This window comes from Antedon mediterranea, chromosome 3, assembly GCF_964355755.1.
Source record: "Antedon mediterranea chromosome 3, ecAntMedi1.1, whole genome shotgun sequence".
Taxonomy (NCBI): domain Eukaryota; kingdom Metazoa; phylum Echinodermata; class Crinoidea; order Comatulida; family Antedonidae; genus Antedon; species Antedon mediterranea.
In genome coordinates this window covers 19,074,082-19,218,260 of record NC_092672.1, presented here as the reverse complement: position 1 = coordinate 19,218,260, position 144,179 = coordinate 19,074,082, and the positions used below count along the sequence as shown (strand labels likewise).

Sequence of the window (144,179 nt, the reverse complement as noted above, 5' to 3'; positions counted from 1 at the left end):
TCGACGTTACTTCATGAAAGACGGGCGCCAAACAGAAAACATTTTTTCGGTAAAGTCGTAAATTTGTGATTTTTTTTGTTACACCGATAACAGACATTCTTTATATAAATCCAAAATAATGAAAAATGACAATATTGTGGGTATCTGTGGATGTAAATGGAGATACAAATAAAATATGCGAAACCTTAATGAAAATAATAAAATAAAACAGCCAGAAAAAAATAAGGAAAGTTACACACTTTTGGAAAACACAATTTATTCGTCATGACTATATTTTTTATATAGATGTTATATTCTAAATATTAATGTTGTGGTATGTTGGTTGTTGTAACGAGCTGCTCTTTTTAGTACGTATACAATTCGAGCATTGCACAGATACAATGATTAGGACATTGTTGATAGAAATAATTTAAGATTTCAACAAGATAATAACTCTCATAGACTGTAGACAGAAACAACAAATCCGTTTAAAAACTAAAGCACAATAAAAAGCAGGTCGTTTTCCTCTTCGCTTCATAGAGGACAACAGAAATACGATTTTTTTTTTATTGAACATAAATCATGTAAGTACAGTCGTATTGGGCAGACACAAGCACCTCTGTATCAATTACATTCTCATTTTAAAGTGAGGCTCATGTATCCAGAGCTCCGGCAATTATATCGAGAAAAATTGAACTATTTTACGTAGGTCTCGTTTTATTTTACAACGTAATCTTAAAATGCACTTTTTAAAAAATGAATAAAATGATGAAATAATTGAGTTCATTGCGATAATCTGATTCAGCATTGAAATTTGAGTTTCTTGTGCGGATTTTGTTGTATCATCTTGATTTAAACGCGTCCATTATTTTTCTAAACCGTGTCTATTCGGTTTCTATATTGACTAATGTCTCAAATTTACAATATAATTTAAACTACAGTATACATTTCCAAAGACATATTTTGCAATCATATTTTAGAAATTCTATAGTTTCCTTTAACTTAAACCCTATAAATAATAGGCATACAACTTCTGATTTAGATGATTCGTGTACGACAGTGAGCAAAAAAAAAAAGTGCGTATGGTTGTGTGTAATACAGGACTATCACACCAAGGCTTTTGTGTTTAGTTTTAACTATATAAAAAATGTTAATTACGACGAATCAAATTAGTTAATTAACAATAGATGTTGGCCTACTAATGTATAGGCCTACATTATTTTTGTTTGTGTATTTATTGCGGTACATTACAATAAAATTACAAAAAGTAGGAGTGGCTAAAAATAGTAATCACAAAAAAAGTACTGTATACATAAAACTACTCTAATAATAATGCAATAGAAAGAATAAAAGTATAGAAAAATACATGGCTTTCTTCGTTATATCGTTTATATATTAGGCCTAGACGGCAGATTTAATTATCTTATTACTGAAACTACTTAATGTCGATCTTGATACTGTACTAAATAAGAGAAACAGTACTACAAATAATTATAAAGGTAAAACGAATTTGGATTCATGTATTGCTGATTATGCAAAATAATCGATGATTATTAAATTGGCCTACCGTACATAATAACCATAAGAATGATACACATGATAACGATGGTCATGACCTGATGTACAAAATGTTGAAATCTATTATTTCTATAAATTATTATCTAAAGATGTCTCCTAAAAACATGAAAATAAAATCATACTTTAAAAATATGAATATATTGTTTGCTTAACATTACGGTGGCATACTCAAAAAAATGTTCACACAAACAATATTCTATGTTTAAGTTAAAATAATTTCAATCCAGACTGTCGGCGTATTTACCTGCAAGTGAACCTCGACATGTTAGGGAAGAAGGATATTAACTGTTTAATCTCTCAATATCGTCGCAAAAACTAGTTCGGTAAATTTTGTGCATAGAAACTATTGCTGATTGGGATTTTGATTTGTGAGATGTCTCTACAATCCATCTGTTCACATTGCATAAATGTTGATACATCCCAAATATGGTTTAATGATGTATATACTGAGCATATCTATAAGGTAACTCTATGAAGCAACATACTAACTACTTACTAACACAATGTATTATTTTTAAAATATAGAAATTGTCCGATACTTATTACTATTACTTTCAGTAAAAATGTCTGTTACAGTGCCAATGAGTTATGAAATATATTGAATTTAATTAATAACACAGCAAGGATGACATGATTTTTCAATTACAGTAATATTGTTTGAATGTATGATGTACTGTAATAATAATTATGAAGGATTTGTGATGTGGTAATTAGTGATGTGTGTTTGTGTATTCACGACAAGATAATTATTAAAACTTGTTATTCATAAGATAATTATTAAAACTGGTTAAACTTTTTTGTCATTGTCAACTACAATATGATGGAAATCCAATATTTGAAGACTGGAAACTGGATTATGATTTTGATTGTATAAAATAAGAAATAGGAATAAAACCATTGCAAGAGATTGACGAGGTAGGCCCACATATCCCTACGATATTAAACAAAAAACTTGCACACATTTTTTTTTCTTTTAAAATTGTAGATATTTTATTTGCCAAGAGTGACTTTAAATCATCACAAATGTTTCCTTAATAAATAATAACACCTATTATACATACTTTGTTTAAATTGTTAATAATTGTTCAGATTATTAACAAACTGTTCAGCCTAAAGTTAATTTAACTGTAATGTTTTTATTTTAATAATGTACATTGAGTAATTGTCATATTAAAAACCTCTTATTTTGTTCTTTTTACAGATAAACCATTCATAATATTAATATGCACCATTAATAAGACAACATTCTCGTATGCTAGGTGGGTCTATTTAGAAACCACAACGCGTGGGGCTAGGACCATGAAAACACTGTGACAGATAGATCATTTGACATTTCTAATTTTGAAGAAAACCAAAGTGGTCATTCAAAGAACGTAAACGTGATACAGTAATTTGAGGAAGGCAGACGCGGCAATCTAAAGTAAATGGGAGGAAGATCAAAATTGGATATCGAGAGGGAGCGAGATAGAGAGAGAGAGACGCGAACGTTTTGCTTTGAAGAAGACGACTGGTTGCTTAAATTAAGGAAGTCCCAAGTTAGGCTTGAGAAAGACAACAAAGTAATTCGAGGGTGTTTCTAAGATCTGCTAAAAGTAGTTTGAGTTTGGAACTAATTACACTATTTTTCTATCAAAATCAGTCATTCCACCAATATCAGTGGTCTTTAGCATAGGCCTACTGCCAACAAAATCCATACGAAACATTTACAACATATTGATTCACATTACTTGGCACAATCTGACAATTATGAATAACATGACACCCTATCCGTAGATCAGTGATTACCGAATAGTAATACCACATTATTCATACGTAATTAGGTTGGTGAAACGCTAGACAGACAATAATGAGAACGTTTGGTGACCCAGAAACAGTTAATGATGACCAACATAATCCTCATACTATGTATGCCGGTGATGGCGTTAAAATAAAACCCAGCCTAATTGCCACTTAATAGCACAGTTTCGTTCGCTTATTCATGCACTCATTGCCCTTGATCTGTGGGCAATTTAAAATCCTTAATACAGTACAAAAATTGAAATTCCCAAAGGACTTATTCAAACACTGCGACGTATCCTCTGGCTTAACACATTTATGCCTACATAATAACCCTAATTTGTTAAACTAGTACTCGGTCAAACTCATGGAAATCCATAATTAACTTTAATATAGACATTGTCTCATTAAATTCTCACCTCTGGTAATTGCAAGGCTCATTTTTAAATTTTTCCAATTTTAGATATGAAGGATGATCAACACTCCTAATATTAACTAGTTTTATAGTATAGATATATGTACAAAATTAAGTATATAAAAGAAAAGCAAGGTAAATTAAAATCAAGAATGCAATTGTGTACGACATGTTACCAGCCAGTACCAAATAAATATTGAGTGTATCCAAATGTGACGAAGAGCTTACAAACCAATTGGCGTTTCGATAGCTTCCACTACAATGCCAAACTCGGATATTAATCTGTGGTAGTCGCAGAAGTGTTCTTTTGAAATTCTTTTGTTTAGGTATGGTTAAGCAAACAGTTGAGAATGGATTATATTTTCGTATTTGTTTGGAATTTTTGGAAAAACTATTATGAAAATACATTAATTCTTCAAGCAATATTGGCCTTGGCTTTTAATTATTGTCAAGCATGCTTCAAAATCATCCTGACACAAAACAAAAATACTCATGTTATTTAATCCAATTTTGACCATCTTGTATTGATGATGTACAGTTTTCAATTACCTTAACACTTTGACTGCCAGAGGTTTTTCCAGTTAGAAACTGCCACCGCCAGTGTTTTTAGCCCAATTCGATGTTTTTATTAAAGCTGATTGAAACCATGTATGTGATCTGATTTATATGTAATTTAGACTAAAATAATCATAAAGATTTTAGCTTTACAATGGTACCAAGAACGATTTTTAAATCGCAATATGTAATTCGTAATAGTAAAATGAAAGTAACCCACTTTTTGAATTTTTCGTAGTTTCGCGCAAGAAAGTCGAGATAATCGCGATTTTGTGCAGAACATCACAATATGAAAATATCGCCCGGTGAGATCATCAACAAACAACGAAAAAGTTACTTACACGGCACCGATAGGCCTATAAAAACAAGTTATCACTATCGAAAAATGTATTACATTTTATAAATCATAAATCTTACATCAATGTTTCGCCAAAATCCACATAGTAAAGACACCAGGCCTAGTTAACCAGGCCTAAAGTTGGTCCGGAACCGTTTTACGACTAGGGCTAGGCTAGCCTAGTACTACTAGCCTAGGCCTAGGAGATAGTAAACTGATGATAATAACCATACCATTTCAAAACAAGTTTGTTGCGTGAAACTCGGTCACTTTCAGTAAAACACCAAAACAATTAGGGTATACATACAATAATAAAATTAAAGACTTCATATTGAAAATGACTCCATTATTTTTTATTCAGATAACAAACAAACATGTCAATCCACAAAAACCTTTGTAATGCTTCGGCGGCATAGCTAGCGCGCGACCGATACACAATGCGCCAAGCCATCGCTCTACGCGCTACTGTGATGCGCGGTGTTTGTTATTTCGACAGGTACCATTTTGACAGTCGTTCGTAACCAGATTAGTTACTTTCAAATTGTAAAATATTGACGGTCCAGACCGAATATAGTGTTCATATTTATAGTATATACCAATAATTAACCTATCTACCGGATTTCGTAAAAAAACGCAAAAAACGAAGATCTTCGTTTTTGGCAGTCAAGCGTTGTGTTTCCAAAAACGAAGATCTTCGTGTTTGGCAGTCAAAGTGTTAATAAAATTTAGATAAGGTGATACCTAATATAAACTAATAATAGTTATACAATTGTCCAACCATGAGAGACAATTAGCCTATCCAATCATTTTACTCGTTGATAGATTATTAACCAATCTGGAAGTCATGTTGAAAGACTATATAGACCAATCACATGGAATTTCTGTTACGATTATTATAATATATAAAAATCAACAAATTGTGTTTATTTGCTCCAATAAATGCTGGCATATTATATTTGATTATTGGTCTAATAAGATACAAAATACATTTGGTTTGTCTTAATTTGTTCCCACAATACCATATCATCACAAACCAAACAAAGCATTGGAGTATATTGAATAAAAAAACATTCAAAAACCCATTAATTTAACAAAGAAAAAATTATTGCTTGAATAATTCATTTCATACATTCTTCTTTAATTTACAATTTCGTTTCAAATTAATACCTTTCTGGAAAATTTAATTCAAACGGTGTTAAAATAACTATCAACACGCCATTCTGAGAAAAATACATTTCGAACGTGATTGGTGGTCGACGATTTTACATATTTTGGATTAAAATATCCTATTTATTTGGACATTTTCAATCAGGAAAATTCGTTTACAGGTAACAAACATGCAATACTCCGGAATTATTTTCGGTTTTCCAGCCTCAATTTGTCAATGTCATTACACATTTTGTACGCGTGCGTAAACATCATGGGAGCTTACTATAATTGATACTTTTTATAATAATATAACATTATTTAATCTACACTAATACTATTATATTGAAATAAATATTTGAAAGAGATAAATTTGTATAAAGATTATTTTGCAAAATCTTTCTTTAGCAAATTTAGTCAAATTTATACATCTTTACATTTTAAACGTATATACTTGTGTATACCGTGCTTAACATTACTTTTTTCGCTTAAAAACAAAATGTACAAGTATATAATAACTTATAAGATCATAACACATTGAGGTGAACAAGTTTTTGACAGACTTAGATGTCTGAATACACACCGTTAATCTGGCAAGAGGAAGTGGTATTGGCAATGTCAGCCTACATAATGTACCGTACAAACATTGTCAATCCGATCTTAACAAAAGCAAGTTTTGTATACTTGAATAACTTCAATACTTGTAAGAATTTTTCAATTGGTGAAAATAAAATACTGTTTTCATCAAACAATTACCAAAATAGAAAAAATATTAGCCTACAATGCACTGATTCTTGAATAGATGTACGATCTTATAATAATAATAATAATGATAAAGTGTAAAATAAAGTTTTCAATTTATTAATACTAAAATATAATTGTGTTATGCCCTTAAATTTCGTGATAAAACCAAATCGCAACAATTCAGGTCTCACGAAAATAAAGCGCTCCCCATTATTGTGAGGTAAAGTAAATTTCGGCACTCTTATAATATATAATATTACTCTATAATAATATAAAATGTAACCCTATTTAAACTAAGTATGCTAAAAATGACATAATGGCAACTACGTTACACCATTGGTTGTGGAAAATTTCGCCTTGGATCGAGACCAGTCATCATGGTTGTTGGATCGTACAATTGTGTGTTTCCACGACCCATATAACCGATTCCATTCGTACAATAACGACTATCTCTCATGTACGGAGAAACATCTCTAGAATATGGTGTCGGACGAGTGTTTGATCGGAAGTAACAACTTGGACTATAGTTATATTGATTGTCATGTGTGTAACTAGAGAAAGGAGCTTCTGCGCATGACCCATTTGAAATAGGTGCAGTGAGTTCTGAGAAACTTGGATTGGAATTCAGTAAACTGTTTTGAACTAACGTGTCCGATGTTGCTGATTGTGTATTCGTTGACGGTACAATGTTTCTATTCTTCTCATCTGTTATATAAATAAATAAAACAAAGAACAACATATAAGTTATGTGAATTAATGTAACCTTTTACTTGGGAGAACACCATGAGCACATAATTATCAATTCAATGATATAGGAAATCGTTGGATTCTATTAATTACAGTTTAAAGCATTTTAAGTTATAAAAAAAGTTTAAGTTCTTAAATCAGTTATTTTGTTTAGCGCAAACACCCGAAATAATTATTTAGACCTCACCTCTAAACATTTAACAGTAACAAGGGACACTGAAAGTAACTAGTAAAACTATATTATGCAATTAATTTCACGAACACAGTCTGAAACTAGGCCTACTTACGTTGTTCCTGCCTGACGCTCTTGTTTCCTGCCCTAGCTCGAGCTACTCCGTATATTTGTAACGAACTTGGCCGATGATGGTTCCTACTTCGAGGTCCGTTATTATGTGGTATAATTTCAATAATACTTGAAGAAAAACTGAAATTAAGTTTTAAATTGTTAAAAAAACCCGCAATGGTGTTTTAATCTTTATCAATTATGTTCTTCATTGAATTATATTCTTCTTTTTTAATTAATTTATTTTTTATTAAAGAAGAAGAGAAAGTACACATTCATTTGGAAATATGCTAAGGGTGATTTTTATACAAAAATAATATTTCAAATTGATTATCATACCAATCGTCTGGATCGCATTCTCTGAAGCCCTTAGCAAATGGGTTACTTGCAATCTTTAGCTGCGTAATCTAAAAAAATGATAAAAAATATTTAAAAGTTGTTTTTAATTACGGTTCGGATATCTCTATGTTGGTATAGGCCTAAAGCGTATACCATATATATGTTGCATATGCTGAAAACAAGAATCTAACATTTCACTTCTTGGTAAAAAAAGTATTACAGATTTTTAGTAATAAAAAAGTATTAAAATATTTACAAGAAATATTTGGTTTAAAAAAAGTTGTTAAAAAAAATAATAGAATGATGCTTATTTTTGTATCTTATTCCGGGGTGATAATCAGTTCAATAAGGCATTCCCCAAAATGTTTAGAAAGATGAACTAGATAAGATAAGATAATAAGATTTATAAAGCGCAAATATCTACAAAGTGCTCAAGATGTATTATAGTGTACGTAAAGGGATATAAAAGAATTGTATAATCATTTCAATACGTTTTTGGACATTTCGGTCCATGTCCTTATTTTTGGATTCACACAATATTTTAAAATGGCGAAGTAAAAAAGGCTTTCTTTATTATTTTCAAAATGTTTGTGAATGCAATTCATATAATTTCATTAATTATACTTAAAACACGGGATACATAGTACAAAGAATATTAATAACACACGTTTTGAATGTTACCCAAGAAGTCTAGACAATACAGATTTAATTTGTTTTATTTGTGTTCAAATGAAAACTAAATATACTGTCGTTCTATAAATAAATCGACATTGAATGCAATGTGAATGTAATGTAAGGTATAATATATAATTATTCAAATCGCAGTTATATTAGTTATATTAGTTATATTAGTTATATTAGTTATATTAGTGACAAAATGTATTTTCTAAACAAAATAAGCAACATTATATACTTGATATGAGGCAAGTCATGTGACATATAAGCACTAAAAAATCGGTAAAGATCAGATGATGGAGTATGAAAATATTTAAGTAACTACACCGCGACTTAAGCCATTACTTTTCTATAAAGTATCTAAAATACTATACAATATAATCCCTTATAAGAAGAGACACCTTTTGGGTGCAATTAAGTATCCCCCTTAAAACACCCTGTCACCTGAATAGTTGGTCATAGTTTTAAAATATTGCACCTCATTAGTATCTCATTAATAAATAAGGGTGAGGAATCTCATGGTTTTTCAAAGGATGGGATTCTAATCTACTCTTTAGAGTTTGCAATTGCTGTAACACAGTTGATGGAATTTCTTAAAACATTTGTGAGATAGATACGGTAACGCGAGAAAAATGTCTTTAAAACAGTTTCGGATCTAAATGAGTGAATTCGATTAGCTACAAAAGATGGAGATTCTTTTAAAGATTACACGAACATGTTAATTATCTACGTTTATTTTTATTTTTCTAAAAACTATAGGCCTATAACTGGCGAACAAATTGTCTATCTGCAGCACGATATAATTTCTTGGATAAATTGAGAAAAATAAACAGTATAACATAAGTTAATTAGAAAAACATAAATAATATAATACACGTTATTTGTGACAAATAGTTCTTCATTTTTCTTTCACGTACGTACATAAAATATATCATTAAAATTTAATAGAGTTCGCTTATCTTTCGCTGTATTAACCATTAAGCATGTTGTAATTACTGATATCTCACTGCGTGTTTCTATTTTTTCCTTCATCTCTTGTGGAACTAACGCTGTTGTTAATTATAGTCAGTGACGCTTCAATTCTCTCAGATAAATCACGTCAACTGTACGTCCATATCTACATGTATTTTTAATTGGGTTTCACTTGTGAATATTCTCACAGATAATAGGCCTAGGCCCGTGTTTTATGATTGATTATAAGCGCCAGGTTGATTATCAGAGGCGATAAATATGATACACACGCCCTACTTTATATATTATTACTAACTTGCATTAGCGTGTCTTTTTTAAATGTTGTAACGTGAATTTTATTTCATAATCATTCTATTTCTATATAACTTTGTTTTAAATGTTAAAAAATACGTCACAAATTAATGATTATATTATACAGTAAATTAAGTGAAGCGCTCTACATTCTATACCCTTCACGACACAATTTGATTTGTTTTTACGTAATTAATTAATATAATTTATGGTACCATTAATTATAATATAGAAAGAAATAAAATAAATTTAAGAAAAAATAAGTAATGTTTTTTCTTTGTGTAGGCCTACGGATTATCACTTACAATAGAATAATCAATAATAAAAATAAAATAAATTTGGTGCAAAAGTGTTTAAAGATTTGATCCAAATTTTCAGTATCATCATAAAGAGATTTAAAATCAAGACGCATGGTGATAAAATCTGTGATTTAATAATGCATTTAGTAACCAGATTTGATTTGTATATTTCTATTCTTGTTGAGAAACGCTTAGGCCTATTTGAGCATCAACACTAATACTCAACGTACTCAAAGTCCTCACAGATTTACTTGTTAATTTACGGGTCTTTACAGGTTGAAAACTTCTTTCAAAAGTGCTAACAACATCACGTTTAGTTTACACTCTCTTACTAATGCGTCACTGCACCATTATTATCATTTTTAACATATCCGAAGAAATATATCGTTGCTTGATCAAATTTAAATTAATAAGGCAAATATTTATATACAATCAATGGTAATTAAATCAAATAATTGAATCGTATAGTAATTAGCGCCAGTCTCACGTGATTGTTATGTTTTAGATGCCTTTATGACCACTTATATTGCAAGGACATGTTAAATTAAGTCATTTTGTATTGTAAAATGGGATTAGTTTTGAACATGGTGTATATCATGTATCCAGTCGTAATGTCCTTGTAGCAATGTAACGGAATTTACATGATTATTACGATTAAATGAGATTTTAATCCAGACACTCTGGAGAATCCACACTATTGGTGAATTGTCAGTAACTCCTCAAGAGACACAAACCCCACGCTTACAAAATCCGTACCAATATTAAATCAAAAGTTTTATGGGAAAGCAGGATCGTATAGGAATACGGTTACTAAAATGTATACCACTTTAAAGTTTAACAAACAATTGTTTGAGCTTTCTTTAGATGAATTTTTGTCGGGAACCTATAGGCCTAATTATAATTTCCATTGATGCCATCTATGGGTGCGTCTTGGCAAACCAAACTACAGCCGTGTCAAGTCAAACTCTTTTTTTAAACGTTTAGCAGAAATGAAATTAATTAAAGAAACAAATTAGAAAGGACAAATGCTTGTATCTAATTGTATCGCGATTTGTCTGATGAAACTAATTTAATGTAAGGCTTAAGTCTTAACTATATCGAAATTATTTCAGCCTCAATTTGTGCTTAGTCTTTTAATTTAACAAGGTCAAAGTTCATGTTTAAAAAATCCTATACAGATTAACAGTTCAAAGGATTGTCCAAAAAGCAGCCAATACCATGTGTTATTTTGTTTATGCATAACAAATGTTGTCTTTATTCCTACATAATTAAAAGTTACATAATTCATTGTGCTAGTGTGCAGTTAAATAAGATATATTATAACAATAATTTAGTTTGATCTCATATTAGATTCAAACCCATTCACATTGGTGGAATGAAGGTATGTGTATAACAGTCGGCGTATGTTAATATCATTGAATCATTGCATCAAAATATGACTCTCAAACTGCTCTCAGACTTAGAACTAGTTCAAAAGGTCTCCACAATCCTAACCCAATGACCCACTTTTATTATTTTTATTCGCTGCTTGTTTTCTCTCAAATTAATATACTTCAAGTTTGTATTCGATACAATGTTTTTTTCTTTCTGTAGCTACACTTGTTAAATTATTTATCTTTATTAATATTAAGTGGCTATAATTATTTACTCTCTACAGGTACCGTATATGTTGAATCTCTTTCTGTAGCTTCTATTTCGAGAGGCGCTACTTAAGGTCCAAATAAGAATAAAATATCAATTTATATAGGCCATATTATTTATTCATTACTCATCTTTACATCTATTCATCCAAACTTGAATATTTTATTGTTTCCCAATAGTAAAAGAAATAGGTCAATATAATAATAGTTCGTGTTTTTCATCAACAACATTATGTGTGTAGTAGAATTCTGTATATAATATTTGGGTGATGATAAGAAACCGCCAAGTACCCAGTAGAAAGATCTTAATCACATCTTACAATGCATAAAGATAAATCGATCGGTCATCGAGTTCTAAATTTGTTGATTATTATTCTCCAATTTTCCAGAAATTCCGGTCCAGTCTGGCGTAAAATAAGCAGTTCTTATCCCCCTTAGTCACCGACTGGGATTTAGGCACACAAATACGCATGTTTCATTTGGCCTAGAATAGCCAGTATTTCTATACGGATAATGGTGACCCAATTACACGTGCTACGGTACGTGTTAGGAAATTAAGTTTATTGTCGATATAGTTTTAAACCAAGAAGGGGACAATATAAGCATCATTAATTAGGAATCATTTGACACCTTTATTGTCGGTTGAATCCTACTGTCTTTTTTCTTGACAAGCACGTTTTAGGGATGACAGATTTTATGACAAATCACGTTATGAATCACCAGAGATCACGATAAACATGTATTCTATCAATTTCATAAGTAGTTTTCTTATAAAACAAGACCTGTAGGCCGACTGATTCAATATACTGTCCATGGGCTTCAATGTGCAGTATTTGTTCTTTTTAAATGAACACAATTTATGTAACAATATGCCTTATAATAGTGATGACTTAATTATACAAGTTATACAACCGTGCATGCATTTCACCCATTTTAACTCTAGACATTAATTGTTTTAAAAATGTTATATTGATAATTTTAATTTTGTAATATCTTGACTAATTTTACTGATGAGCGACCATTATGTAGGCCTAGACATGGTTGATATTTTATGTCATGTTACAGCAGTGATGTACCGTTAACTGCTTTATGTTGTAAATAGTGTGTCAATTCAGTGCTTGCGCTGTGAGCACAATATAAATAAACCTCGAATAATAATATAATGCTACCTAATACATAAATGAGAATGTTTTGGATTGGATATCACTCAAGTCCGAATGCATAACTAAAAGTTTTTAAGTTATTACAACTTACTCGATGATTTTGATAAGCTGTCACTGCCGTAAACTGTGTTTCTGAAAATACAAATGTTTTAAAATCTCTCTCAGGCTCCGCATCAAAGTCCTTCTTACCACTGACGTGAACTACGTGAAATCGAGGCTGGTAACGGTGCATTGAATTTAAAATAATCTAAAATGTAAAAAAGAAACAAAAGTAAGTAAACAAATATCTTCATAACTTTGGGATTCGTGGAGAGGGCGGTATTGTTGTTATGGTAGTTGGTACAATAAATGTGTAATGGTCATGAAAATAATAAATTTGCACAACAAAGGCGGTGTGCATCGAGTTACTGGGGTGAAGCTGTAACGTCAGATTTGGTTGCATAACATTTCCAATATTCTGTTTATTGCTTGAAACTTTAAAGTTCAGTATTAAATAATACATTCAATTAATATCTCAGAAAGTTCTTTATTTCTTTATTTAATTGATTTACTTTTTCTATTACATTTAAAGGTTAAATCTTGATTGGAAAGGCAGGTAGAAAAATCAAAAAGTTTAACAACAAAGCCATATACATGGCTGCAGTCGCGTGCTCAAAAGTGTTTACCGACCGACCAACCGACCGACAAAGTGAGCTGTAGAGTCGGGGTGCACACGACTAAAAATAGAAAATGCAATAATGCTATAGTCTGGTATTGTTTGAATTATTTTCACAGAGGGATTTGAAATTCGGTGAGACGGGAGCTAACACTTTAAACAATGTTTTGGTTTGTTCTCAACCCCCCTCCCCCAGCCCCCTTCTATGGTTGATTTCCATTCAAAATTCCATTTGAACAAATAAAGATTAAATTTACTAAGACTATTATTTTGAATTTGACTAGAATAAGAAAAAATCTATACAATATAACGTAGGAAAATGTAGGGCGCGATAGAAGCAGGGTTATGAATTCAGTGATAATGGGAATAGAGTACAGTGCACTAAGGAATCGTACTCTAAATCGTTGCTAATAAATCACTGTAAAAAACAAAGGCTTTCCGCACTCATTCGGCACTTTGTCATTATAAAACAAAGTTATGAATTGACTTTAATGCAATGTGTCCTAATTGATGTGGTTGGGTGGAGTTTTAGAGCTTTGGAGAATTCAGTTTATCGTGATCTCTAGGCCTAGGGGGGTTAATATATATTAATGGACGGGGCTCAATCGACGGGACGTTACTTGTCATAACTCACAAGCCATGATACAATGTGCACTACATATACACCCATAAGGCACGATGATTCGACATTGAACTTCAAACCGTGTGAACCGAATTGAATAAACCTCCGTTCACACTTACGTGCCTTATCGATACTTGTTGGCTTTAAGTACAATCTAAGAACCGAGTCCAAAGCGGGTCAACCTCTATAATATAATTTGATAATCAAGTAACAAATCACAACCACATTAGATACTTCCAAAATTTGCAAAACAGCTTTTATGTAATGTTAGTAATGCTATCCCACCCAGCGTCGATATTGGTCGCATGTCACATATCATATCAAACACAATAATTTAGACAAGCGAACCATCTGTTTGTTTATCATCTGTCGTCAGTTTTTTAAAATTGTATTGGGGTGCTGATGAAACCCAGTTTTAAAAAAATCTTGTTTGTTTCAATGATTTTTCTTTTATTATGATTTTTGGAAAGAAGCGTCCAAAGATATTACAGTATTAGGATTTTTGTTAACCGAACCTACTGAAATTTGCATTGCTAAGATTTTGTATTGTAACATTTTTTTGCTTCATTGACATTCTGAAGCTCAAGTAAAGATGTTTTTAAAGAAAAAAAATGTTAAAGCCTGTAGCCAGTGTGTCGCAACAAAACCGAATAATATGCATTGTTTAAACACAAGCAGGCCTAGAATAATAACACCCCAAACAACATATTTTCACAAACAATGTAATTATTAATAAAATATAATGGTTAATTATATCTCAACCGTAATAGTAATATGTATTTGTATGATTGTAACACCATTTAACACCATTAAAAAAAAAATTTGCAACTGACGTATGAAGTTCAATTAAAACACTGCCTCCTATTAAGAGAATTTAAACGTATAAAATGGCTCATATACTGATGTTTTGATTTTTAATATTAATTTGTTACTTTTTGTTTTGGTTAATCGAATCTTTAATTTGGTGATTTCAGTCTTAGCGTTTGGGTACTGCACATTGATGTGTAGAGTAAGGGTAGTCTGTCGGTCCGTGTAGAACATTCGTTAGTCATTAAATGGTAATTGGTGGTGGTAATTTCATTTCGAGCATTAAATTAAAATTCCATGGACAACATATTGATATGACGCAAGCTTGGGACCTCTGGCTTACAGGGATGAACATTACATAACACTTACATGGCCATTATCATCCATCAAATTGTTTGTAAGTTTAAGTTTGTCAAAAGATACGATTTGTTTCATCCACATGGCTCCTCTGGCTGGCGAGTCGGGGTGAACGTGTATACGACCTGGCATCTCGGGGTCTGCTTTCCCGGCTACTAACCAACTTGAACTGTGGAATGCATATCTGTAGCGCTTATCATCCACCTATTAATATTATGAAAAAGAGGAACTGTCATTATTCAATCTGGAGAAGGAAGTAAGTTCTGAGTTATTATTAATATTATCTGTTAATTATTTAATTATTTATTACGCATTCAACAAACTCGCCTTAAATTTGGGGCCTGCAATAAAATCGTGTTTATAGTCTAAGTCTCGTTTGTGGGTTAGTATTAAGGATTTAAGTAAAGAGTGATAAGTTACAGCCCTGGCGGCACAGGTACCGTACGTCAGGATTGAACCCTACAGCCCTGGCGGCACAGGTACCGTACGTCAGGATTGAACCCTACAGCCCTGGCGGCACAGGTACCGTACGTCAGGATTGAACCCTAGATTGCAAGAAAAGCTCCACTGTTAATATTTTGGATTGGAACAGAAAACATAATCATCGAAATGAGACTGTAGGAACATACGTTGTTGATTGTGGCGTTAACGGTTTTCAAAGTTAATCGAGTAATTTTTTAGTGTTCCTAGTAAAGGATGTAAACAGAAGTCAAAGATTGTATATTGTAATGTCTGCAGAAATAACAAGATTGGAGCAGTTTGACCGATTGTAAGCGTACGTGACAGTCTTACCAGTTAGGCCTACACGAACATTTTCAAGCAATGATTTTAATAACATTGAACAATCGCCGTTTATCATTAGTACTTTTATATTATATTTTTTTTTAGTCAAAGCGTGTGATATAGTGGATAAAATATTTATCTGTTATCATCATTTTTCTGTTGTTTCTCTAAACAATCAGAAATCAGTCCTTGAATAATGTAACCAGGAAAGAGGGGAATTACGTAACTCTTACCTGATATTACTATTTTTAGAACTAAAATCGTTTTTGTTTTTGTTTAAATTTTCAATATACTATTATATTTTGTTATGCATGTATGTAATCTTATGTATTATTGATAGAAATTAAATGTTGAATGTATGCATGTAAAGTGGTAAAAATAACTGGTGTTGGTAAATGTACAAAAACAAAACAAAAATAATTAAAATCGATCAATATAAAAGTATTGTACTCTGGCTATACATTTATCGCACAATTTCTCATTATATAAAGATGTTTTGACCCAAAAAAATTAAAAATATGCCTGAAAAAAAAATTTTAAAAAATGACTATTTTTCTCTTTAAACTACAATTCTTTCAGGAAATTTTTTTTTTGTATTCGATTTTTTGTGTGGCATTAAAAAAAAAAACAGAGGGACAATATTATATCTTACTAAACAATTAATAAATTTTGTTTTAAATTTACCACATACAAATAAATGCTTATTTTTATAAGAAATTTGATAAAGAATTTTTTTTCAATAAAATAATTTGCTCTCAGCCTAATGATCAGCTGAAAAAATTGTGATTAGGGTAAATATAGCAGTAGCCGTTAGACATTAGGCTATATATAGTTTATATTTTACACTTATACTTGGTCTATGTTCAATGGACATCATATAGTTCTATGTCGCTTATGTTTGTGTTATTAGCTTTGTCGTGCAGAGGACCCATGAGAATCAGTGCATACTACTTTTTAAACGAACCTAATATAATGTTATGATTTGATTTATTGGCCAAGATATCGCTGCTGAAAGACAAGTAAAAAATAATCATCACCCAGAACAACACAGTGTGGATAGCCTGCCATAATCACTAATGAAGACAAACGCCAGCCACGGATGCTAGTGGGTTATGTTAAATAAACATTGCTAAATCGCGACTAATGTGTCAGAAACATCCACTTGATAATCGTTATATTGAGACTAAAATGGGAGCTAATAAGCGCTGACTAATAGGTCAGTACCCGCGTATTGATTACCATAGCAACAATTTATGAATTTTGGACCAATATGCTGTCATTGGTTAATGCTTTATAGGTCGGTGTACACGCATCGATTTCCATGGCAACAACGAGTGCACTGATTACGGGAAAATAAACAATAGATTGTATACTGTATACTGTATGACAATACGACGTTGGACACAAATTTTGATAAGCGTAACGTTACCGTCAAAAGCCAATACACATTTAATGTAATCATTTGTACTCATAAAACATATGTATGTAATCATTTTTCATGTAATTTAAATTATTATATTCTCTTACTGGTACAAAATCCATGAGAAGAATGTATTCAGCCATCGGATCCATCCCAGTCATTTTTACTTGAAAAGTTGGAAACATTCGTCTGAAAATAAAAATAAATAAATTGCGATATTATTTTAGTGCAATTCTTTTATTCAAACTTGAAATAACGTGTTAATGTACAATATCTCACATGTCGCACTTCAATAATATTATCACCTTCGTACTTCAAAGACTTCCTCAACGTGATAAACTAATCTGCAACATTCACCAGATGTGTCTATCGCATCATAACTTCAACGTAAATCAGTGGTCAAGTCTAATCAGGGAATGAAATGAGTTCACTTACTAATTTTGCTTCAGAATACCCGGTCGAAAAAGCCCATTATCCTATTTTTGAAGGGTCATTGTGTTATATGGTCTACATAACTGGGGGTAAAGTTCAACGGAAGTAGTTAGTCGGTCAACTCATTCTTTCTTTGTGTACGTTGTCATTCACGTATGTAATCTTTAATTCAATTATGATCAAAATCAACAGTTAGTTTTATTTTAATTTGCATTCGTTAGGTGTGATGTTGCACGGGCTCATGTACATCATCACTGCCAATAATTATAGGCCTAATTTAATTGCTTTGCAGCTTGAACTGGCGGACATTGCGCTGGGTAATTATCGTTTTAAACTAATAAATATAAAAATATATATTTTAAAATCCACATTATCGGAGGTTTTCCTATCTCAAAAATTCCTGTCTTACCATAAAATAACAGCAGAACCAGTTTTTAACGTAATAAATTATTATCAACGGCATACAATTAAGTTTTTTTCATTATGATGATATTATTATCAATAATTTGAATAGTAAAATCAATGGTTACCGTCTCTCTGAAAGTTTCCGTCATACATACATGCTTTCCACGATTTGTTTACATTTGTTTCTGTTTAGGGCAGATGGTTTTTAATGGTCTACATTTAAATATACATTATAACTTAAATAATAAGCCTACTAATTTCAGTTATTAATATTTACTGTAATAAAATGTTAAATGTTTAATTATAAAACATTACCGGTAATGCAAGGTGTGACGCAATAACAGAATTTGATTTTTATGCGGGAAATATATCACGTTCACTGCAGACGATATATATTGACGCGTTAACTGTCTCTGTCATCGTATCGATGAAGGCGCTAGATAAGTGGGTTGCAGTACAGTATCTTTGGCCAAAGAACCCAATGTCATCTCTCCCCTGTGCATCTATACAAAGTCGGTTGCCTCCAATTTTTGTCGTTTAATGACACATTTTTGAGGATGATTGTGATTGGATATGCTGTTCACACCAACAATCTAGTCCTATGACTTACCCCTTCGTAAGCAGGTTAAGAGGTCCACTACTTTGAATGCCCCCATTTTGGTGGTGTCACGTTCCACTAATGGGTGTCGATAGTTTCAAGACATATCATATACGTGTGACCCTTTTTAAAGATATGTTATTTCATTTGGAAATGAACTGGTTTCCTTGTTCCTTCAACAAATTACTAAAATATTTTTGCAATGAATGACGGACTCAGAACAGATAATTAAAGCGTAAAATTAACCCTACAATAATCAAATATACTAAATTAAACCACTTAAGGTCACTCGTAATATTTAAAAATTAGTGATAAAGATTTCTTAAATGTTTAAGTAGGATCCTTTAAGGAATAACAATAATTAACTAACTAACTAACTGACATTTAATTTAGATTGAATACAATTATTCATCACTTTATATGTCTATTTTTTATTATACTATATTTAAGAAAAATGTTGCTGTTTGTACCTTTTTATATCTGTATTTTTATATTAAACATTACATACTGTTGTTTATATACATATTCCTTAATTTTTAAATGTCTTTTATAATAGGACTACTGAAATTTCAAATTCCTAAACTGTTGCCAATAAAGTTATGAAAATGTTAGTTAGATGGACCGCTATATACTACTTAGAGATTAGGCTGTTTTTTTTTCAGTGGATCTGTAGCTGGGTGGCTATCTTTAGGCATAAACTTGTGATGTCTGTCGTATTACGTCTCTGTTTGCAGTGTTTAATGCACAGGTTGGTGAAGAAGAAAAATTGAATATAAACATTAAGTGTTGTGCGTATTTGGTTTTTAATACATACTACCCACGTCTTTATCTTTGCTAAAGTTTGGAATTTACTAGGGTACATGGAAAATGTCTTTCGTGAGTTCATTCAGTGCTAACAAGAGTTGATTCATCAGTACCAGAATAGGCGCCTTTAGATTGCTGAATATCATGGTGGGATTTGTTATTCGTAATTAGGATCAACTGTGTTCAAATGATGAGTCAGATCGATGAAGCTTTTATACTACCAGATACAGACGACTTTCCCAGAGTCGATTCGTCCCAACTGAGGCCCGTCATGGCGCCACCTACACTAACATTTAAAGGTTAAGCAAGTTCAATAAAAGTGAGATTGAAAAGTGCTAATTAATGCTTCAGTGTCACTGAAACGTGTTTCTAATGTAAGGATAGATTCTAACAATCCGTGTTTTAATTAATTACAGCGTATAATTATATTAGCAGCTGAGTTGATGTGATTATCCATTTTTGCTTTACGGTGATCACTTTGACAATAAGCAATGGTACCGTATATGGCCATTTGATTTCAATAAAGAATGCACAAATAACCTCGTCCTAAACTTTGAACTAAAAAGTGTTTTATTTTTATTTTGTGAGTTCACTTTGTCCTATCAATAAATGTATATAATACAATCTACTAATAAAACATTTAAAAAGGAAAAAAAAACTCAATTTGGTTCCAGTAAAGCATTAGGCCTATTGCCTAAAATGTTTCATAATTGTGACATCATTGTATACTTTCTATTTTTTAAGTGTCTCTCATTTTTATGTTTTTTCCCTTTAGTTTATATTTGTTGCTCTATTTACAAATATACAGTATTGAATAGGGTATTTAGGCCTACAGTTACATGCACATTATACAATAAGTAGAATCCATGCTAATGAGGACATGCAGCAGAACAATCTTCTTGTTGTATAGAAACAATTGTGTTATTTCGAATTTTTTTAAAGATCAGTTAACAATTAGTTTGTTGTTCTTCTGTTGTGTATTTATGGGATAATTTTTAATTATCTAAAAAAAGTATTCTTCCGGGTAAATTCCTCGTCAGCGTCGTTCTATATGACAACATTTACCTCTTATCCTACGTACACTACTTAAACAGTAATCATGTTACATCTACTAGATTTATAGACTTATACTTAGATTGTTCATGATTTACAGCAAGAAAATCAGATCAAATTGACGTGTCATACCTTTGACATAGTTAAGTACCACTTCCATTTAAGTAATGCGATTTAAGCAATTACCTAAGTTTGAAGTTCACAAAAAAACTCCAACGTGTTAATAAATTTCAGCTATGAAAAACGTCTAGTTGATATGAATCTCGTTATTAGAGACACGTTTAATTGTCATACTGCAGAGAGCGCACAAAACAAAAATGTTAATAAAAATTTTGTAACGTTAATCACTTTAAAAGCCAAAACCATTGTGTCATGCATGTCTTCAAATAGTGATGACATTGGTTCAACTATTTATGTGGTCGTTCTGGGCTTCTTAGTACAAACATGCATAATAATTCCTACTCGGAGGCATTGTATCATACTGATGTCATGGGTTCAATTCCATATGTGGTCTAGGTTTAGTAGTGTGTATAATAACCTACTCGAAGCCATTCTATCATGCCTTAAAAATAATAATGACATCGGCTCAATTCTGTATGTGATCTAGACCTAGTACCATGATGTGTATTACAAGTCTCACACCATGATGAGATGGTAAAGAAGATCATCCATTTGACGATTTAAAATGTTGAATAATGATCACGAAGATAGGCTATCACCTTATGGTTTTTATATAGATTTAGGCCTATGACGCAATTCTGATTTGTTTTCCCAATCAAGGTATGTTGGACCAAAAAACTATTGCCTACCTATGCTACAACAAAGAATATTTCGTAGGCCTAGACAGAATGAGATCGACTAAACTATACTGTAATTCTGTATTAAATAAATGAATGTAAATATGTAAAGCAGGACAAGGTTTTCAACCGATATTCAAGTCATCTGATATTTAATAATGTAAAATGTTCACCACCATAATTACAGGTCTACTTTTGGGACTTTCAAGGTATATGTATGAGTGGATAACACAATGTTTAATCTGACTTAGTAAAAGGGTTTCTTTCTACCCAATAGGTCTATTATAAATAACACATATCAGATGAGTTGAATATATCGTAAAAAAAGTTAACTGAAGGGAAGGAGTCTTGATTTTTCAGATAAAAGCTGTAAAAAACGTATGTTTAGCTAGAGTTTAGTGCTTTATAGATTGTTTCCATATCAGTTAAAAATGTAGTTCTAAAGGTTTCTTAAATTTTGTTTTTAAAAGTCTGCTGGCCCCCTAAATACACAGAAGATATGGAAGCTCAAAATAATTAACAACAAACAGTGATAAAAAGCGACACTAACAGGTTGAATCAAACAAACATAATATATGCACATTATTTGAAACAGACACATAAACCAAAATTACAATATTTTACCCTTAAACATGAAATGTACCTGTATAAACATGGTAATGAGGCTCAGAGTCGCCTATTGAGCAGACGGTGCCAGGACGAGTGATTATTATATCAATTTCACTTATTTTGACAGTACTATTCTTTTTGGTATTACCGGAAATTATACTTAAATTACAAACAAGCAATTTTAAATCCAGAGCTACCCTTTAAGATAATAAGAATGTGTGCATATAGACAAAGTTGATATTAAGTGTAAAAATCATAGGAAGTCTTTCAACAAAATAGCATAAACTGGGTTGCGACTCCTTTACACATCCGTTAGTTTATTAGGCAAATCATTTTCCATCGCTTACAGCAACACTGTTTAAAATGTGTTTATTTTATTTGGATGTCTATTAATGATGTAATACATTAACGACTGGTACTCTCAATGTAATACATTAACGACTGGTACTCTCAATGTAATACATTAACGACTGGTACTCTCAATGTAATACATTAACGACTGGTACTCTCAATGTAATACATTAACGACTGGTACTCTCAATGTAATACATTAACGACTGGTACTCTCAATGTAATACATTAACGACTGGTACTCTCAATGTAATACATTAACGACTGGTACTCTCAATGTAATACATTAACGACTGGTACTCTCAATGTAATACATTAACGACTGGTACTCTCAATGTAATACATTAACGACTGGTACTCTCAATGTAATACATTAACGACTGGTACTCTCAATGCAATACATTAACGACTGGTACTCTCAATGTAATACATTAACGACTGGTACTCTCAATGTAATACATTAACGACTGGTACTCTCAATGTAATACATTAACGACTGGTACTCTCAATGTAATACATTAACGACTGGTACTCTCAATGTAATACATTAACGACTGGTACTCTCAATGTAATACATTAACGACTGGTACTCTCAATGTAATACATTAACGACTGGTACTCTCAATGTAATACATTAATGACTGGTACTCCAATGTAATACATTAACGACTGGTACTCTCAATTTAATACATTAACGACTGGTACTCTCAATGTAATACATTAACGACTGGTACTCTCAATGTAATACATTAACGACTGGTACTCTCAATATTTTGTGCAATAATTTATAACATACTATCTACATATAAAATGTTATTGAATCTAACAAGAAGGGACTGGTGTTGATCAGTAATGTAAAAGAAAAGCATAGTCGTTTGAGGTTAAAGAACCCGATCCCACGGGAGTTAGGTGTCGAGTTGTCGACAAAATTAATAAGGCAAGTGTATTTTTTCTATCCGTTACTTATTTGCGATATGTCGCATTGAATTGACGATATATCGCATCGAATTGGCCAGAAAACTTGACAAATACTTTGCTATGACAGGTCACATGACTGGTCTTGATAATATTGGTAAGACTAATGTTGTTTCAAATTGTATTTGCGTAATTTTTTTTTTATGCTAATAGTAGGCCTATCAATGTCATTTTCAAAAAGTTTGACTGGGAGAGCAAAATTCAACGACGGTAAAATGTATACAGTAGGCCTATTAGTTCGAAACATATCCTCTCATGTACTTTACTTTATCATTATTTCCAATGCATACAATTTAAACCACTGTCTACCTTGCATTACTTTAACAGGCCTGATCATTTGACTTAGTCGTAACAAAACTGGTGTTCATGTTGTTGTGCCGTGTGCCTTTGTGTTGCCTTTGTGTATTGAGCGCTCTCTAGTTGATATTAAATAACGCTCACGTATGATTCGAGTAAAATATAATGAATCAGAAATTAAAATCAATTAATTAATTAATCCGTTTTTTAAAATCTCTCAGAAATCAGGTCAATATAATATGTTAAAGTCCGAAAACAATTACGGCGGACATATGTAAAGGCCTTATATAGAATAAATAAATACAAAATAATATATATTTAGTGTGCTTATAATGTTGTTACGAAACGAACAAATAAAGCATGGCTTGTTTTCATTTTGCATTAATATTGTTTACGTATTTCAGGAAGCAATATACAGAATAACGCAATGTTTTGGTTGCATAGCAATAATCTACGTGATATAGAGGGCGGGTGGAGAGACTTGCTTACAAAGGTCGCATTTGGCAAGTGCAACTGCTGCCAGACAAGAAAGACGGGGAATTTTGTCTGTAATTTAAAGATATATTATAATATAAACTAGGCCTATCTAAAAATAGAGTAAATAATATTATAGTTGCTGGTTTTATTTATTTTATTTTGAAACTTTTATTTTTAAAAAAACAGTGTATATAAAAAAAACATATAAATAAGGGAATAATATCAGTATCCTGATTTAAAAAATGGTAAATAATCACAAGCGATAGTTCCATAATCTATAACTTTGTGATTGGTCAAAATATTTGCGTTGGATGGAATCAAATTTACAGAATGGACGGTATCGTACGACGGTATCGTACGACGGTATCGTACTTGCTTAACACTAATGTAAAAATATATTCTATTTTATTTATCGCCAAAAGTTCATAGCGTTTGATTAAACATAAATAATGTATTATATTTGTTCTTGCTATCCACAGAAGGAGCATAAAATATTGACGTTTTATTACAAGCTATGTTCGTAAAAATTCTGTTCGCTTAAATCTTGAACGATATCAAGGTCGCTCCGTTATCCATCAAAACGTAATTTGTTTTATGTCCATGTTGCGTGAGAGAAATAGGAAATAAATTGGAAATACATTTGAATGTTTATTAGTCCATTTTTAAACCACCGAATGGGTTTAATTCCCTCGCATTTTCTGAATCGATTCAATAAATTGGAGTTATATTTACATCATCTCTTTTCACTAAAATGTCAAGCTTTCCTGATCGATGGTTTGCAAAGGTGTCTTACCGGATTTATCAATAGTTATCAATACTTATAATTACGGTGAATACCATCATTAAAAAAATGAATAAATAACATGAAACTATATGTTTGACAGTACAACACTGTGCTGGATACATCTTTGGCACAGTCCTCTTCTTTTACTTTTGTCATCCTAACATATATAATCGAATTTTGATATATTTTACAAAGAATCTATATAAATATGAATTTTAAATGTTTATAATAGTATATTTAGTATTATGTCGTTAATTATCATTATTTACATATTATTTACGAATGCGATATTTTCTGGATCCACGCACACACACCTATGATAAAGTATAGCAATTTTAATGAGAGCAAACAATGGATCCGTATAAGAAAAGGTTGTCTCTAATACTATGACTGTAACAGTCATTAACAGTACTGTACTGTACCGTACTAATAAATCCTTCAACTATTTCAATCACACTTGCGCATGTGGTTTGCGAAGGTAACACACAGGAATAGGGTAATTGTTACAAATAAGGAAATATTTAATACAGGTATAGCAATCAACGGTTTCTAAAAACAGCAGAACTAATTAATTGTTTCTTTAAATACATTTAAACATTAATAAGGTTCGTCCTATTCATTATTACGACCTGTTCGAATCGCGTGCAAAGTACTTTACGTTGATGGGTGTTTAATGTTCGGGACCTCGAGTTTTTCCTCCGGGCATAATTCATTAATCGTTGTTACAGCAGTTGCGTAATAATACAAATGTCATATACAGGTATACCGCACTGGTAGCGTGACAATTATTTTCACCTTAAAACTCTACAACAAGATGTGTATATATTTAAGTACATTCTTCATGGCCAACTTTAATACGCAATTTCCATTACAAGTTTTAAAAAAAGAGTTGGATGCAAAAATTCACTTCACATTGTAAAAACACAAACCTTTGTCTAGTATAATGTAATATACGGGGAACAAACGTATAATATTCTGTTTAGTAATAGGCCTGCGCAATATCGATACACCCATTAGGGTCACTCTCAATAATAAATATAGCTTTACATAGAGCTATTAATATTAATATTTTTTCCGATTGACGTATAGTTATAATGTTAGATATTATTATTTTAATTTATCATTGTTAGTTAAATTCATCATATTTCCACTTGTATCCAACAGCAATGTGCTAATTACAGGATGTCCTAATATAGACAAATGCATCAATAAACACAATTCTGTATTCACATTCAAAATCATTAAACTATTTTGTTTTAGAATTGGATTTTGATTTGTTTTTAATTCATATTATTAATTTACTTTTATGCTACTAGTTGTGTATCGTCAATAATGTTGCCTATAATTTGTCATGCTTCAGTAATTTGCCTCTTGATTGTTTTAACCTCAATTTAAAGTACTGTACAGTATCTCTCTTGTTACTTTTTTTGTTTTTCTTAATTTTTATTTTTTTTTGTAATTGGTTAGTTTTTCAATTAATTTTTAATAAAATAAATACAAAATTGGTTCAAGATATCTTTCAACGATGGTTTACGTTAGTATCATCCATGGTATCATTGGTAGACCCGCCTTAATTTGATTGACAGGTGGTACTGGATTGCGTGCGAAGTACAGTGCACTAAATGTTTTGAAACTCGAGGGCTAGCTTTAGGCATAACGGACTAATCGTTGTTACATACGTTACATCATGAACAACCAATAAACATTATTGATGACCACTTGATCAACTTTGACAATCAATTTAAAGTTTAACTTTAGGTTTTTTTTTTAATGTTTCAGCAAAGCTATCGATACATGCACCATTTGGGTAGACAAACCTATAAACATCAGTACTATCCCTATATATATAATTATATATATATGTATATAACAGAATCCTAGCCTATACGTTTTAGTTACTAAATAGCCTAATGCAGTAGTAGTATTAATTATTTAATGATCAAATGCTATTTTTCCATGAAGAATTATTTAGTTGTTAGTTAATCGGCCTAGGCCTAACTCTATTGGATTTAAGGTACGGTATTTTTACTGAGAAAAGTTGTGTAAATATACAGACAAAATGAAAACTATACGCTTGGAAGTATCCAACAATAACAAAAACTGACATAAAAGGATAATACAGAAAATAATCACCAATGATGTACCATATGCCCCTTATGTTTGTTTTGCGCCTTTTACTCAGCAACTTTTTGCTAGTGCTAGTGTGAATTAAATTTAAATTGAAACGAATAAATAACAATGCTTAAGCGAAAAATGCCACAAAAGCATACCGGTATCGATAGTAATCACATAGGATCGCAGTGAACCTCATTATACAGATGGCTATACTATATGGCTTATTTTTTGCATAACATTTTTTTGTAAACAATTTAAGATTTACCTTAAAAAATAGTATTTACATTTACAGAATACAATACACCAAAATACCCAGATTTAGTTTTACTTTATCCTCTCCAAGTTAAAATCAGTTTTAATTCACTCTATTCTCAAGATAAAACAGTTATTTTCAAACACGTTAAAATATTATAGTTTAAATTTACGAAGAATTTTTGTTAGAAAATACAAATTTAAAGCGTTGAAAATAATGTTTAATGTGTCAAAATGGTAAATTGGCTCATTGAATACAAGAATTAAAGAACGTGTCAGTACACACACTAACTAATACCTTCTTAAGTATATTAATTCTTTGTGAAGTCACAAAACCAGTCATCTAAAAAGAGCAAGATGAAAGTATTAAAAATTGATTTGAACAGAAAATAAAAGTCAGCCAAGCTGAATAAAAACTAATGAAAGACATATATCATAACGTTCGGTGGATAAGTCGGATATTGTGCTTAAGAGCCCTGTGTGAACTGGGCCTAGCCAGGCGCGACTTTTCGTGCCAGTTGATTGGTTTACAAATCCCAGGCTGCACTGAGCGCTCAACTGGTCTCAGTTAAATCGGAGGCCTGAATGTCCCACGTCACCCGAACGCACTCAGTCGCTATACAGGCCTGGTGCCATCAACCGTTTTATGGAATCTTTATGTTATTATGTTCGGTTTTTTTAACAATTAAAAAATCTTCGATAATCCTAATTGTATGTGAACATAACTGTTACAAAACTAGTACACTAAAAGACAAACCGCGAATCAGGATTCAGTTTCAGAAGTGGTCTGTTTTTTACATCAATGTTTTTGTTGTCCATTTTTACTGAACGTTGCCGCAATTGAGAATGCACTTTTGCTTATTAGTACACTGAACCTAGGTTACCGTACTTATTTACTAAACTTTAAAATGTTACGCTTAGGCCTAATTATGTTTTATAATTTAGAAATTAAAATTGGATTAAAGTATGAATTTGGCTAATAATAAGTTTATTATTTATTTGGATATATCTTTAACCAACGCTTAAATTAATTATTATAAGATCAAAAATGTCATAAATTGGTAATTTCTACAAATCAAAGTTTAACGTAAGAATAACTATGATGGATATGTTTTAAGCATTATGTCTTATGTTGCTTTTCCAACTAAGTCATCAGTTTTATCAATACATTATATTGGAAAAAAGAAGAAATTAATAGACAATTAATTATTTTAAAAAAAATGTTTACATATTATTCAACAAGAACATTTCTCAGATTTAGTAATATTTTGCGAGTATAAGTTAAACTGAACGACATAGACGTACGTAGCACCGGATGAACTTGACTTGAGTGAATAAAGCTGTACGACTAATTACCGGCCAATCAGCTTTGATATGTAAAACAAGGAACAGACTGCAAAACTAGGTGTAATTGACCTAACGAGCACCCACATCAATGTCACCGGGCTATATGTCCAACCTACCTACTTGCCCCGAATATTGGGACGTCCGAAGCATACTAACGTTATAATTAATTAATGTACAGAGGAACAACATCAACCATTTAATAATATTAATAATAATCATTATTTCACTTTCATGCAATACCACCATGTCGAACATTTCTATTTTATTTATAATATCCAAATGTGGTGGGTGGGTCTAATTATAGGTATATTCTAAGTGTAAAGTATTGACGAAAAATAATTGTCGTAATATTGTTAGAGTAATTATGTTTACGGTGACATTTTCGGATTCTCATTATGCTTTCTTAGAAGATATAATTAGACAAAGTATCACGTGATCACTATTAGGCATGGTTTCCGGTTTACAAGAACAAGTTCAGTTTCTAGCGTTTGTCATTTTTTATATGAAATCTTTCAAAATTAGTGTTACAATTATCTCTATTAACTTTGATTTCCGTTCAGTAATTGTCGCAATAACTGTCAAGAAAAAAATTTTCTGTAGAAAATTATTACACGGAGCTGTAATATAATAATTTGATACTCGATGATTTTTATGATCTTATCATATATAGACTAACTGTACGGTACACGTTAAATTAAAATTACTTCGGCCAAAACAGTAAACATGCGTGTCAAAACATGATGTAAGTAAAATAAACGATCCACATCTTTTAAAGTGATTTATTTCCAGTTGAATTAAGTTATTGTACAAACATTTGGTGGAGGCCTATAGTAGATTTATGTTGGTCAAAACTATGCTTCTTTATCCCACTCTCATTATAGAGCAAAAGGCATAGTTAATATTATACGCGTAGACTTCGATTTAATAAATTATAAAAATTGTAATTATCCGTTTTTAATTTAAGACATAACAGCTGTTTTGTTGATTGCTTGAATAATAATATCAATGATATTGAGTAATTATGGAGTTTCTTAAATCAATATCATTTCTAAGTTTCGCTTGATTTGTCACCAGTGGATTTGTGAGAGCCCTGTAATAAAAGCAATGATAAATAAAAAATACAATTTAAGCTTGTTTTGTGTTCATTCTGCATGCTAACACAATGTATATAGCCGTGTGCAATTTAAAACTCTTGCATTTCATAAATGTTAAGATTGAGGAAATCAAGCGTATTTTTAAAAGAAATTACATTAATTTAATAATAAAATTTTAACAATCAACGAACAAAGATAGTTAATAATTTCTGATGTCTATAATTAACTGAAACATGTCTGTAAACAAATTTAAAAAAGTTTGCTTTTATTCGATGCCCTGCGTTTTTTTATTTTAAGTCGTCATTTTGGCAACTTAATATATTTATAAATAAAATAGTTTACAAATAATGACCCATGCAAATGGGAGAAAACATCAACTAGACTAGTAGGCCTACGTATATGAAATATACAAATTTAAAAAAAAGTATCCTTTAGACAAAGATTACCAATAGTAAATTACTCACAGTAGGCCTACTAATCAGATCAGATAGTTAAATCATTTTTTATTTTACTTACTGTATTATGGACGCACCTTCATTCAAGAAGTGCGACACTGTTTAAAAAGTATTACTTTTGTTAATGTTATTTTTTTAATATCTTGTACATAATTTATTTTAAGTTTCCTTGTAAATAGGCCTTTTGTTAAATCATTTTTTTTCTCTAACTTTTATTTTACTTACTCTGGAAGAAGTAAGAAGAAGTGCCACTGTTTCAAAAGTTTCCAAATAAATTATTATTATAGGGATATTTTTTTGTAAAACAGTTCACCGGAGTAACCCTCTACTCGTCTCATGTGATGAACTGAGCTCTCTAAAGTGTGTGCAAACTGTGTACACTGGACCTACGGTTTATTTAGTCCTTATCCGAGAAGGATAGGCCTCGAACCCAAGCTGATAATGTTGGCTCTTTAGGTAAACGACGCCCCTGCCTTAACCTCTTGGCCATTTGAATCGACACTCAAATGGCCGAGTGATAGCCGAAATGATACAGTTGGTAAATAATATGACGAATACTGCAAGAAAGCTGTGGCTTACATTAATATTTTTCGTTCCTGTATATTTCTAATAATGAACGTGATTATAATACAGTAATGTGATTTTTCGCATCAGTGATTTTTATTTCTCATCAAAGGTTTGACAAAAGATTGTATGATCTTTGACTCTAATGTTTGACGTTCACTCAAATTTTGATGGCGTCACAGTTAATATACGACAGTGAATAACGTTATAGTCACTGTTTTAACGACAGAAAATGTACGATTGTTCTTTTTAAAAAGCATTTAAATACAATTTTTGTAAATTTGGATTTAAAAAGTTATACTATACAACACACACAAGTGGTGGAAACATTATAATAGTCCTATTTTCAAATTAAACTAACCGTCCTGAAGCTAAAAACTACACTAAGTATAAGACAGAGTTACGGTAGTTCAAATATTAACTGTTCATTGGATCCTTTTTTTCCTCCATATACCGTAATGTAATCGTCGAATTATCAAATGTACACACAATTATTAAAAGTCTTCTAATGTTGAATTTATTGAGGTTTTTATATCATTTTAACATTCATTTCTAGTGTAATATGCTTCTAATCTTGTTCTTCTAAATACTCTTTATTGTTATTGGAATTTGAATTGAAATTTTGACCAAATATCTAAATGAATCAATTAATGAATGTCATTTTAGGATTTATCATTATATATTCCCCAATGTTATTTTCAGTTTAACAATAGGCCTACTTGATCCACTACTTGTGAAAACTGTATAGGCCTAAACATGCTTTTACTTGTTTTAATATTAAAATATATTCAGAGAAAATTCTCACGTTCTAATATTTCTATTATCTACCTAGATTAAGGATAGGAAGTCCTTAATAATACCGTGCGTTTGATCAATCGTACTATAATAGATTGGATTTAGTGTAATATTTGCTTATCATCCTGTGTTAGAGGCTTTAATTTAAACGCATTACTAATAAACATGGTCGCCGCATTTTTCTACAAACTGGCTATAAATATCCGTGTTGAAAAATAATATAGAATTAAATATTTGTTGACTTTGACATGTAGGACACAAGTTCGGTACAGTCTATAATCACACTTCTTTAACATTTAATTTCTTATTAAAGTAACAGTATTTAGTGAATTTTTATTCCAAGCATTGGCAAAGAATGATTGTAAAAAAGAGAATCAACAAAATATCCAAGTGGACATTATAAAATAGGTCTTATAATATAATATTGCTTTAGACAAATCTTATATCCAACTTGTAACATTCAAATAAATCAATAAGCCTAATTTTAATAATAAACATTATTTAAAAAGCGTCATTATAGCTGTCAACTTTTATTGATTTGCATTGTTAGGTTGAACATTGTGTTTTTACCACTCTATTTGTCTCTGTATTTTGTTAAATTTGATCCAATATCAAATGAGCAATTTAATTACGACTGTAATTAACTATACATAATATTATATTCTTTAACGGGAAAAACACATCTACGTTATGTATCAGAACATAGCCTATAGTTCCTAATACGCTATAATTTTTTTTTCAAATTAGTTAATTGTATGAACGAAGCTCTAAAGTTCTAAACGTGAAAAAACTTGTCTTTTACTTTCCGGTAGTACATAATCCTACACGATGGTTCAATGTTTGCATTTGTTGAAATTTTTAAAAACATTGATTTTAAAACCAGGCCACTGGTAGTCTTATTTTAGATTCCAGTTGGTGGTGTATTTGAAATAGTAAATCAAATGTACCACTTTGCCGTAATTATCACGTTGTGGTCTTCAAACAGCATGAAAGGTCGTAAAAATAGTGTACTTTAATTGTTCAATTTGGAGTTTATTCGATGTTTTTGACCGCTAAACTCATTTAAATTTGTTAAATTGTAGTTTGTGGTGACCATTGTCATCATTACAACTGTCACTTATATCCGATATTAAACAGTTATTTGAACACTATTATTGCCACCGAGTAGTACCCAAATGGTCACAATGGTTTTGGTAAGTATACAGACTACATTCTCTTTCTTCCATGTTTCTATACACGTTTTAATTATTTATTTAAAAGACAACCTAATAGTAGATCAATAAAATTATTATAGAACAAGGCCAACAGCCATAAGTCGCGTGCTAAAACGCATAGTGATACCGGACCGACAGACAGACCGACAGACCGACAGACAGACCGACCGACATAGTGAACTATAGAGTCGCGTCCACGCGACTAAAAATGGGTTGAAATTAGTTTCCACATTATGGAAAAATAACTAGGGAAAAGTTAATGGAATAGGCCTTATTTTGCATTTGTGTTATAGGCCAATTAGACCTATAAAATGTTAATAAAAATAACCACATGTGATTTTGGTATTATTTCATATTTCAGTAGACTGATAAAATCCATTAACCATTATTGAACAATATTTTTGTCATATTATCTGGTTTTAATGCACGTACGGGATACGTTACTCGGTAATAAATGCGTACCCTGATACTAGAGATCGATGCAGAAAGTGGACTACAATTATGTCAAAGCCTTATAAACTCGAGCATAAGGAGGTCAACTATTTCAGATGATACGATGAATGCTACAACTCTGTCACCCATGAACGAATATTGAAATAATAGTCTAGCAGGGAGACAAGCTATTATGAAAACAAAGCTAGAATTGGAAATATAGTACTGTAGGCCTAAATAGAAATATATATATATATAAACATCACAGGTACAGAATAAATTCTAAACCAGCCGGTGATATACTGAAATTTAATTAATTAATTTAACACGATAAAATGAGGAAATCTGTGCCCCAACCGAATAGGAACCTTCTGCTTGATATGTCCTAACCATTAGACCACTGGGGCTTTCATGGTATTGTTCAAACTCGATTGGATAGTAAATCCAAATGCAAAATACTGAAAAAAATTACAATGCTGTGGGTATCAGTGGCTGGAACTCAGTGGAGATACAAAATAAAAAGCGAAAAATTAAATCAAAACGATAAAGTAAAACAGCCAGAAAAGTTAGCAATAGCAGAGCTTTCGGACAGCACTAGCCCTTCATCAGTATATACCAGGTGGTTTAGAATAAAATGTTCTATGATGCCTAATGTACATTGCAATGTAGACATTTGTATTAATATTATTCAAACTTACCTTCCTGCTTTTGTGACTATCATCTCGGTTCCAAGAGAATGGAATTCGTCCCACAAAGCCTTCATTTCAAGTTTTGCTTCTACATTGCAGACTTTAACACTCATGGGCTTTTCGTCAAGTTTCCGCTTCCTTGGACTTGGCGAAGCCATATTTTCACCATCACCATCACAGTCATCGCTTCGGGTTTTGATAGAATTAGGCGAATCGACTCGATCGTTTTCGTCGTCGTGAACTAACCGTGGGCTAGAATCAGTAGTGATGCACCCGTCATCCATATTACGCGTCTTTTGTGTATCTAGAAAACAAGTGAGTTTTATAAGAAGAAATCCCACACCCTCTTACAAAATCATGATTTATTAATCAGTGATTTATAGTATTTCTGATTAAACTGGCAATAGGGCTAAAAAGATTTAAACTCAATATAACAAACTTGAATTCAATGAACCCTTTTCTATTGTAGAAAATAATATTGTTTAGGTAATGGGCAGAATAAAATCCTTCTCTAATTCTGTGGGGTTGAGTAACTTCAAACGTCATTCAATAGCTCATTATAAGACAATTGAAAATCATAAATCTACTCATTTCTGAATACCTTTAGATTAAAACAACAGTGCAATTATTTTCAATTCATTTTCAAGCAAACATCGGCATGGGGCGATGATATAATGCTAAAAATGATAATACATTATTCGGAAACATGGGAATTAATTCTCAAGTACTCTATGGTTCAAAAATGAGAAAATAATAAATTGTTAGGGGCGAAATAAAACAGAATGCTGAAATAATCAATGAAAAAAAAATTGGCAAAATATATCCTACCTATAAACCAACAGTTGGACTCGAACTAAACAAGCAGTTGGACTCGAACTAAACAAGCAGTTGGACTCGAACTAAAGCAACATTTAGAATCGAACTAAACCAGCATTTAGACTCGAACTAAACCAACAGTTGGATTCGAACTAAACCACAATTTTAAATGATTGATTGATAGAAATCAGATTATTTACCACATGACATAATTCAAGATGAGACAAAGTATAATCAATATGAGACATTCATTGTAATAATACCTATTCCGTTTAACATTATGTATAAGGTAATTATACACGAACGTAGTCTACTGAATAGTTTGACTTAGATATTAAACAGCTTGTTTTTTCATTTGTTTTAGGCCTAATAGTGAATTTTTGTTTTAAAACTTTTCAACCAATCATAAACCTCTGAATAAGTAGGTACTGGATTATACAAATTAACTTTTTTTAAATTTTAATTTTATATTCTAAATAATTCTAACCACCTGGATGAAGGATTTAGCTTTTCTATAATACTTTGTTAATATAGAATTGTAACGGTACATTATCAGACCTATTACTTATTGAAAATTGAATTCTAATTAATACCTTTCACAACAATTGAATTACTTGAGTCATTTGGTAAAGTAATCCACGGTGGCTTTGTAAAGGCGTAACGACTTATAGAAAAGATTAACGAAATCATACAGCATTTAATCCCACAATCCATAGCGCATCACGCGTCATTGAACAAATCCAACCGGTATCTCACGTGAACTTGAAGTTGCTCGGGAACCAGAGTAATAGAAAGTCATGGAATTGTTACATTTGAGTGTTAGGGAACTGGAGTAATAGAAACTCATGGCATTATTTCATGAATAATGCGAACCTGAGTAATAGCCAATTATGGAATTTATACATGTATAAACCAGAGGAATATGAAGTCATGGAATCGTTACATATAACGGGAACCAGAGTAATAGAACGTCATGAAATTATTACCGTACATGTACAGTAACTATAAGAGTAATAGACAATTATGGAATGTGTATAAGGATAATATAAAGTCATGGTTACATGTAACGGGAACTAGAGTAATAGAAAGCCAGATTAAATTAGGCCTGATAGTGTTTTCAATTCTTCTGCAAACAGATAAATATCGATTTTTTGCATATGTACCGGTTCAAAACAGTTTTTGATATTTGTTATTTTAGTAGATTTTGTGGCATAACGTATTTGTAATTATTTTTTAATATAATAATAAAGAATTTTTTTAAACATAAATTTCTAAACAACTGAATTTAATGTTTAAATTTAAGTTTTATACAATTTTGTAAGAATAAATGGAAGAAACAGCATTTTATACTTGGTAAGAAGTGAGCCTGTCACCTACCAGTAGTGGGTTGCGATGTTTGAGCTTATGCCATCAATTATAGTGCCAATTTAAGTATTGTATCCTAACCTACTGACAGCTGAACCAAAACATTACGATGACGTAGTGAAACCAATACCAATGGCTTGTTAATAACTACACCATGTTCCCATGCATAATTAAAATTAAAATTCCTTTGTACTACTGTAGTATTCCTTAAATGTCAGTTTCAAACTTAATGTCATTCAAAAAGACGAACACATTGTAGTGACGTACTTGTTTCTTATTGAATACAATGCGACTCCAAACAGGAAGCATGTCCAGATAATTATTTACAAATAATGTAATAATTATGCTAATTGATTTTAGTAGAGCTTTACACCACAGCACATTATTATTACAAGTGTTCATTTCTTGAGCAGGGAATACAGATTTCCAATTTCGAAGCAAAGTACAGTGTATGTAATGGCAAAACTAATCGCAAGAATCAGAAATCAAAGGCAACGCTTGAATATAAAACACAATATACCTAATAAAAGCTATCAACGTAATACAAGAAAATAACATCACTATTAACAGATAAGTTTACGTAATCAAAAATCAAAAACTTAAAACCTAAATAATCGGTTTGTTTAGATTATAGCAGGCATACTGTATGCGTGAAACAGCACGCGTTCACACTATTAACAGTTCATTAACTTTTATCCAGAATCTTTACCTTAATTAGGTTAAGAAAACTTGTATTCAGATTATTGCAGGCATAACTGTTATCACGCGTACACCATGGAGAAATAAGTTAGAAATAACTTATTTCTCCATGCGTACACCAAGTTTACGCGTACACACTTTATCATTTTGCTGAAAACGTCTTATTATTTAAAATCTAGCAAATTGAATATGCCTCTCCGTTGGTCAGAATAACCAATTTCTCTTTGTAAATATTACAGATAACGGTAAATTTACTGGAAATGTATTGTTACCAGTCTCTATCCAATCGAATACAAAAATAGCAGCCCCAGTGGTCAAATGGTTAAGACATCTGCATATCAAACAGAAGGTCCCCGGTACGAATCTCTGTAAAGTGGATTTTTTTCTCATTCTTAAATCTTTCTTCATCTTTATCGTTTCAAATTAACTAATTAATTCAGTATATCACTAGGCTGTTTACTTCAAAATATCTGTAAATAAATGCATCTATTATCGAATGGTTTGGTTTTACTTATCTAGTATAATTTACTTTAAAATGTCCTATTGTAGAATTATTTAATCTATATTGTTTGTTTGTGTTTGTTTTTTAAAGTTTGATTAATTCATTCATTTGTATTTCTATGAAGAGGAATAAAGCTATTTGTATTTTTTATTTGAAATAATTTCTGAGGGCATATGATTTCACAATTGTTTGACAAGTTGTGTAAGGTATGGCAATTCATAGACCGATTAGACCATGAGAATGCATCGCAAACAAACTAAACGCTAGAATATGTAGGCCTAGCATTTGAATTATTATATACGTGCCGCCGAACAAGTGACGAAAATGGTCGAAGCACTTTACGACAAAATTATTGCTTACCAATTGATAACATAATATTCAGTCAATTCTTTTTATTCAGTTCTAGTTTATCCAAAATAAACTACAGAACTAAATGATGCCTACATCATTTTCAAATAAATGATGTATAACAAATATTAATTTCCATTTAAAAGTTCAAATACAAACGTTATATTCAGAAATATGAGAAAGGTATAAAAACTAAAATTTCATCAAATAACAGATAAATACATTGAAAAAAAATTAAAGCTAACTTAACGTTACGGTAGCGTAGTTAGGCTATATATGTTTGTTAGCGTAGTTAGGCTATATATGTTTGTTCAAAATGTGTATAGAATTATTACAAACACCGGCAACTTACTTATGTACGCACACATTATTCTAAACTTTAAAAAAAGCATTTCTTATATTTTATATTATATAGGTATATTTTATCGAAAGCAGCACTAGTATAATTATTATATAATATTACACGTACCATTAGTTAGAAGAAAATATAATTTACAACCATTCTAAAACCTAACCAAAACATAAAATTAGTATTGATATTCATTTTTAAACAAATTATGAAGACATCACGTTTTAAATTAAAATCTTTATGTAGCATTTAATAGCTATTATAGTGTTAATATTATCCAAACCTTCTAAATTAAAGCGTGTCATTAATTTTGAGGAAACTCCCTGGAATGGGCCTACAGGGAATATCACTACTAAACAAATCTAATATGATTTACACTTTGGGAAATGCAATGCGATATGTAGAGTGGTGACTAAAGTCCATAATACTTAAATAATAAGTTAACAACATATACTGACCATATGACGTGCTAATTATATATATTGATATTTGTATGTTTTACTAAGACTTCGGCAGCTGGGTATTGGATACAAGCCGGATTTTCCAGTCCGACGGTTAGTTCCTGCCTTGCTCACTATAAAATCCTCTGTTATTTAACTCCATCAACGCACAAGTAGAAGGCTAGGATCCTACTGATTGCAAATTATTGAGCCTATGATAGGTACATTCCGAGAGGGAAAAAAGAAGCATCACGCACTCAAGTTCCAGAGTTAATAATAGGTTATCTTGGGCCAACAAGAGGACTCGCCTGGTGAAATCGTTGGTTAGCTAATTTCAAGCCTAGGATATATACATTTTTACTTATAATGCGAGACTGCAAATTGATCTAGACACACGTCAAAGCATCGAGCGACACCTTAACATTGTCAAAATAAACACTAATGTGTAAAAACAACCACCACCAATAATAGATGGGCCTAGAAAAGAGCCAATGATTACTTAAGCTGAGTAACGAACAATACTGACAGACAGATCATTATAAAGTTTGATGTGAAACAATTCAGCACTCCTTAAAATAACCTAGAAAATGGACTACATCGATGAGTGTATGAAGTTAGTGACATTTTGGTAAATTGTTAAAATACTAGCATATCAAAGACAATCCTAATTAACTCACTGTCCCATCTGTTGTCAATGAACTGCATGATACACGGGTAATTACTGAACGACACTTTCGTATGGCAATGACATTAACGTAGCGTAATCATAATAATATAAAAATGGTCGAAACATATTGTAAACAAAGCGTGTATTAAAACAATATCAGTAATGATATAACATTTACGTGATTTAATATTTGCTTTGTCATTTTGACTTGTATGTTAGTCGTATGTATTTTATTAATTAGTTATAAAGGTAACTATACCGGCATATTTAAAGAATTAAAATAAAAACACAATTAAATGGTCTCGTTCAATGTATTTATGACTACATTTCTAATTGAGCACTCTTGACTGATCAAGTCTAACTTGACTGATCAAGTCGGTACACATCACTCTCTCTGAACTTATTTAGGCCTACAAGATCAATCTACCAATAACTAGTTCAATTCGCGCGTGAGCCTGTCGAATACTCAAACACGTCTCTTAAATTTGTAACTAATTACAGCATAAACTATAACTATTATTCTAATCTTTTAGACCTTGATATTCACTGTTTTACACTTCTTTTATTGCACTTACAATAATTGAGATGTAGGCCTAATATATAAAGTAATAATGTTATGATGTTTTAAACACTTTTCTCTTGTTGCCAATACATCAAGAATTTATGTAATGTATAATATTGATGTCATCATTAAGAAGGATGTCGTGGGCTGGACATTATTTCAACAACTTTTCCTAGTGTCTTAAACAATCTAGTTACTAATCATTTAAATGTTGGTCTTCACTGATAACAGTTCTGGACACAACTAACTAGCATTCTAAGCTGAAACTTACATATACTCATAGAAAAACATGTACATAATAGGGACTGATCTTAAATTGTCTTTTTTATATGATAGAATAATACACAATAACACTAATTATGTATTGTCTGCACAAAATGTTGAATGGTAGAAATGCATGTAAACGAGCTCTAGTAAACAACATAAACTCTGAGTTAACAAATAAGACTGTCCACGGAAACATGAGTACAATTAATAAAGAATACAAGTATAGTAAATTATAGCAATATGTTTTAAACTAGATAAACTTAGTAGAACAAACCTGCAGAGTCCATGTCCTGAAAATCGGAAGTATATCGTAAGGTCCAATCCGGAGTGTTATCACCTCGACTGTTGTCTGATTCTGAATCTTTTCGGTCAGTTTTGTTGTTGGAGCCCATGATTAGTGTTTCGTCAGATTCTCTCTGATCCTCATCAGGATTTATTAATGATGCAATGCTAAAGGCGTTTGCCCGCGGAGATAAAGGGTTTTGATCCGTTTGGTTTACAACATCCATGCCTCTCCGAGGCAGCCTAAGTATAAGTACAGACCGAATAAACGGTGTTTGACAGCAGAAAATGATCTTTCACTTCTTTTAACGTGCAGAGTATTCTTTCATATAACGGTACACTTTTAACACAAACACGATAACTTGCTAATTGTTTAAGCTTCTACGAAAAGTAACTTCTCAGTTAATTTCATTTCTTCAGTATAGCTGGAATGTAATTTGCTATTGTTTTGTAACTAACGATGTGAGGTATCTAGAACTGTTCTTAATGAAACATCATCAAGTTCCAATATACATAAGTGCCAACTGGTATTCTGTATTGAAGTTTGGTCTAATAAAAACAAACCACCATTCCCCGGACACACAGGCCTGGCAGTATAGGAAGGGGGCTGGACATTATTAGTTAATTAATTCTACATATACACCGAGCAATCATTGGCCGTTGGTTTGCTACGTCACTGATGACGGTGACCTGCCCAGTGCAATTATAGTGTCACTTACTCGATTGCAATTCAAAAGTTTTTTTTTTAATTCAACGAATATTGGCTGTTGATAAAGAGTGGTGAACAAGCTAACATATTATAATGTATCATCTTCCGTCGAAAGCCGCTGAGTGGGCTGGCTTAAACTTCACGGTACATCACGTTAGTGGATTTCCGCTTTAAGTACCAATATTAACTTAACAGCAACCAAACCACACGGAACTAAATAAATCTGATTACCGCCCTCACCCGGGTATTATACCTATATTTTGTAGGCACTTGATGGTACTATCTTACCCCTCGTTGGAATTAACACTCAAAAGACAACGTAGCACCACGTAGTATACATAAACTTAAACGAATATATTTTCATATTGAAAATTTAAAACAGTAATTGCACGTATGTTATGCTCCCTTTAAAATTAATTTGTTATTTTTATTTCTTGAATAAAAATTAGTATTTCCGGTCTAATTTCGCCGGATCCTTTTTACTTGTGCTATAATCCGTATAACAGTTTAAAAATAAGATGAGATAAATATGCTAGAAATTTATATTATTATTTTTACGAATTACTATAAAAACGTGGGAATGTTGCAGTAGGCAATCTGTCGTTTGAAGATTGCGCCCCATTTTCGATGGATATAGAGATTGAGTTGTATTAAACATACTAATCGAATGTAAAATCTTAATACGTAGGCCTATGGTGATACGTAGGCCTATGGTGATACGTAGGCCTATGGTGCTAGTTATTATTATTGTTCATAATAAATAAAAGAAGTAAAGGAAATATATATAAAAAAACAAGTTGTAATACCGGTAAACTTTGTAACAAATAGCACTTTGAATTTAGTATAGTAGCAACTATACTTACTAGAGAATATTTTTTTTTATATTAAAAACAAATTCTGAAAATAATATGAATCTTGGATTTTGGAGTATATATATATATATATAATATAAAATGTATTGGTCTCTCGTACTGATCTTATTTAACTTTATATTTTGGTTTGCTTAATGTAATCATCATTTCATAGAACTATCAAATTACCCCTAAATTAGGCCTACTGTAACTGATTTCCTTTTTTAAAATCATTATTATTATTTGTGTATATCAATCGATTGCACTGTATAATATTATGTTTCGCTAAACTTAGTTATAAAACATGTATGTTTTTGGTGGCCTATTGGCTTGGTTGGATCAACTTAGTTATAAAACATGTATGTTTTTGGTGGCCTATTGCCTTGGTTGGATCGTTAAAAAAGCACCGACCAAATTAATTACATTCTCATTATGATCCCATTATAAGTTTGTATTTGCCATTCGTTTGTGACTGTGACATCACATGTCATCTACACCATATAAAATGACCAAACTACCTTGGAAATGACAACATCTTCGCACGCAATCCCGCAATTCACAAATTCACCAAACAAAAATCTCTTAATTAAAACCTTTACGATTTTTTATTACGTCATTTCTAACTTATCAATGAGGTTAACTGCGTTCAAAATCAATACATGATCTGCTTAACTAATTAGAGAATTGTATGTTTCCATATATAACGAAAAATAACAATATAAAATATTAGTTGTTATTCCAATTGTTTGTAATACTTTTTATCTATTATTATAAAAATATTATTAAAAGTCCATCGTCATCCCTAAAGTACGAATGGACGATTCCGTATGTAAATATTGCATGTGAAGCACACACACACCCTAGACGTAATGTTTGCTTGCATTTTATCTTTAATGTTAAAAGATTTAAAAACTTTCAACACAACCCAAGTGTTTAACCTTTAATCCGAGGATATAAGCAAAAGCTTGGTTAACATAACTAATTAACCACTAATAAAAATCCTATTTTCAAAACACTAGAATTTAGTTAACAAGATCACTTTGATTAAAACTTGAGCAACGAGTGAGGTTCTAAACGCAATACAACCATTATATTTGCTTTACCCAATGAAATGGTAAGATTATTATTTTAATTATTTATACACAAAATGTTACATGATTCTGAATTTGTTAGTAATATACTTTTTAATTTATTTCTATTATGTTCTTCCTCACTGGTTTGTATAGTTAATTTGTTATTTATTTCATTATTATTTTAGTTTAGTCAACAGTTTACCAATGAAATTAAATGCACATTTTATAAAAGATATGGTAATACTTAACTGTATTTATGCACATAGCGCATATACAGTAAAGCGTCTCTTGCGCTTAAAAATTCCACAACTAAACTAAATTGAAAGATTAAAAAAAATGAATAAAAAATTATAAAGAAAAGAAAAGATAGCTTTGTGTGATAAACATGTAAATTTCATCTTTTAAAAAACTATTGAACTGCATTTAATAAATTTGAAAATCAAAAACAGGAGCCTATGACATACCGTATGTGTTATAAACATGTAAATTTTATCTTTTAAAAAACTATTGAACTGCATTTAATAAATTTGAAAAAATCTAAATCAAGACATACCGTATGATTAGATAGGCTTACTCTTAGGCATACTGTTACTAATGTTAATCATTACTTCCCTCGCCTCCCCTCTATGAATCAAGTAACCAATACGACATAAAAGGGAAATTATTGGTAGGGAATAATGTAATCGAAAATTTGACATAACCATATCATTATACCCTTGTATTTTTTTCGTTTTCTTCATCCGTCGGTCAGGTGTGACTAGATAGATAAAACTACATGAACATTTCGTCACAGTCGTGTTCGACCCTGAAGAGGTTCCTTCCTTATTCATCACACGTCCCGCCACTATTTTTAGTCAATCAAGGGCTATAAATTATAAAAGTAATTAACTAGAAACTATTCAGCTATAATTATTCCAATAATATGATTAAATTCGTTGTTTAAAAAAAGAACGTGATGATATAAAAAAGGAAGCCTAGTTGGGATTTTAGGTAAAACCTATAAAGATTATAATTTCAAGATTTAGTAGGACTACCTAATCTAACTTTTCCATCTTTTCACCATCATGCTAGGTATCGTTGTGTTAATTTGTTAAAGTATATTTAATATAGATCGGTATATTAATTGAATTGAATAATATCGTATCGTGTAGGCCCCTACTTGTTATTGCACGCACCACACAATGCCGTCCGTAAGCCGCCCACAAAAACGTAAACGACGGTGCAGCAAGTGCTGCTAGTCTGACAGTATTATATGCTGCAGTATTTTACTATTGATTAAACAAATACACATTATCAAGTTCTATCAATGTGAATTTGATCATAATGTTATATTAGCATTTAATGATAATTTATTTATAACATTAATAAAGTGTCAGCAATATAATTCATAATGGTACCAAAAAGGAGCAAAATTAGACTAGACTCTGAAATAAATATTAGTAGGCCTACCTTCGACTAAGTGGTCACCACTTATCATATAATACAGCAACTAAGATGAGTTTATATAATCATTTATTATCCGTATGCCAATGTAGATTCGTTTTCACTTGAAAACTTTTTTTTTCCGGTTTTTATGCCGCTATTCCTATTTACGATATAGTTACTTTGAAAAATACAGTAACATTTCATGGTAGTCTTAAAATCTAAACGTTCGATCAGAACAGAAGATAATATAAACTTGTACCTGGAAATATTTAATTGACTATAATTACCAAAAGAATTGTTATAACCCAATGGCATTTTGAATATAAAAGAACGTGTGATTAAATTGTTTAGGCCTAAGTTAAATAGATTCATTTTGTACAGGTTGTGAAGTATTCCAGTCAGTTTGTAAACAAGCTGATAGTATAGTTTGATAAGGAAAAATAACCACCTAATATAAAGTTAATTTTGTTTTATTTAAAATATTATTAGGCCTAAACGAGGTGTTTTTGGAATTAAAATATAGTATTTTTTAACACAATGCACCGGTATGCAACAACTAACTAGACCTACTCGGGGACCTACTACAACTTTTTTTTATAATTTTACACTTAATTTAAATTAAAACTAAATTTGGTTTTTATAAATGTTAACTTTTTTCAAACGATAACTGATAACAACTTAGATCGAACAACTAAAGTTACAATTATTGATATGATTTGACGGACATGGTTTGTATTTGGTTTGTATTTTGTTACGGTATATTCAATCTCGAACACCTGAGCTGTTTGTATTTTGTTACGGTATATTCAATCTCGAACACCTAAGCTGGAAATACGTACACTTCATTTCTGTTTAAAATAGCAACGCTTACGCTAAGTTGTAAAGTTTAGTGTAAACAATATTTAAAAAGTGAATTCGAATTTCATTGAAACTTTCAATAAAATAGATTAAAAATAATGAATATAATTACTTACTTTTATCGTCTTTCATTGTAATCAAAACAAAGTAAAACCAAAGTTAATGAAGATTTTTACTAAAGTGTTTTAGCCACGAAGTGTGTTGTGTGTTTGACCCGATCACCAAAACATTAAAAACTTTACGGACGATACCTGTGTAATATGCGACCGCGGAGCATTGTGGGATTGTCCGATGGCCATGGCCATTTTGAAACATCTCAACCAACATGACACCCGTTATGAAATTAATTGTCGAGTGTACACTTCATTCCTTTGATATACATATAATAAGGTAGGATGATTATATTATTGTATTTACTTTAAAAAAATATGTTTACGCTTTAAACGGTAATAACACGCAACGATATTATACGGTAGCCATGTCGAAGCCCCAGACAACTATCAACTAAACAAACGAATAAATAGTTTTAAATCAAAATTCTGTAAATTATTTTCACAATATATTTCATATATGCTTATACCATTCCTATTGTATTTCTAGAATTATGTGTTTAATAATAAACAATAAATTATAGGATAATCATTTTTAATAATTTATATTATATTTTAGGTTTTTTTTACCAAAAAAATAAAAACACCGAGACATTTATTAAACAATCAAAATGGTTCAAAATTGAGAAAAAAAAGTTTATAATTTTAACGTTTTGTATGGGTGTAGGCCTAGTTATTGGTAAGCATAGCATATAAACAAAAAAAGTTGAGTCACATCTGTAAATTGGGTTTAACAGGCTTACGTGTAGCAAACAAAAGAAATGTGCAATAATTATTTAGATAAAGATGCTTTAAGCAATATTTATAGAACAATGAGTGGTTTGTACGCCAGAAATAGGCAATTTCATCGTAGTTATAAATTTGAGGTTTAGTTTTAACTTGAGGTAACACCGTATTCGGGGTGGTCATAACGGTAATACAAAGTTATTACCGAAAGCGGTATATCACCAATTGACTTAACAGTGCTAGCGCCGCAGGGATTTCTGCGTTTCGTCAGCCAGATCTTTGCACTTTTGTGCCGTTTTCTTGCCTGACAAAATACCACGGGTACAATGATAATAACAACAACGGATGAACTACTTTTACATTACTAACCAACCTAAAACATAAATCAGTTACCGGAAGACAGTGGCAAAGTTTAGATCTAATTATTGGTTATACTTTTTTAACAGGACCATTAATAATATTTGTCCCAAACTGAATTGGGTGTAGGCCTATAATAATTTTTCCAAATACTACAACGGTTTCCTATAATGTGTTTGTTCGCACACGTAGGCCTAAGTACTTTTTAGATATTACGGACTACTCCTAACAATTCCAATCAACTTTGGTTTTCTTTCTTTACCTTAATTAGTCCTAAAAAATATATTTTTTATTTGCGGAAAAATGTTACATACACTTCGACGATAACAGATCTATACTGTTATAAGAAATCGTATCTTTAACACACGGCTTTGTTGCGGCTTTCTTATTAATGTTTTTGCATTATTGACTTAATTATAGACCTATGTAGGCCCTATTGTTTCATAACTTCCAAAAATGATTCCACTTTATATTTTTCTTATCTGTCGCCTTTTCCTAATTGAATGTGATCCACCCTGTTATTTCTATTTTTATCCATTTTACTCTGATTAAAGTATTTTTTTTTTATTACAGTAGGTAGGCTATGTCTATATAATCTGTTTTTGTTTTATTTTGTTCTTATGTGTTTAAGTTTATAATAATGTTTTATTTCCAAACACAACAGTTTCCTTTAAAATAAAAAAAAATAAATAAAATGACACTATAGTACATAACAAATCCTCACTAGCCTAAACGAATACGTCACTTGACACGCCCTAGGAATCAACGTTTCTAATACTGGATCCACAAGATGTTGATATCTACAGTATAGGGCTAGGTTTTAGAGTGCTACCGTACTCGGATAGGGTCTCAGTATTTAGCTTAATAATGGTATAATGTAGGCCTACATATTAACAATAGACATTTACTAACATGATAGGAAATACACACGAAATAATTGATTAGTATAAGTTTCAATTGTTTGTTATGAGAATTAAATTTTAAATATAGGTATAGGCCTAATCCATTATATAAATGCCAAGGAAGCTAACAGTAAAAAACAAAATTCTTTTAAAATGTGCCTACAAATTAATCGTACACTTAATGGATTTTGTTGTAAAGTTTACTTACAGTAGATCTACTAAGCAATTCTATAACTTTTAATTTAATATAATTAATAACTAACTAGTTTACTAAATTTAGGTTTAAACATAATAAATTGTAATTGTTATCAATTTGAGCACCTCACCAACGATGGCACTCATCCTGTGGTTCGTCAGAGCTCACATAGTTATTGAATACTCAGAAGATACCAACAATAATAAGCTGCATTTCCCTCCTCTTTTATTTAAGTTATTTAGATTTGTCTGATTTGTCGACAAGTTATTCTTATTTTAGGTATTTCTTTAGTAAAATTCATATTGCAACTAACCACAGCGTACGGTATGGGTTACAGTTTATATGCCTCCTGACGTCACTACAATGGTCGGCTGGGCAAACTCAGTACGTACTGTATTATTAGTATCAACACTAACATTTGTTGATGTATGTTCCATTATGAAGTATGAAAATGTATGCCTGCTCAATAGGAGGCGACAACACCTCCCATTATAATTAATTATTTCGGAATACTCTATCTTGTTTTATATCGTTAATATTTTAGTTGTAAACAGAGCATAGCGCATTACAATGTCATCATTGGGAAAAAATAGAACCTGATGTTTGTTTCGGCTTTGATTATTAATGCGAATATTACATAATGTTTAGTTGATGAGGTTTAGATGAGTGTCTAGTATTTTGTCGTTTTTAACAACTAGAGCAACGAACGCTTTTCCACCAAAATCTCTTTGAAGGTTGCAAAGCTCATTTTGATAGACTTGTTCAAGACTGTGTACAAAAATATCATTCAAATGATATGATGCGTTGTATAATCATTGACTCTATTTGTAAAAAGTACTTTGGTCTGTAACTATTTTTTTACATATATTTTTTATTTTATTCAAGTACAAACTTTAAAACTTTAATAAGACTTCTTATATGCATAACAACACTTTTTTTAAACAAATTTTATATAAGAACACGTTGTACAACTTTAATAAGAACACACTTTATATAAGAATACCTTAATGAGAAAACACTTTATAAGAACAACTTTAATTTTAAAAAAACACTTTATATAAGAGCCTAAGAAAAACAATTATAAAAACAAACTTTATAAGAAAACAGTTGATAAGAACAAACTTATGGGCATTTTAAGAATCATATCGTATAACTGTTATTTGTAAATGTTCAATAAATGAATAGCAGACCCTATTTATATATTATTCAGATATACAATTTTCATTCATTCTATGTTTTTTCAAGCCATAGAATTTTGTTTGCGCCCAAGTTATCTCATTTGAACTTAGAGGCGTGTATGAAGTATGCACTTTGATCCGCTAGCATAGCAATTTGCACACATTAGTATTGTCATCAGTGAGTGCTGAAAGGAGCCTTAACACATAATCATTAATACAACATTCACTAATAACACTTCGCAACATTACAAAGTACTTAACACTACATTCTTAAGCATCATTTAGTTGGTAATAACCTGAAAAGTAAGTGGAGCATGCACCGATTAACAGTGATATTTGTTGTTCAAAATATGCAAAAGGAATTATTGGAATATGATATGGATGCGTTTTATAATTATCATTTACCGTAAATGACGTCAGCGTGTGTTAAAAACGATAAAGAAGCACTCCAAGACCAGTTTTGTAACTTGAGGATTGCAATTTATTTGCTGGTCTAGGTGAAAAGTAATTGTAGGTCAATTGTATTATATACCTACACACATTATTACTTGCATGGTAGTCGTATACACGCAGTTTGTAGGTATACATATACTTAATATTCACATAATTCTCGGTACTGTATCCCTAGATTTAATAAGTATCATATGACTATTGGTAATACAGCATGTATTACGCGTACCGGTATCGCTTAGTATCATAGACAATAACATAACCCTTAACCTAACCTTACATGATACAGGCTATTCCTATTCCTAGGCAAATATCACACGCCGTATGTGAAGATACAGCACTGAGAATCGGGTATAATATGAAAAGTGTCATGCATGGTGTCTAGGTATAGATTATGAAAAGTGTCATGCATGGTGTCTAGGTATAGATTATGAAAAGTGTCATGCATGGTGTCTATGTATAGATTATGAGTACAAAATGAAATGTTTACAATATTTACTATATGAACAAAGATAATTAAAACTCTTGATATACAAACATGTGTGCACGTAAGACCAAGAAAAGAAATTGTGTGTAAATACAGCAGTGTGTAGACTGTATACAAAAAAACAGCAGTGCTAATTTCACTCGTTTGAACGGAGATCAACATTGGCCGTGATGTAGGCCTATATCGCCACAAGGCTTGACATTGAACTATTTTGTATTAAATTTTACGCATCAAAAGACAGCTTTTTATCTCGTTTCAGGAAATTAATAAGTATCCTATCACGTGTATATTTACAAGTATACTTGGAAAGAAAGATAATTAAAATAGACAGAATAAATAGGTACGTACATTAACGAGTTGGGTGCAAACATGAGAGTCCTTGATCAGTCACCGGCGATTTCAAAAAATAAATATATGATCATTGATATAGAATTTTAAAACATACTTATACTGAGACTCATTAAAGTCTTCTTCTTCTTCTAAACCATTCTTTCCCATGATATTATATAATTTTTTTTTTCTATCTGGTAGAAATGTAAGTGTTAAGATGCACTTATTTTACTTCATAACAAGTGCATAAATATAAAGATGTATTGTCCCCATGAAAAAACAATTATTACAATTTTTGTTGTTGAATATGCCATTTTAATTTCACATATTAGTTATCCACTTTAACGGAAAATTGGATTTAAAAAAATATTTACCTGAAAAAACTGCTATTTAAAGCAAAAAAAATAGTCAAATTGGCTACCAGCCAATGGATTTTTGGTTGAATTTAGTCATTTATTTTGTCATTTTGTAAGTGAAAACATTTTATTCCCCCTTTTTTTCTACAGAAGTGATATAACTTTATTTAAACTACAAAATAACCTATTCAAAGTCTGATTTTATTAATCTTAATTTTTCATGTTTTTGGGGACAATACATTTTTAACGGTACGCGGTCCTGTGAGTTTGTTGTACTGCGCTCATAAACTAGATACTAATGGAAATACGTTTTTATTTGTGTTACTTTTTAAATATCGTTTAAAAAAACTTATAGATTGTTGTTCCTTTAAAATGTGTAATAATATGTGTGATATGTGTGATAGGCCCTAAATACATTCAAATCAAACAATCATCGTTTTGATTACAATTTCTGAGGTGAAAACTCTATAAAATGAATAATGTATAGAGGGAGACATATCTATTATTATGGCGTATTACCGTATCGAATTTACCTAAATCTCCATCACATTAATATTAACATTGTTACTGACTAGAATAAATAGAGGAAACATGATGATAGTTATGTATCATAGTTTATTTATTTTGTGGATCTGGTTGCCATAGAGTTTCAATTCAGTTTCATTGTTTATCGAGTTCAATAATGTGATTTATTATTATAATATAACGTATACCGGTATAGGTTGACATTCTTAACTGATATTTATATATGATAATGTTTTAGAACAAAAAATAGGCTAACCTTCTTCCTAATTCAGCTTTTAAGTGTTTTTTTTTTATTTTTACAAATCTGTATCAGCTTAAACTGTGGACGTATTGTTATTACATTGCATTGCAATTTCTTTAGTCAACCTTTCTCTTCGTAGATGTTTTGTTTTTGCGAAGACCAGGAGATATGCAAATGAGGTGATCATTATACTCAGGTCATCAGACATGTGACATCACAATCAATCGCATGCGCATATCATTTCCCGTGACGTCCTTCTAGGTCCTGGTAAAACAAACTAAAAAAACCCTTTGTAAATGATGTTCAACAAGTAATTTGGGCGTTAAGCAGGAAATATTAAAATGCAGTTTAATGAATCCATAGGAAATAGCAAATTAGTTAAAATCAAAGGCAATCAGCAATACAATCTTAAAACAAGCTTATTTAACCTATACACGTACATATCTTGCAATTTCCAAAGATTATTGCACGTAAGAAAGTTATGACCATGTATTTTTCTAAGTATCTACGCAATGAATCACCAAAATAAATAATAAATAAAAAATAAAATACACCTTAAAAACGATTGAAAATGTTCATCTGGTTTGTAGTAACTAAGGTTAGTTTATATACTAATTTTTGGTTTGGAAAAAAAAACATTTCAAATAACACCTTCAAAACTGTGAATATCCATGATATGCTGACACGAACGAACAAAATGTGTATTTTGTAACTTCTATTTTGTTTTTATTAACAAGTAGCTTTCAAGTTCAATGAAAAATAATAATGTTTTTTTTTTATTTCTAGCCGAAATGAATTTTAAATATTTAAGAAAACCTTTATTTTAATCATTTTTTAGACGATAAAATTCAATATTAGCGGTCTAGTGGTCTAATGGTTTAAACATCTGCATAATAAGCAAAAAGTCTGGGTTCGAATCGCGGTGGGTTCGAATCGCGGTTGGTGCGACTTTTTTTAATTCTCACAGATTTCCTCATCTTATCCTTTTAAATTAATTAATTAAATTTCAGTTTATCACCGGGCGGTTTAAAATTAATGTTCTATGCCTAATGTGTCTACCCTGGGCTATTATTCTTTGGTTATTTTTATGGGTTGGTTATTATTAGAAGGGAGAGCGGGTGGTGGGGGGGGGGGAGCGGTTACTATTACAGTAGTGGGTTACTATTACTAATCTTAAATAGGCACTGAATAGTAACCCACACCGCAAAATAATAAAACAGTACGAATAAAGATATTTTGAACTCTAACTTTATTTTATAAACTTAAAAACACTCAATACTCCTCCACTTCCGAGATCAACATGCATTATCTCCTTATTTTCAAGTTACGGCTGCATCATAAACGACCAGTCTTCATAATGTCATTTTGTCAATAGTTTTGTGACTCTAATAGTAACCCCCATGTGTTACTATTAGAGCAGTGGGTTATTATTATAGATTGACTTATAAGGTGGGTTACTATTAGAAGGGGTGTTACTATTAGAGTGTGGGTTACTATAGAAGATTTACGGTAAGTATCTCTCCGTAGATACCGCTTCGTGGCAAAAAAAAAACACTGATAGATGATGGCGTATCAAATTGATCTCTGGTGTGCGTGCGTACAATTGAGGGACTAAGTGCTGACATTTTTTAAAGATACATTTTACTTTATAATACCAATATACGGTAATACTTCTTTGATGCTTAGACTTTTTAAAATAATATAATGATGATATAAATGTATATACAATTATTATATACATTGATATAATATCATTATACGTATTTCTTTAAAACAATATTACTTAATACTCAATCTTTAACTTGTTAATAAATATTCCTAAATACGTTTTTATAAACAATTCAAATTGCAACTAGTTATGTTTTGTATATTGTACTTTTAGGTAGGCCTAGTTTCGATGTGTTGTGTATGTGTTGACTGGATTCTGAGCCGTTGTAAATAAAAGTTAACATACTATATGGGAACTATTAATAGAAGCTAGATGCCAACATGTAGTGAAAATTATATCTTAATATATCATTTTAATGAAATCAATATTTTAAAACCAAATGTGAACAATTCAAGTTTTAGATTTATTCGTTTTTCTATTGCTCTCTATCTTGCTTTCATTTTTATTCTGTTTTTTTTTAACATATATGAATGTTGGACTCAAGTGAAGACAAAATGTCCATTCTTGAATTGTGTTAAAGAATAAACGAAATTCAAATAATGATGATTTTAACTGCAAAGATGATATATGTATGGTAGAATGTTTTTGTTAGAATGAAGTTTAGAAATATCTTCCAATCAAGATAATTAACAAGAAGAGCGAATGAAATGTTTAATAAATGCCAAGTGTCCACGAAGACCTAACAGATAATCTATCAACGACAAGGTAATGACCTTATTGCGAACTCACACCAAACTTTGATGCTACCAAATTCCATCACAGATGATTCACCAATCTGTATATTACAATATTTCACCTCTTTCTTAGTATTATGACCACCTACTACAGTTACATCATAAAATTACCAAATTGTGATTCATTGAGGTTTTTCTTAGAACATGTTTTTTGCATCAAGATTTTTTAATGAACGAAATATATTTGTTATATTTCGTTTTATTTATACTTATATTATGCCTATGCCTGTTGAAAACTTTATCAGATGTCTAAATATTCTGGAATTGTTTTGGTATAAGACATAAAAACAATGAAATTTGAAAATCATTTATTCATTTATAAGAATTCGTTAATGAAAAACATAGCACGTAATTCATTCATTCAATGTTTTATTTCGAAATCTCTGGTCCATAGAAAGTAAAAATTACATATAAATGAAATAAAATAAAATAAACAAGACTAATTACTACTAGCGTACTCATCTCAGGATGGCATTCCACCTGGAGAGCATCTTCGACTTAACTAAGACATTGTTTATAATCGTTGAGACTAAAACAAGAATTCGTTAATGAAAAAAAATAGCACGTAATTCATTCATTCAATCTTTTATTTAATTTTTATTAAGTAAAAATTACATATAAATAAAGAATATGCATGTGATGTTAAAGTTGCAATTACAAATGTACACTCCAACATAGACAACATCTGAACACTATGAGATAGGTTTAGTAGTTTTATTCAAAAGAGGTTTTATATGGGTTTGGAACGAATACAATTATATTTCTTAAACCACTTTAGGAAAAACCTTCGCATTAAGGTCGATGTAGTTGTTGTAATTTAGCGCAATAAAGACGTGATCTTGTAGACAACAGTAACACCACGTAATGGCGAAGATGAAAGACAGCCATGCTTGTGCGAATGGTCATGATCTTACCAAATTTTAGAAACCATTTTGTTGTAAATCTGTCAAGTGCAGAACAGAGGAGTGCTGATGTTTATATTCCTGACACTTTGTGCATAGTTTCTCAGTTCACAAGCTCTAAAAATGTTGATACGAATTTATCGTTTACTGATTTTGTGCAAACGAGCATTTTTATGCTGCATTCTTTATCATTATTTAAGATGGAGGCTTGTATATTCTAGTGCTACTACAAAAGCAACATTTGAATGTTAAACAAAGGTGTGTTATTATTAAATGAATTAGTAACCGAGTACAGTTTTGTATTTAACTAACGAGCATATAAATGTATATAAAATCAACATACAATGAAAATCAAAACTATCGAATGAGGAATTACTTTATGTCTGCATTTTTAATTTCATAACACATTAATTGAGTTTAATTGTATCATAGTACCATTTCTTTTTTCTTAGATTGTTTTAAACTCAATCCTAACCCAATCTTTCATTAGCAATTAAGAATCACCCACCTTCTCGAACTAGTAGGCCTAAACATCATTTTAATAATTACACTAGAAATCTGTATTTTATAATGTATATTTGTGTTAGTTACGTCGACCTGAAATATACTGTAATCATCTTCTTGTTTTGATTCCCTGGCTAATACAAGTTCACCTTCTACTTAAACACACGTTTTTATAGTCAGTTTTCTGTCATTACTTGAAACTCAGATGTGTTAACCTATTTGTTTTAAAGTTATCAATGTTTCTGTCATTACGTAGGATTTAGATAACCTATTCATAAGTAACCAGTGTTATTTGATTTACACACTGTAATGTTTCTTTAACATAACATGTAGGCCTAGTCAATGTAAAATGATGTGAGAAGGTGTACTTTAAAATAATCTCCTGTGAATGTTTACTCAACCAGTGCCTTAGATGGAGGACGGAACAACACTGGTGTGGACATATTCGGTATTTCAGATTTTATATTTTATTTTCAGAACAAGTATCATCATGTTATTTTATGTACATTATTTGTTAAAACATATTTTTGCTAAAGGAACATAAAGGAGAAACTGAAGCTGAACCCGGCCAAAAGAAACGTTTAAGCCTGTTAGACTTCTGGTAGTTATAATAAAAACATGCTTTTGTTTTATTGATCAAAATTATTCAAATATACACTTTTTTGCATGTCTGTTATCTGAAAATGATAAATAATACACTATTTTAATCCTACTATTTTAGTTATTTTAAGTATTTTATCTTTAGCATTGGACGTCTTTTTTGTAATTATACGGAAAATGATAGACAGACCACGTAAAATTGTACAAAGTATCATTTAACGCCATGTTCACTGATTTACGAGAAGTGTATCTTAATGTAAAAGTTAAAAATACTAAGAGAGATCCTACGCACCCGCTACATTACTGTTACAATTTTAATAGATCTGACATTAGACTACGACCCCAAACGCCAATCTATGTAGAACAGACTAACAGTAGTGAATGAATCAAACAAATTTAGAAGTTCTTTGTTGTAAATAGCATTAATAATATTATGTACAATTCTAACGTTCGACGATAAATATTTGTTGTAATTTTTATTTTAAATGTTAAAAATGTATTGTCCCCCAAAAACATGAAAAATTAAGATTAATTAAATCAGACTTTGAATACCTTATTTTGTAGTTAATAATTATAAAATTAATCACTTCCGTAGAAAAACAACGAACAAAAATAATGTTTACACTTGTAAAATGACAAAATAAACGGTTAAATTCAACCAAAAATCCATTGACTGGCAGCCAATTTGACCATTTTTGCTTTAAATTACATTTTTTTAGGGAATACATTTTTTTAGATCTAATTTTTAGTCAAAGTGGATAACTATTACGTTACATTAAATGGAATATTCAACGAAAATGTTTTTAAGAATTATTTTTTCAGGGGGACAATAAAATCTTTAAGCATTTTAACAGTATTTTTTGTTTTTCAATCTGCATTTTTAATAGTTTTTAACATTGCCTTTTGCAATTTGATGTAATTTTCAATTTTGGTTTATTGTCTTAATTATGCCAAGCAAAACGAATTTCCATTTTAAAGTGGACCAATAAAATGTTTTGAGTCTTGAATATTTGCACTAAATGTGTATAATTATTTCAAATTTACTATTATCAGTTTTACTTAATTAACTGGCTGTTGGATAGTAATCATGAAAAGGGTAGCAGGTAATTTTAGAATTTTCTGACTTACTAAGAGTTAATGCTTACTGGAGAATATCTTATATAACAGCTTTAAATCAAATGGTAATGATTCATCCTGATTCGTAATATCGATATTTTAGCAGTTTTAACACATTTTGTACCAGATAGTACAACATAGTTATGCTGTAAGATAATGAATATAAAACAATAGACGTGTAACATATTTATTAACATAATTCGATGATAATTTAAATTAACAAATACCTTCCAAAAATAGTTTAATGGCAAAACTATTACTATAATTATATTTAAATTCACTTTTTAAAATAACAATACTATAAAAGATGTTACAACTTGTTTGTCATAATTAATACATTGAAATAAGTTCTAGTTTATTATTATATCCTTATCCCATACAAATAATCCTGATTCGATATACATTTGATGTTTTGACCTCTCGTTAAATAAAAGTATGTGCTAATCAAATGTTGGCATAATTTGGCAAAATGTAGCATAGTTTTATCCTAATTCTAAAATATTTTTTTTTTCTAATTTCAAAAGGAGATTTTAAAAATCAATAACTCAATAAACTAAATTTTAAACTAAATCATCCTTTATTAAAATCCTTAATAAACTCATATTAATTCATAATGCATGCAAGTATTATTATATACAACTTAGGATTATGAACTACGGTATAACACGGTATTACGATTTAATGTATTACTGCAAGGTTTTTGTGGGGTTGAACTCGGCCCGTGCAATACGCTAAAAATTAAAGACGTGTCCAAATTTAGGGTGTTGTATAAACACAGCCTAAACTTTGCCTTTGCTAAATTATAAGCCTTGTAGAATTACAATATCTTCCTATAATGCTATTGACGTCTAGTAGTTGATATATCTATGTTGGTCCTTCTATATGAAAGCAAACACATTAATCACAATGATATATTAAGCTCAGGATTATCTTACTGATTATTAATATACTTGATGAATTGTCGAACCTCTCGGAAGCATAATAAATCGTTAAATTATAAACCTTGTTTCCGTACTTTGATTTAATATCCAACCATAAAAAAATAAGTCTCAACGGACCTATTTCAAAATTGTGAATCTACGAGTTATTACAAATTGCATAACGTAATATAGTTTATCGACAAAGTATAACCAAGCTAACGTAATAGAGTTACATACTTTCAATTATAGTCTTTCACTTTTGTGTTCATTTCATCAACTCAGTCTTGTTTTTTTTTTCACTTTATTTGTAACCATGAATGTTCGAAAATAGAAGAAAAACTGTAAGAATATGCCTAACGTTTTGTTTCATACGCGTTTCCTCACATGATATATTTTAAAGTATACTGGTCATGTTCCCATGAAGGATAGATACGTGACGTCGTTCATTGGATCAAATCACTATACAAAAGCCATAATTATTATGGTCTCTTTCATTTTCCAGTAATACTGTTTGTCAAAAGTTCGACATGAATCCGATCTTTGTGGAACGTATCTTGAAGAGTTTTTTAAAGTTTTGTATCATTATAAACATTATGAAGGTTGAGAAGTATCAACTGAGTTTTAAAATGTTGGTATTCGGTGATATAGGCATGTAATATTTCAAATTGGTTTTAGTACCTTTCACTATTAATCTCTGGGTCTAATAACGGAACAAATTAATTATTTGTATTACTTTACAATAAGTACTATTTCCATTAGAATGTACTGCATTACTGTTTTTTTTTTATTATGCCTACTACTCTCATGTTGATGTTGAAACCATCGTACTTCACCAAATTTAAATTGTATTTATATATGTATATATTTTTCTTTAGTCGATTCTCGTAATTTTCTCTATTCAATTGAGAATTTAAGATAAACTGTATTACAGAAGGTTGACGTTGTCACCTATTTCGATTTCGTTGTTAATAAATAATTCTACTTGAACTTGAAGAAACGGTCTAAAATCATGATTTTTTCCATCTGACCTAACTGCCTATAACTTATTTAATCTACGTCAGAAAAGTGAATGTGCCTTTTTTCCTACCATATAATTTCATTATTTGTAATGAAATGTCAAACTTTTCACGAATGATATATCTAGTAGCGCTTACTTGTCTTGTTAAAATAACTAATAAACGCAAGAATTATTGCTTTAGTTTAATGTTTTCTCTTTTAAAAACATTGCAGTTGGACTGGTTTAACCAATCAGTTCTAGCTTTAAAGCAATCAATATAAATACATTTGCAAAAGCCAAAGATTGTGATTTCAATCAACATACAACATAAATAAATAGTTTCAGAAGCAACATTGCTATATAATGATTGACTTGATTTTGAAACATCTGTTAGGTCAATTAACTTAAGGAATAAAAGTATTTGGAATCCAACTCCGAATGTTGCGATTGTACATATTATAGTTAAAGATATATTGTCTCCCTGAAAACAATTTTTTTAATGTTTTTGTGGAATATGCCATTTTAATGTCACAAAATTGGATCGAAAGAAAATTATTTGCCTTAAAAAAACTGTAATTTAAATCTTTAAAATTGACTAAAAGTACATATGGGGTTTTAGTTGAATTTAACCGTTTATTTTGTCTTTTCGTAAGTTTTTTTTTCTACACAAATGATTAACTTTCATTATTCATGTTTTTGAGGGATAATACATCTTTAACATATGCCTAGCTTTTTATAGTATTAGGCTGAGAAGATGATTCTGTGCATTTTGAATGTTCTTGTGTATTTTTAACAGAATTAAAAATGGTACTCTTGATAGAAATTAATGATGTGTAATTTGTAAATTCTTTTTATTGTATTCTAGCCTAACCTAAACTATTTTATATTGTTATAATGGTACTCATAGATGAACATTGTTTGTGCTTTTGTAATTTCTTTCTTGTGTATATAATATATGTATTGATATTTTCCTACAGTACTACGTCCAAATGAATTGAAACATTTGGGATAAAATAAATAATATACTAGTATAATTGGCCTAATTGTCATTACCGTACCCTACTAATAAACTGTAAAGTAAATTATTATTTTTTATAGAAACATTATAATAATCAATATAATTATGTAAACATTTCTAATCCATTATTGCTTTCGCAGAGCAAAAATGCTAGTGCTAGTGTTTGTGATGTTTACTTTAAAGTATCAATTTATTGTAATAAGTTTAACACAGTATAGGACTACTAGTAATTAAATATTTCTCAATCTTATAAACTTCACTCAGCCAATCTGTACTTTTCATAAAACAAAACAAATGAAATAGCAGATTTGTTTCTGAATTTAGAATAGATTGAAGTTGTAATAAAAAATAATATTAAATGTTGGTTATTAAAGTAGTTGATGGTTTGACTGTGTTGAAGAATCCTACCAAAACGGAATAGTTTGCTATTCTCTTTAACTTATATCACAGAACTGTTCAGAAAAAAAATTAAATTAAGTTACAAGACTAGGAATTCGTGGACATAAACCCAGGGGCTCAAAATAATTTATAATGAAAATGTAATTAAGTTAATTCCGGCCAAGTTAATGTTTGCCCGAGTATTTTCTGAAATAGTCATTAGGGATTCACAAATGAAAGAAAACATTTGAGACTGCTTTCAAACATGCTGTAACATGTAATTCAAATTTGCTGAATGTTATAGGTCAAATGAATTTGGACCATGTTTATTTAGGCTTATTAAGTGTTCCTAACTCACTTAACCTTCTATTATGAAGTTTAATTATTAAGTTAATTGGTAAATAACATTCGAGATAATAAATGTTGCAATAATAATTCACATACTTCAAATAGTTATGTGAATTTTTACTATTTCCTAAACCTGTTATGAAATATCTTACAATAGAACACAGATATGAACATTACTGACAAAGTAAGTAAATAATAATTTGATTGCTCATAAAATATCTTGATAATTTTCAGCAATATCCAAACCAGAGGAAGGGTTTAAGCTTATAACACTCCCGACTCGCTTACGGTATAACACATCAATAACAGCACTGTGCGAGATCGTTTGGATAACAGACATTTTGGAATGTAAATCTTATTTTCAGCCATTTTAAACGTATTTTTGTAATCAACAACAATCCACCGTTTTAAACTAAAAAGAAGACACCGGTTTAAAAAAAATTACATTTTATTTTAATTATGTTCAGCCTATGCTACAATGTTACATTTTATTTTAATTATGTTCAGCCTATGCTACAATGTTACATTTTATTTTAATTATGTTCAGCCTATGCTACAATGTTACATTTTATTTTAATTATGTTCAGCCTATGCTACAATGTAACATTTTATTTTTATTGAGTTTACTTTTACAGGATTTTTTTTAACTGGAAGTTCATATTGATTAGTATTACAAATTAATGACAAGGAAAACTGTAATACACTGTTTTTACATATTAATGTTCTAAAGAAATGTACGGATCTTATGTTGAGACCACATGCTAACTTAGCTTTATTAATTTTTCCTAAATCATTTAACCTTATTTTGTTAAATATAATTAACCAAGTCAGGTCCAGTTTAATATTAGCCACAGTTTTCAAAAGTGCTCTTTTGGGATTTATAAATGAAAGAAAACATTTGAGACTGGGTATAGCATTCTGTACATGTTATTTAAATATGCCGAATGTTATAGGTCACCGTGGAATAAGACTACATGCAGTAACATTTAATTGTCCGTATTCATAATCTTTTTATTTAATTTGTAATCTGCATACACCATGGGACAATTTCAAATCTAATATAGTCAGATTATGCTAATTATATAAAATACAATTTCAAATTGTATTAAATTTGGTATGCCTACTGTGACAAACAGGAATTTATTTAAGAGATATACGTTTGTCATTAATTGAACTTGATCGTGGCAACGTGTCTGTCGATACTCGTGGATATCAATGTCTCTTTTCATTACCTAAAACATATCATTATACTAAATAATCATGAGTTGTTTGATCTCTCAAACTCCCACTGGACATTTACATTAAAGGAACATATCATAAATGTAGTAGGCCTAATCATACAATAAGTTAACCAATGCATAATACTTAATAGTATGATTAAATCAAAATAATTCAACTTGTATTTATTCTAAAAGCGATTTTAAAAGATACATACGCCTTGTTACAACGTCATCGACAACCAATTTGGATGTCACTCTTAGGCAGTTAAACTAAATAATACATGTGTTTACATTTAATTTTAAGTTAAGTTTATATAGTATCTATTGAATGTCCTAAACCGGTAAGTCCTATTACAAATAATAAAAATTACTGGATAGATAGAAGAACAATAAAGTGTATAGGTTTTTATTATTATTGATTCCAAGCTTAGAAACTTGTACCTAACAAGACACTATTTAGTTAATTTAGATTGTGTTGTCATCAACTGTGTATCTGCTACAGCTGACCACTCTAAGTTAGTAGTCATCTATAAGGAACGACATATTTTAGACGATAAGAAGGGAAATTGGTTTTGGATTGAATAACGTTCCGCATTGTCACAAGTTATTATATTGAACACACGCCAGAAAGTGATTTGGGCGCTAGAAATATGACTGACTGTCTGCCTAATACAGCTATTTCTCTATAGTTTCCTTGAAACCACTATTTGTATCACTGGGAATTTATAATTTTCATTGCAAGTTTCTAGCCAAGAAAATATATTAACCTTTACCCTCGTCCTTATTTCACCTAAGTCTAAAGTTACTTGTACATATTATTTCTTTCTAAATACTTACTACATCCAAATGATAGAAAATGTAAGTTGTTGAATGCTCTACTACATTGTGTATTGACTTTCTTTACAAAGTTTTATATAATAGATAACTTGATGTAACTTTTAGAACACATGTTTGTATATAGTCCAGCATGTTTAGTTGTTACGAAATTGTTCGAGTGTAATTTGACTAAGGATTCCAGTTGATATTGTTAAAACTACACACAATTAACTAATATTCACTAACTAACACTAAATGAAAAGAAAAATGTGCTTATCAAATAAAATTACATAATTCTGAAAAGCGTACTTTTCTAAAGTTTTCAGTAAAGTTCACTAAAGCCCATTCCGTTTTAAACAAAAACCTCGTAGTTGTGTATAACCAATACTTTGTAATACTTAATTGATCAATTTATTTGAATTCTTAAAAATTAGTTGTCTAAATATCTTCGTTCACTGTACTTTTATTTCAATGTACTGATTACATATGGCATATCCGTCAAATGCATTGCCTTTTTGGATGAACTGGAGCGTAGCAAATTTGTTATCTTCCGCCGGTACTTTGTAGAAGTGATTGCGACTAGAATAGACTCACTCAACAATCTAGTGAATTCACATGTGTAATCTATACAGTCATTGATTAACATACAAGTGCATCAGTCTTCTCGTTAGAGAATCAAATATGTCTAATTGCTTCGATGAAGGAGCTTCAAGCCCACAAATTACTAATACATTTATTAGGGTTTTTTTCTGTTTTTTGTTGTAAAATGTTGATTGTGTGTGAAACTGAACAAGTTATGAGTCAAGCTAGACCGTGATAGTTGAACCGAAACATTCTTTTACGAATGTTGCTACATCCTGCGTTGTTATTGTATTTCTATTAAACTGACAATTAGCATTAAAACAGGTTATTCAAGTGTAAGGCAACCCTCAGGATTGTTTTAATTTGTTTTATTTTTTTTTTAATTTCAAAACATACGGTGGAAAATCAATAAAAATACAGACATTTCATTTTCAATCGATAATTGAACATGACAATATTGAAGAAATAGATTTGAACAAAAGCATGCATATTTTGTAGAAAAGTTGTATCGAATTTCAGTTAAAAATAAAAGTAAAGTTCATAATCAAATCTTCCCGACGAAGACAGGTGGTGGATAAAATCTGTCTAATTCATCAGATGAAAATTGTTAAAGTTACTACCTAGTTATTCTGAGTGTTTAATCTATTAGATAGGCCTAACGACGTTGTTGAACATGGTTCTACGGGGTTATTGTATGTACCACTATGAGATGATTACAGTATGTATTATTAGTGGTCTTGGAATGTAAATAATTCTGAGTTTATTTAACAATGATATAGAAAATGACTAATCAATAGGGTAAAAATGAGTTTGCCTAATATTTAATGTAAACAATCTAGTAGCATAATCTATACTGTAGACCCTATAAAAGAATTATGCCTTTTTTCGTTTAAATTATCTTTGTTAAGTGAGAAACAATATAATGACTACGGTATTCACAGGTATTTAATTGCTTAACCTATAGACCTATATCTCAACGTTATACTAAAACTGTATCTGGTTTTTTTATGATGTTGCATGACTCTAAGTTTCTATTTTTGTTAGAAAATTTAGAAGTAAAACTTTCAGTTTTATAAACAGAATGTTAGGAATTCTGTGGGTGATATCAGAAGCATAATCTATTGCAACTGAAGCGATTCATTCCAAAGCTATACCTATGCCATAAAGCATTCAAAAGTTGCCACACATTGACCCGTGAATGAGCCCAAGAGACACTTCAAATTTAACAGGTTCAATTAAAATCAACTAACAAAAACGTAAGAAAATCCACTGTTACCATTATGATGATTGTTTATAGCTTTTAAATAATTAAAAGATGATATGTATGTGTTTATACATTATTTGTTTTATAATTATGGCCTAAGCTCTGTCAACAAATTTCATGTAAATTTTATATGACAATAATATCAATTTTACCGAATATATGTTTCCTTTTATACTGTTATAAAAACAAATTGAAAATGGATTGATAAGTTTTACAATAAAAGAAAAAAAAATCATGTTAAAGCCTTTATTAGCGATTTTGTTTCTCTTTTGTGATAAACGATGGATATTTAAATGATATTATAGTCTGGGATTAATAAAGTTAATAGATAATAGATAATACTTTGATATTTTATTAAAAATCTCTATGTTTAAAAAATACATTACTTTTATGATAATAATTTTAAAATAATGTAAAAATATTCATATTGCGTTGGCACTGATTGATGTGTTAAAAATGTTATGTTCGTTATGTATAGTATTTTTAGAACATTTGGTTTTGCTAAATTTGATCTTTGCCTATATTATATATTTATAACTATACAACGTAAAATAAAATTACTTTTAACATCAGTCTGTTTTTAAATGTTATAATTATTCTTTACAGGTTAGAAATATAGACTGGAATCCTGAAAGATAAGATGGTCAACATGCCACCGGCGCCAAGTCAATCAATGTTTCAGATAAGGTCAAAAACAAATTACTATGAAAGAGGGTCTTTGCAGGGTTTCACCACTCAAAAAACGAGCTCATAAATAAGTGACATCTATGAAGACCGACGTGTCGTACTTAATGGTATATATGAGTGTATTGTATATGCCTAATGACAGAATTCACCATCGGTTTGTTTTCTTTACTCTATTATAACGAAACTTGGACACAGCTTGTTAAACTGTTCGTGCTATCAATATTCTTATCAAGACACATTTGAAATACCTTAAGTCCACGCTCTCGCACGCCAATGTAAACTTTAGTGAAAGAGGCCAAATGGAGGCATTTCTTGTAAAATTAAAAAAAAATTCCAAATTTCAATAAACGAATTATCAAAATCTACTTTCATGCTAATAATATTTTAACGGGTATCAGAAAAGAAATTTATTATATTATTTTAAATATATAATAGGCCTGTAAAAGATTCAGAAAAATACGTTACATGAACGATAAACTGTTGACTGAAAACTGAAGCTCACAATTTTTCTTTGATTAATTTTTAAATAAAAAAATATCAATAACTGATAACATTATTTGATCATTATTGATATTTTTGTTATTTTTACAGATATGTCCTATAAAGTATTATGTCTCCAACGTGAAATCCATTGTTAAAAGTAGATTCAGTATAATAAAACGATAAAAAAGACTACTACAAAATGTTTGTAAATTAGACAAAAATAAAAATAAAATGCGTAAAAAAAAGAAGCAGTATCCTATGTAATGTTATATTTCTTTAGAGAAATTGCAATTGCGTTGCTGCGATACAACGCGTTACTTAACGTGTTAAACTAAACTGGTAATAAATGTCAACGGTATTATTACAAAGCAAGAAAGTGGGTGCTGAAATACATAGATGCATTCTATAAGTAAAAACGACGTTACCTTACAAAAAAAACATGTACATTTCAACAAGTAAATAGGTTCAGTAAAATACATAATGTGTAACTGGACTAAGCGTTGATAACTTTAAATTTGATTGCTTTTTTTTTTGTTCTTCTATCACGTCATTGTTGGTCGGAACGTATTGTACTTGGAAGATGTTGTTAACGGAATGTAAATAACAACTTCGTTTATGTTTGAAACATTTGGTTGTGTTGTTGATGGTTGGTGTTACGGCTAAAATTATGTCATGTCTTGTCGGAAAATTAGCAAAACGTTTATAACAAATATTTCTTTACACAATAATATGATTTGTAATAAATTCTCTCAGCGTTATTGGTAAAATCATGGAAATTCCATGTCTGCAAATCTACTTTGTTTTTTACATTTACTATATAAATATATCATTTTTTATATATATATATTTTTTTTAAATTTAACAACACTGAAATCAGATTTGTTTTGCTGTTCCGTTCAGCAATTATATTATTGAACTGACCTAATAGATAATCATTTAATTATGTGTATTATAGATTTATTAATAGGCCTACATTCGTTAACTGATTTTAAATTTATTAAAATAAAAAAATCGAAACTACAACAAAACAATGACAAACTCCTAAATATTGCAATACAATGTGTTCGTTAAGTCAGTGTTCCATTACCGAATATATTTGCGCGAATAGAACATTCTTGAGTTATGATTGGTTGCTCATTTTTCCACGTCACAAAAAGTATAGATGAAAATATTAATACGCATAGGGCCTACACAATTTCGATTCGCGCGAATCAAATCGCTTAAGCCGATTTCCAACTAGGCGAATTCGTATTTGGAAGATGAAAACATGAATACGCATGCATTATAAGCTGACGCTATCGATTCGTGCGAACAAATTCGCCTAGTGGAAAACCAGCTTAAGACGGATATTAAGTCTTTTGACTCAATACTGTAGTGAATTCTAATTTTGTACTGTTTCGATATTTGTTTTTTGAATATTTTAATATGTAGGTTGAGATTTGAAATGGTTAATGGTTTTGTTTGCATCACCTGTGATTGTGAATACCTCCCCTCAAGTACATTAAAAGTATTAAGGTTCAATAAATATCACCTGTTTAGATTAATACAACTCATGGACAGTCGGTGTATGTTGAACTTACATCAACACCTTGTCGGGGTTTTACAACTGCTCTACCACAATCACTGAACTCTTAATTCGTGGGCTATTGTATTATCAATTAAAACGAATTCCCAATTAAACCGCAAGGTAATAATTTATCATTGATATTAATTGTAAGAAGGACAGTTTCGTATATTCAAAGATAGCAATTCATCTACAAATGTAAGTCAAGTAACCGTATTAATTGACCAGAAGTAATATAACTGTCTATAATTAGATTTGTAAATTACATCAACAATTATTGTATCGATATAAAAGAAAAGATTCAATTTCATTTGTTTTATTACCCAGTCACATTTTGTCAAAAATCAGATGTTGTTGTTTTGTTTGTAAGGGTCAGCCACAAAATATCCAGTATATAACTGGCAGTATATAACTCTATGCCTGTGTTAATTTGTCCGATTATCATCTTTTCATACAATATAGATAGGCCTGCCATATTGAATATAGTGAATATTGAACTACTTAGGCCCTATATACTAATTTGTCCACAATCTTCATAAAATAACAACATTGTCAAATATTAACACGATAACAAACAAATGTATGTATAAACAATAACACAATAATGATTGCACAAAACTCAACTTGTATTGTAAAATACGGTTAAAATAGGTTAAAAAAAGATAAAAGCTGAAAATATTAAAAAAGTTTTATTTTACATAGTCTTATATTATAATTTATAGCATGTTATCGATGGTGAAACATACTTAACATGAAATGCCTATTCATCTATCACGATTTGTTGTAGTGTATCTCTGTGTGTGTTTGTATTGAGTATTTTATTTTTATAATCTTTGTTCTTAAGCTAGATTTCTATTTCAGCTTTGTTTCACAAATAAGACGTTTCTATATAAAATAGATTATTAAAGTTGTATCGACGGGTCTTATTTTATATTATTCAAGTACGTTGTGATAATCCTTTTTTAAAAAGAATGCAGGACATCTTTATGGGACAAAATGTTAAATCGTGAACTCGACCCAGGGTCATTAGCGGGTAGCAATTGCTGTGTTGAATGATATGAATGGTGACTTCAACTTGGATTCGTTACTGGTTGTTTATATGAGGTTGAATTAATCAGGTCTGGTTTAATCAAAACTGACTTTTAACCCTTAAGAAACCTTCAAAATATAACAAAAAATAAATCCACCCATTGTTAACTGTTTTTAGAATTTTCTAAGCAAGGTGCTGACATAAACACAGCAGATTGTATATCTTGAAGATAATAATTGTCGACAGCATCTTAGACCTACAATTAACAGAAAACAAGTGGCTAAAATAAGGTTTACGCACTAAACAACTGTAATCATTTATTACTGTAATAACCAGTAAATAAGGCATTTTATAATTTATCTTAGTTATTTTTTTACTTTATATAGGTAATCAAAATACATTTCCCATCAATGACTACAGACATGAAACTGTGCTTATGTTTCTTTCTGTTTAGATTGATATTATATCACAATCACGTCACGTAAATATATGAAAACAAAAGAAGTTTGACAGTAGCCCTATAATAATAATAATATGTTTCCATATAATCACTACAATAGTGAAATGGCCTGAAAGTTATAATAAAAGAGCGTATTGTGAAACGCCGACTCTCATTGTTTGTCGCGCGCTCCAGAGGCCATGTGAGCGCTAAAATTACTGGATCTTGCCGGCCCTATATCTGGTCTGGTCCAAAAGACTATCATCTAGATTTCCTATCAATAGAGTAAGACCACTTCTAGTGCCGGTCTTTAATTAAAGGGATTCTAATTAAAGACCAAAGCTATATTTAAGACCTCTAAATCTGAGTCCCAAAAGTGTTGTTTAACTGGAGGGAGACCTTGCTTTTATATATGTTTTAGAATGGAGGGATGTGCATCAAGAATTGCTTGTATTATGTTAATGGATCACCAATAAGAAACTGTGGTGGATCCACAATATTAAAATTGGTAACTTTTACTATATATGCAGTTCAAAACAAAAATTGTTATTTGTTTGTTTATTTCAAAATCCTTATACAGGATATCTATAATTAAATGCAATCCGTTTGGCATCAATTTATTTTACATTTTAACATTTTTTCCTCAATTTTTTAAAGCTTAATTAACATATAGTTTACAATAAATATACTCTCAAAATGGGAGATAGGCCTACATATTTATTTTCACATCCAGGGATATTCAGCTTTAGAGTTTGAGATTAAAAAAAAAGTTATTATGGTCGAATTACCAAGTTCATTAACCTTTTGAAAATACGACTACAGTTGAACCCCGCTGATAGAGGTCCAAAATCTCAAAAGCTATGTACGATATTTTTTGGCGTTCTTAACGCAACAGGCCTCTAAATTCTCCAGCTAATTGTATTTTATTGTTTACTGGTTAAGTATTATTTATGATTTTCAGACAAGTTTTAAAAGCTTTTATCATATGAAAATGTGTGTAGTTTTTTTATTTTATCTAGTAATAAAAATATTCTAAAGCACAATAAGTATCAAAATTGTATTTTTGTTGTCAAAATTCAATACGAATTTTCCGGGTGGCCGCTTAATTTACCATACAAAAAAGAATTTTTAGTTTAAAAAATGGCAGCGGCGGCTTATGGAAGGTGGCCGTACCAAATTATTTGATTGGAAGGTCACGGAGGTTCAACTGTAATTCTAATCAAATACCAGATGTAATTAATATTAATTATCACTTAAAAATATGGTTTTGTTATGTATATATTTCCTGATTGATAACTGTTCCATTTGTGATCAGAGCATAATGTGAAGGAAAAAGAAAAATAAATAAATAGAACACTGACAAAATATAAACCAGTTAAGATCTTTAAATGTTACCTTATACACTAAAAATAATAAAAACTACAAAAGTAAGTTTGAGAAAGAATTGTATTATAGATGTCATTTCGTGTGTTACCATGCCTTAGTATTAGTAAGTTGTGAAGTTCATAATATCAAGCACCGGTGTAAGATCCTATGTGTGACTACATTGACTAAATCTTTAACGTTGTCGTTCTTTGTAACGCCCTCTAGACTTCGGCTTATGTTATCCTATGGAAGGCAATCACCGCCAAAAATACAATTACAAACATACAATATATTCGTGGAAATATACAACGTACACGCAGAAACGTACAACGTACTCGCACAAACGTACAACGTACTCGCAGAAACGCACAACGTACACGCAGAAACATACAACGTACTTGAAGAAAAGGACAACAAAAAGACATTCACAAAAACGTAGGCCTACAACGTGTTCGCTGAAACATTTCTCCATGCTGAAACAGACAAACACAAAAACGTACAACGAAGTCGCGAAAATGAATGCGCAGAAAATAACCATGGAATCGTCCATTATAAAAAGGGTATGGACATTTAGGATGAAAATAGTATAATATTCAATCAAGCATTTCAAAGATAAAGATAACGCGGGGTTTTTTTATTTATCATTTTTCTTATTTGCAAGATTATCACTTCTGCAAAATGGGCCACTTCCATGTTTCCTATCAGAATCAGAAATCGACCGTATAAAAATAAGTAAACATTTGCATTTTTCCTACCGTTGTTGGGGTCAGCTGAGTGGTCAATTGGCCACGCAATAAATGTACCGCTACGGCCTCATTAACATTGCTTCTTTCCATTTTTTTTTTTATTTTTTAAGAAGAAAACGACAAGAAAATTGTGCAACACGTGTTGCAAAACCACGCACGTGCACATACGTAAATAAAACTAGTTGGACAGTAAATAGTTTGGATATTATACGTTTGTGGAACCAACCATGATTGAGGAAGGTGCATCTATATAATAAAGAGAAAAAAAACCTCGTTATCTTTATCTTTGAAATGCTTGATTGAATATTAGTAATCGAATTGAAAAATTAAAACACAATTGACCTGGTATTTCTATTGTAACGAAATGTAAGCCCACACATGAGTTGGTGGACATAGCTGTGCCAGCGAACCAAAACATCATGAACAGAGAGAAAGAAAAGGTAGAAAAAAACCCAGAAACTGGCTTTGATATCAATAGAATCCACAGAGAAAAAGTTATTCCCATCGTAATTGGCGCTCTTGGAACAATTTAAAAAAATGCAAAAACCTATTTTTATTATTTTTTTAAACACCTAATCATCAATATTATCACTACAATATCACCCATATCTAAGCTCTATCTCATTTAAGAAATAATTGAAAAGGCCAGGTTTTGAAGCCTGTTCATAAAATGTCAGTCTAAATTTGTAACAAAAATTTATCAATTTTTGTGTTGATTAATATGAGTATACATAAGGAAATAGCAATGTCTGGCAGTTTTAACTTGCGTAAAAACAGCTAAATTTTCTCCAGAAACTAACTACCTCCGTACATGAAACAAACATTTGATTCTTTGTTACAGAGTTTACATAGGGCAGTATTAGATCATTTCCATTTAAACAAATTTTTTGACATGGTATAAGTCTGTAAATAAACTTAAAGCTAAAATTCATCAACTTTCTTTTTTTAATTTGGTAAAGCTTCAATAACCGTACATTATTCCAGTATTCCAGTGCAAAGTGATTTTGTAAAGGTGACTGAATAGATATCTATAACCATAAAAATGTATTAAAAGACCAAATTGAACTTTAATAAATTGGTTATAGACACGTATATATAATACATTGTTATAATTGGTAAATTTTGAACGTTGAAAAGTTGGATGGCAAAAAAACCACCCGTCTCCTGCCACCGCACTATTGCATCTTAGGAATAGTAATTAATAAGAAACATAGCCTAGCCTAGTGTTATCACTGCATTTGATGTTTGGAAAATGGTGCTCAATCTTATGTTTGGCAGGAGCGGCGTGCGCATGATGTAGAAACATGAGCATGAATTCAGTAGTGTACTTACCGCCCGTGAGATTAATTTGAAATGGTGGAAGCACTGCGCTGATCACATGTTTTGCTATCTTGATGTTGCTAATGAACCGAGTGACCAAATTGTGACGTAGGAAAATGGCCAAGGAGTACTGAAGAAATTGGTCTAAAAAACACATTTTCGTATAAACTTGCCATTCTAATATAGACTAATGGATAAAGGGGAATTAAAAGGTGCCCCAGCTGAAACGGCGCTAATATCGGACTTGCGGTTTAAGAGGAGATAGAGGAACACATTTTGGCTTAGTGCTATTATATTAATATTAAAATAAATAAAATAGATAATAATAGAACGTAAAAGTTTCAAAAGAAAACTCTGCAACATGAAAATATAATTTTATAAACAAGCTATAAGCTTATTCCTTATCAGAACCTTTAAAACACACTTAATTGTATTAAACTATCGTTAAAACCTCAAAAAATAAGCCAATGGGCTGCCACTTTTAGAACTCTTTTTTTATTTCTTTTTTATTTATTCAACTTCTCACTAACACTGTTAGTGAAGGATCGGGACCAACAGGTGGTAAACACCTCTAAAACGGTCCAGTCCCAATTGCACAGTTTCTGTGTGTGACAGTGGCTGTGTTTGGTTGGGCTACTTTTTAAAATTAAAATTCTTTCCAGATAACTTTTGCAAACTGAAATTAATGCTGTACATTTTGTGAATTGCTATTACAATAAATATGGTTTTTGAGAAATTCTCTGCTAATTTTACATATTTGGCAAGGAAGAAGACAAAAAGAGGATAAAAGATGAAATTTTGAAATATTTAGAATAAATATATAAAGATTGTTCTTTTTCATTTTCGATTTAATAAGATTTTACTGTTTAATAGTTCCACAACATCATTTTACCATACATTTTAATTCATTTTATCATGGACATTATAGCTAAAAGGATATTGATATAATAAAAGCATCTTATAATGAAATGCAATACACAGTAATTACGTTCTTACATAAAGTTGATTGACAAAATAAACCTATTGTATATGTATCGATTGTCAGAGGTTTATAAAAGTGTTTTTTAGCATACACCGTAATATTTCAGCGTAAATTTTTTTTTTTTAAATGCACGTACTGCATGACTATAATAGTTATTGTCGTTTTACAGAAACGAATAAATAGAAACAATAATTTATCTAGTCAACTAAAATTAGAATTACTTTCGAAAGAGAAACTTGTCACTAAATGAGTGACTTTAAACATACCCAATTTTTGTTTTGTGTTTAGCATTAGGGTTGAAGGATGGGGAAGAGGATATGGGTACAAAGAAGAACAATTTTTAAATATATTCTTTATCTACTCAGTAACGAAATATGTCTTCATGTCTTATAGGCCTATAATTAATATACCACTTGATACAGTAACACATTTGCGATTTAATACTTTGTTAAAACTGTCACTGTCATAGTCGATTGAAATAGCATAGTACATGTAACGATACACCACTACAACGTTTATATTTTTTGTAATTTTAAATTAGTACAAACGTTGAGAAGCAACTGTCAGTAATAAAGTTTATTTGTTTATTGTGCGTTTATATAATATAACAGTAGGGCCTACTCACACTCACAGTAATACGTTTATTTGTACATGTGTTTAAATATATCTAATACTAACAGTACCCACACTCACAGTAAATTCAAATGGCGACCAAAAATGGTTAATATGTATTTACAGTAATGTCCAAGTATTGCAATACTATATCGAAAGGTCTATATAGGTTTTAGGTTAATTCCTCAATACATTTACCTACAGCTGGTGGTACTTGTGTTAAACCAAAGAGTTATATTGGAATGTTCCATTCATCCCCAATCAATACATTTGTATAAACGTATATCAAAATAGTATTTTTGAAATAAAATCGGCCTGTCTTCAATTTTATGATGCTGTGCTCGAGCTGTTCAACCTAATTTCAGCTATTTTAATAAAACAACTATTCTCGTAAAAGAAATTATACATCTTCGTATTATTTTGTGGTGGTATATTTCCAGATGGATATCCATTCATTAGACAGTGTATACCACGATCGAAAATCGCACCTATTTGGGGCAAATCGTTGAACCTAAAATCGTTTTAATTGTCAATAACTAATTATCTAACTCAATTTAATTAGTAAAAAGGGTTAAATCAGGTGGTTAAAATCAGTACCGAAAGTACGAACCAACTTTATATTTATTTATATTCTAGAAGTAAAGCGTGGTTCCCACTAGCGACGCAACACCGTGAAGGACGTAACGCAACGCAAGTGAATTGACCAATCACAAGCGATGGCTTATTCGCTTGTGATTGCTAACGGTCTATAACTTCGCTTGTCATTGGTTAAAACGCTTGCGTTGCGTTTACGTCCTTGCGTTACCTTCTAGTGGGAACCAAGCTTAACGCGCGATTTATATATAGATTAAAGAGACTACATTGATACAAGAGATTAAAATTGTTAGTATCAATAAATCACTGAGTGTTCTTTTTTAAATTCAACTTTATGCTATCGAGTAAATTAAAAGCATCAACCGTAAAAAATGTTTATATTCAATCACATTATTCAAACAATTCGAACTTAAGCGCATGGCTTCAAAAATTTAAAATATACATTATGAAATTAAAGGCTTCTGAAGATTTACTTTGAACAGTGAATGGATTTCATATAAAGGTATTGCTTACTGTAAGCTATTAGGCCCGTTCTGAATGGCCAAGTACACACATTTCCAGAGTGACATGCTTCAGAAAACTTAGACATTTACATTTACGACAATTCTTTCATTTCAACAAAAGTTATGTGATTAGACCTATGTTTCTTATATTATCTCTGAAAATCCGGCTAATAATTACAAATTAGCATATTGTGTTGATGATAATGTGTTGGTATGTTTCGCCCACTAATAACGAATTTACAACGAGTGTGTAAACTCAAGTATAAGTTCTTTATTATTAACGATTTGTATAATAATCGTTTAAATTGAATAAAAGGTTTTTAACTTACGTTTTGTCATTTTTCTCTAAAAATTGTCAGAAACAGTTACTCGAGAAAAAAAATTACATCATTTTAAACTCAAAACAGTTCGGTGAACTATTAATACTATGATTTGTTATGACCTTTTTGTTAAATGACCTATATTTTGGTTGTCTGGTTAGCCAGGACGCAGCTAGTCGGGAAACGGGGGTAATTTTCTTTTCCGAGAGCTGCAACAGGGTTTGTATCTAACTGGACTGTTGTAGGCATTTCGGTAAATTGCGCTTAAGAGTTCGAGGAAAAAATGATTCATAAACACTCGCATAAACACAATTGTCGACAGTAGTACGGTATTCAGGTGCTGGGTTAGTAATGATATTTTACAACATTTTATAGGACCAAGTTTATTATCTAAACAGCAGTCAAATTGTAGAATTGTTGTAATTTGTTTAAAGCCTAATGAGCCAGCTTGGAAGTGACAATTAATTAATAATTTCCAAAATCCCCATTGAAAAAAGATAAAGTAAATTAATATTATAGCGTCTGCTTCTGCCAATTCTTCTGTTTGTATTTAATTGGTTGGAAACCTAGAATGAAGCTGTGTCAACAATATTCATCATTATCAAGCATTTGTTGGATGTTTGTTTCTTGTATTTTTTATAATTGTTTAATTTTTATTCTTTTTTTAAACTGAAGAATCTCAACTTCTGTTGCATTTTGAGTATCTATACTGAATAAATAAAATATTGATTAACAAATTTACATTTTGTTCAACATTATACAATTATATGTGTCTCTTGTGGTACTGTATATCGCAGTGAAATTTTTATATTTTATTTGAAAACATAATTATACCAACAAAACTTAGCACATACATTCTTAATGGCAGAGGAAATGTCTTGTGGATGGAGAAGAAGATGCAGAGGAAGCCAATTCGGTTCTCCGGGTTTGTATATTGAGAAGCTCCCTTTCTAATTTATATTGGTAATCAAAGAATCGGTAATTGACAAATGAATGTGGGCCCATGCAGACCAGAAGAATGTTTAACTTCTGGTCTGTCTGAGTCTGAGTGAGTGGCCGAGCGGTTAGACAGTGGAACCGTAATTACGTAGCCATAACATCGGCAGGGGTTCGAGGCTCACTTACTCCATTGTTCTGGTGGTAGAACGAGTCTTCTTGGATAAGAACTATAAACCTATGTCCAGTGTACACAGCTAGCTCGTGTGCACTTTAAAAACCTAGTACATCTTTCGAGACGAATAGGGGCTACCCCGGTCTATTATTACATCACAGCCACTGATCATAACTGGGCCCTCTGGGAGACCAGTCTTTGACTGAAGAGGTCGCTCAGTATAAATAAAATATTTCAATTCAATTCAAATGACTTAAAAAGTACGTTTGGAGATAGGCCTATATCAGATACAACCTGGAGCATAGCAAAATAGATCGCTGATATATTGTTATGTTTACAACGTAGTTAGGCATGCTAGACCATATAGAGGATGTCCACTGTCAAAATCTTGATAATGATAAGATTGGATTGGATAGCTACTTTAGTACAAGAAATAGGAGCAAGTGAGCATAATTCCTGCTGTCATAAACGATTTGCCAACAGGGCGTGTAAAAGCTCTTTTAACCAATGGGGTGTACCTAACTTAACGCTGATTCATCTTATTCGGCTCATAGTTCCCCATCAACGTGCATTTTTTAGGAATTCGTCATCGTTTCAATAAATTCAACCGAATGAAAATTGAAAATATCTTTACACTTGTTTTTGTACGACCATACTAAACCATTTCACTTAATTGTTACGGATGATTTAATGTAAGTGGAGTGCACATTGGCAAGAATAGCATTTTTGATTATTTTTTTTATTATTAAAAGAAAATTTTATAAACTGCAAAACTATGTTTGAAATAATCAAAAAGGTACTGTAGATTTAGTTTGGTTAGTGGGAGGCAGGTTAGACATTTTTCTCGGTATTTTTTCTTAGGTTCTCTTAGAAAACAGAAACGTAGACAATTGACTAAGACAATATATGACTGTAATAATAATAAAAACAGTGATGCATTTCAGTAGAATTTAAGTGAATTGCTATTCCTACTACATTTAATTTTCTTTATGGTTACATATAAATATAATAATGATCATTTATTAATCGATTTTAGTGGATAAGTAGGCAGTTTTTGTTCTCATTTGATTTTAGAGATAATAGAGATACTAGTTAATTATAATGAATACCGTAGTCATTATAGTGTTAAATCATGTTTGGTCATGTGTTATAAGAAACAAAATGCCTACGTGTTTAACGTTTCATATGGAAAGACAGTAGTTATGTTCAGACGGCACTAGGTCTAAATTTACGTCAAACATGAAAGTATACGGACGCGTTACTTCCGATGAGCGTCCAGCACATGATGCTTAATAATATCACATATCATTCAAAGACCGTTTTCATGGACACTACCCATAATGCTTACCAAAAAAAATCTGCTACTTCAGAGCTTACATAGGACTTGTCTACACGTCCCTCGCAATATTATTTTATTTAGTATAACCGAGGCTCTTCAGTAGTCTATATTTTTGACATTCATTTGAGGGCGTTATAAGTTTCAAGCATGTTGGTTTGAGGAACGGCAGAGTCAAGATCAGAACACATGGCATAAACAATGACAGGAAGTTTAGAACAAATTTGGGTATTCATACTACACACAAGTTATTTGAATAGAAAAAACAAAAAACTGCTAAAAAAACTGACAGTTTTGACAGAACGAGATTTTACAAAATACAAAAGAACATTTTTATTCTATTAGGCCTATAGGATAACCATTTATGTTGTCTTCGAAAAAATATTTTGTTTTTTTAATCCAATCAATAATTGACGTCACGATCAGTAAGAACAATAAAATCATTGTATCTTTTGTTTTACGTAAGAAAAATGCATAATTTCTAGTTATAATCGATACTTATCGTGCTATTGTTGTACAAGGCCTTTCCACAAGAGTCATGTTGACGAAATTTCTGTTTTGCCCTTCTCGTGATCGTTTACCTTGCAAAGCCTTCCAGTTTATCCAGTACGTACTGTACGGTACTTGTTAGTTCTCCTCTCCATCCACGAAATCAGCAATATTCGTCGGTAAAAAGAAGATAAAAATGAATTTTACACCCTCTCCCCTCCAACAACAAAAAAAGGCATAACAGGCGCACACTACGTGATTCCATAGGGTACATTTATGTTGATTCGATAAGGTTTTTTTTTTTTTATATGTGAACTTTATTCAATCAATCGTACATTTGTTATAATGGTAACCACAATAAGGTATAATATTACAGAAGATTTTTACAAACAAAAAAAACAAGACCAATATAAATATAAATTATAAAATATATACAATGATTATTTACAGTAATGATAAAAATAAAAATTAATTGTTTATTACTTATATTTTTGGAATTTTGCATGTGTTTGGAGTATACAGCCTATTCTTACAAGTTCTATCCATTTCTCGTTTAGTATTTCCATGGAGAAATATTTGTTTCCATGTTATTTCAAAGCAATTTCTTTTGTGTGCTTGAAGTTACGTTTCAATTATAGTTTCGTAAGAATAATTCATTTACCAAGCCGTAAATGTTTGGTTATCGCAAGATAAAGTACTGTATGGATTCTAAATGTGAATATTATTATAATGTGTTTTATTGTGATTATTCCTGTTGGGTGGACGACGAAACCCATTTTATTTCGTGTCCTTTTTATAAGGAACTAAGAAAGCTATCCCCAACCTAAAATGATTTTCATAATGTTTATAGAATACGTGTAGGCCTATATTATTATTATTAATTTATTTAGATAAAACATTTTTAAAAAAGAACATGTCCGTCCGAGCATATGATTTTTAAAATGGACAAGAGACTGGTTAAAATAAAACAAAGAACAACATCTTAAAACACAGATTAACGTACATAGGGAAAATGGTTTATTAGCAAAAAAAATATAGTTTCGATACTACTTTACCTACATATCGTGAGAATTTTTAAATAATATATTAAATGCAATTCTACTTGATTCAGCCCATGGAACTGTCAATATATGCAGGTCTGAGTGGATGCAGTCTTCAAGGTACCGGGGTAGTGGTAACCAGTCTGTAAAACTTTCTCTGTGAATTGGCATAGGACGTATATTACGACGAATGACACATCTACATAGACGCTGTAAAGAAGCTGGTTCTTGCGACTCTTTTAACAGGATTGTTTTAAGTGCTTTCAGCATCGGTGATTGCAGCAAAGGAGGAATGTTCCCTTGGTGAATGTGAAATTGTGATGTGTCATTCATTAAGTCAATGAGTAAAGTAGGTTTTTGTATATTACAAGGATTGTTAAGAAACGCTTGAAATGGACTAACACCATAACAGTCTTTAATCATGACGTCACCACCAAATTGCAGTAACAGTTCCGTAGTAAAATTAAGTCCTTTTTCTGCTGCAAAATGCAAAGCTGTCCTTTGATAAATATCCTTAGCGTTTGGATCTAGTCCAAACTCAAGAAGTAACCCGACTATATTTTCCTTGTGACTAAACGAGAAGTGGCAGATGTAGTGAAGTGCTGTCCATCCTTTAGACGACTTTGCCATTAAATTTGCATTACACTCTATGAGTGCTTCAATGGCGGCAAGGCTGCCATTTTGAGCTGCTACAAGAAGAGGTGTCTGTCCATCTTCGTCATCAATTCGGTACTCTAAGTCTGCACCGCATCTCTGTAATGTTCTGATGGCATTAGGCACGTTGTACTTACAAGCCCAGTGTAATGGCGTGTACTTTCCATCAACTTTGGTATCAAAATTTGCACCATGTAAACATAGGTGTTCAACAGTTACACAACAGCGACGGTCTATAAGTCTCAAATACTCCACGTAATTTAACATATCCGGAGAGCAATCCTCAGGTATACTGTCGTATGATATAAGTCCTCGTGGCCAATAGAGAACAGCTAAATGCAAAGGTGTTCTTTTATGTTTATCCAATGCATTTGGATCTGCACCTTCCTGAAGGAGTAGCTTTATGATCTTTGGACGACGGTAGACAACAGCAACATGAAGAGCTGAACTTTCACGAACACTTTCTGCTGTTGGTGAATGAAATCCAGAAGGTCCAAAACATTCTTCATATTGACTGATCTTCTGTGCCGGATCAGCAATTCCGCCAAGTTGATGTTCATTGATATTTATTTTCCGGTGGTTTTCAAGAATGTGCTTGCATTGTTCAAACTCACCTTTGATTATAGCAATGCGAAGATGTTCAATTGAAGACAATTTAAAGTTCGGCTGTTCTATTATTTTCTCGTTTACTTGTATTTTTTGACCGACACCATCGAATCGTTGAAATGCCATTTTATCAGAGGATTTTGTAATGTTCGTATCTTTTGCCGTTGAAGATGGAACATCGTTGTTCTTGTTGCAGATGAGTAGTCGGTAACATAGACAACGTGTTGCCAGCGACGTCATGTCTACGCGAGCGTTTGCTAATAGGTTCCCAACGCAACGTACGCGCGTATACAGCTTCCACCAATGAAAACGTTAAAGAGGGTAGTGGTTAATAATAACAGCAAGATGCTTTTCTCTTTAATATCATGACAACATCCAAGAAATATTTAACAACAAAACTATTAATCTATCAAAAGGAAGTATCAGTATACGAAAATTAGTGATATCCTTCAGATTACAAGCAAGGCTCACTACTGGATGAAATATGGATCAATAATTATTCATCATTTCCTAATAAAATTCTCCACAAATTTGAACATGAAAATTCAGATTGCTGATACAGTACTCTTTATGCAAAATAATTATACAATTACAAACATTTTTGAAAATCATGAAATAATAAACAATAATGTATATTGATCTGGTATGTACATGTACTTTGATTTATACATTTGTAACTTATGATAAGCACAAGTTATTTCTTTCCGCTTTTCTTTTTCCCCTTTTTTCCTTTCTTTTTGTTCTTTGCTTTAAGGGCTTTTCTGCATTTGTATGATCTCCAGAAAGCTTGTACAACAGTTGCTGCTTTGATCATCAAAGACAGCTCTCGTTCCTCTCGTTCTTTTTTCTCTTTTGAAATTCGTCGCTCCTCTACAATTGTGTTGTATTCTGCCTCAAGTGTTTTGAATCTCTCTTCAAGTTCATTCAGTTGCGATTTTTCTTCTGTATAAACAGCATCTACGTCTTCATATTCATCCTAAAAAAATAACAAATTAAAAAATATCAGGATTAAGGAGCTTTCAATTTGTAACAACCAGAGTCATGTTAATCCACTGTGAGCATGCAGGAATATTGTGACGACAAGAGTCATGTTAATCCACTGTGAGCATGCGAAAATATTGTGACGACCAGAGTCATGTTAATCTACTGTGAGCATGCAGGAATATTGTGACGACCAGAGTCATGTTAATCTACTGTGCGCATGCAGGAATATTGTGACGACCAGAGTCATGTTAATCTACTGTGAGCATGCAGGAATATTGTGACGACCAGAGTCATGTTAATCTACTGTGCGCATGCAGGAATATTGTGACGACCAGAGTCATGTTTTATTTATTTATTTTATTTTATTCAAACTCATTCAACAGCGGGAAACCCGCCCCTTACAGAATGGAATAAACTATACCATATAAAAATATATATAAATCTTAAAATCTAGCAATACAAATTTATACAATTTTACTAATTTTATTACAAAAACAATTATAACGGTCAAAAAAGAGATCAATAGAATTATCTTTAAAAACACAATTATTAAAAAGAAGACAAATACGTGAAATAAATCCATTCTTGGTAACATTAACACGACAATACGGCACATAAAGAAGATTACATTTGAAATTACGAGTACGACAACCAACAGCTTTAACATGAAAGGAAAACAAGGAGATAAAATTACAATTGAAACGGGAATTCATACATTTATACAAAAACTGAAGATCGAACATAGAACGACGAGAGACAAGCGAAGGAAGAGAGACAGACAAAGGAGGACAGTGACAAGTAGAATACACAAAACGAACAAAACGATCTTGGACTCTTTGAAGACGGGTACTATGAACAGACGAAAACGAATTAGACACAACACTACAGTATTCAAGATGGGGACGGACAAGAGAAACATATATGTTAATCTACTGTGAGCATACAGGAATATTGTGACGACCAGAGTCATGTTAATCAACTGTGCGCATGCAGGAATATTGTGACGACCAAAGTCATGTTAATCCACTGTGCGCATGCAGGAATATTGTGACGACCAAAGTCATGTTAATCCACTGTGTGCATGCAGGAATATTGTGACGACCAGAGTCATGTTAATCAACTGTGCGCATGCAGGAATATTGTGACGACCAGAGTCATGTTAATCAACTGTGCGCATGCAGGAATATTGTGACGACCAGAGTCATGTTAATCTTCTGTGAGCATACAGGAATATTGTGACGACCAGAGTCATGTTAATCAACTGTGCGCATGCAGGAATATTGTGACGACCAAAGTCATGTTAATCCACTGTGCGCATGCAGGAATATTGTGACGACCAAAGTCATGTTAATCCACTGTGTGCATGCAGGAATATTGTGACGACCAGAGTCATGTTAATCAACTGTGCGCATGCAGGAATATTGTGACGACCAGAGTCATGTTAATCAACTGTGCGCATGCAGGAATATTGTGACGACCAGAGTCATGTTAATCTTCTGTGAGCATACAGGAATATTGTGACGACCAGAGTCATGTTAATCAACTGTGCGCATGCAGGAATATTGTGACGACCAAAGTCATGTTAATCCACTGTGCGCATGCAGGAATATTGTGACGACCAGAGTCATGTTAATCAACTGTGCGCATGCAGGAATATTGTGACGACCAGAGTCATGTTAATCAACTGTGCGCATGCAGGAATATTGTGACGACCAAAGTCATGTTAATCCACTGTGCGCATGCAGGAATATTGTGACAACCAGAGTCATGTTAATCTTCTGTGAGCATACAGGAATATTGTGACGACCAGAGTCATGTTAATCAACTGTGCGCATGCAGGAATATTGTGACGACCAAAGTCATGTTAATCCACTGTGCGCATGCAGGAATATTGTGACGACCAAAGTCATGTTAATCCACTGTGTGCATGCAGGAATATTGTGACGACCAAAGTCATGTTAATCCACTGTGCGCATGCGGGAATATAGTGACGCGTTTCGTCACTACACTTCTCGACACCGTTTTGATGGTTTAGGTCCAGGAAACTACTGACGACACATCAATTTATTTAACCTATGTCGTCGAAAATTGAAAGCTCCCAAATATTTATCAGCTTTGGTAATTATTTCATAAGGTCACCTTGAAACTGATCAAGGTTTTTTTTTTAATTGATTATTGCAATTTTAATTTGTTTACAGAATGAGCACACATTTTTAGGTGGCTGGGAGCAGGATTTTTTTGGTCTAAAAGTTATTATGCATATTAAACATATCACAAACAGTATTTAAGCCTGTTTTCCTGTCGACGCAACGTTACAGCGAGTTGCTTTAAGTTGAAAATCAAATAACGTTGGACCGCTAATATTTACACATATTTACGTGATTGTGTAAAGTTTCTTGGTTCTCCCGAGCGTTGTTGGGACACACAAACAAGAAATGTTGCAAAACCAAGGCCGGCCACGTGCAGCTGGGTCCGCATGAAAATTGGAAAAGTTCTGAACTTTGATGCTTCAACCAAGCCAGGACATGCTTTCGCTGATATCTTAATCTAGACTTACACGAAAGACAAACATTAAATTAAATTGTTTTAATATTATAATTTGACTTATACATGTTGTTTTGAAATATCAGACCTTGCATCGTTGCTTTGTAAAAGTTTTCAGTGCGTGCCTATTTTTTCACAAACTGCAATGATGTAAATTGACCATTTGATTGGTCAGTTGTGAGTGATGATGGTATTAACATTGATTTTTACCCCCTTTTCCTGTAAAATCGTTGAATCCTGTCAATTCAACGCAACTCGCCGTAACGTTACATCAACAGGAAAACAGGCTTTAACTCCAGTGCATGTGAACACAACCATAAGGGATTTTAAGACTAATAGCTACACTATTTTAAAAACTGCTGGTAAAAGAAAGTTGTTTCATCCTAACTCACCTGTCTCTCTCCCATATCTTGATCATATTTTTGAATCCAATTCTCAACTTCAGTTTCAATTTTATATTTTCTCTGTAATAATATAGAAATGTGTGATTTAAATTACAATTTTGTGAAAATACAACATAAACACAAGAGTTATTTTTAGATAACTCACAGTTAACTCACAGTTTATAGAAAAAAAAACACCATCACTCAAAAATAAAAACACTGCAAACTAAACTTATCGGTTGCGAGAACTCTGCGTCAAATAAAGGCAGAGGTTTAAAAATATGAATGAAAGCAGATTGTTGTTGTGCATACAGTAGGTTGTACACTAAATAACAATAGAACATTGTGATCAGTGTTACCAACCAATCAGTGTAACAGTGTTCTGATAGCTTCCGAGTCTATGACAAATTCTCAAACAGTAGTCACTGACATTGACAATGTCAACTGGTCTGTAAAGCTGCAGCGGAGGATTATTATAATCATGATGCATCTACATTGGAATCATAGAGCAATCAAGTGCATGTTAAGGTCATATTGTTTTATAACATACCCAAGTAGATTCTTGTTATTTGATTGGAGGATTGTGGGTCATGTGATATTCAATAAATGTTCTATTATTCTCCTCTCTCTTAATTACCTTATCGAGAGTGCAATGTCATCATGCGAGTATTGCAGTTTGCGTGTTCATTTTTGTTACACAGTAAGCAACCATGCACACATCATAAGGCTAACCTGTATGCTGTCATTGACTGATCATGTTCAACCATACACACATCATAAGGCTAACCTGTATGCTGTCGTTGACTGATCATGTTCAACCATACACACATCATAAGGCTAACCTGTATGCTGTCGTTGACTGATCATGTTCAACCATACACACATCATAAGGCTAACCTGTATGCTGTCGTTGACTGATCATGTTCAACCATACACACATCATAAAGCTAACCTGTATGCTGTCGTTGACTGATCATGTTCAACCATACACACATCATAAGGCTAACCTGTATGCTGTCGTTGACTGATCATGTTCAACCATACACACATCATAAGGCTAACCTGTATGCTGTTGTTGACTGATCATGTTCAACCATGCACACATCATAAGGCTAACCTGTATGCTGTCGTTGACTGATCATGTTCAACCATACACACATCATAAGGCTAACCTGTATGCTGTCGTTGACTGATCATGTTCAACCATACACACATCATAAGGCTAACCTGTATGCTGTCGTTGACTGATCATGTTCAACCATGCACACATCATAAGGCTAACCTGTATGCTGTCGTTGACTGATCATGTTCAACCATACACACATCATAAGGCTAACCTGTATGCTGTCGTTGACTGATCATGTTCAAACAACCTTTAGTGCGCGCCGTCTATTGTTCTACTATGTGGCCAAAATTGAAGTGCTGCCTTTTTTAATGGTTTAAGTGTTTGCCTCTTGTTAAAAGCAGTTGTATTATAAACAAATAATGAATGTTTTATGTTTGTAAAATTGAAAAAATCAGATAAAAATTTGTTCTACCTTTAGTGGCGTGTAACGCGACTCTACAGCTCACTACAGTATGTCGGTTGGTCGATCCGTACACACTAACTTGAGCACGCGCTTGCAGCCATGTATATGGCCTCGTTACCTTTTTTATTTGTACCATTGCAGTCATAAAAATTCATTATTTTTACAGTATATCATATGCATTACCTTTCGTAGTGCAAGTTCACTCTTGCGATGTTCAGCTGTCAGATTCGTTAACTGAGTCTTCAAACCTTGTAGTTCACCAGTTAGCTTGGTCTGTTTGCCTTCAGAGTTCTTCAGATCAGCTTGCTGTTGCTTTTCAGCTTCCAGTTTGGTTCTCCTAATATGCTCCTCGGAGAATTTCTCTATTTGGTGTAGATCTGATTTCAGCTTTCTGATTTCATCATTTCTTTTCGTAATCTATATGAATTTAAAATGATCCATTATTTTCATTGATACAGTACTGGCTTTATCTTTAAGTACAGTCACAGTAATTGAAATTTTTTATTTTTACTGTAGTTTGCACTACTAACTATACTTTCGCACCTCTTGAAATCACTGGGCAGCGGGTGAATGTTTCTAAATTTTGTTTAATAAGCTCAAGAGATTGAGGTGCAAAAGTACAGTTGAACCTTGTAGTCCACATCCAAAATACCAAGTAAACAAATAACTAATAATGACGTCGCATCAATTAAATTAAACTGTTATAAATTTTAAATCAGTCAAAAAAAACTTCTAAATCTGAAGAGGAATAAGTCCTTTTCTCACACACACACACACAGTAAACCAACCTCAGGAATAAGTCCTTTTCACACACACACACACAGTAAACCAACCTCAGAATTAAGTCCTTTTCACACACACACACAGTAAACCAACCTCAGAATCTTTTTCATCAACTGCTTTGTTTAGATGTTCTTCTAACTTCTTGATCACTTCTGCATTCTTCCTTTCTCTAACGGTTATTTCTGTGACATATTCTTTTTTCTCTTTATCTTCAAGAGGAGTTGTGAGCAGTTTCTCGAGAATGAACCCTTTTAGTTCTACCAAATGAGTGATCATTGTATCCGACATTTCATCTCTAAACTGTCCTTCAGAACGTATGCTTTTCACTGCAGCAGGATTCATACTGAACAGTCGTAAGATGTTCTTACATGAGAAGTGTAAATGTTTCTCGAGAAGTTTTACAGTATACACAAGCTCATGGTCTGCTTGTCCTGTTACTTCATAGCCCGCTTCACTCATCGTGATATGGTCAGAAGAACTTTCATTATTTTCTAATTTGGAATGCATGCTTTGTTGAGATGACGTTATGCTTCTCTGTGAAAATGGTGTAGATCGCCCACTTTGTAGGGACGAAGTACTGTCAATTGTTTTTAGAAGTGAAGATTTCTCCAAATAAGAATCTTGTATCTGTGCATGTTCTCTAATTGCATTCACCAATTCAGAACCAAGAACAACACTAAATCTGTCAATATTTTTCTGAATAAAAGGTAGCAAAGTGACAATTTCAACTCTCTTGATACTTTCATCAAGTGATGCCAAAACACGTTGAGACTCAACTGTTGTAAGTTTCTTTTTGGCTGGATCAAGAACACGCAATGGATCAACTTTATGGTGTTTTTCCTTTAGAGGTTGCCTAGGCCTAGGTCTAGAAGCTGGTTTGACATGTGGTAGCTCAACACTCTCTGCTGTACGTGGTCCCTGAGACCGGACTTGATTTAATAGTTTGAACGTCTCCATCACTGCCATATCTGCAAACGACATCTTGCTTCTTCCCTGATGATAATATTAATAAGGTTAAAATAAAACATCATACCTCCTAGCTCTAGCCTAGCTAGGCTAGGCGCGCCTACTAGAGGCCTAGCTAGGCTAGAGGCCGAGGCCAGACTGATACTGATAGATTAATTTGGTTAAACTAAACAGAGTATAAATGTGCAAACATCTATCTAGACTAACTTTTAATCTAGTAGGGCCTAACTACTTACCTTTTGTGTTCAAAGAACGGGTAAATAATGAAATACAGTTCACAAACCAAACCGGCAGACCTCTCCGAGTTTTTGTTAGAGGCCGATTTGTTTACAACAAAAAAGAAGGTAGGCCTAACAACTTTCTTACGCGAGAACTACTTTGTATTTTCTTTAAATAAAAGTCACTTTTAAAGTGAGAAATGTTTACAAACATGACCTAATGCACACATACACATACTTTTAAAATGATAGACCTATATTTAATTAAAAAACGATAATATAATAATGATTTAATAGGTTTAAATGTCTAGGCCTCCTAGTTATACAATTGTGAAAAGGCATCTCTTGGTGATCAGTGGTTGCTAAGGAAGTAAAATCTAGCTAGCAAAGATGCCTCACTCAGAGGCCAAAGGTTAAGATCTGTCATTGAACTTTTGTTGATTACGTGATTGTAAATTTTAAAAACAGACACACACAAGCTGCCTGACAGAGTAGTAGAGTAGTAGGCTGGGCGATCATTATATGCCTCTAGTTTTTAGGCCGCTATATAATTTATATTAAAATGACAAGGGCTGAAGAAGAACGCGAAATAGAAAGTCCATTACTTGAAAGAAGTAATGGTGTGTTTGGTAGGTATTTGTGACAAAACGAACGTAGGCCTGGCCCTACTAGCCTAGCTAGGCCTAGCCTGCCTAGGCCTACTAGCCTACTACTAGCTAGGCCTAGGCCTAACTAGCCTCTAGGCCGAGCAACAGACGATCGGGACCACGGACAATCGGACTCACATTTTGCGGTCCCGATCGTCTTATGTGACGATTTCTTACCAGTTGGTCCCGATCGTCCAGTATTTTTAGCACCACGTTGTGCCCGATCATCTTACCAGTTGGTCCCAATCGTCTTTTGTGTTATATAAAATAATATGCCACATTTCATTCCTAGTGCTTAGTGTCAACGTGCTTTGCAGAATTGATTTTCAATGAAGTTAGTACGTTTCAGGCAATTTTAAGTGTTAAAAAATTGAGCGCGCAGAAAAATCTGAAAAAAACGTTAATGAGCACTCTTTTTTTACGATTTCTGTTTTACAATCTTTCTTTAATAATTTCATCATATTTTAATTATTTTTCAAATCAAAATTGCGTATATGAGCATGTCAAAAGTTATTGTCAACGCACGTGTAAGTTAACAAAATGGTGAAAATATGCTCAATTTTTAAATTAATAATAATATACTGTAGATCGTCAGAATGCTCGGGAGCCCCTATTTTCAGGGAATTCCCTGCTATTTTGCATTTCATTTTTTTTTATCGTATACAGTTATATTATGATTTATTATAAAATTAAGAGAAAGTTGGATGGATGGCTGAATGTGTAGTACTCTACTGTAGTAACGTTAGGCTAGGGTTCGAAACTTATAGTTTTAGATCTTCTTTATTGACCATTGTCTTTTAGATTTTCTTTATTGACCATTGTCTTTTCTCACCATTTTCCTAAAGTGATGGGTTTTTTTTAGGTTACAAGGGACAGAGGCCCGAGAAAGAGGGCCTTTGTCCCGATCAGATCAATAGGCGTAGATATAGAATCTAGCTTAGATCTACAACTACTGTGGGTACAGTAGAAGTAGATGCAGCCACTGCGTTATTTATTTTCAAATAAAAATATATAATAAACTAAAAATGATTAAAAGCTGAGTATTCTAACCTAATAATCTTTACTCATTGTATGAAATTAAATCATTAAAACTGAAACATATGATAAAAATGCGGTTTTATTGTAAAAAAATGAAGGAACTTAAAAAAATTGACATGCATGCAAGACCCCTGTATAAGCAGCTGGAAAGGAGAATAATCGCTATAGTGCCAAATACCATAACATTACTTTAGGCCTATATAGAACATAAACAATTGCATTATGGAACCTAATTTTGCAATGTCATCTTGTTTGTTCATATGAATCATATCATATTATGATGTGGGAAAAATTAAGTTTGGATGGAATAGGCATGCTAAATTCATAATAATAGTTATTTTGAGGTTGGGAACAGAACATAAATTCTAAGTAAGCTTTTAATTAAACATAACATTTTATTACTTCAAAGTTGTAAACATTATAATTTAAATTCGCAATAATGGGATGGAACCTAATTTTGCAATGAAGTCATCTAGTTTGTCATGATGTGAAAAAAAGTTTGAATGGGGTGGACGAAATTTTATACTAATACACTAACTATGTGAAGTCGGAAACATTAGAATGTAAATTCGCAACTATGAAAAATAATTTTGCAATGAAGTCGTGTCATCACATATTATGTTCATTCACGAAAACACAATTTGGATGTGGTGGACGAAATTCTAAGGAAGCTATATACACTAATTACTTTGCGGTCGGGAATATTAGACCTAAATATAATAGTAGAGTAGGAAATGGGGGTTCCCATGCACCCCTGAGGTATATTTTTTTAATGTGATTTTTTATAATCTCAAGTATGTCTAGTAACCAGATCAGGTTGTTAACATTTTCAAATCGTGTCCCATGGGGTTGTTTTTGACCCATTTAGTCGGCCATGTTGGTTTTAACAAATTAACATTTTTTCGCATTTCTCAGGAACCAGAGGTCGTAGAAATATAATTTTGGTACCAAAGTACTCAGTATATGTATGTTTGTATATGCTGTAATGAAAGTTTTTTGTATACAATTACGAGAAGTATGATTTTTGACCTATGACCTTGTTTTTAAATGGTGTCCATATCTCAAAAACCGGTTGTCATAGAGACTTTATTTTAGTCTCAAATTATGCAGAATACCAATATTTATATTCATGGTAATGCAAAAGTTTGTCCGAAAATGATCGGAAATGATATTTTTGACCTTTGACATAATTTCATTTACATTTTTACACAATTTTGTCCATATTTGAGGGCATTAGCAGTTCTCGATAACTAACAGACATCGAAATATAATTTTTGTGTCAAAGTACTCGCGATATGCATTTTTATATTCACACTAATGAAAGTTTTTTGTGAAAAATGACCGGAAGTAGGACTTTTGACCTATGACCTCAACTTTAAATATTTTCATTATCTCAAAAACCAGTTGTCATAGAAACTTGGTTTTAGTCTCAAATTGTTCAGAATACCAATATTTATATTTATGATAATAAAAAAGTTTGGCCAAAAACGACCGGAAATACAATATAATACATTGTAGTTTAATACTATCTTCAATATGTTTACTTTATATTATATAAACTGAATTTTAAAAAAGGATAATGGAACTTACCTAATGTGCCACATTAGACACCAAATTAATTTTGGTACCTAATTTGACAATAGAACCTAATTTAGCATGACACCTGGCAGCCTGTCTGTAGTCCAATCCATGCTCTTGGCTTGGCTAGACTAATCCTTTCACGTTAATTAGAGAAGAGAAGATTCTTTAACCTATTCTGATGGTTGAATATGACATACTTACTCGTTACTCTCTCTGACTGGATTGAAACTTGCTCAAATTTAACATGATTGAGTTTAAATTTCTTTTATAATATAAAAATGAAGGATATCATTGTTCATAATGTATCAAAGAAAAAAATTTTCTCAATTAGTTATGAAGCTGAAAAGTGAGATCTAGTTCACTTTCCATTTACTACAGTGTCAATATTTCACTCCACTCAGGTATAACTTAGGAACAGTCATAACTGACCAGTCTTAACTGACCAGCCATAACTGACCAGTCTGTTGCCAGAATGTCATTCTATGACACCGACCAATAGAATATTTGGAAAATTTGTATGGCATGTGTTGTATGCGATTTTAACAATTTGCGCACTTTAAATTAGGATTTGCTTGTGCGATTGGAATCAAATACAGCTATAGTATAGGGTCTAGGGTTTATGATAAGCTATTAATATTTTTCAACAATTAATGCTTGTTCATGACATCATTTTTAAGCATTCTTTTCTTTTTAATGACTCCATTCATTCAATTTAACTATTGCATATTCCTATACCATGTACAGTACCAATGCCTTAGTGTTTAACATTCGCTTCAGTCAACCCAAATGTTGGAATAATAGTCCTGATGAAATTTGTGTTATCTAACAAAAAACTTTTTTCTAGATATTAATTTCTTTTAATAATTTAAGAAAGTTTTTTTATATACATAATTTTACTAATTACATTTCATTGTTATAGATTATGTTTCTATCTTTGCTGCAGTTGGAGTAAATACATTTTTATTTTTATTATTTGATATATTTAAATTCTTTGCGATCATGCTTAAGGCAAATACAACCAGTAACACGCAAACCGTTTAAAATTAGATTTGATTTAATTTAATTTTTATTCATATTATTGATTATAGGTATTTTGGAAGATGAAGAAGATGAACCAAGCGTAAACAACAGAATTAAAGCTATGAAAAACCGATGGCAACTAAACTATCAAGAGGCAGCAATTTATTTACAGGAAGGAGAAAATAACGAAAGATTTGATACTCATCCTCAAACCCAAGATGCACTGCCTGCGTACTTAATTGTTCATAACATTTGGTTTTATATTATTGATATGCTTGCTTCTATTTTAATAATGGGACTTGCTTTATGTGAGGCTCCTGCAGTAAAAGTCTTTGAAGTTACTGAGTATGTAAGTCAAGTAGTAAATAATATATTTATTTAATAATATGTAACTTGTTTCTTTTTAGACTAGGCTATGAATGAGGTAGGTGCCACCCGGAGAGGTAGAAATTCTCATATGACTTTTCTAGACCAGTTTTTTCTGGGGAATCCAAATATATTGGGTAAACGGGCTGTAACCTGAGAACTTTCGCGTGAGGGCGCTTTTTTCAAAATGGCTGCCAGTTACAGTAGACTATGATATCTTGGCAACCACTGGTCATAGAGAGTTGATTTTGGTGTCAAATTGTTTGGAATGTACATGTTCCTATTTGATGTAATAGAACATTTTGTCAGAAAATGGCCGGAAATACCTCTATTGACCTTTGACCCAATATCTAACAGATATCATATCTTCGTAACTACTCGACACAGAAAGTTGTAATTGGTGTCAAACTCTCCAGAAAATAGATGTTTATATTCAAACTAATAGAACATTATCTGTAAAAATGACCGGAAATAACGTTACTGACCTTTGACCCAAAATGCAAGACATTTCTCCCATCTGATCACGTTAATCTTGTCAATTAATTCATTTTGTGCCAATTGGAGGTTGACATTCTCATATTATTTTCTGGACCAGTTTTTTATGTGTAATCCGAATATATGAGATAAATAAGCCATAACAAGGCCAAGAATTTAATTCTCTTTTACTACATACATGCTTCCCTTTAGTGTTTCAGACTGTATGTCGTGTATTAATCTTCAAGATCGCTCACATCACTGCAATCTGAAAAGTCTTCATATTCATTATGTGTAAACAGTTCCTGGACATCAGTGGGAATCACTGTCTCAATCCATTTAGGCTCCATTTGTTCGTTCCATCCATTGTGTGTACTGTTGTTGACAAAATCATTGATGTCTGCTGATTGCCATTCTTTAGTAATGAAGTTTGCTCTAAGTATATGAAACTCAAGGGTCTGCTGACATAGTGGCAGTAATGATATATCTGTAATCTTGTTGTGTCTGGAAAACTTTCTGTTGAAGGTATCATATCTTGCTTGATTTACACTTTTCCCCTTCACTCCATACAATAGTGAAACATACTCTTCAAATTCCTCATACAACTCTTTTGATGGAACATCTGACACTCCAAGGTTGCAGAATGCGTCAACAAATTTTGCTTTTGATTCCAGAAGCTTCCAGCAGGTACGTTTTCCTTTCCGAAAGAAAGCGGAGTTATAATCGTTACCTGTGAAAGCATGGAATCCAATAAGGGATGATTTCTGCGCTTTTGTTAAATCAATGTCACTCAATTTCAGTACCTTTCGGTATTTCCCAGTGTTTGTATCAATAATTACCCTCTGCCCATCATCTATGAAATGAGATAGTGCAATGACTGGAATATCAATGTCTCCAGAATGGGAACGAATTATTGCTACGCCTTGATTGTTATTTGTTAAAGCATGCTTTGCATGCAGGATGACTTTCGTGTAGGCTTCTTCTTCCGGCTACTATTAAGCTCCGGAACCAATACTATACTATATTATATATTCTCTTTAATATACAATACTATGTATTATATTTAATTAAGTTTCTCTTTTGTATATTTTGATTAAGACAGGACCACAATGTAAAACAGGTACACTGTTATCTGATTGTTTTATCCTGTATAAATATATTATTTATTATTTATTATAATACAACATCTCAGTTAGTAACGTAGATGCATTCTTTGTACGATGAAAAGTAGGTAACATCAATCCTCATATCTGTTAGAATGCTTTCTTTCTTTGACACTAGTACACAGCGAATAAGCTCAATCAATCTGGTCTTGTTCTCGCCGTTGGCAAGGAAATTGTTGAAATTACGGCCAACTTTGATATTGTTGAGCTTACAATTACTTTTGGTGCAATACCGCGTATGTTTCTCTCAACAGACTTAATGCTTTTTGGCAGGTATGCATCGGTAACAATATCAACACGCTTGTATCCTTTAGGGATGCTGTTGAAAACCTTTGCTACAAGATCCTCGTACGTATCAGGGTAAGATGTAAATGTTCTGATTAATGCCATCAAGTCAACAACATAGGCAATGACAGTAGCCTTTGCTGGCAGTGCCCGACCAGGATCTATAACATCTGTTGAACTTTCGATGAGAATTTCCATTAGGACACTTTTCTGAGTTGTTCGTCTTGTCCCATCTGCATTAGCAAGGCTTAGCGGGACAGGGGTAAGTGGATACTCAAAGGCTTTCTTAAAGTCAATTATTCTACCATGCTTTGTTGAGGTGGCAAGAAGCTTTCTTAAAACATCCCGATTAGCTTTTATTACTTTTACTTTCCCATTTGCCTTGATTTCTAGTTTCTTCCCACTATTCGAAAATAAAGTGAGATGATGTTATGGATCCTGGTCGAGCACTGCGAGAAACAGACGCGGTATTGCACCAAAAGTAATTGTAAGCTCAAAAATATCAAAGTTGCCCCGTGATTTCAACAATTTCCTTGTCAACGGCGAGAACAAGACCAGATTAATTGAGCTTATTCGCTGTGTACTAGTGTCAAAGAAAGAAAGCATTCTAACAGATATGAGGAGTGATGTTATTTACTTTTTATCGTACAAAGAATGCATCTACGTTACTAAACTGAGATGTTGTATTGGTTCCGGAGCTTAATAGTAGCCAAGAAGAAGCCGACACGAAAGTCATCCTGCATGCAAAGCATGCTTTAACAAATAACAATCAAGGCGTAGCAATAATTCGTTCCCATTCTGGAGACATTGACATTCCAGTCATTTCACTATCTCATTTCATAGATGATGGGCAGAGGGTAATTATTGATACAAACACTGGGAAATACCGAAATGTACTGAAATTGAGTGACATTGATTTAACAAAAGCGCAGAAATCATCCCTTATTGGATTCCATGCTTTCACAGGTAACGAGTATAACTCCGCTTCCGTTCGGAAAGGAAAACGTAGCTGCTGGAAGCTTCTGGAATCAAAAGCAACATTTGTTGACACATTCTGCAACCTTGGAGTGTCAGATGTTCCATCAAAAGAGTTGTATGAGGAACTTGAAGAGTATGTTTCACCATTGTATGGAGTGAAGGGGAAAAGTGTAAATCAAGCAAGATATGATATCTTCAACAGAAAGTTTTCCAGACACAACAAGATTACAGATATATCATTACTGCCACTATGTCAGCAGACCCTTGAGTTTCATATACTTAGAGCAAACTTCATTACTAAAGAATGGCAATCAGCAGACGTCAATGATTTTTTCAACAACAGTACACACAATGGATGGAACGAACAAATGGAGCCTAAATGGATTGAGACAGTGATGCCCACTGATGTCCAGGAACTGTTTACACATAATGAATATGAAGACTTTTCAGATTGCAGTGATGTGAGCGATCTTGAAGATTAATACACAACATACAGTCTGAAACACTAAAGGGAAGCATGTATGTAGTAAAAGAGAATTAAATTCTTGGCCTTGTTATGGCTTATTTATCTCATATATTCGGATTGCACATGAAAAACTGGTCCAGAAAATAATATGAGAATGTCCACCTCCAATTGGCACAAAATGAATTAATTGACAGGATTAACGTGATCAGATAAGAGAAATGTCTTGCATTTTGGGTCAAAGGTCAGTAACGTTATTTCCGGTCATTTTTACAGATAATGTTCTATTAGTTTGAATATAAACATCTATATTCTGGAGAGTTTGACACCAATTACAACTTTCTGTGTCGAGTAGTTACGGAGATATGATATCTGTTAGATATTGGGTCAAAGGTCAATAGAGGTATTTCCGGCCATTTTCTGACAAAATGTTCTATTACATCAAATAGGAACATGTACATTCCAAACAATTTGACACCAAAATCAACTCTCTATGACCAGTGGTTGCCAAGATATCATAGTCTACTGTAACTGGCAGCCATTTTGAAAAAAGCGCCCTCACGCAAAAGTTCTCAGGTTACAGCCCGTTTACCCAATATATTTGGATTCCCCAGAAAAAACTGGTCTAGAAAAGTTATATGAGAATTTCTACCTCTCCGGGTGGCACCTACCTCATTCATAGCCTAGTCTATTTGCCTTTTAAATTGTTTAACCTTTCAATTGGTATTATTTTTTTTTAAAGAATAAACTACAAGTTTGTTGATAATCCTACAGTACAATGCATTTGCAATAATGGATGTTAATTAAATGGATATTAAGCTATCAGCATGGTCACCCGTGCAAGTATTAGTTTTATATAGGTACCAAAGACCATGCATGTAGCATTTACTATTGGTACTGCTGACTGTGCAAATAGCCAATAAGGTTATCAGCATGGCTGACTGTGTATTCAATAGTCAATAAGGTTATCAGCATGGCTGACTGTGTATTCAATCCTTTTTTTAAAATTATTAATTGAACTGTTATCTATCGGAATAGTCAACCATGCAATATTTATTATTTATTTATTATTGATAAAAAAATGTAATATTTTTGCATTAACATTTTATTACATGATTGTATTCTTTTAGGTGCATGGTTCATTGGAACTTTTTGGTTTATCAATAATTGCTCTTGGTTTGGGGATGAAAATAAGATGGCTGGGATGGAAACAATTCTTTACTCACAAACGAACAGCTGTTAAGGTACAGAATTTTTAAATTAATTTCTCTACCAGAATCATACATGGGGGACCCCCTTTATATTTGCATTTTTGGCTTGGATGCGGCACCTGTTAACCAGATGTTATCAGTTTGTAATAGAATCTTAAAATATAATTTAAAGAATATCAATTTAAATGTTACATCATTCATACAGCTTAGCAAAAGCCAATTTGTTAACGACCTATGAACATACTTGCTAGTTTACCTCTTTTTAAAAGAAATATTAAGTCCCAATTGTATTATTAATCATATTTAATTCATATTCAATTAATATAATATAATCCAAGCCATGTGGTCACATTATTACGTTTTTTCATTATGCGCCTTTTTGGTTTGTATTTCGTTTGTTTTGTCCATAGGGTCCTCATGAGACAAGGCAATAGGCACTTTTAGATTTTCATGTCGACTGCTAACCTATTTCATATTTTTATGATATGCGCATGCTCTAGGTGACTGGCACCTCAACTGGCAAATTTGAGCACTTTGTTCAGTGGCATTTTGGCTTTACTCTCTGGAACTGTAAAAGTTTACCAAATTCATGGCGGAGAATGATCTTGCGATGATTTTCTGAGAATGTAGCACAGTAAAATTATATTTATGAAACTGTGAATTATTGATTTTTATTGGTTATTTTGAATGAAGCTTTTAATAATACAGGTTATGGCCTGGATCTTATCACTAGGACACCAGCCTTCGTTCAGGATCTAGGCTAGGCCTAAGCTACACACTTAGCCTGGCCTAAGTATGTGTACTTCCACTGGCCCAAATATGGAATAACTCCACAGTCGAGCGCTACTAGAGATTGCAAAGTCAGGTGATCCCAATGTCATTACTTCATATGTTCAGTGGCACTTAATCTAAATGTTCATATCTGTCTAGAGTAACAGTTGACTATGACCCATGTGGACATGGACTTTACTAAAATCTAAGGGCCTGTTTCTATAGAGCAGAGAATACGGTTTTGAATACCGTTCTTTTCAAGAACCGTTTTTTCTTGCCAGCAGAAATGGGTCCCCACAAAAAACCACAAAAAAGAACCGATCTTAAAAATGGTTTCAAAAACCCCAATTGATTGCGGTCTCGATCGCAGAGAACCGTTCTGAAACCGGTTTCCGCGGAGCAATTTTTAGCTGCAACACAATCGCGGTCTCAATTTGACCCCAAAAACTGAACTCTGCAGTCTGCTGCTGCACTGGGATGATTGCGGTCAACTCGCAGTCAAACTCGCGCGATAGGACCTAGGCCTAAGTCATTTTTATTTCTCTAGATAGTGAGTATTTTATTTAACTAAAAAATGTTGAGCGATGCCATTACGAGGTTCGTAAAAAATATGTGAAGGAAAGAAGATGAGGGGACTTGTCGGGAGTCGGAAGAAAGACTCACGTATTATACTAATAGGCCTACATGTTTTTAAGAATATTGTAAAGCGTGTGAAAAATAGACGAGTTCAACTTGACAATATCAGAGGGTGCGACGTACCTATACTTTAACCAAGGACCACAATAACGTTTCAGGTAATAATTCCCCCTTCTATGATGAAATGGATGCTATTTCTTGGGGATCGCGCTATGCGAAAAAAAGTAAACATGACCTCGATCAAATCGCGCTTCCGCCTAACGAATGCATTGTGGTGTATATAATGACGTCATTCATAACGAACGCACATGGACGGAACCGGTTTTATTGGAGTAAAAATTGAGCTGCAACGCGATCTTTATTTATAAACAACAGCCGAAACCGGTTTCCAAAAAACCGTTCTTTTTTTATTTTTCAATAGAAACAGGCCCTAAAAGTCCCTATGCCTTCTAGTCAGTGACCCCTATCAACAGTTTTTTTACTATTATTTTGTGTATGTCATGCCCAGATTTATTATTTAAACTTTACATTAAACAAGCAACCTTCTGTTTTTGACTTGACTTAAGGCATCGGCACTGGTGGTAATTTAGTCTGCATTGCCATCTGTTTCATGAGAGAGAATAATGTGTTTGTGTGTTTTTTCTTCAGGCAATGTGCTTATTCATCATGTATTTAGAAGCTATCGTTGTAATTATAAGGCAAGCATCACATTTTCGTGTAACAAGAGCATTGCGGCCAATATTTCTGATTGATTGCCATTTTCTTGGTGGAGTACGCCGCGTGCTCAGGCAGATTTTCCAGTCACTTCCTCCAATCGCTGATATGTTGGTTCTTCTCTTCTACTTTCTTATCATCTTCTCGGTTCTTGGTGAGTTTATTTCCTTGGTTTCTAAAATATTTAATTCTAAATATAATGATGATATGTTCTGATGATAGTTTTGTATTGTATTTAATTGGTTATATCAAGCCCTACCAAGCGCTACAGTATGAAGTTGAAATTATGCAATAGGATATTAGGCATTGATTAACTTTATTTGTCATACTTGTAAAACCATACAAAAATTGTCTTCCTTTTTTAGCAAGATAATAGAATCTTAACATACATTTAAGATACTTTAAAATACTCATAAAAACAATATATGTTGAAATATTTAAAATACTGAATTAAACAAGTTTTCTTGAATTTCAAATTAATGTGAAATAACACATTTTGTTGTGAACGAGCCTCTGTTTTAAAATAAAGATTTTGTTATTATTATTATACAATGCTAATGCATATTTTTATCAATAAATCCCACTTTTTCATGTCAATACATCATGTCTGTTTTCAACATTTTTTTTAATGACAAAATCAGTTTAATTTAAAGGAGAGGGTTATACTTCCTATAATAATTTACACTTTACACTGGTATTGTTTGTTTATTTGATTAAACACAGGTATGTGCAGCTCATGTGTATGTTAATTACCATACGCAGTATTAAATAGTTTTGAATTTTTCCTTTCATCTGCCCAATTTACAAGGTTAACAGTCAGCTGTGGTGTCTAAAATTATCTGTCCATCTTCATAATATTTCATATTTAAGTAAGTAAAGCTGCGAAATGAGACATTAGAGGTTGGATGCGAAAATGTAATGCTTACAATACATTTAAGACAAAATAGTGGCTTTGCCATGCCATTCTAAAATTGTTAAATATTTTATAAATGAGGTAATAAATCAACACTGCACATGTACCTGTAGTATACATAGCCTAAAGTTACCAGCTCTTATAAATATACTAGCAATTACACCCGCCCCAGGGTGGGTTTCAAAAGTTAGTTAAAAGCCGTCTCAGTGCACCCTACACCATTATCTCCCTATACTTACCAACTTTCACCCCTCTTCAAGAACACCCCACACTCTTTTTTTTTTTTAAACAAATTCTTCCCAGGACAAATTTCAATTCAACTTTAGCTTTAAAATGAGAGGGGTATACATAGCTATGATAGGTCTATGATTTAAGTAAGTTGTAAACTGTGTCACACTGATAATTAAAATATTTAATTTTGATAATGCGATCCCAGCCTTCTTTCTCCTCTCACCATCCCAGCTATCAGCAAACCTTAACTCCTCCACTGGACAGTTCAAATGTAGTAACTTTTCCCAGTACATTTCCAATTATGTTCTTCTTCTTCTATTACCTCAAAATTCCAGTATCTCTACCCTTCCCCCTCACAGCACACACTCGTTTTTGGTGATGTGTTTAGGACGAAGTGTGTTAAGCTATTACTCCCAACCCATAACCCCTCAATGGCAGTTTTCAGTGACTTGCCCAGCATTTGCGGAGCATGCACACCTTGTGCTGCCCCCTGGAAAACACCTCACATTTTCTATTTTTACATTAAACCTTTTCCTTTTTTGTATAGGATTTTACTTATTTGCTCCAATGCCAGGTAACCACTACTTTAGTACAATAACAGAAAGCATTATCAGTCTGTTCGTCCTTTTTACAACAGCAAAGTAAGTAATATGTCAAAAATAAATGTTGCCTCATGTTTTACTGATAACTGATAGAATATCAGGATAACTGACTGTACACTAATATTAACCCCATATTTGTTTTTAATGACTTAATATTCCGAAATAATGTTGAATTGGAGTTCATTGTGAATATTGAAGATTATCAACCATTATCACCCAATTCAGTCCAGACATCTAATTTAGTTTACCTTTTTTGTAGATGTTCTCATAAATACAATAGGGTTGGTGAAATCCAGTCCAAAATACGCAGAATTTTTTCCAAAATACGTCAAGTTGAGGGCGCTATACTAATCCAAAATACGCGAGTCTTTCCAAAATACGTCGACTTGGGGGCGCTATTCATTTTCCAAAATACGCGAATTGTCCAAAATACGTCAAGTTGAGGGCGCTAGTCATTTTCCAAAATACGCAATTTGTCCAAAATACGTCAATTTGGAACCGCTTGTAATTTTCCAAAATACGTCAACTTGAGAGCGCTATTCATTTTCCAAAATATGCAATTTAAATAACTCCTTTACTTCTTCTAACCAATTAATTATTGATATTATTTTAATCACAATACCATATGCTTTTTATTATTATATATTATATGAAATAATTATTATGTTAGATTTCAGATCAGGTAACTTATTAGACCATAAGTACTGTACATTAAATTGAAAGCGATGTTTGTCTGTCGAGCTCGGGAAAAATATTGATTTTGTAGATCACCAAATATATAACACATACCTATGACTATACTTAAATACTATATACGTACATGCTGGTTTTGTAGCCGGTTTATGCCGCATTTAAACTAGCTACGTCTGGCAATGTAATCGTACATCGTTCAGACATTATTAACGTATATTATAGGCACTGTCTATTGACTGATGTTGGCACATATTTGTTGTTTTTCAGTAATAAATGATTACATTGAAAAATAATAATTGGCTACTCTATGACATTTTATTTACAAAAAATTCTGCCTTCCAATACTTTCATTTATAATTAAAATGTACTTGTTTGTTTTATTCCAAGAAACTTTTTTTGAATACATTAAACTGTAATTTTACCTTACACTCTAAATATGATACATTTGGAAAGGCTCTCGTATTTTGGAAAAAAAGTTTGCCGCCCTCAAGTTGACGTATTTTGGAAAATTACTAGCGGTCCCAAATTGCAAATTGACGTATTTTGGACAAATCGCGTATTTTGGAAATAAATAGCGCCCTCAATTTGACGTATTTTGGACAATTCATGTATTTTGGATAATTTATAGCGCCCTCAACTTGACGTATTTTGGACAATTCACGTATTTTGGAAAATGAATAGCGCCCTCAAGTCGACGTATTTTGGAAAGACTCGCGTATTTTGGATTAGTATAGCGCCCTCAACTTGACGTATTTTGGAAAAAATTCTGCGTATTTTGGACTGATGTTCACCAACCCGACTCCATAAATAACTCCCTCTATTTGGTTATAAAACACAACAAGGATGAACATTTGGAAAATGTTCTGGTTTTATAAGAGTGTTAAACATTTTTCTTTTCTTTCACTTAATATTTTCACTTTCAAATTAGATAGTATTCATTTACATGAATTTTAAAATGTTAAGGGTATTTCCTTTAGCTTTAGTGGATGTATATTCACATTGTTTCAATTTGCAGTTACCCTGATGTGATGATGCCAGCTTATCACCATTCACGTTGGAGCGTCATCTTCTTCGTCATCTTTCTTGCTCTTGAACTTTACTTCTTGACAAACCTGGTAAGAATTTAAAGATATCGTTTATGTAACTAAATTAATAAACATGCCTCTTGCCTACCTTAAAACTATACGTACTAATACAGATAATAAGGTATTCTTACGGCCAATTTACACAGACGAGCGGTAACGGTAAGCAGTAATAGTAAGCGGAAAACCACACGCGGTATTTTAAAAAAATCAAATCTGTTTTTATCCTGAGCGGATTTCAGCACAACCGGCCGTCCGCTCTGTGTAAGGCCTAAAAAATTACATAGATTCTATGTTTTCCGCTTACCGTTACCACTTACCGTTACTGCTCGTCTGTGTAAATTGGCCTTTATTGCTTTATGGACAAGAAACATTTGTATCTGTTACAAAATGAATTTTATTGCTTTTATTTGTTCAAAGATTGAACAGGCACTTTTCTCCACATTAAACACATGTGTACACACCTTTTCAGAAAGGAAAAAATTATTTTTTTCCAATATAAGTATAGTGCATGTTGTTGTTATGATGATCTTGATTCACATGAACAGAACATGCTGAGCATCCTTCATTCAAGTAAGGGATTATCCTGGTGTACTTTTTCATCTCGTCTCCTTAGCTGTTGTGGACTGACAAACATAGAAGAAAAGTGGATTGTGATATCATCTATACTAGTCCGCTGTGCTTTATATAGCGCATTATCAATTTTGGTGAAGTGCCTTTATTTAAAGCCCTATACCAACATCCAGTAGAACCCTCTATTGGCACACCTCTATTCAGGGGACACTTTCCTGTGAAACAACCAACCATACACAGTGGATACCTCTATTCAGGGGACACTTTCCTGTGAAACAACCAACCATACACAGTGGACACCCCTATTACCGGGACGCTTTTGAGTGTGCTAAATGACAATTTTTACATGTAGGTTTTTTGTATTTCCCCTTAATAGGGATACCCTATTCTGGAGCACTCTTATTTAGGTAGACAATTAGTTTGGGTCCTGAAAGTGTTCCCTTAGTACGGGTTGTACCGTAATTACATACGACTAGCAGGTACATGTGGACGTGCATCATCTTATCAAAAATAATATACTATATAGTACAATGCAGTATACACAAATCTATAAATGGATGTATAGTGAATTTTTGAAAAAACTGCAGTAAAAAAAAAACACATCAGAATCTCTCTCTTATGTCAGTTATGTCATGTTTGGTATAGGACATAAAACTGCATTTCATAGTCGTCTGGTAAATTGTCCTATTTTGTAAAATCTACCAAAGTATGCTAATATCATTTCCAACTGGACTGGAACAGCGACTTAGCTGAATCTGGTTTAATATTCTTGTAGTCTCCTGTTGTTCAGTTAAATGTCTTGATTTTGGTGGTAAGAATGTTTGGTGTTTTTTCTTTAAGATGAACAACAATTTATGTTTTCTGGTGGTGTAGGCCTAATTAGAAAGAAGTAAATATAATTGCAACTTCATCCTTCATGTATCTCATTGTATTGTAGGCTTACATCCCTTGAAAATAGATTACATTAAACGAACTATTCAAAATCCCCAAAAAATAACAAAACATAATGTTAGCATAATGTTCTTCACAATATTTCATATCATAAAAACCTTCCAGGAGCTATTAAGAAATTAGAAGCCGCTCTTAGTCAGACATTATATTGGCCTAAAATTGAGTCGATTCATCCCATTACACCTGGGCTGAATCATCCCGCAGCTATTGCCTATAGAAGCTTAGGAATAGTAATTAGCAAGATGTAACATGATTAAGAATACTTATTTACCGCCCGTTTTATTTGAAATGGCGCACGGCAGCACTGTCGCTATACTATAACTGCAGCTGCTGCGCTGATCACATGTGCTGCTGTCTCGTCCTGCTTATCCTAAAAAAACACATTTTTCGTACAAATTTGTTGTTCTATTATAGACTAATGGATGGAGGGAAATTAAAAGGTGGCCAGCTTGAACGCTAGTATTGGATTTAGTGTTTATTAGAGGAGATAGAGGAACAAGTTGTGGCTTAGTGCTATTATATTATAGATTGGCTGATACTATTAGTGTACAGTAGGTAATGTAGTAAAGTAGCGATAGGCCTGACTTTTATTCTAAAATGAATATTAATGTTTAGTACCCCTGTATACCCTACAAGTAAATCTAGATAGACAAATACAAACAGCTTTTTTACCCTAATAATTTAATTGATTTTTTTTTCGTTTTTTACATCCAAAAAATGGAAGAAATTGATCACAAGTTTGTAAATAAATTATATACACGATGAAGGAAACTATGTATTAACAGGTCCTTGGAATAAAACATATTTATAGTGGTACACTTTTTTACCCCAATATGTATTAAATTATGGGTGCCATTAGGGCCAAAATAGACAAACGTTGCCGTACGAACAATTCCGCTCCCGTAAGCCAAATTAATGGCATTAAAGACATAATTCCTCGATTGACAAAACAAATATTGCCATACGGACACACACATTGCCGTATGGAAAAATGGGCGTAAGGACAAAAATTGGCGTAAGGACAAATTGGCGTACAGTCAAACTAAATTTAAATGTTGAGGGCAGCATAGTATTTTAAAACCACGTGAATAAAACCACTCTGATGTGGGCCGGGGGTATGAGGGAAGTTAACAAAATAATCATGAAAGCAAGAATTATAACAAACTTTGGAAACAGAATTCAGCGCCATGCAACTTCTCTCGAAAATGAGGAAATTAACCATACGTCAAATTAACCATACGGCAATTTGTTCTTTTACCAATGTGTTCATACGGCAATGTGTGTGTCCGTACGGCAATATTTGTTTGTCAATCGAGGAATTATGTCTTTAACACCATTTGTTTGGCTTACCAGAGCGGAATTGTTCGTACGGCAACGTTTGTTTATTTTGGCCCTAATGGCCGCCCATATTAAATACCAACTACTAAAAACAGTTACCACAACATTTATATTAACTAAAATATCTCATCAGCATGCAGTGTATAGATATTCAACTGGTTTTAAATTCAGAGAAAGAGTTTGAGTTTAATAGATCTCCTCAAAGTAGGTCATTGAGTATTTTTTTGTATTTTGTAAAAGTTTTGTTTTGTTTTACTGCTTTTTATATTTAACCATTATCTTTTCAAAATGTGTGTTGATGGGAAAATATTTAACAACAGACCATTGCAAATTTCCTCAAATTAGGACGTCACTCAACAGCCCCTTACTGATGCTCCTCTAGACCGCCGTCCACTTCTAGTATGGCCTGACATGATTTGATTTGATCGCATTTAGACCAATTTGGTCAAGGTTTTATTAACTGGAACTGAGAACTGGTGAGAGAAACCAGTCAAAAATTGGCCAGAAAATGTCTATTAGTGTCAGATCCACTAAAAACTGGTATGTTGAGGAGAGATATATTTATTAGGAATGTAATTGCGTTTAGGATTGTACTTTTTGTAGTTAACAGATTACTGTATTTATTTTCGTTTTTATAATTAGTTATCTTGTCTATAAACATTTGCTATCAGAGAACTTTCACTATCTTGATTAAGAAACGGTAAGCTGAGAAATTTCCGTTCTCGCTCTGTGTACATGGATAACTTATATTATCTGTACTTTTTTATTGTTTTTAATATTGTTAATGTATTTTAACTGCAGTGTATTAACAAATATTTTAATTTTTATATAAATTAGACCAATAGAAGATGAATGAATGAATAAACCGCGCAGACCTAGCACCTACTGCAAGTATACACTCACTAAATTCCCTACAGTTTGCAATAATGTAACAAATTCCACAAATAATAATGCTTTTAATGTGTGAGGCTATGTGAGTATTTCGTGAATAATTCACTGACCTGATGATTCATTTGATTGACAAACAGTATTGTTTGTTATTTTTACAAAATCTGTAATGTGGAGAAACCTTTGCCAACCAAGTATGAAAAAGAACAAAATACATCCAGAAATTAAAAGAACAAGTTACGAGAATGTAGCAACTAGTAGAATCATTATTGCAACATATCACTTTCTAACTCGCAACTCAAATTTTCCGACTTGCAACTCACATGTTCAAACTTGCAACTCACATTTTCAACACGCAACTGGTATTTTCTGACTTGCAACAAAAAAAACATGAACATGGTTTCTCCCTTGAATCAACATCTAAGGGTATGTTCAGACTCACGGAGTTACGGTGGAGTTATCTACGCAAGGCGTACGGTAATCCGTGGCGTTAAAAGCCAAGGTGACACAACGATCAACATTCCAATGCCTTGCGTTTAAAACACTCTGATCAGGTCAAAGCAGATAGAACTATATGTATACATTCATAACAATGCATGAAAGTTTACATCGTTTACATTGTTTTTTTTCATTTTTATTTTATATAATGTTTACCTTCAAATATACTAATTTGTTCTTACTACTTGTAGAATTTCATTTTAATTCAAAATAATTTAAAACGTAATTGTTACATGGACAATTATCTGATTAATTGATTTAATTTATGAAAATATCATATTACTGACGCCAACTTTACTGTTCTTTAAAATCTGAACCTGAAAATACATTTGACATAGCTATTTTGCTGTCGTATCATAGGGTACGGGTATGTAGTTGCTGTCTGCTAATCGTGGTCGTGTATTTTCATTGGTTAAGGTTAAAATCACTGATGCATCACTGGATTAGCGTTATGAAATCTACCCTCTCCCGCTAGAGTTATTAACGCCACTGGCGCGGAGTAACAGCTTCCTAACGCTAATCCGCGGCATGGTTCAGAGACAAAAATATGTACGCCACTTACATAACTCCACCGTAACTCTGTGAGTCTGAACATACCCTAAAACAGGTAGATTAAAAATACAAACAGTATTGTTTAATAAAATTATGTAAAGTGGCGGATCCAGGATTTTTCAGATGTGGAAGAGCTAATATATAATATTGATAGTCTGTCTAAAAACAATAAAGTTTGGAACAAATAAAATGTCACAGTTTGCAGATGACATTTTTGATATGGACATTTATTTAGTATCTTTCTTTTTATGTTGGGACATTGCCCTTCTTCACATTAAATGTTGAAACGTTTGCCAACTTCAGGTTATTCATTCACACTTAGTTATTTCCTATGTTCATTTATTTCCAATCATTCATTAAATTAATTATCTAATTACCTTGAAAGTGTTGTATCCTTTGTGGATGAATAGTATTTAATTAGGCTTCCTCTGGCAACCTTCTCTATACCCATCTTGTTGATATATTCACTCATCTAAGTGTAGGCTTGTCCAAGGTTACACACCATGTTAACATGCAATCTAGCCTTTATCCACACCATTGCAGCAGGTATATGATAATATCTAATAGGGTGTAGACAGTCTACTAGCTGCAATGGATTAATGATACTAAATATAATGTCATGAATGGTTTAATTGCGTTCTAAATAGACATTGCTAGTATCGCTTCAGTATTGAGTATTATATTCAAGTATGATCACAATGTTTAGTTTTTTTAAGCCTCGATCGATCACACTGGACTTACACTTACCTTAGTCGTCAGCTAAGAAAGTTGACCAAGAAAAGTCCAATCAAAACACTGGCTACCATTCCCCTTAGGTTTAACTTTACCCTGCCTGTCCTGTAGAACTTTCTATGGTCTTGGTAAAACTATTCAAGCTAGTGGCTAAAAAAATCAATCCGAACAAGTGACTCTGATAACACATAACCATCATGTGATTTAATCAGAGTATTTAACATCACTGCTAAATTTATGTACAAACCATGGTAAAACTAACTGTGATGTAAATCTATCCAAGTTTGAACAATGGGCGCAAATGAAAAGGCATAACAGAGAATGCAAAAGCCCACAGAACCATGATTTCAAATGTTGTCCTATAATTATAGACAGTCTTTGAAATAATACTTTGGGTTTTTCTTAAATCTAATTACAGCTTTTGGCCGTTGTGTATGACACATTTACAGGAATTGAAAAGAATAAGTTTAAGAAGTTGTTTATGCACAAGAGGACAGGTGCTGCCAAGGCATTTCGTTTGTTGTGTAGTCGCAAGGTAAAATGTATAATATGTATGTCTTTTAGAGCTCAACAATATCTTTCACCAACTCTCATATGTTTTTTTTTTAAATCAGCTCACTACATTCGATATTGCTAGAAATAAAAGAAATTTAGATTAAGTTAAGACCATCATGGCAGCCACGGTAAAAAAGCAGTGTTTGTAACGCATGAGGCAAAGCCAGAGTTGTCCAATACTCTGTAGTTGCATTGGGTTGATAATGCCCATTAGTTTTAGGACCATCTTGTTTAGCCATAAGCACTCATAGTCGTTATGCCACTGTGCAGAAGGCTGTCCAAAAAGTATGTTTTCCCCCAGAAATTCTGATTGATTAAAATAGAATGCAGTTTAAGATTTCTTTTTACCTTTGAACCTTTGGAAAATTCTGTTGAGAAGTTTCTTGTTCTCAACAATTTTAAAGATAAAGATTTTAAGATTGCAATTATTAACTTTACAAATTTGTTCCCTACAGCATTTGGGTAAACTAAGCTTTACTCATTTTCAAGGACTGTTGCGTTACTATCGTCCAAGTTTGAAGAAATACTCTGTGTTGCTGGCTTTCAAAACACTTGATAAATCAGAGTCTGGTATTCTAAGTCTTGATGACTTTTATGGTGTGTACGAAGTAACTAAACTCAACTGGAAATCTGTGGGAAATCAACGAATGTGGTTTGAGACGCTTCTAAAGCCTTTGGATTTTCCATTCAGATGCATCTACAGGCTTATCAGTTCCAATATTTTTAAATTCTTTATTTGTAAGTTTTGATTTGCCTTTGAAATAACTTGGTGGTTAACTTGTTTGTCTTGATCCCAGTGTAACCAGGATTGTTATAGGGTTTAATTTCTTCTTCAAAAGGGGCAAACAGTCTCATGAGCTAGGCTAGTTAGGCATGTTTACACTGACAGTCACTTCCATCCAATTACTACTTCTTATTACATACAATTGCTAATCTTTACTAGTTTTAAATGGGCACTTCAGGAAATAGGATTTGTTTGACCTCCCACTTACCACTAAATGTTTGTAGAACTAGCCTATCAGTATTTTTTCCCATGCCAACATCATCACCATGCATTCTTTAACTATATATCACTAAAAATATTGAAAAATAGAAAATGTATTACCATCTTAAATTTAAATACGTTATATATACTGTAAATTTTGTAGCCAGATGCTTAGAAAATGTTTTAATCTTGTGGAACATGTATTTGATCAATGACTTGCATATATTATTATTTAACTACAGTATTTAATAACATTAGACCATTAATAATATTAATGGTCTAATAAAAAATAATGAAAGTGTTAGATATAACAATGTGTATGGTACAGTTAAATTTTATTTTATTTGTAGACTTGGTGATTGCCAGCAATGGTATCCTGTTCTTTGTTAGGACTATCCTGATATCATGTAAGTTTTAAAGTGTCAGTTTATTGTAGGATTGTTCGCCAATTGATGTTAGCCATAAAAGTCACTTGTTAATGTTAGCCAGGCTACTTTTCAATTACATAAGCCAATACCCTTTTGAGGTGTACTAGCCAATCAAATGATAGCTCTATATTTTAATCAACCAACCAAATAGCTTTTAAATTTACACTAGTAGTGTGATTGACCAATAAGAATTCAACCCTTTACTTTAGTAGCAATAATTAGTTCCCACATCTTTTCTATTGAATAGATTAATTAATCTAATCAACTAATTTGATCACATTAATGGTAGTTCTGACACATCATATATTATAATTATTATTTTTTGTTTATTTATTAAATTATAGTGCCATATCATATAATGACAGTATACTCCCATGGTGCCATGTACAATAAATGTTTACTTTTGATATAACATTTTTTTTTTAAGTGAGGCAAGCTATGATTTTACCTTTCAAATTTGTTAATAATGTATTATCTTATTTTTTACAAATTGCTTGTTCAGTCACAAAAAAATCTTCAAATATAAAACTTGAGGCCAAATGAATCAATGTTTAGTTATAAAATGAATGAAGTTACTTGATAACTATAATGAATGTGTTTTTTTTATAAGTTTATAAAGATAGTAATGATCCTGATTATATTAAGAATCAACTGAGCCAAGTCATGTGGTATGATTGGATGTTTGTTGCCAGTAAGTACCAAATAATTTGATTGATTCTAAATTCTAATGCCTGTTTCTCACTAGACTTTTCCAAAAAAATAAAAAATGTCAATAACAATTTGCAATGTTACTGGTATATAGCTATAAAAAAAACAATTACTGTTAAAAATTTCAAATTAAAAATAAATGAGTATCTTAAACGATTGAATGCTGTATTCAATTAGTTGAATATGAAACATGAATAAAAAACTGAAAATATTCTTTCCATTCAACAAATACAAAACATTAATTATTTGTTTTAAACTACATCCCATTCATTTGATTTCAGTTCTGATGAGAATAGTATTCTCGAAACATGTTACAGTATTTTAAGGCAGTTTGCCTATTCATCAAATGCCTCACAATTTTGATTTTATCTCTAAAGTAAATATGTATTAAAATAATCCACTGCTTTCATTTGAATTTAACATTCAAACTGAATGTAATATACATATAAATTTTACAAGCAAACAATTCTTATGATTTTTTTTCTCTAGTTTATGCGGCAGAATGTCTTTTGAAAATAATTGGCCTAGGGGTTAAAGGTTACTTCAGATCTGGATGGAATGTGTGAGTTGTATATTTCTTATTAAAGTAAAATAATTGTATGTTGGATAGTATGTGTCATCCTTCTGAAGGCATTTCTGAATACAAATTTTCAGATGGTATTTAAGCATTTGTGCCACTGTACCATTGGTTCAACTCAACATGTTCTGCTCTATCAACCTCTTGAAGGATCTCACTGACAGTATATAAATCTATTTTATTTTTTCCTGCATGTACTAAATACTAAAAAAACAAGAAACTGGTTGTGAATTGGTTACTTATCGGCCATTTTCATGACATAAAACTTTTGCGAATTAATACAAAAAAATAAAGTACAAATAAATACTTTACTGTAAACATGTTATGTTATAAAGACTGACGCATATACCATAGTATATTATTAAAATACACATGTCATGGAAAAAACCAGAATTACAAACCAAATTACATTTACTGTATATAGTAAACGTGTCGTGTGATAGAATCAATGATGTGAAGGGCTATATGTTACTGTATACAGTAAACGTGTCGTGTGATAGAATCAATGATGTGAAGGGCTATATGTTACTGTATATAGTAAACGTGTCGTGTGATAGAATCAATGATGTGAAGGGCTATATGTTACTGTATATAGTAAACGTGTCGTGTAATAGAATCAATGATGTGAAGGGCTATGTTACTGTATATAGTAAACGTGTCGTGTGATAGAATCAATGATGTGAAGGGCTATATGTTACTGTATATAGTAAACGTGTCGTGTAATAGAATCAATGATGTGAAGAGCTATGTTACTGTATATAGTAAACGTGTCGTGTGATAGAATCAATGATGTGAAGGGCTATATGTTACTGTATATAGTAAACGTGTTGTGTGATAGAATCAATGATGTGAAGGGCTATATGTTACTGTATATAGTAAACGTGTCATGTGATAGAATCAATGATGTGAAGGGCTATATGTTACTGTATATAGTAAACGTGTCGTGTGATAGAATCAATGATGTGAAGGGCTATATGTTACTGTATATAGTAAACGTGTCATGTGATAGAATCAATGATGTGAAGGGCTATATGTTACTGTATATAGTAAACGTGTCGTGTGATAGAATCAATGATGTGAAGGGCTATATGTTACTGTAATAGTAAACGTGTCGTGTGATAGAATCAATGATGTGAAGGGCTATATGTTACTGTATATAGTAAACGTGTCGTGTGATAGAATCAATGATGTGAAGGGCTATATGTTACTGTATATAGTAAACGTGTCGTGTGATAGAATCAATGATGTGAAGGGCTATGTTACTGTATATAGTAAACGTGTTGTGTGATAGAATCAATGATGTGAAGGGCTATGTTACTGTATATAGTAAACGTGTTGTGTGATAGAATCAATGATGTGAAGGGCTATATGTTACTGTATATAGTAAACGTGTCGTGTGATAGAATCAATGATGTGAAGGGCTATATGTTACTGTATATAGTAAACGTGTTGTGTGATAGAATCAATGATGTGAAGGGCTATATGTTACTGTATATAGTAAACGTGTCGTGTAATAGAATCAATGATGTGAAGGGCTATATGTTACTGTATATAGTAAACGTGTCGTGTAATAGAATCAATGATGTGAAGGGCTATATGTTACTGTACTGTATATAGTAAACGTGTCGTGTGATAGAATCAATGATGTGAAGGGCTATATGTTACTGTATATAGTAAACGTGTCATGTGATAGAATCAATGATGTGAAGGGCTATATGTTACTGTATATAGTAAACGTGTCGTGTAATAGAATCAATGATGTGAAGGGCTATATGTTACTGTATATAGTAAACGTGTCGTGTGATAGAATCAATGATGTGAAGGGCTATACTGTATGTTACTGTATATAGTAAACGTGTCGTGTAATAGAATCAATGATGTGAAGGGCTATATGTTACTGTATATAGTAAACGTGTTGTGTGATAGAATCAATGATGTGAAGGGCTATATGTTACTGTATATAGTAAACGTGTCGTGTAATAGAATCAATGATGTGAAGGGCTATATGTTACTGTATATAGTAAACGTGTTGTGTGATAGAATCAATGATGTGAAGGGCTATATGTTACTGTATATAGTAAACGTGTCGTGTAATAGAATCAATGATGTGAAGGGCTATATGTTACTGTATATAGTAAACGTGTCCTGTGATAGAATCAATGATGTGAAGGGCTATATGTTACTGTATACAGTAAACGTGTTGTGTGATAGAATCAATGATGTGAAGGGCTATATGTTACTGTATATAGTAAACGTGTCGTGTGATAGAATCAATGATGTGAAGGGCTATATGTTACTGTATATAGTAAACGTGTCGTGTGATAGAATCAATGATGTGAAGGGCTATATGTTACTGTATATAGTAAACGTGTCGTGTAATAGAATCAATGATGTGAAGGGCTATATGTTACTGTATATAGTAAACGTGTCGTGTGATAGAATCAATGATGTAAAGGGCTATATGTTACTGTATATAGTAAACGTGTCGTGTAATAGAATCAATGATGTGAAGGGCTATATGTTACTGTATATAGTAAACGTGTTGTGTGATAGAATCAATGATGTGAAGGGCTATATGTTACTGTATACAGTAAACGTGTCGTGTGATAGAATCAATGATGTAAAGGGCTATATGTTACTGTATATAGTAAACGTGTCGTGTAATAGAATCAATGATGTGAAGGGCTATATGTTACTGTATATAGTAAACGTGTTGTGTGATAGAATCAATGATGTGAAGGGCTATATGTTACTGTATACAGTAAACGTGTCGTGTGATAGAATCAATGATGTAAAGGGCTATATGTTACTGTATATAGTAAACGTGTCGTGTAATAGAATCAATGATGTGAAGGGCTATATGTTACTGTATATAGTAAACGTGTTGTGTGATAGAATCAATGATGTGAAGGGCTATATGTTACTGTATACAGTAAACGTGTCGTGTGATAGAATCAATGATGTGAAGGGCTATATGTTACTGTATATAGTAAACGTGTTGTGTGATAGAATCAATGATGTGAAGGGCTATATGTTACTGTATATAGTAAACGTGTCGTGTGATAGAATCAATGATGTGAAGGGCTATATGTTACTGTATATAGTAAACGTGTCGTGTGATAGAATCAATGATGTGAAGGGCTATATGTTACTGTATATAGTAAACGTGTTGTGTGATAGAATCAATGATGTGAAGGGCTATATGTTACTGTAATAGTAAACGTGTCGTGTGATAGAATCAATGATGTGAAGGGCTATATGTTACTGTATATAGTAAACGTGTCGTGTGATAGAATCAATGATGTGAAGGGCTATATGTTACTGTATATAGTAAACGTGTTGTGTGATAGAATCAATGATGTGAAGGGCTATATGTTACTGTATATGGGTCACTCCATCAGGTTGGGATACAGTGTGTTACATGAAAGTGAAAATTTCAAGATGCTAATAAAGACAATCTTTGACACTTTTTTCATGGTACAACTATCCAAGTTTTATTTTCAACAAAAATTTTAGTCAAAAAATCACAAGTATTTAGTCGGTACTTGATATTATGACTTAACATTCTGAAAAAATATGGACGTAACATTGACGCCAAATTTGAATTTCCAATATTCTTTAATTAATAAAAATTCAAATTTCATCAGTTCAAATTTACTTTAAAAGAATCATTTTACAATAACTTCTTCCAATAATTAACTTTTTAACAACATTTCTATGGGTATAATGAAAAATGGAGGTATATACAACATAATCATTCTTGTCATTTTCAATAAAGTGCAGAGTTTTATTTTGAAGTTTCCTAAAGTTACACACACATTGAAAATATAACTATTATTGAGTAACATTTCCCTCATTTACAACAGTATATCATTGATTGAAACTTTTTGTAAGCTCCAAAGTGCCTATTTTTTTACGCTTATTGATTTAAATGAATTATTGCGGACGTAACATAATGTAACATTGACACCGTGTCAATGTTACATAATCATCAACATAGAAAATGAACCCAACTGTAAGTATAAACTACAAATATGTAATTAATAAATTAGTCCTATGGACATTTGTAAGTTATATAATAAAAAAATGTATTTCTAATTCAACTTCTTGAGATGAATTAATAAATATTTTATGCAAAGATTACCTTTTGTTCAGATCATTCCATGAAAAAAATGCAGTGTTTATCATTTGATGGTTTCTACAAGTTACATATTGAAATATAACTATTATTGAGATGCAGTTCCTGTATTTACAACAGTATATCAATTATTGAAGCTTTTGGTAAGCTCCAAAGTGCCTATATTTGGACACTCGTTGATCTAAATGAATAAGTGTGGACGTAACATTGACACCATGTTTATGTTACATAATCAACAGTAAGTATAAACTACAAATATGTAATTATTAAATTAGTCCTATGAACATTTTCAAGTTCTATATGCTAAAAATGTATTTTATGTATTTTGTATTTTATATATTTTTTTTGTATTTTATATTTTTTGTTGTATTTTATGATTTAACTGAAATAATGTTTGTGGACGTAACATTGACACCATGTTTATGTTACGTCAGCATTATTTAACATCAACATGGCAAAAGCCATTAAAAAATCAGCAGCTGGAAGACACTCACTCCTATTTTCTGTTTGCTTTCAGGTAGTTGTTCACTCTAGATGTGATGGAACTGACATTTGCTGAATCAAAGCCAAGGAAACGACTTGTAACTGGCATAGGTGGAGAAGGAATCTTAGCAAATATACGGCTCTGTGCAATCCAATCTTTCTCCACTCCACAGGCCATATAAATTTGTTTTCCCCCTTCTTTTCCAGGAAGCTGATGCAGCACATATCACCAACTTCAAGTACCTGTCCTGGCCACCAATCATCATTATATATCACAGCAACATAGTCACCAACTGGAAGATTAAATAAAACAAATTTAAATAAACACCCGTATACGGTATGGAATCTGTTCAAAGAGGGTGTATTAAACAAAAAGTCTACAAATGATGTCCAAGTGAACAGATGATGATGATGCTATAAATTGTACCTGACAAAGTACATATTGTGGTTTCATTTAATACTAATAGTACTGTACACTACATGGACTTTCCAGAGAAAAAGCAGCTGTATTTCATAAATTGCACAAATGAGCAACATACCTACTACACCAGAAGATATACAGACTGAGTCCTTGTTTATTTCTCTGTTCTCATCTGTGCTGTCTGTTCCATCATCATCTTGTACACTGTATGTCTCATTGTCATGTACACTGTCTTGTTCATCTTCATCTGTATACATATAAGTAAACCAGTTAATAAATTGCATTTTGTGGAAACCACCTTTACAATAAATGTACTGTACAGTGATTTAATTTCGTAAGATCATGGCTAGGTGAATAATTAATATTAAATTATATTGGAATACCTGAACTTGTTGCTTCTTTTGTTTTACTATGTTCCTTGGGTCCCACAGCAGCTTTAATTTCTGTCTGTAAGACTTCAATAAAGGTTGACCAAAACCGGGTGTTGCTGACAATTCACATGTTTTAGGGTCTTAAGGCACTACAGGTACTACTGTTTTGCTTGACTTAAGTCAAATCCGTAGCCTCAGCGGTGGTGGCATTACTGTAAAAGAAAAAATTAAATTTAAAAAAAAAAAAAAAAAAATGGGGGCGGGTGGGGGGGGGGGGTGTTTCGGGGCGTTGGCCGGGGGAGGGGTTATTGTGCGTGTGGGTGGTATTTGCTGTAAAGTATTGACAATGCGATAATGCGTTTTTAGATTTTTTTAAAGCTTGGCCAATCTATCAAACTTGGTAGGCAAGATCGTCCTTAAATGGGTCCAAACGTCCATGCCAAGATCGCCAGGTTGGTCCGTTGTGGCCCGAACGGTAAACTACCACAAGATAACAGTGGAAGACTAGGGCCTAGAGATCTAGGCTATACTGAGCTTTCTCACTATGTATTCATTCTTACACGCATTATGAACTTATGAAAATACACGTAAACCGAAAAACAACACCTAAATATTACCTCCTGAACATTACAGGATGATATTTTAAACGTTAGCACTAAAAATCTAAGCACTGAAACGTGGTAGTTCGATGTAACATTGACGCCGTATACATACGTCAAGGGCTCCCACTTGACCGTCTCTGTGCCTGTCAAATTATGTGACATTTCTAATGTCGTATCTTACTATGTAAAGTAATAACATACCTCGTAAAAATTACAAATAAAAAGAGAAATATACTTACACACTGTTGACGTTGGCCACAATTATCAGGAATTCGACGTAACCTAACCACTTCGACGTAACATGGAGTCGTTAACTCCTGACAACAGTATCGAGAAACTCCGCGAAAGCAGCGAGAAAACTTTTTTATTATTATTCTTAGAACTTCCCTGGGTATCACCACAGGACTATTCCACTTCACACAGTAGGGTATTTAACTATGTATTTTGTGGATAAGTACTTCGACGTAACAGAAATGTCGGTTAACACCATCGTTATATGCTGTTTTTCTTTTGATCGATTTTGAATTTTTTTCAAATATTGTATATTTCTGTTTGTATTATTTTGATAACAGACACATATTAAAATGTGTCAAGCATGATATAATTATGAGTCTATTGTAAGAATGACCATTATAACACCCCTTTATCGACGTAACATACTGTGACCCAAATTGACACCAATGTTACGTCGAAGAGGGGTTTTTTGGTAACCACAGTCTGTCAGTTTAAAGTTTTGAGACGTGAAAATTTGCTTTTGTATGATAAATTTGGGATATTTTAACATTATAAAATGAACAAAATAAATCAACATGGCGATGTATTCGTACATAAAAACATATTTATATATCCATCTTCTTTATTGTAACACAATTTTGTGTTAAAAACGTCTTAAACACCATAACTTATTCATAAAAAAATATCACAAAATTGTATCCGATTTGATCGTGTTTGGTCTCATTTTGTAGCTTATTAATAGGTCAATCTGATTGTGCTGTATGTTGAACAGGAACATTTTCATAATCATACAATAATGATTTAAATGAGCTGCATTAGTATAATTACCCTGTATCCCAACCTGATGGAATGACCCATATAGTAAACGTGTTGTGTGATAGAATCAATGATGTGAAGGGCTATATGTTACTGTAATAGTAAACGTGTCGTGTGATAGAATCAATGATGTGAAGGGCTATATGTTACTGTATATAGTAAACGTGTCGTGTAATAGAATCAATGATGTGAAGGGCTATATGTTACTGTATATAGTAAACGTGTCGTGTGATAGAATCAATGATGTGAAGGGCATAATGTTCGCCGTATTTACACTACACTAGATAGCTAGCTATTTCATCTATGCTAGACCTATGTGTATTCTATATATATTTGGATTTCAAATTGTGCATGGAGGTTTACTCATCTACTGAAAGTTGAAACAACAATTGTAGTTAGTTAGTCATTGCACACACTCCCACATGCGGACATAACTCATTTTACTGCCAAATGATTTACTGCACCAAATGTGAACCTTTGATAGCCTACAGTTTCTAGTACAATGCCTTCTGTGTGAGTTTGATTCTCCAGCACAGATAAATGAGTAATTCATTAATCGTAATTATTGTTACAAGACTCAGTACATGTTCTAGAATTGTTTACTAATTTCTATTTAGTTAAGTTTATCAGTTCTTGTTTAAATCAAGACTCACTTTTAACCTCTACAAAACAATCATCCTAACTTTGCCTTAAATCATTAATTTTTCTTCATATCAAGTAATAAAGCATACCAACCAGAATACTGTTGGGAATTGTTATGCATAAGTAGGTAGTAAAACATTTCTAATACAGAACTTATATATTCTTCTAATAAATATTTTAGCCTTTTAAGCAAAAACAGGATTCTGAGGAGGATCATTCCATATGTTTGAAGCAAGATTTAATCTTTTCTCCAAAAATCAGCAATTATATGAAAACATACCATTACCACCAACTAAAGAAGCCCTGAACAACATGTTAAACATTATTTACTCTTTCCTGGTTCAACGGTCTGCCTACAGTATCATCAAGCTGGTTTTGTTTGGCCCTAATCAATTGCCTAAACACTTATGTTATTTAAACAATAAATGGGTCATACATTGTTCTGATTATTCAATCATACAGTAGCTCCACCTTGCCCCCACACATTTTTGAGGGATGGTCCCCTTATTTTCAATGCAAAACACCATGTTTTATACAGTATATTTGCTGTAATATTGATTACGAGTCCAATTTCTAGCAATATGGAGGCGTAGTTTTCTCAAATTATTAAAAACAAATATTATTATTATGTGAATTTATCACATAATAATAATGATGACCTCGATTATACAAAAAAAATTTTTTAAATTTCTTTTGTATAGGAACCATTAATTCTATAGATAATGCAGAGTTCAACATTGTAGTAGTGTAATTCTTATCTTTGCACATAACTTTGTAGGCTACATTATAGGCTACAGTTTGTGTAATAAAAGGGAACCCCAGTCTACTTGACAAAGAGCTAATTTTAATCCCCTGAAAAACATTATACTGGTATCATAAAATGATTACATTTTTCAGGTCTATATTCCAAAAGTTTGTCTAAGAAGAAACAATCCTTAAACACAATAACACCATTTCATCCTTACGTAGTCTTATATCATTCCTTCTGAAGGAAGTTCGGTACAGAGATTTTTTGTGACTAAAAGAGATTTTTTACCCAACCATGGTGAGGCTGAGGTAGTAATGTCTCTTGCACCAACCATGGTGAGGCTGAGGTAGTAATGTCTCTTGCACCAACCATGGTGAGGCTGAGGTAGTAATGTCTCTTGCACCAACCATGGTGAGGCTGAGGTAGTAATGTCTCTTGCACCAACCATGGTGAGGCTGAGGTAGTAATGTCTCTTGCACCAACCATGGTGAGGCTGAGGTAGTAATGTCTCTTGCACCAACCATGGTGAGGCTGAGGTAGTAATGTCTCTTGCACCAACCATGGTGAGGCTGAGGTAGTAATGTCTCTTGCACCAACCATGGTGAGGCTGAGGTAGTAATGTCTCTTGCACCAACCATGGTGAGGCTGAGGTAGTAATGTCTCTTGCACCAACCATGGTGAGGCTGAGGTAGTAATGTCTCTTGCACCAACCATGGTGAGGCTGAGGTAGTAATGTCTCTTGCACCAACCATGGTGAGGCTGAGGTAGTAATGTCTCTTGCACCAACCATGGTGAGGCTGAGGTAGTAATGTCTCTTGCACCAACCATGGTGAGGCTGAGGTAGTAATGTCTCTTGCACCAACCATGGTGAGGCTGAGGTAGTAATGTCTCTTGCACCAACCATGGTGAGGCTGAGGTAGTAATGTCTCTTGCACCAACCATGGTGAGGCTGAGGTAGTAATGTCTCTTGCACCTACCATGGTGAGGCTGAGGTAGTAATGTCTCTTCTAACCATGGTGAGGCTGAGGTAGTAATGTCTCTTGCACCAACCATGGTGAGGCTGAGGTAGTAATGTCTCTTGCACCAACCATGGTGAGGCTGAGGTAGTAATGTCTCTTGCACCAACCATGGTGAGGCTGAGGTAGTAATGTCTCTTGCACCAACCATGGTGAGGCTGAGGTAGTAATGTCTCTTGCACCAACCATGGTGAGGCTGAGGTAGTAATGTCTCTTGCACCAACCATGGTGAGGCTGAGGTAGTAATGTCTCTTGCACCAACCATGGTGAGGCTGAGGTAGTAATGTCTCTTGCACCAACCATGGTGAGGCTGAGGTAGTAATGTCTCTTGCACCAACCATGGTGAGGCTGAGGTAGTAATGTCTCTTGCACCAACCATGGTGAGGCTGAGGTAGTAATGTCTCTTGCACCAACCATGGTGAGGCTGAGGTAGTAATGTCTCTTGCACCAACCATGGTGAGGCTGAGGTAGTAATGTCTCTTGCACCAACCATGGTGAGGCTGAGGTAGTAATGTCTCTTGCACCTACCATGGTGAGGCTGAGGTAGTAATGTCTCTTCTAACCATGGTGAGGCTGAGGTAGTAATGTCTCTTGCACCAACCATGGTGAGGCTGAGGTAGTAATGTCTCTTGCACCAACCATGGTGAGGCTGAGGTAGTAATGTCTCTTCCACCAAGTCCATCAATCCCAAAACACAGAAACCAAGTACTAGTAATTCCAAAGTAACTGAAGTAATAATATTTGGAATAATAATAAATTTCCATTTAATTTCCAAATAAATAATTTCCATTTATATTACTATGGACAATAAAATAGTATCAGTATATTATATTCTTCAGATCAGGTCATAATGCCATAATTATTTTCTGTGGGCAATATTCCAACGTATGATGTGCATGTGGCGTTTGTCGTGCGGAACTAACAAGTTCATATCTTCTTGTCAATTTTTGTAATATTTTCTTAATACAATGACCATCATCATCACCTTTAAACCTCAGCATTCAACTGATACATGTATTTTTGTTGTAAAACAAATTATTAATTGATACAACCGTTATGGTGGGTATCCCAGTATATGCTTGTTCCCTTGACTTAAGCAAAGCCTTTAACAGAGCTAATAACTGGACGTTCTTCTCATCAGATGGGGTGACTATCTGATAGTTTCCCTGCAGTTACTCTCTCAGTATTTTCCTTGGTAAGATGATCTTGTTCTGTTAGCTCTCTCTGCTTCAGCACTTCAAGGGCTGGTTGACATGTGTGTGGGCTTTGTGTCGAACAACAATGTTATTTTAAATATAATAAAAAAAAAGTCCAACTGTATGCTGTTTTGCCCTTCTACTCCTAGATGAATAAGCCTCCCAAAACAGTATTGGATGACAAGGTGTTGCATACTTCAGTCACATATTAACTTCAAATTTAAGAAGTTGAGTGAGTGGCCGAGCGGTTAAGACAGTGGAACCGTAATTACGTAGCCATAACATCGGCATGGGTTCGAGGCTCACTCACTCCATGGTTCTGGTGGTAGAACGAGTCTTCTCGGATAAGGACTATAAACCGTAGGTCCAGTGTACACATCTAGCTCGTGTGCACTTTAAAGAACCTAGTACATCTTTCGAGACGAGTAGGGGGTTACCCCGGTGTGTTAGTACATCACAGCCACTGATCACCAACTGGGCCCTCTGGGAGACCAGTCTTTGACTGAAGAGGTTACCCAGTATAAATATATATTTCAATCAATTCAATCAAACACTATATATGAGGATGGAGAATGGTTTCTCCGAAAATATTACAAACAAATTTGCAATTATAGTGAGTGTTCGTAGAACAGTGTATTAACCTTTATTTTAATTGACACTATATATCTTATGTATTAGAGGAAATATCTTATGTAGACAATTTTCAAATTGTGCAATCCAGTTTTGAACAACGTTTTAACATCCAATCGATTGAGTTTCTATGTATCCAAGTTAACTTCAAGTAATTTGTTTCCAATTACAGCAAATGAAAGTATTTTTTTAATCATATTGCTATTTAATTTTAGAATTTAACCGATTCAAATTCATCAAATTACTGCAATATATTTAACATTAAGTGATCAGCTAATCTTTATTTTACAACAATATGTCTTAAAACTGTTAAGTATATCATGTAATTTTATTTAAGATCTGCGTATCTCTAAATTAAGCAATTAATTTAGGTCCAATTGCAAATAAATTAAGTTCCATTGTCAATGAAGTAGAGTTTGTCATTTATTTATTATTATGCAATTAAGCCTCGAGCCCCAGTTAGCGCTCATAGCCGTTACTCCACTGTCCCCAAGTAATTTGATGAAGAGTACGTATATTTGTTTTAAATTTAACAACATTGAAAGATCTCATCAATACTGCAAGCAATGTATTTGACTTGTGATCAATAATTTCTATAAATTAAATATTCTTATCAATAACATTAAGATGCTGTTTAGTCAAAAGTTTTGCATTATGTACAGTATGTTTAAATCTACTTTGGTCATTTGGTTCCAATTGAAAATGAATGCCCTTGTCATTGAATATGCATTGCAGATACACTTTTTTATTGTGCTGTGCTAGTTCACACAGTCACTGTCATGAACAGAGTAGTGAGTGTTGGCTGCACTGACAAGATGTGACCCTAATGAGAGAAGTCCATTCATTATTTAAGGCAGATTTTAGCATGAAATGGGTGCTATAAATATGGGGTATTATTATTATTTGTTAATAGTAATTTTGACTTGTATTTGTGAGTTTAAAGTAGCTATACAGTAGTATTTTCAAGTATTGTAATTTCAAGTTTTAAGCATTACAGTACATTTTGGAATTAACTTCATCCATTTGAAAATTAATGAAGGCCCATTGTCAATGAAAGTATATATTTTTTTTAATTACATTTCTCAATTCTTTAACCAATATAAATGTTCACATCAATACTGTTTTTAAATTAAGTGATCGATGGTAATCTTTAATTTACTGATATATGATCAACCGTATTTAGATCTATCTCCAAATTAGCCAAGTTATTTGGTTCCAATTGTAAAATAAAATAGGTTCAGTTTCATTGTCAATAAAAGTATATTTTCTCATTAAAACTACAATGCAGTTGATGCAAGTTGATCATTTACAAATTACCGCCTCTCAAACACACACAACAAAACATTACAGGTTAACTTGTATTTGTTTCGCAACAGTTGGCTCATCATGGATTTCTTTTTATTAAGCAAAGGCATTTGCTTAATATTATGCCTTACACCAATAGTACACTCTGCCCAGTATAGTATTGTTTCGAACCATGCTCTTTTGGGCTGGAAGTATGAATTACAAAATATCAACCGCGTTCAGTGTTTATTGGAGTGTTCAAGAAAAATCTACTGTTTGTCGGTCAACTACAGAGAAGACAATTTAACTTGTCAAATCAACACACTACAAAAAGATGAAAACAAGGTTGACAATTTCAAACAAGTTGATGTATATAGATACTTTGAAAAGGTAAGATTATAGATCAACAAGTAACATAGTAGTTAGAATGTCATGTCAAACATGTTTTTCTGTTTTGTGTGTGTATATAGGCATCAAGGACAATTTCATGTTCAACTTATTGTGGTAATGACAATAAAGATTTATCTTATCTTTATCTGTTTGCTTTGTGCATAAATATTATGCATTATTTTGCCAACATCATTTGAATAAATGTGTTGTGTACCATTTTAGGATAAAATTTCAAAACTTATTAAATAAAATATTAGGAACATTTCTAACTGTTTTTTTTTTTCTTTTTATGAATTAAAACAAAATAATGTTTTAAATGCATGCTTAATGTATTAGTTTTGTTTTTATTTCAGGTCTTGAATCAAGATTTTAAGAAACGTAAGTAATAATAATAAAATGATTTATTTTTTAGAGTTCAGTCCCATAGTTTCTGTTTCTAATACTACTATTACTATAACATTACTGGTATATTGTTTGTTGAAACTTATTCCTTGTCATATTTCAGATTATGTGTATCACAATTCAAATAACTTGGTTACACTTGAAGATGCCTATGAGGTATGTAAACAAAATTTGGGTACTCTAGCATCCTACCAACATCTTGAAATATTTCAAGCTCAATTGGACAACTGTACTGAAGGCTGGCTTATAAGTGGTGAGATTGCATTCACAGAATTGACCGGTGACAAATGCACATTGAAAATACCAAATCTACATGCTAACGTCTTTCCCTGTAAGTCGTATCTCAGCGGATACTATTGTTACAAGGAGTACAATCACTCTTTGAATATTGCTGATAACATTTCACCTGACCAGCGAATAATTCGAGTGACCGTAAACGAATCAAAAAAACTGACCGCTAGTGAATCTGAGGAGTGTTGTACAAACCAATTTGGTGGTCGGCTGGCAACTCCTTTTGAAGTTTATGAAATTTGGAAAAAAGGTGTAGATGTTAACACATTTGCTTGGTTCTCTAGAGGTCTGGCAGGAAACGCTGTTTCTCATAATATTCCCTCTGAATACTGGCATTATAATACTGCTAATCAAATAATATTGGAAGACCCTGAACAAGAATATTTTGGCATGTGTTACATTCCTATTGAAGGCGAGATCCTTACAAATCCATACCCTTTTCCCGCTCATGGTGTTGTGTGTGTCAATAGCTTTTCTATTTGCAGTCTTGATTATTATGAGGCACAAAACAGATGCATTGGCCATGGAGGTAAATTAGCCACAAGAGCACAAGTTCAGGCTGCTTATGAATCTGGACTTGATGTTTGTCGATTAGGGTGGGTTGAAAGTGGAGAAGTGCTTTACCCTGTTACGGTTTCTAGACAAGAATGTGGTTCATTTGTAGGTATTAGTTCATATGGTGTCCGACCACTTAACGAAAGCTACTGTGGCTTTTGTTATTTCTAAACAAACACTGGATTCCAGAATAACTATACAATAAAAGTATATAGAAAGTTTACATATCTGCATGTGGCCTGAATGATTTCAAGACAGTACTGTGTGTTGTCAACTAATTCTATCAACCAGTCATCCATGAAGATCTGATGATGACTTCCATAACCAGACTGTAGTTGACAATAGATTGCTGTGGAAGATCTGATGATGACTTCCATAACCAGACTGTAGTTGACAATAGATTGCTGTGGAAGATCTGATGATGACTTCCATAACCAGACTGTAGTTGACAATAGATTGCTGTGGAAGATCTGATGATGACTTCCATAACCAGACTGTAGTTGACAATAGATTGCTGTGGAAGATCTGATGATGACTTCCATAACAGACTGTAGTTGACAATAGATTGCTGTGTAAGATCTATGATTTTCAAATAAAGACTTTCAAAAATACTGAACTTAATCTAATAGCCTATCGCTCGGAATAGAATACAATGTTTATAGCTTTAAATGTCTTTGTCTATAGGTTGTGAGAGGTTTGAATTGTTTTTTAATTTATTCAGGAATTATACATAATAAAAAATTGTGTATAAATGTACAGTATAGTAGTTATTATAACCAGGGCCGTAGCCAGGATCTGTCAAGGGGGGGTTCGGACATTAAATATTTGGGTCAAACCCCCCCCCTCCCCCAGCCTGATGCGAAGCGAATTTTGTTAAATGACACCCCTAGATGGCCGGAAAAGACACTCTCGTTCAGCATGCTATATAACCAATGAGCAAAAAGATCGTATTGTTTTCCTCCTCCTCAAACACGTCGATAATTTAAATGACGATAACTATTTGTTGCCGTATGTTAGATGCGCGTGCTCTGTGCGGAACCGCCGATTGTTTGATCATTTACTCCGTATTTTGTTTTGCGTTCAAGTTCAATGCGAACGTACATCTAGGAGCAGCCCCGAAAAAAGCACACTGGGTGAAGGCAAATGCTATTTGCTAGCTCTATCTATAATATTTATTTACAGCAATTTGTTGAGGAATATAAATATGTAAATAGGTGATATTGATACATTTTAATACGTATCGGCTGGTGGTCTAGAAAAAAATAATCGGATGCCATAATGTGAACTACAGTACTTGATACCATAGATATTATAGTGTAAAATATTAATATTCACTATAATCCTCTATGATACATTATACTTCATTAGTCACACATAAATACTGATGTACGTCGGAAGGCTATATACTTTATGCATGCTGCCTGACTGCCAGTGATCTAAACAATTATAGGTACGCAGTTGTTGTCTGGCGGTGTCCTTTGTACGAATCGTTCGTGCGCCAGCTCGCTATGAGACGCGTCAATATCATGTTACATGCAGGGACCAAACATTTATTTTTCAGGTTAAAATCGGCAATTCATTTGCAGCTTTTAGAAATTTACAGACACGTATCACTAGTTGACGCTCATACAGAGAAGAAGGAGGTTCACGAACAAGTTTACGAATTTTTCAATTTACAAACAACTTTTTGTACTGTGGGGCACGTATTTGGTGGATTTTTGGAGATGAGGGTAAGGTATTGGGCATGTCGGGGATGGGGGTTCGCAGTTGGTTAAGGGGGGTTCGCTGTAAGGGGGGGGGGGGTTCGGCCGAACCATAAAAACCCCCCCTGGCTACGGGCCTGATAACACACCTGAAGTTTTGCCATGCGACATTGTTGACTGATCGTGTTCGGAAATCAACTTATTGTGCTTTTTTAATGACCTAGCTTCCTGGCCTAGCATTAATCAATGATTTACAATGGATAAATTGAATAAAATAATATTGTTATGAAACAAATAATGAATGTTTCGTTTGTTGAAAAATTGACTTGGGAAATGTTCTCACCATCCAACTCATAAACATTCATTATTTGTAACAGTAGTTCAATGCAATTTCAAATTAAAATGTCATTGCAGAATAACTGAGGCAAATGTACATTAAAACTTTCACATATATAAAAGATGTAAGAATTAGCTAGAACAACAAATTTGAAGTCTAAAATACAAAAAAAAATACATCATCAATATCATGAATATACAAACAATATATCTGGCCATTACACCCTCAAAGGTGTAGTACTAATAGACTAGGAGATTAATCCACTCACAAATCAGTGTATATTTACAGTATAAGGGTAGCTTTGACCATGGAGAAATAAGTTAGTTTGTCCATGCTTCGACCTGTACAATACCTTGCTATATTTGTGTATTTAAAAAAAAGTTTATCTATTGTTATTACTTGGTTTAGCATCAGGAAGAATTTTAGATTTCTTTCTTCAAAAAATATCTTGTATTGTAAATGCACAGATTGTAAACAATTAATTAAGCATAACTTTGTTTGGATTAGAAATAAATTACAATAAACTGTTGAAGACGTCTTTTATTATTCTATAGAGTGATAAAACAAAAGAAATTATAAAGGTTTTTGTTCTTAGATAAAAAAATATTTTTTAAAACCCAACCAAATGACGTCATGATTAATAATTGCCACGATATTTTTGCTCTTATCAATCATGACGTCATATGACATATGGATGTGTGAAAATATCGTTTTCAAGGAAGCATATAGATTAGTATTCTCTAGTTATTGGATGCAAACTTGTTAGTTTTCTTTTGTTTTATATATGAAAAGTACATGCATATCTACAGTATTTATCGTCGACCATTATCGCCCTAGTGTAAATGTGCCTTTAGAGAATCAACGAACGCTATTTAGTTGTCTTGTTTTTTTTTCATAAGTGAAAAAACCCATCCCCACCATATATGACAATTAGACAGAATTGGCGGTCAGTCTGCAGAATGCAGTTTTGTGGGTTTTTGTTCTGGATTTGGTAGATTTTAGATTCACGGATTACTTTCCTAAACGCTTAACAAATCTCATTTTAATTGATCATTTGATGTTTGTATTTATTTCAGTTATCTGCAAGTTTTTAAATTATAAATAAAATGAAGAGTACAGTATGTATGTATAATGTTTTTTGACAGTCGCATTTCTTTTGATTCATTTGCCTGCATATCATCTTTGTATTGGATATATTTCTTTAAGTAATGAGCATTGGCTAGCCTGAGTTTTCAACAAATCCATACAATATAAATCATGATTATGTCCCTTAGACTTTGGAAATGATTCACTTTCTAGAAGGTTAGTGAGTTTTGAAGTTTACATAAAAAGTTGTATTTATTTGTTATATTATTTACTTAAGTTCCATATCATAAATCCATACACATGATGTATAGTATTCCAATAAAGTTTTATTTCATTCTGTAAAAATCTAAATATTTGGTTCTTAAATCAATTCATTGCTGATTTGTTTTATCTTTATACTGGGTGACCTCTTCAGTCAAAGACTGATCTCCCAGAGGGCCCAGTTGGTGATCAGTGGCTGTGATGTACTAATACACCGGGGTAACCCCCTACTCGTCTCGAAAGATGTACTAGGTTCTTTAAAGTGCACACGAGCAAGTTGTGTACACTGGACCTACGGTTTATAGTCCTTATCCGAGAAGACTCGTTCTACCACCAGAACCATAGAGTGAGTGAGCCTCGAACCCCTGCCGATGTTATGGCTACGTGATTACGGTTCCACTGTCTTATTTGGTAAAGCATGAATATAGGCAACTGAATGCATACATAACTACTTGAGTGTTTTGTTTCCAGATGTACTCAATTGTGCACTTGCAATTTTTAAAATGAACAAATTTATTTTCGACTAAATTATAGCATGTTTCAGACTCAAGTGATGGTTAAACTCCGCTCCTACCAACTTAGTGTTGTGGAATGTGTGGAAGGGGCTTCGTCCTTAGTAACCCAAAAATGTGTGCACTTCTTGCATGAAGGCATTGATTGATGATGCATTTATGGCTGGTGTCTGGAGTTTGTTCCAATTTAAAAAAACATGCTTTATGACTTAATGTAAATTTTCGAACATGTACCCTCATGTGTTTTCTTAGGTTGACTATGTGCGTCCAAGGAATGGTTACATTCCTTTGATGGATTTGTTTTCACTGAATCGCATCTATGCGAATTGTACCATTTCTGTATGAGATACATGACAATGTTTTGTTTTAAAATTCAGTTTTTTTAAAGTTTTTCTCTAGCATTTGATTATCTTACCATTGTAATTTTGTCTAGCCTACCTCTTGTATTCAGACTAACTAACATGAATATAGAGAGAAAAATAATAACAAATAAACAGTGACAGAGAGTGGAAATTGATCATATGGCAAAAAGATTCTTTTGGCTTTAATAACAGTGTAGCTAGTGTTTCTCGTCTCAATTGATGATTTTTTTGCTGTTGGATATAGTATGCTGATAAGTTTTACTTTGGAAAAGGTGTACTATACAAGTTTTACTAGACTTTCCCTTATAAGTCTCTAGTTGTTTTCTATTTTTTAGGCAGATAGAAATATGAAATGCCGTATGTGCCCAAATATTTATCTTTTTACCAATATTAGGTTGAATCACTGTCTATAATCTAATCATGCTTTAAATTTTTTTCCAGATTTGATTTTGTGATCACTGTATCTGCGATTGTTGGTGTTTTGACTAACATATTTGATACTGACCTTTATTATGTTGTGGTTCTACGACCTTTGAGGTTGCTAAGGTAATAATGACTATAATTATTCAAAATACAGACAATAGTCAATTTTTACTGTTTTGGTATCGTTGGATACCAACACAATTTATTTTATGTAGGCCTATTGTTAAAATATAAATAAAATTAAATAAACTAAAAATCATTCATGAACTAATAAACTGTAAGATAATGTCAAGATGAGAAAATGTTCTGCAGATAAATGATAAAAATACTGATAAGAATAATGGCAACATAAAAATTATATGGATAAAACATTCAGATTTTACTAGGCATTCTTTGTGATAAACATATTTTATCATACAAACCTTTAAACATGTTACATTTTTAAAGGTTATTCAAGGTAAAAAAGCGTTATCGAGATGTCTTGGCGACTGCGTATGTGTTGCTTCCCAGATTGTGGAGGTTTGTTCAATTTTAACAATTGTTTATTATTAATAAAAATATTGCACATGCCACTAAACATCAATAAGAGGCAATATGGATATCTTGTTAGGGTTCCTAAATTTGCTTTCAAATATTAATATATTTTTATATATCAATTGGACCATACATTCATAACAGCAGAAACATAGCCCTCTTTGGTAAGCTAATCATTTACCCAATATACTTCATCAATTGGACCATACATTCATAACAGCAGAAACATAGCCCTCTTTGGTAAGCTAATCATTTACCCAATATACTTCATCAATTGGACCATACATTCATAACAGCAGAAACATAGCCCTCTTTGGTAAGCTAATCATTTACCCAATATACTTCATCAATTGGACCATACATTCATAACAGCAGAAACATAGCCCTCTTTGGTAAGCTAATCATTTAACCAATATACTTCATCAATTGAACCATACATTCATAACTGCAGAAACATAGCCCTCTTTGGTAAGCTAATCATTTACCCAATATACTTCATCAATTGAACCATACATTCATAACAGCAGAAACATAGCCCTCTTTGGTAAGCTAATCATTTACCCAATATAATTCATCAATTGAACCATACATTCATAACAGCAGAAACATAGCCCTCTTTGGTAAGCTAATCATTTACCCAATATACTTCATCAATTGAACCATACATTCATAACAGCAGAAACATAGCCCTCTTTGGTAAGTAATCATTTACCCAATATACTTCATCAATTGGACCATACATTCTTAACAGCAGAAACATAGCCCTCTTCGGTAAGCTAATCATTTACCCAATATACTTCATTGGACCATACATTCATAACAGCAGAAACAGCTCTCTTTGGTAAGCTAATCATTTACCCAATATACTTCATCAATTGGACCATACATTCATAACAGCAGAAACATAGCCCTCTTTGGTAAGCTAACCATTTACCCAATATACTTCATCAATTGAACCATACATTCATAACAGCAGAAACATAGCCCTCTTTGGTAAGTAATCATTTACCCAATATACTTGGACCATACATTCATAACAGCAGAAACATAGCCCTCTTCGGTAAGCTAATCATTTACCCAATATACTTCATTGGACCATACATTCATAACAGCAGAAACAGCTCTCTTTGGTAAGCTAATCATTTACCCAATATACTTCATCAATTGGACCATACATTCATAACAGCAGAAACATAGCCCTCTTTGGTAAGCTAACCATTTACCCAATATACTTCATCAATTGAACCATACATTCATAACAGCAGAAACATAGCCCTCTTTGGTAAGTAATCATTTACCCAATATACTTGGACCATACATTCATAACAGCAGAAACATAGCCCTCTTCGGTAAGCTAATCATTTACCCAATATACTTCATTGGACCATACATTCATAACAGCAGAAACAGCTCTCTTTGGTAAGCTAATCATTTACCCAATATACTTCATCAATTGGACCATACATTCATAACAGCAGAAACATAGCCCTCTTTGGTAAGCTAACCATTTACCCAATATACTTCATCAATTGAACCATACATTCATAACAGCAGAAACATAGCCCTCTTTGGTAAGTAATCATTTACCCAATATACTTGGACCATACATTCATAACAGCAGAAACATAGCCCTCTTCGGTAAGCTAATCATTTACCCAATATACTTCATTGGACCATACATTCATAACAGCAGAAACAGCTCTCTTTGGTAAGCTAATCATTTACCCAATATACTTCATCAATTGGACCATACATTCATAACAGCAGAAACATAGCCCTCTTTGGTAAGCTAACCATTTACCCAATATACTTCATCAATTGAACCATACATTCATAACAGCAGAAACATAGCCCTCTTTGGTAAGTAATCATTTACCCAATATACTTGGACCATACATTCATAACAGCAGAAACATAGCCCTCTTCGGTAAGCTAATCATTTACCCAATATACTTCATTGGACCATACATTCATAACAGCAGAAACAGCTCTCTTTGGTAAGCTAATCATTTACCCAATATACTTCATCAATTGGACCATACATTCATAACAGCAGAAACATAGCCCTCTTTGGTAAGCTAACCATTTACCCTTAGAATTAAAACATTCTCTAATATCTAATTGATAAAGGACATTATTTTTCACTTATTCCGCCCTTTAACCTATATAAATCTAGAAGAAGAGTTTCCATTCATATGACCTTACAGTGCACCCATTAAATTCCTATTTTGACACTAACAAACCTCTTTTTAAATATTTTCCACAGCGTTTGTATTGTGTTAGTAATTATGTTTTACTTTTATGCTATTATTGGAATGGAACTTTTTCATGATCTTCCTCTTGAGAACTGTTGCCAGTAAGTATACAATTATTATTCTCTGTTATTTTATCGTTTTTCTCTAGACAAATGTTGTTTTGAAAAAGGAAACAGAAGTGATGTGCCTAAATATGGTATTGATATGCCCATATACAATAGTGAAATGACATCATCATGTAAATATATGGGCACACCACATTTTTTAATAAATGTATTTGTGTACCTACATGTACATTAAAATGTGAATCTGTCAAATTTCAATTTACTAACAACGATTGTATACAGCGGAAATATTGTTTTATTAACATACAAAAGTGCTATATCGATCCTTTCCATTTGATTAGTTGATTTTGTATCTTGTGCCATTCAATATTTGGTCTACTTAACAAGTGATTTTTAATGGTTCAATAAATGGTCCTATTGCACATTTTTGTATGAGTTTTGAGAAATGTGTGCAATTCATGCGAGAGTTACTTTTGGGTGTAACAGTCAACCATACAATTTATTGACAATTTTGGACCTTAGAAAAGTTCTGGTTGTTTTTTAGAGTTTCTGATTTTAACTGTTTTAACACATGATTATATTATTGACCATTCACTTCTTTTTTGGCACCATCTGTCTAATAAATGGAAATAGAAAAGTTAGTCGTATTCTGTCTTTTTATTATTTTTTTTATTTTATACTTTTTTTATTTTTGTGTTTTTTTATTTCAGAAATACGTCTGTAGAAAATTACTACAGCAACTCAACGCAGTTTATGGAATATTTTTATCTAAACAATTTCAATGATATTATTTACAGTTATGGTAAGATTTAATCAATCATTCTATCAAAGAATATATATCACAAGAATGAGTAATCCGCGATTTTCCCTGTAACAGTAATATTGTTCATGTGGTAGGACGCCGCCATAAGTGAGGATGTATCTGGGATGTATACAACTTATTGTGACGGTTACACTAATCAAAGGCTGGACCACCGGTAGTATTTTCATGATAAAAAATGTTATCAACTACATGACAACATCATGTTAAATGCTGTTTGGATATTTAATTGTTCGTTTCATGCAATTTATTCAGTAAAAACTGCCGTATAAAAAGTTTGCTTCATCAACCGGGCGCTACGATAGCGTGACCGGGCGTGTTGGTGTTTACGCGTTTTCACGAAGGATAGTTTAATAATATTCCTATATTTAACTTGTTTCTGGTAAAACAAATAAATGTTAATGAAATTTAACATTTTTTCCTATTAATAACATGTATCTTATACTAATTTATATCATAAAAACAATACTTAATTTACCAGGCGTAGAGTAGTACACGGCAATGGTAAAGTATAGGCCGTGCTGAGTAACGATTTGTTGATTTTTGGTGTTGCTTTGTTAGGCCTTTTTTGTGATCTAATTTAGCATGTTAGTAAATAATTGTCTGTAAAAGTGAATGTACACTAGTTTGTTAATAATTATGTATTATAAAATGGTTTACAATTGCAAAATATATTATCAATTTTATTTAATGTGACATCTATAATATCTATTAAATCAAGTCTTATTTAGTATGTATACATCCGTCCTTACGAGGGCGGCATCACTCTGTTACAAATTTCTCAGGCAAAAATCGCGGAATACTCATTCTTGTGATATATATTCTTTGATTCTATGTAAAACTTTGAGCAGTAGCAAGGTAATTCTGATATTTGGTCCTAAATTAAAAAATGTGTTAATTTTATGAAAAATGTCTTCTTTAACAGTGACCTTATTTGAACTTATGGTTGTCAACAATTGGCATATCATTATGGTAAGTAAATTTATTAATTTTAATACAATAATGACATTTTTGTAAATTATGTGCTTATTTAAAACAGGCCTATTGTTGCTCATTATACAAGTGAGGATTTAAAATATAGGCTATGTAATCTGGAGACTGTACTATATGTTAAAATGGAGTCAAGGAATATGTATACATGTATCACAGGGAAATGTCTTCAACAACATTTGAACAGTAACATTTTAACCAATACATCGTAAACCACATCCCACCAAGTTAAAGCTGGCAACATTCTGTACCCTGAATACAAATACTGCTTCATGTCTGCAGTTGACAATTTACCGTGTCTATTAACCAATCAGTTCAAACGTGGCATATTGTATTTAAATACTGGTTTAAATATATTTGTAAACAACATGGCATTGAAAAACCAATAAAAGTATGAGATAATTATATTTGATATGCTTTAACTTTATCCATCGCTATTTATTTTTCAGAATGGTGTAGCTGAGGTGAGGAGTGAATGGAGCAGAGTGTATTTTATTGTCTTTTATTTGTCTAGTATGGTAAGAATTTCAAATTACAAAACATTAGAATCTTTAATATATGCACTATACTATTTTGTTTATCAATTTATTTTTAAGGTACAGATAATTTGATGAAGTCCAATCAATTATAAGTTTAATGAAGCCACTAAAAATTAGATATAAAAATATAACTGCAGATCATATTGTCACATAGAAGTACAATTTAATTCATATAACTTTCTATATTGTTTATGCATTAAAAAATGCTTAAAGTATTAAAATGAAAACTACTGTATAACTGACAATGATTTGAAAGTGATTGCTTTATTTGATACTGTTTACAGTATTGATACTTGTTTACAGTATTGAAACTTGTTTACAGTATTGATACTTGTTTACAGTATTGATACTTGTTTACAGTATTGAAACTCGTTTACAGTATTGAAACTCGTTTACAGTATTGATACTTGTTTACAGTATTGATACTTGTTTACAGTATTGAAACTTGTTTACAGTATTGAAACTCGTTTACAGTATTGAAACTCGTTTACAGTATTGATACTTGTTTACAGTATTGAAACTTGTTTACAGTATTGATACTTGTTTACAGTATTGATACTTGTTTACAGTATTGATACTTGTTTACAGTATTGATACTTGTTTACAGTATTGAAACTCGTTTACAGTATTGAAACTCGTTTACAGTATTGAAACTCGTTTACAGTATTGATACTTGTTTACAGTATTGATACTTGTTTACAGTATTGAAACTTGTTTACAGTATTGAAACTCGTTTACAGTATTGAAACTCGTTTACAGTATTGAAACTTGTTTACAGTATTGAAACTCGTTTACAGTATTGAAACTCGTTTACAGTATTGAAACTTGTTTACAGTATTGAAACTTGTTTACAGTATTGAAACTTGTTTACAGTATTGAAACTTGTTTACAGTATTGAAACTTGTTTACAGTATAGAAACTTCAGTATTGAAACTTGTTTACAGTATAGAAACTTGTTTACAGTATTGAAACTTGTTTACAGTATTGAAACTTGTTTACAGTATTGAAACTCGTTTACAGTATTGAAACTCGTTTACAGTATTGAAACTCGTTTACAGTATTGAAACTCGTTTACAGTATTGAAACTCGTTTACAGTATTGAAACTTGTTTACAGTATTGAAACTTGTTTACAGTATTGAAACTTGTTTACAGTATTGAAACTTCAGTATTGAAACTTGTTTACAGTATAGAAACTTTAGTATTGAAACTTGTTTACAGTATAGAAACTTGTTTACAGTATTGAAACTTGTTTACAGTATTGAAACTTGTTTACAGTATTGAAACTTGTTTACAGTGTTGAAACTTGTTTACAGTATTGAAACTTGTTTACAGTATTGAAACTTGTTTACAGTATTGAAACTTGTTTACAGTATTGAAACTTGTTTACAGTATTGACATTTTTTTACAGTATTGAAACTTGTTTACAGTATTGAAACTTGTTTACAGTATTGAAACTTGTTTTCAGTATTGAAACTTGTTTACAGTATTGAAACTTGTTTACACTGCAGTATTGAAACTTGTTTACAGTATTGAAACTTGTTTACAGTATTGAAACTTGTTTACAGTATTGAAACTTGTTTACAGTATTGAAACTTGTTTACAGTATTGACATTTTTTTACAGTATTGAAACTTGTTTACAGTATTGAAACTTGTTTACAGTATTGAAACTTGTTTACAGTATTGAAACTTGTTTACAGTATTGAAACTTGTTTACAGTATTGAAACTTGTTTACAGTATTGAAACTTGTTTACAGTATTGAAACTTGTTTACAGTATTGAAACTTGTTTACAGTATTGAAACTTTTTTTGATCTATTTTAGGTGGTTGTTACAATAATAATTGCATTCATCTTGGAAGCGTTTATCTTTAGAATGCAGTATAAACACAACGCAGAGAACACAACTGAACAACAAGATATTAACACCAATGGTATTAATTTACTTTATTTATGCATCTTCAATCTTATCCACATTCCTTATTCCGAGAAATTGACTGCAAGGTCACATGACTACACAATTATGCATAATATTACCTGTTTGTTTTTCTCTCCACCATGGGCCTACACTTTACCCACTCTAAAACAATACAACAACATGAGAAACCTATTCAGTAATTTTTTTTTATATTTCAAAATCACCATTTTCCTCTAAATACCACTACACAGTGGTGAGATTAACACCATGTGTTATTATCATTTTACAATAAATTTATAATATTTTCTTGTTTAGCTGACGCAGTTGTTGAATTTGAGGCTTCAATCACTCCGACAGAAATTGAAAAACACTTTCCAGATGCCATAAAGGACCTTAACCTGATGCTACTTCTACAGCAACTTAGAACAACAGTAAGTTAATTTTATAATTCTCATCACTTGATTACATACTTTTCAATTTACCTTTATTTTGATCATGCTGTGTTATAATACACCTGAGATTCATTTGATTGGAGGATTGTGTGTCACATGATATTTAATACAGTAACTGCTCCATTAAAATCCTATGTCATCAGATGTGTTATATGCAATTTGTTTGTTATAATTATGTGTGCTCATTCTTGTTAAATTGAGCAACCATGCGCAAAAAAAAACCTGTAGTGTGCGCTGTCTATAATTTTACTTTTTCGATTGGTTTAGGTCTTTGACTTTAAACTAGGTGTGTTATAAAACAAATAATGAATGTTTATAACCAGTAAAAGATTTTCACCTTTTCATAATGAAATGTACAATTATTGCACACATAAACATTCATTATTTGTATAATGTCTGAGTATTAAGTGACAGTGAAACTGTTTCATCATCCAAAACAATGCTTAAGCTCTGTCTACACTATCAAACTTTATGTGAAAAAAAGTGTGATGTGGCTAAATATGGTAGTGATATGACCTCATCATATATGGGCACATCACATTTTCTTGTCACATGTAGTTTGATATTGTAGACAGAGCTTTAGGTCATTGTAAACCAGATAATCAGCCTATAGCCAAAATGTTACCAGGGGTTTATTTTTCCACAAAAGGGGAACAAATTTAGGCTAATTTCCTTATACAATCATTGCTGCTCTAGTCAGAAAAATATTCTTCATGAAAAGGTATACAGGCCTGATACAGTATATCTACGATTTAACATCAAAGACATATAACATGTAATATATAGATATTTCTTTCTAAAAATATTTTGCAGGTTCCTCCTAGTGGGACTTAAATCCCATAACGTCCAAGGCCACCAAGCCTCGCTCTGATGGATGAACCAAATTTATGATATTTTTATGGGTTTGCATCATCAGAGGTTTCGGCCAATGTTTTATCTAGCCAGATAGTAAAAATTTGATTAAAAGTATTCTCTAGTGTATTCAGTTCAGTTACATCACAGAAGGGCAAAACATTTGAATACTTGATTCACTGTTTAACCAGTTTAAACCAGTTTAGTTAGTAGTCGAATACAATAATAATATAATAGCACCCAACTTTACATACAATTGAGCTCAAATCTAGCCCTATAGTCAGGCCATCATTGTGAGATCAGTGATCCAGAATGCTAGTTGATTTTGATGATTAAAAGTGTTATTTTTTACCAGGGGATAACTACATTCAAGGGATATCGACAGAGAACCAAAGCTGACTTAAACAAAACAATGTATGCTGAAGAGATGAAGGTATTATTTTATTATTACATCACCTTTACTTCTCAATTGACAATTGCTTGGCCTACAGTAATATTGATTACACACTCCTCCTTTGGAATTCATTCTATTATTTATACTATTTCTCTCTTTAACAAATAAACCAAATGGATCTCATCAGCAACAGAAGAAGTTTTCCTAATCTTAGTTTAATAATACTGATCTGAGGTCATTGTCTGTGTTGACAGGATTGGGCCATATACTTTTCTGGCTGTTTTACATTATCGTTTTGATTTAGTTTTTCGCTATTTTTAGAAGGTTGTTTATGTTATGATTGGAAAAATCCCATCCTCTAACTCCTAATGTTATATATTGTTGGATATTGATTTTGTACACAGTTATAAAAATGACCTCTGTATGTATTGACATGGTAGCAGGTTATGTGCTTTATGTAACTAAAGACCAACTTTGTTCAATCAAATGATATTCTGTGTATGATAATTATCCATAACAGGAATGGATACAAGAGAATGATAGAAAGCTAGGCCAAGAACTGCGAATATTCCTTGGAGAGCAGATCAATCTACAGTCACTTAGGCCATCTCCTGAAGGTAGAGATCGTTCAGATAGCCCAAGTCATTCAACGTGTATGAGGCCTACAACGACACAAGTCACAGTGCACGCTCATCATTCAAGTATTGACCATGAACAATCGCAAGTCATTTAGCAAGAATCTAAGCAAAAATTCTCGCTTATTGAATTGAAAACAATCACTTAAGCACATGTATTGTATATTCATATATAATAATGTAGTCCGTTAGTATTCAGTATATTTGCACTTGCATACATTAATTGCAGTTGATATGAGTGCTACCATTACTAGTCTTTTCAAGACTGGTACAGGTGTGTGCTATTGCACTACATCTATTTTAATAATAGACTATTTTTTTCAATGCAAATTGTGCTTCTAGTATTACTGTCTACCTGTATTCATCCGTCAGTAAATAAAAGTAAGTGTTTATTCAATGCATTTCATTGCATTACATCCCACTTTCCTAAAAAAAACCCATTGAATCCTATCCTAATTTACTTTATTAACCTAATTGTGTAACACTGGATCCACCCATGAACTGTATTCAAATAAAATTTTCTGAAATATTTTTATTCAGCTCACATTTTCACCATGTCAAGCATTATGTGCAAGTCACTTTGCAGATGATTAAAAAATACTTTTAAAACCTTTTAAAACAAAATATAAATACATTTTGGTTTATTAATTTTATGAAGGAGGTTGTACTGTAGCTTTGCATAGTGGAGTTGTTGCTTGATTTTTAATATGCTTGGCTACCTTCCCATGTCATACAGTAGGTCCAAATCCTGACAGGATTTTTTTCTCATGACAGAAACAAATTTTAATGTACTTTAGAACTTGTGTTTATGTTGCCAAAATAAAATATTGGGATGTTTTATAAAAAAAAAATTGTTCAAACTATAAATCTAAAGCATCTATAGTATGTATTGTAATAATATAAAGTAAACTTTATTATAAGGTAAAAGGTAGAAATATGTTTTGTTAACATTCCATGTATTGTTATTATTTTCTTTAAGCTTATAATTTCATACATTACAATCCCGTTTTAACATTCCCTTTTAAAGCCTATTGTGAAAATCTATTAGAAATTAATTTAAAATGGAAATGATATGACTTATACTGAATGTGTGGTAAAATAAAACACTGAAATGTTTCCTAAAAAATTATAATATAAAAAGAAAGGAACACCCAAAATGTTTTAGGTCAGTAATTTATATTGAGAAATATATTACCTTTTGTTTTTTTCTTTTTTTTTCTTTTTAAAAGGACTGACCAAACCCATCGACAACAGAAATTAAATTTAGCATGCACTAGATGTTATAATATATTTTCACTAAATGGTTTAATAAGAATTTCATATTCTAGTTTTATGATACCTTTATAAAATAAGGCCACGATATAATATAGGCCTACTGTTTTAATACAGCATACTATTGTGTTTTGTTTAAAATGCATTTTTGCCACGTTTTTGTCTATCAGGCCTATCACTACAGTGTTATTGAGGTTATTTACCATTGTGTGCCCAACAAATGGTATATATGGTATATTGAACAATATTTCCATGTGCAATATTTATATTCTAATGCTAAAAAATATTGTTACATATTGGACACATTTACAAGTAATATGAAAATAGTTTTTAGTATCACAACGTGTATAAAATGTATGTATGTATTCAGTGAAATAATTTAGGCATAGGGCAGCCTATAGACTCTCCAATTATGTGTATCCATGTAATGGATAGAATTGTGTACTGTTAGCCTTCTAGGCTGATATAGTTTTGTGCTCTGCTAGTTTCATATTGAAAATTTAAGTTATGAAATGGAATTCAGTAACAGAAAGAGAGAATACATACATATCATAATTTGTACAAAAACAAAAGAGAGGGATTTATTTATTTTTCAATAAAAAGTGCTTTTGCTATGCCGCAATATTGGTGTACCTGTTGTATGTTATAGTCATGTGATCCATATCATAAATGTCAATAGCAATATTTATGAGGGGGAACTAGTAGAATGCTATAACCAAGTTCTACACATCCACAACTAGCTGGCACTTGTCGACTGCTATAACTAAGTTTACACCTCCACAACTAGGTGGCACTAAGTTCTACACCTCCACAACTAGCTGGCACTAAGTTCTACACATCCACAACTAGCTGGCACTAAGTTCTACACATCCACAACTAGTTGGCACTAAGTTCTACACATCCACAACTAGTTGGCACTTGTCGACTTAATGTAAAATATATCAGTTTATTTATTGATAAAAATATGCAATGCACAAAAAAAATGATTAGTAAATTTATATTAGAAACTGAATGGGAAAAGGTACTGAAAAGGAAGTTGGCCATTTAAATCTATTGTCCAGTTTGAAGCCTTACACAACATTTTTTAGAACCGTGCATTGGAGTATGATGATCAGTAGGACCTCTACCAATTGATGTGTGGAGTGGAGTAAATAATCACAACAAAATACAAACAATATGCTCGCTCGAGTCGTCAGCAGCTGGCTGAGCTATATATCCAATACCAAATTGGCGAGTAAATCATGTTTTACTTTAAATTAAATTTATACGCTCTTCCACAAGGTCAATTGTTAGTTATACATACAGACTATATTAAAACAATGATTTTGAACACGTAGGGCATTTCTTTGAATTCTTTCCTATTGTCGTTTTGTGGTAATTTACAGCTTTTTATATGTTTAACAAACGTACATAATCAATTGCGTCTGCATCATGCTAGACTACAACTTCCGGTAGTGACGTAATCAGCATATTTTTGGTAATAAAACTTTTTCACTAAGCTAGGGAATCTTCTGATATCAATATTCATTAGACCGTACTTTAGTTAGCCAATCAAAATAAACGTATAAACAATTTTGCGGCGATGTTGTTGAGGTAAAATATACTGTGTTTTACAATAACCAATTTGGTTAGAGTAAAACACAATGATAAAGAATAGGAAACATTTAATAATATGATAAATGTCATTTTACATAGCAATTTAGCACTGTGTTTTACTATAACCAATTTGGTTAAAGTAAAGCAGAATGATAAAGAATAGGAATTTAATAATATGATATATGACATTTACATAGCAATTTAGCACTGTGTTTTACTATAACCAATTTGGTTAGAGTAAAACACAATGATAAAGAATAGGAAATATTTAATAATATGATAAATGACATTTACATAGAAATTTAGCACTGTGTTTTACTATAACCAATTTGGTTAAAGTAAAGCAGAATGATAAAGAATAGGAATTTAATAATATGATATATGACATTTACATAGCAATTTAGCACTGTGTTTTACTATAACCAATTTGGTTAGAGTAAAACACAATGATAAAGAATAGGAAATATTTAATAATAATGATTATTTACATAGCAATTTAGCACTGTGTTTTACTATAACCAATTTGGTTATAGTAAAACACAATGATATAGAATAGGAAACATTTAATAATATGATAAATGACATTTACATAGCAATTTATCACTGTGTTTTACTATAACCAATTTGGTTAGAGTAAAACACAATGATAAAGAATAGGAAACATTTAATAATAATGATTATTTACATAGCAATTTAGCACTGTGTTTTACTCTAACCAATTTGGTTATAGTAAAACACAATGATAAAGAATAGGAAACATTTAATAATATGATATATGACATTCACATAGCAATTTAGCACTGTGTTTTACTATAACCAATTTGGTTAGAGTAAAACACAATGATATAGAATAGGAAACATTTAATAATTTGATAAATGACATTTACATAGCAATTTAGCACTGTGTTTTACTATAACCAATTTGGTTAAAGTAAAACACAATGATAAAGAATAGGAAACACTTAATAATATGATAAATGACATTTACATAGCAATTTAGCACTGTGTTTTACTATAACCAATTTGGTTAAAGTAAAGCAGAATGATAAAGAATAGGAATTTAATAATATGATATATGACATTTACATAGCAATTTAGCACTGTGTTTTACTATAACCAATTTGGTTAGAGTAAAACACAATGATAAAGAATAGGAAATATTTAATAATAATGATTATTTACATAGCAATTTAGCACTGTGTTTTACTATAACCAATTTGGTTATAGTAAAACACAATGATATAGAATAGGAAACATTTAATAATATGATAAATGACATTTACATAGCAATTTATCACTGTGTTTTACTATAACCAATTTGGTTATGGTAAAGCACAATGATATAGAATAGGAAACATTTAATAATATGATAAATGACATTTACATAGCAATTTAGCACTGTGTTTTACTATAACCAATTTGGTTAAAGTAAAACATAATGATAAAGAATAGGAAACATTTAATAATATGATAAATGACATTTACATAGCAATTTATCACTGTGTTTTACTATAACCAATTTGGTTATGGTAAAGCACAATGATATAGAATAGGAAACATTTAATAATAATGATTATTTACATAGCAATTTAGCACCATGTTTTACTATAACCAATTTGGTTATGGTAAAGCACAATGATATAGAATAGGAAACATTTAATAATATGATAAATGTCATTACATAGCAATTTAGCACTGTGTTTTACTATAACCAATTTGGTTAGAGTAAAACACAATGACAAAGAATAGGAAACA

At 32.1% G+C, this 144,179-nt stretch overlaps 4 protein-coding genes and 1 long non-coding RNA gene across 6 annotated transcripts; 1 reads left to right on the top strand and 4 right to left on the bottom strand.

The window, feature by feature from the left end:
- Positions 1–4,664: 4,664 nt before the first annotated feature.
- Positions 4,665–45,557, bottom strand: LOC140045013 (uncharacterized). 2 transcript variants are annotated; one of them, XM_072089745.1, is made up of 8 exons: positions 45,452–45,557; positions 34,132–34,426; positions 17,691–17,772; positions 15,393–15,584; positions 13,031–13,186; positions 7,900–7,967; positions 7,565–7,701; positions 4,665–7,235 (listed from the first exon to the last, which is right to left on the bottom strand). In XM_072089745.1, the coding sequence occupies exons 1-8, from the start codon at positions 45,465–45,467 to the stop codon at positions 6,859–6,861; spliced, it is 1,323 nt and encodes a 440-aa protein (XP_071945846.1). In that variant the 5' UTR covers positions 45,468–45,557; the 3' UTR covers positions 4,665–6,858. The 2 variants fall into 2 exon arrangements, with proteins under 2 accessions (XP_071945846.1, XP_071945845.1); XM_072089744.1 differs by lacking the exon at positions 45,452–45,557 and adding an exon at positions 40,412–40,968.
- A 33,289-nt stretch (positions 45,558–78,846) lies between these two features.
- LOC140045011 (ankyrin repeat domain-containing protein 61-like) lies at positions 78,847–80,472 on the bottom strand. The gene has a single exon (XM_072089742.1). The coding sequence runs from the start codon at positions 80,380–80,382 to the stop codon at positions 78,898–78,900; it is 1,485 nt and encodes a 494-aa protein (XP_071945843.1). The 5' UTR covers positions 80,383–80,472; the 3' UTR covers positions 78,847–78,897.
- Positions 80,473–80,590: 118 nt separating this feature from the next.
- On the bottom strand, positions 80,591–87,743 carry LOC140045012 (dynein regulatory complex protein 10-like). The gene is made up of 5 exons (XM_072089743.1): positions 87,568–87,743; positions 86,459–87,358; positions 85,766–85,999; positions 84,063–84,134; positions 80,591–81,118 (listed from the first exon to the last, which is right to left on the bottom strand). Exons 2-5 carry the CDS (start codon positions 87,344–87,346, stop codon positions 80,837–80,839), a joined length of 1,476 nt encoding a protein of 491 aa, XP_071945844.1. The 5' UTR covers positions 87,347–87,358; positions 87,568–87,743; the 3' UTR covers positions 80,591–80,836.
- A 302-nt stretch (positions 87,744–88,045) lies between these two features.
- On the top strand, positions 88,046–141,443 carry LOC140045009 (two pore channel protein 1-like). The gene is made up of 21 exons (XM_072089741.1): positions 88,046–88,178; positions 91,904–92,184; positions 96,695–96,808; positions 98,831–99,050; positions 100,588–100,681; positions 102,351–102,450; positions 108,368–108,484; positions 108,960–109,242; positions 109,840–109,896; positions 110,528–110,608; positions 111,115–111,187; positions 130,124–130,228; positions 130,553–130,624; positions 132,906–132,995; positions 133,670–133,761; positions 134,705–134,751; positions 135,219–135,287; positions 137,131–137,239; positions 137,539–137,654; positions 138,883–138,960; positions 139,442–141,443. The coding sequence occupies exons 1-21, from the start codon at positions 88,112–88,114 to the stop codon at positions 139,652–139,654; spliced, it is 2,478 nt and encodes an 825-aa protein (XP_071945842.1). The 5' UTR covers positions 88,046–88,111; the 3' UTR covers positions 139,655–141,443.
- LOC140045010 (uncharacterized) lies at positions 114,879–118,306 on the bottom strand. The gene is made up of 4 exons (XR_011844518.1): positions 117,457–118,306; positions 116,628–116,827; positions 116,363–116,491; positions 114,879–116,116 (listed from the first exon to the last, which is right to left on the bottom strand). It is a non-coding gene; the product is annotated as an uncharacterized lncRNA (long non-coding RNA).
- Positions 141,444–144,179: the final 2,736 nt, after the last annotated feature.

Excerpts from the sequence above, each read along its gene's own strand:
- LOC140045013 (XM_072089744.1), bottom strand. The coding sequence starts at position 40,646 with ATGGATGTTGTAAACCAAACGGATCAAAACCCTTTATCTCCGCGGGCA. Across the intron at positions 34,427-40,411 it reads TCAGGACATGGACTCTGCAG|ATACACAAAAGACGCGTAAT; the intron begins GTTTGTTCTACT and ends CTTGTTTTCTAG. Across the intron at positions 17,773-34,131 it reads ATAGTCACAAAAGCAGGAAG|ACGAATGTTTCCAACTTTTC; the intron begins GTAAGTTTGAAT and ends TTTTATTTTCAG.
- LOC140045011 (XM_072089742.1), bottom strand. The coding sequence starts at position 80,382 with ATGACGTCGCTGGCAACACGTTGTCTATGTTACCGACTACTCATCTGC.
- LOC140045012 (XM_072089743.1), bottom strand. The coding sequence starts at position 87,346 with ATGTCGTTTGCAGATATGGCAGTGATGGAGACGTTCAAACTATTAAAT. Across the intron at positions 84,135-85,765 it reads GTGAACTTGCACTACGAAAG|AGAAAATATAAAATTGAAAC; the intron begins GTAATGCATATG and ends ATATTATTACAG. Across the intron at positions 81,119-84,062 it reads AAGATATGGGAGAGAGACAG|GATGAATATGAAGACGTAGA; the intron begins GTGAGTTAGGAT and ends TTATTTTTTTAG.
- LOC140045009 (XM_072089741.1), top strand. The coding sequence starts at position 88,112 with ATGACAAGGGCTGAAGAAGAACGCGAAATAGAAAGTCCATTACTTGAA. Across the intron at positions 102,451-108,367 it reads TTTACTTCTTGACAAACCTG|CTTTTGGCCGTTGTGTATGA; the intron begins GTAAGAATTTAA and ends ATCTAATTACAG. Across the intron at positions 133,762-134,704 it reads TGATATTATTTACAGTTATG|TGACCTTATTTGAACTTATG; the intron begins GTAAGATTTAAT and ends CTTCTTTAACAG.